Source organism: Pollicipes pollicipes, unplaced genomic scaffold (genome assembly GCF_011947565.3).
Source record: "Pollicipes pollicipes isolate AB1234 unplaced genomic scaffold, Ppol_2.1 Scaffold_2555;HRSCAF=2994_pilon_pilon_pilon, whole genome shotgun sequence".
Classification (NCBI taxonomy): domain Eukaryota; kingdom Metazoa; phylum Arthropoda; class Thecostraca; order Pollicipedomorpha; family Pollicipedidae; genus Pollicipes; species Pollicipes pollicipes.
Genome location: NW_023596136.1, coordinates 14,779,674 through 14,903,940, shown reverse-complemented (window position 1 = coordinate 14,903,940; position 124,267 = coordinate 14,779,674). Strand labels below are relative to the sequence as shown.

The 124,267-nt window shown below is 57.5% G+C and overlaps 1 protein-coding gene across 1 annotated transcript; it reads left to right on the top strand.

Annotated features, from left to right (window-relative positions):
• The first annotated feature begins 15,593 nt into the window (after positions 1-15,593).
• On the top strand, positions 15,594-106,210 carry LOC119098451 (uncharacterized). Its single transcript, XM_037221370.1, has 5 exons — positions 15,594-15,760; positions 39,573-39,693; positions 94,280-94,367; positions 105,797-105,939; positions 106,207-106,210. Exons 2-5 carry the CDS (start codon positions 39,593-39,595, stop codon positions 106,208-106,210), a joined length of 336 nt encoding a protein of 111 aa, XP_037077265.1. The 5' UTR covers positions 15,594-15,760; positions 39,573-39,592.
• The last annotated feature ends 18,057 nt before the right edge of the window (positions 106,211-124,267 follow it).

The window sequence follows — 124,267 nt, the reverse complement described above, 5'->3', positions numbered from 1 at the left end:
TCGAAAACATTATTTCATGACGATCGTTCTCGCGCGCACCGCGCCCACCGCCTGGCATTATCAGTAGTGACCAACTCCTAGCAGTGACCAACTCTGTTACTGTCGGTAATGCCAGACGGTGGGCGCGTGCGCGCGAGAACGACCGTCATGAAATCACGTTTTCGAAAGTTTGTTTCAAAATAAGTTCGTACCGTTTAAAGATTAGGCTGCGGCTTATGTTTTTAATATTTGTGGATGTGTTCCAGACACACTGACAATTACAGCATCACCAAAAATAAAGGTTCCAATTGTATTCTTCCAGTTTCACCACCGTATTTTTGAAGGGCCCACCGTTCGGCACTGGGGCCCTGATTGAGACAGGTCGTTTTCATTGTCTTAATGTGAGCTCACATTAAAGTTTTCATAGTTCCTGTCATCGTCAGAGGGCCCCGACCAACGCAAGAAGCCATCCGGCATTCGGAGCCCGTCCCCGTCCCTATTCAGCAAATGTCCGATAACCGATTTCAGGCTCCTTGTTGACACAGGACACACCCTGTCAGGCATGTGGGCCCCTGATCGGAACAGAAGCCCGACATCGTGGCCGAGGCCCCGACCAATGGGAATCGCGGGCCCGGCCTTGTCCCTGTTTGGGAAATGGGTCCCAAGAGCTCATGCCGACATGGAGCCGACTGTTCGGTGTCGGTGATCCCTGGCCAAAATAGAGGAATGTTCTGCCTTAGGAATCCCCAGTCGGTACAAGAGGCTCTCTCTAACTGACATTTGAGATCACAGCCCTACGGGCAGTTGTCCTTAATGTAGCCTACAGTCGAGGCACTTCGGGACTAAACATCAAGCGCCCCATTGGACCCGAGCCCCCCCCCCCCCCACACACACACACACACTGCTAGTGCCGTGGCCTGAAATGTTAGTCAGATGGCCTTAAGTAGGGCTCCTTATCAGCGCCCTCCATCCCCTTTTAAACACAACCTCGACACGGAGCTATACAGTCGGATGGGTGTCGGCCTGAGCCTAGAGGGCCCAAAGCGGGAGCAAAATCGGGGCCCGGCGACTTGCAATACTCGGGGTCCCTGACACAATGACAGGCTTCTCTGTCAGTCAGGTGCCCACAGCACCGAACAGCACTCCTGCCTAGGCAAGTTACGGAGAGTCTGCCGAGAGCCGCGATTGAGGGAACTCAAAGAGAGGCCCGAAGGGTCTCCCGAGACCAAAGACCAAATGCCCGATGGGAAAGCTGAAGAACCCGAAGGGCTCTTTAGACTTCTACGAACCCAGTTAGGCCCATGTTGGGGCCCAACAACATGGGAACCAGTCGGGCCGTCTTTTGCGGGTGGAAGTTCGTTTTTAATTGTGACCTATGGCCAGTCCTTTGGGCCCTACAGCCTTCCAAGCGGATCCTTGATCCTTGGTTCCGAGGGACCTTTCGACCCCTATCGCCTCCTCGAACAAAGCCCGTAACGGACTCGTGGATACTGGTCGACACACGACTCCTGTTAGGCACTCTAGGCGTCTGACCAGCACGGGGCTCTGATCGTTATTTTAGGGATCCAGACCAACGCGAATCGTGGGCTCGGCTTTGTTTGTGCGTGGGAAGTGGGTCTCTAGGGTTTGAACTGGCACGGAACCCAATGTTTGGTGTTTGTGGTCTCTCGCCGACAGAGACTCCCACATTGTCTTAGTTGCCTCAATCGGCGCAAGAGGCCTTCTGAACTAATAATTCAGGTCACAGCACTACGGCCAGTGTCTTATATGTGGTCTACAGCCAGCCCCTCAGGCCCTTATGCTCTCCAACCGAACCTTTGATTTCCGGTTCCGGTGGGACACCGGGGGCCTTCTTCAGGCATCATCAAACACTAACCTTGGTAGATTTGGGGTCCGTTGCCAACACAGGGCTCCCTGTCACGGACTGTGGGCCCTGCAGATACAGGGGCCAGGGAACCGGTGCAAATCGTTGGCCCCGGCTGTTGTGGCTGCGTGGGAAGTGGGCTCTCAGGCCCGTACCGACACGGAGCCGACTGTGCGGTACTGGTGGTATCGGACCGCCATACAGGCCCTTATCGACTTAGGGCCCGGATAGCATCTCCAACCGGTTAAAGGCCCCTTTGACTGTCATCTGAGAGTCTGTCCCCTCAGGCCCGGGCCTCTGGATAAGACTACGGCCGCCCCTAGTGTCTTTAATCCTCAAATCGGGCCCTTGATCGTCGGCCCCGGTGGGCGCTCCAGGCTTTCTTCGGGTCTCCTCCCACTGCGTCTGACCGAATCGGGACTTATTTCAAACAAAGGGCCCTCTTCTGGGCACTGTGAGCTCCTGACAGGCGCTGGGGCCCGACCGAGGTAAATCGCTAGCCCTGGCTTTGTCCGTGCTTAGGAAATGAACCTGCAGGCCTATGTCGACATGAAGCCAGTTGTGCTGTCCTGGTGTAGTCTGTCCGAATGTAGGCTTTTCAACTCAGGGGGCCCCGATCGGCACAAAAGGTCGTCCGGCTGCCATTTGAGTGCCCGGCCATGCGGGTCGGGCCCCTGAATGCGACCTCAGGCCGGCCTTTCGAGCCCCTCGGGCTCTCTCATCAGGTTATTCATCGTTGATCCCGAGAGGCGTTTCGAGCCACTCAGAGCCTAAGGGGGGGGGGGGGTGGAACATACCCCTGTGCTCCCTGCCTGCGCCACTTCTGCGAGAGATGGACATAAGCAAGACATCGATAATCGAGTCCTTTGGGCTTTGACATAGACAATTTTGGTTTCACCAATTTTCCAGTAGATGGCTCTAGCCAACACATAATGTTTATAGAGGGCGCTAGACTCACCACCTGTGAAGGTCGTGCATTGCAAGTGGTGCGTGTTTAGGACTGCAGGGTCGCATCCGCGGTCCTGCAAATTCGTGAGGTAGAAAGGTGTTCTTGCTTGCTTCTGGCCAGGTTGTTTGCTATTCGTCATTTAATGTTGGGAGTTGGATCGCATCAATCTTGAAATGACGAATAAGTGCATGGGGACGAAACAAAAACCTTTCGTGAGTAACATTTGCTGGATTTTAATAGACCTGAGCATATTCCATAGGTTTCGATCCTGTTTTTCCGAGTTTTCTTAACTTTTAGATTCGATACTTGATACGGCTCCATTTAGTTATGCTTGCTCGAATGCCCTATTCAAAACACTTTTCCAGTCCGCATTGTTCCTAGTCCGATTGCAGCTCGTTACTAACATGTTGCCGCAGTGCAGCATGTTTGCGAGCTATTTCTCTGTGCCCTTGCCGTATAGCATTGCAAAGGCGTGGACCTACCTTCAATGCTGATGTGCCCTGCATTTGTAAGTGAGCGACGAAACTGTAGGACGAGGTTGCCGGTACGTGAAGTGATAAACCTGTCCGTCCGGAAAACCAGAAGTACGGCGTTTGACTTTCCGCTATGTCCGTCACTCCTGCCAGGGTGGGAGGCAAACGGTGCGGTGAAACTTCAGTAGCTGATTGTGCCATAAAGCCCCAATGTCGACTAAACACCAAGACGACGTGATTGGTCGCGCCTCCATGCCTCAGTGCGAGGCAGCTCATTCAAATTGCCTTCCACCAACACTTCAACATGTTTTCGCATGGTGCGTAAAACACAGCTTTAGGCCTGCATGCCAATCATTCTACTCTGTCTCGCTCGCCGGTTTGATAGCTTCATGTCTGCCACTCAGCCCCTGCCACGACTGCGGGGTGATATCTGTCGTTCCCAACTATCCCCCTGTCTCCCCTCTTGTGTAGCTGCGGTCCGGGCCAGTTTGACAACACAGTTACCCCCACTCGGATAGGGGAGACGCGCTCCCCTCTGAGGGCGGTAGCGCTCTTCCCTTCCGCTTTTCAGCGGCCGTTTGGGATGTCAAGAGCAGCTATCTGAAATATCAACGTTTCTGACGTCGCATGCGCGTATCTTGTTTGGAAAGAGTTATCTACTGTCGCAGTCCCCTCCGTCATGGCTTAGGCGAACACAGCAATCTTCAGAGTACATAGCTGAGCGTTATAAGCCAAAGGCTGTCCTGATTTAGTCGTGTATGGGCTTTTTATGCATTCAGAAACGGTGACCTGCGTTTCGTCAAACCGAATCATACTCCCACAGTCCGGTTCAGATGCTGGTCTCGGTGGAGACACCACGTTTGCCAATGTTATCAAAAGGCGTCGGTCACGGGAGCACACCAATGTTATCAAAGGCGTCGGTCCACGGGAGCACAACAATGTTATCAAAAGGCGTCGGTCACGGGAGCACACCAAATGTCAGCTGATATCTGGGCGTTGCCCGTCGCAAATCTCCTCACCGGCGAACGAACGATACACAGTCACAAGCCGGTTAAGTTGGTCGAGTGGCAACAGCTGCACCTTCGTGACATCATGAGACGAATGTGGTTTATTTTGCCACACTGGATGTAGAAGAACGGTCTCGTGTTTTCGGTGATAGTACAATTCTCTAGAAAGCTTACGCAAAAATGCATATTTAGCTGCCATAGTACGCAGCATTTTTTTCCTGAAGGTCTGTTGCCCTCGCTTTGCTTAGATTGCCTTAGTCACAAGGTAAATATTAAACAGAGCTTGTTGCTAGCACACGGAGCCGACCACCCAGATACCGTCTTTCGAGTTCAGCGAATACTTTTGCATGCTGGTTTTGTCAAATATGATCGTCTGGGATCGTGTCCGTGGCATACAATGCTGTTGCTTGGCCACCCCCTCCCACAGTGTCCTGGTGTGGTCGGTTGTGTCCTTAAATTGGATTCAACTTTGGGAAGGAGAGGTCGCTTTTTATTGGGCTTGATATTTGTTATCTCTATTCAGGTTAGGCCAATATATTATTTTCCATGTGCACGCATCGCTTTATTCCAGATTTCCTGCACTCTTTGTCCCACGAAGATGGAGACTGTTAAGCACAATGAAAATCTGTGGTGCGTGTGTTGATAAAACTGGCAAAAAATGCATTTGAACTTTCGCACGGCCTTCTGATGTGTAATGCATGCTTGTCTCTTACCCTTGGTAATTCACGGACTTGAATAACTCGATGTAATGCTCTAAAAGTGACACAGAACGCATCGACTTGCGCATCAACAATGGGTCAAAGACCGAAGCCAACCGACGCTGCCATCGCAAACTGGCATGTGTGAACGTGCTTGATGGCTTGGGGTGATGTAGGCAAATACCGCAGTCCTCTTACACGGTCCATGTAATGAAATATTCATGTACACAGTTCGCTACCCAGTGGCTGTGTAATCGCCATGACGCATCGTGCAGCGTGAATTAGGCGAGCTGATAACCTACACGAAAGTTATCAACTGTCATCATGCAGACGATGTTAGAAACCAGGCTAATGGAACCGGGTATACTTGGCAACCCGAACAAATGGGTTCAGCCAAAGCGTTGAACAGTCCGCTTTTCATGAGAGCTTGGCAGATGGGAGCTAATGCACTGTGGTGCAGTATAAGCGCTCTACTTCACAAATATCATTGTTTGAAAATTGGCGGTCTTTGAGTCTGGGCGGGAGGGCCCATTTCCGTCGACGAAATCGATAAGTTTACGGGGATTCACAATTTGACAACTGTGACCAAAGCACTGCGAGTCACTTACATATTTTGGGTGGATATTTTCAACAACAGATAGGATCATATCCCCGTGTGATTATCAAATACACGTCTCTTCTTTTAGGTCGCAGCATCTTGTATTCGAGATCGGTTTTAAAAATGATGCCATTGACTGTTTTGCAGTGTATCGCTGGTTCACCTGTGGATCGGACGGATTCGAAATACATTTGTGGGCCGTCATCGACACATTGGCCTGCACTGTGCGGTTAGTTTCACACCTCAGTCCACTCCGGCCCGCACTGTGCGGTTAGTTTCACACCTCAGTCCACTCCGGCCCGCACTGTGCGGTTAGTTTCACACCTCAGTCCACTCCGGCCCGCACTGTGCGGTTAGTTTCACACCTCAGCCCACTCCGGCCCGCACTGTGCGGTTAGTTTCACACCTCAGCCCACTCCGGCCGGCACTGTGCGGTTAGTTTTCACACCTCAGTCCACTCCGGCTGCTGCAATTTGACGTTATTCTTTAAAACACCCTGAAACGGAGGGATCTATGGCTCGCGCAAGATAGTGGATGTCTGGCTATAGATGTCGACTCACTTCCGCCTTTTCCTCCGTCAGAACATGTTAGCAGCGGAGAGCTGCTGGACCCGACTTCGACCCTTCTTCCTCAGCTTAAGCGGGTCTCAAAATTGTACTAATGGAACAACAGAAAATGGAATTGTGCCGTTGTTGCCACGTTTCAATAGCAAACCAACGGATGCAAAACTTTGGAAGCAAATGCTCTAGTCTTTTTGCAGCACGGGTGTTAGAGATTTGCACTCCGTGCTGAAAACTCCGTGCTTGCAAGCATGCGAGATTCTAGATAGCGTAATCAGCTACCGTACCACTCTAGTTGACCATTGTATCACGCGTTGAGAGGGGCTCACTCGACCTACAGATTTACTCGTAAAATTAACTTTAGCCCGGACACTGAAGCACGCGCACAGGAAAAGAGCGCAGCCACGTTTTCATTGCGTGACTAAGATCGGAATAATATTGCGATTTAAACAAGGAGATAAGTATGAACTGCTAAGCCACGGCCTGTCATACCGATTACATTGCTATATTGGTTGACATATCGATTCGTTGGCTAGTCACCACCAAGACCGTAAAAGAGGTACACAACAGTTAACTGTCAGTGGCAAAATAAGTGCAGAAAATAAAGTCCAAAACGAGAACAAAACATGCCTTCTTTCAAAAGAAGCCGAACCCTAACAGAGTGTGATATCTCCCGATCGAATTTATGAGTGACTGTAACGCGCCTGTAAAAGGTTAGAGCGTCAAGCCAATACTGGTGGTAGTCCTAAATTCCTGATTCTTGTCCCAACATTAGAAACTGGAAGCTGTTCTAGCATTTCAGTCATTAGGAAGCTGAAATAGTCAAGCATTCCCTGATGATATAGGACGATTCCAAAGTCATAGTTAATGAGCTATTATGTGGCATCGTTATTATGTTATTACGTCTAATGCTATGTGCTTGGTGCAAACGCCGGCTATATTGAAAATCGAGATTGTGGATGCATTTGACAGGCACATAAACCATTGACAAAGTGTTTTAAGCGGTCCTGAAATCTGGCTCTTAGACCAAGTGGTGGATGGTAGCCTTTTGACTGCAAAGACGTGTGCATCAAAACCGGGGCTTGAATAGATGCTTCAGGATCGTTCCTCGCCACAATTGTAGAGGTTTCTTCCATCTGGTATCAATATGCAAGCAGTGTATTTTATTGCCAGCGCGACTCATTCGTTACATTGTCAAGCACGCAAACCTACAGCGAGTACCCGATACCATTTTTAATGGACGGCAGGGGTGGAGTGCAGTCCATGAGAGCTGTTCCCCGCGCGTCAGATTTTGGTCCACGGCTTCATTGCATTCGTTGTTGCCTCCTGTTGGGAAAGATTATGGAACAACATGTTCGTCAAAGCCCTGAAGTGGGTTCCACATCCAAGCAAGCATTACAAGCATAACTAAACTGGATTTCGGTGTCAATTTTCAAGTAGCTTTCTGGCTTTCAGGACACGGTCACAGGCCAACAATGTGCATAAAATGGTGACTTCACGCAAAAAGCATCTATGCAATATAAGTACGCGTTAGCGGGCGCCAACAGCCTAGTTGGCCTAGCCTAGCAATAGATTATTTCACATCATGAAATAGCATCATATCGCTGAGTGATATCACACTAATAGAAAACATCACAAACGCTGCGAACCCCATCCACATCCGGAAACGCCGCAAGCCATAGCCCCCACCCCGAGGTCTACATGTCCGTACTGTGGGTTTTCTTGCGAACGGACTTGTGTCTACGTGCAAGTGTGGATCAGAGCCCTGCTGCTGCTTCTTTTCCAGTATGCGAGCTGAATTTGTAGAGATTGTGTTCTGCTTGAGTACCAATGAGGAGATACGCTCTATCTGCTGCCGAGGAAGCTAAGGCTTGGAGGATTTCCTCCCGTCAAAGGTGATAGACGGGGGAGGGGGCCTGCCAGCTGGCCCGCAGGGCAGTGGCTCCGGGTTTGGCCAGGTCGACGGCAGCACTGGAAGATACGGAAAGGCTATGGTGAAGCACCTGACGACCTCCTCGGTGAGGCACAAGTCACAAGCCCGTTTAACCGCCCCTGCGACCGAGCCGTGCCATGGCGCAGCTGCGATGTACGTGCTAGAGCGTTGCAGGTGCACAAGAACCCACAGACCATCGGCTGATTCGACTTCCTATTCATGATGACGCCTGCATGCCCTGGTAAGGAGCGGCGCAGCAGGGGGTGGGTTGGGGGAGAGCGCAAGGGGTTAGAGTATATTTTTGCCCCCTGAAAAGTTAAGGAGGTCCCTTAAGCTCCAACTGAAGTCTGCGTAGTTCTCCATAAGTTCCCAAAATTAAAATCAAGGAGACCACATAGCTGAACTAGAGGGTACTAATCAGGAACGTAAGACCCTTTCTGCATCAAGGCTGCCATTTCCTGTATCAGAAGTCCGCCTTTACCGATAAGGTAGTCCATCCTTTGGATCAAGGTGCCTACTTTGCTTCTTTGCTGATTCGGGAGGCCCGCGTGTAAAGAGACCCCCTAATTTTGTCCTCGAGACCCCCTGAAAAATTCTGCCCCAGGCTCGAAATCCTTTGCACCACCACTGCCCCCGGTGGAAAATGACAGGTGGTCCTCAGGGGCATTCAAGGTTCTTAAGAAGACCAACTGACTTGGCGGTTGCTTTGAGTGGACTGGGAGTCCATTGCAGCAATGACTCGTGACAAATAAGGTGTTAGCACATTCAAAACAACCAAGCTGAGTGTAGTGGCCGCGATTTCAGCTCGCGGGTCCCAAATAAAAGAGCTACAACCTACTGAAACACATCCGCCATAGGAATCAACAAACCCAACCGCTTCTGCTGCAGCCTTGCGCAACAAGAATAACCGTAGCAGCAGGCATGTCGCGGCTAGATTTTCCGAGCTCGCAGAAACGCTCTCCAAGGCGGCGTGCCTCGCTAAGCGTGACACGCGCCCGAGTCGTGCGTGAAAAGCGATCAAACCGATGCGGAGGTTCGCCGGCCCAGCTCGCCACCAGACCAGCTGCATGCTCTGCTGCAGACGAAAGAGCATCAGCGCTGAACCAATCACATCTTGTCAAAAGATAAGCTCGTGTGACACTCTGCAATGACTCTCACCAGGAACGTCACTTTCTATACTTTGGGGGTGGGCTGAGCCCCGAATGTTTTTCCCCCAATGCTCCCTTGAGCCCCCTCACTGCATGTAAGGAACGAGGGAACACGGGCGGAATAAATGCGGAACAATTACCTTAACTATAGATATTCTAGACAATGGATTTGCTTACGTCTGATGGTTGACGACGTTTGTCGTATTCGTCTGTGTCCCAACTTGAAAATGCTTGATAACTTTTTTCAAATAACAACGTCTGAATTTGGACACATGACAATTTGCTTCAATACACGGCGGTTTTTAAAAGAACAGAGTGACCCGGAAAAAACAAGCCTATATTTTCCCCAACAGTGGCAAGTGCATTGGTCGCATAATTGTCGCTGTGGTGGTTGTACAACACGACCAGCGACGCCGGTAGTCGTTGGCGATCCGTTTTTAAGATGCATTAGAAGCGCTCGGGTGGGGGTGAAATTGACCCCCGCAGAAGGTTTTTCCAAAATGGCTTCCTCAGACGCGGCGTAGCCGCGCCAAATTTTCCAAAGCTGCAGACAATTGAATAGCGGATCGTTTGACATCCAAAATTTAGATGTACTTTGTAAGGTCGCTGATCGATGGCAGGCCAAAGTCAGGCCATGGTTTCAGCGAAGGTAATTTCTAAGGAATCGTCCAATCTGATACATTAACGGAGGGCTTGACGAAGCCGTACAGCTCTGAGATGCTTCTTAGGCACTAAAAATATTGGATGAGCAAATTACGCTGACCTAAGGTCAGTTATGAAGGTCAGGCCAAGGTCACAACCAACCTGATTTATTACTCTAGGGCTTGCTGTATGGGATAGTTCGCGGTGCTCATTTCAAATTCATTGACAGCAGGAACCGCATTATATTTCTTCCATTGACTTATTAGGGGTCAGAAAAGGTCATCGATCTAAGATGACCTGGGTCGACATTTTGTTATAGGAACATACCGCCCAGCGTAATCGTTGTCGATTGTTCAAATGCCAAATTCAGAGCAGTCTTGTATAATTTTGGTCACCATGACCTTCAAAAGGTGAAACAAGGTCACTGACCTCAAATGGGGTTTGGCCTTTTGCTTAGAAACAGCTGCCCAGGTTTTGGTGGCACTTTGGAGACCAGCCTGAAATTTGACCTTATTTGACCTTACGTAACCTGAAGGTCATGACCTAGAAAGCTCAAACTTTGATCTAAGTAAGTTCACGTACAGGTCAAGCTACCCTGTAAATTTGGTGTCTCTAGCTTTCTAAGTTCCCGAGATCTCAGCGGGAGGGTCAAATTGACCCCCTCCCCCACCCGAGCGAAGGGTATCTAGCCGGCCACCCGGGCGCGTGGTAAGATGTTTCTCTATGAATGACACCCCATTCTAGGCTTTTCACAAAATGGTTGTTCACATTGACTCAAGATGGGAAATCCTTTCCTCACAGGAAACAAATTGCAGTTATGCAATACTAAAAACGTTGTCCATCTAAACGTAAAAACGTTTTACATCTAGGACGCATGTTCAAGTGGCCGAATTCCGGGGTAAATATGGTTTTGGGGGTAGTTTAGGTCAACGCTTGCAGCTGACCTCCCCAATCGACTTAAGAAAATGACACATCTGACGCTCGTGCTAGAGCCCGCAGAGGTGTGACAAAGCGACGTCAAGTCATTGTAAATAACCCGACCTGAAAGGCACAGCGCGCATTTCTGATGTTCACATACTGTAAGTCAAAATGCCAGCGTTTGGGTAGTTCATGCGAACAACCGAGGAACAATCTATCAATCTAACAATCTGTGGGGCGTGCCGAGGCTCGAACCCAGGGCGTTCCCATTCCTACGCCGGCGCATTCCATGTGAACTGTTTAACAAGTTGCATTATCAACAGGATACCTGTGAGATGACATTGCAGACTTTCATGCGACGAGAAGCGAGATATGCATCAGTGTGTAATCTGATTTGCGACGGTAGCTATCTAAAACCTTGACACCAACGTATCAAGAACATGCAAAGTTAAACTATCTTGCGCCCTATGGGTTTTGGCGTTACTTTTCTGAATCTTTTCTGTATCGTCTTTAGGTTTGTCAAAATGTCAAAAAACGTTTATCATTCAGAACAGCCTTTGTCAGTAATATTTAAGAAGACTATTTTTTGTCTACGGGCAACATTAGAAATCGGCTCATTCAAGGGCAGAGCTTGTCAGGCATGTCGTCCGTCTGTGGTTGCCCAGAAGTGTATGACGTGGCTGGCCCTTGGCCTTATCGAGCCACAACTCACTTAGAGCTCATGAATGGGATTGAGTTGATTCAATTGGACGACGAGGCATCCATTCATATGAACGTGCTTGTAAGTCGCTTGAAAGACAAAATTAGTCTCTGATTGATTTCCACACGCATGCGGGTTTTTTCAGGAGCCATCGTGAATGTGAAAGGCAATGGAACATTGATTGCCTTATGTCCTCATTTCGTAACAGCACAGAGAACTGGCTGCCGCTTATGTTATGACCTATGTGATCAGAAGAATGTATGGAAGCGGTTGCCAGCCTGTGCGTAGTTCCAGTCCCTTTCAATGGCGGTAACACATTGGTGACTGGTACCGAGGTTATTATTTGCCTTATTTACACCGCCGCCTCGTGGGGAGATGTAACGTCCGCCATGTCAGTGGGCTTTATTTGCCCTGGGGATCCTTGCTGAAGCACTGGTTAATTATCAGTGGAATATGACATTTCAACTAGTGTCCGTCCCTTTGTAAACAAACAATTGCGATTCGACTTATATGCAGTGGTTTGTATTCAACTTTACAAAGTGATTGCTGCCTTTAAAGCTACAGAAGCTCAGTATCTTAAAGTATTTTCCAGGCGATTGTTACGGGTGGTTGCAACAATGCTGCTGTTTTAGCTATGCACGGGCGCGCGTTAGATACCATCACCACACAAAAACAAAGCCTTGAGTGGTCGAGCTCGGCGCCACTTGTAAGCGCGGGTAATCAGATCAAGCTGATGTCATAAACGCCGCCGAGGCCGTCCGACCCAACAGCTGCTGCTGCTGGGTGGGGCGGGGTCGGCTGGCCTCTCCCTGTGGAGACCGGGATAAGAGGCTGACCCTGCGGAGAACAGGCCGATTTGGCGGACAGCGAGGCGACTGCGCCGTTGTCGCGGGTGAATTGCTCCCCCGCTGCGACCGAGCGGGTGACATGCCGACCGAATACGCAATACACCGACCAAGCAGACAATATGTCAGGCAGACAATACGCCGACCAAGCAGGCAACACGCCAACCAAGCGGGCAACACACCGACCAAGCGGGTAACACGCCGACCAAGCAGACAGCTCGTCAACCGAGCTATAAGAAGCCGGCCGACTCATCCTGGCCGCCGGGCGTGGTGTTGCCAGATCGTGCGACCGCCGGCCCATCTGGCAACAAAAACGCCCGCCTTTTTCGGCCTGGGTTCGACACCGGGCGGCGGGGTTTTTGTCCGTGGAGTCGAGATGCACGAGGAGCGCGCTGACCTGTGCTCTCTGCGGGAGGCTGTGGCCGACGCCGTGCAGCCCAGGTCGTTTGTCATCCGTCGCCGTCCCTCCCTGACGCGCCTCACCCCCGCCTTCCCCTGAAATGGGGCAGTTTTTACTTCTCTGCTGCTCGCTGTCTTTCAGTGCCCGGACGTGGTCGAAAACTTCAAGGGAAATCTCAGCAGCCACGATCATCGCAGTGGTTGCAGGTGGCAGCATCTCAAGTGATGCAACACTCTATGTCGCCATTTCTGCGAATGGCTAAGAAGAGAGAATAAGTCATGCTCTCCGGTGTCCTCAGGTAATTATTCATATTTTGCAACCAGTCGGGTGATGATGTTGAATGCTTTGAATCGTCGGAATTCAGTGATCCATAAGGCTTTGGCTAATATATTTTGAATATTTTCTGTTCCATTTCAATCAAACGTCTTGATCTTAAGAACTGTCAACGACATATCCCGAAATGTTTTCGACAGCGAATCGTTCCAGCATTCGACAAGAAATAGACAAGTTATCTGCGGACTCTGATGAGATCGTAAACATCAACCTTAACAGAAACTACACTGATGCGTGCTCTGACGTCACTGGGGTCCTTCCCATCGGCCCTTACCTCATTGTTGCCAAACGAGACAAAGCTCGACGCGGCGCGAAGCCCGATTCAGCTTTAACCTCCAAGGACAAGTCAGAGTATTTCAAACCGATACCGATGTGATGCAGCTACTGGCCACATCCCTGTGCCGTTGATGGGGGTAGGCATGACGGACCTGGAGCTGAGAGGTGTGGTGAATGATGCTAATCCTCCTTAAACCACGGCTCTAGCCGCTCTGTAATCAGAGTGGAATCAGGGAATCAGGGAACCGCTTAGGAATCTGGGAGATGTCCCTGACATTTGTCTCAACGTTTAAACGGAGCTCGCCATCTCTCAGATGGCACGCGTCCCATAACCAGCTTATCGCCAGCAAGCTTTCGCCAAATCGCGTCCCAAGCTCCCAGAAGAGGCTTTGCAAGCGGATATGGCAAAACAATGTGGTATTTTCCTATTCCCAAAGCCGATCTTCATGTGTTCGTGAGCTCACTTCCGCTTATTCAGGTAGCTAAATGCTTGCCCATCTCAAGCCCATCTCGACGAGCTGTCCGCCAAAGCTTACCACCGCCACCACGGCGGCCGCCACCGCTGCCGCCGTCTGCAGGTGCTCGTCAGCGCTGGTAGCTCTCCGTCGGAGCCGGGCTCGTCAGCACCACGTCCTCGCCGGGGCCGGCCGGGGCCCATTTTTAGCTGTCAAAATCGACACAGCGCCGCACGACAGCGGCATCCATCTCCCGCCGGGGGGCGCCTCGATTACGGCCGCCGCCCGGCACGCGTCCTCCGCAACCCCGGACCCAACCCGGAGCGACTCGCTCCCGACCCCAGAGCGGCCTGCTCGCGGTCCAGAGCAGCGCGGATCAGCCGTAGAGCGGCCGGCCAGTTGGCCCCGACGCTCCCCGAGGCCCCGCCGACCTCCGCCGCGAGCCGGCTCTATCGACGGACACGGTGCCCAAGGGAGATGCCCCCCCCCCCCCCCCACCTTGTCGGCGTGACTCAACTCTTTCCGTCGCTTCCGCGCCATTCGGCGGCACCGCTTGCCGTTTATGGCGGGTGTTGTCCCGCGTACCAGGGGTTCTCGAACTCGTGGGTGAGGCCCCGACGGACGACCGGCGTCGTCGCAGGGGTGCAATGCAAACGCCGCGTTTGATCGGTTTTCAGTGATAAACATACAACTGGCAAGTTCTTCAAGGTGGTAGGTTAAGCGCTTTCTCTTGTCTGGACGGACAATTTTGCACTTAAGTAGAAATGGCCTAATTCATTCCTCATTCCTCGCAAGACGACAGCTGTTGCGAGCTTGAAGAGCCTCCCATTGTCCGCTGATCTGAACCTACCTGCGACTTTCTAGGTGCTCTGCTCAGCACGAGAATGGTGCAGCGACCCCGCCCTTCGTTTCCAATATAACTCTTATTTTGTCCACGGTCATGACGCGAACGTAATTTATTTAAAGGAAATTCCCGAAACTCATCGAATAAAACATGAATGCAAAAGGTTTTTCAACGCCATTATTACGCCACCCGTGAACCTTGCCTCGCTGTTAAAGTCGGACTGCATGCTGTTGGTGACTGTTGGCCTGTCGTTACGACGGGCTATCGATTGTCGCCTCACTAACATGCGCGCCTGGAAAGCACATGCCGTGTGTACCATACCATCCGTCCTGCCACGTTTTCAAGCCTATGTGTACCATAAGCTTAAGGGCGTGGCAGGACGGAATGGGGCTGTCAGAGCGCTCATGAAATTTCAACATTAGCTATGTCGTGATGCATGCTGTTGTTACTTTCCCAAAAACAGACCGCCTTCTATCCTGGTGTTTCAGCCAAAGTTTTTGTTTTTTTCCAAACAGTTCCCACCATGCATCGCCACAAACTCAGTGATAAAGTGTCGGATTAGCAGGGTCCCTTATAAGGCTAGCAAAGTTTCACCTCTTGTCAAAATGAAAACAACATGTAGTTAAGAGCACGCGGTCTGGTCAGGAGCCTATCGCCGTTTTTGGACGTTTCTTCGCTCCCGGACTTCAGGACACCGATCATTAAGGAACGGACGGCAGCGATAGGTGCAGAATCCCATAGCGAGTCTGCTCGGCGCTGTGGATGCCTGTTTGGCGTCCCGTTTCGCGTCTGCATCGCACACCGCGGGAACCCTCACCTCGTCCTCAACCCGGCTCGCTGTGGCGGCGCCGGTTTGAGAACCCCTGATGGCGTCCGTCGGAGCTCGCAGGCGGGGCCGCCTGCCGGCCGGCCTCACGCACAGTGCGTGCGGCGCGCGTGGAGTGAGAGGGTCGCGGGAAGGGAGATGACTGACACGCGGCGTGAGGACGGATCGTGACGGGCCCGACCGCCGACGCGGCGTCGTTAGAGACCAGCGGCCGTGGTGGCACGACCTCCGCGGCGCGGCCGGACTGCGACCCAATCGACGACGAGGAGCGACCAGGTCACGGGCGGCGAGCTGCTGGGCTACTGACCGCTGGTGAGCATCGCCGTCCCGCTGTAGGACTGCACACCTCAGACTGTCACCGCCAGACATCCCGCTGACTCTTGTTATAATAATGGGGTGCATGACGCGGGTCAGAATTCAGGAATGTGTAAAAATGGGTAAAATTTTCGTTTTGTATGCCTTTGCAAAGCTTGAACGATGTTCCGTTTTATACCTACTTCAAATGTACAGCGATGTAGGCCTACAGTGCCATTTGATTAAAAGACGATGTGGCTTACCGTGGCGATAGCCCCACATCTAATCCGGTCTTAAGTTGGGGAGCAGAGAGGGACGCAGTGGTGCCTTTCCCCCATGCTGCTGGTGTCCATGATGTAATGGCCTGCCGTTATCTGCCTCTGGCCGGCGGTGCATTACGATGATGCATGCGTGATTCATTCCATCGCGGAGAGGACCGTCGCCATAACCGGGCGGCGTGATACATGGTCTGGGGGTGTCGTTATTCACACACGCCTCGGTTGGATGAATTGATGGTGCGGCCTTACTCATCCTCGATGCAATCAGCAAGGGTACACGCTATCCCGGTGACCACTCGGGTCAGATTTCAGGGGCTGGCATGTGTGCTGTGATGGCCTGTAGTCCAATACTAAACGGCTATTGAACGCGCAGGACATTGAAACACTTGCAAGAGAGTGTGCTTCACAACTAAAGGCAGCATGCTCGGGAAATGTGATGCGCATTTCTTGGGGCCTTCGGGGTCGGTGCGGAATCGCTCAGAATGCAAATTTGCTCACAAGCTTTATTTCAGTAGCCGGGCAATGCAAATTGTTGTTGCGCGGCAGGTCAACTGTCTAGGGCAAATGTTCAATGCGAAGCGTATGCTCGCAACTTGACCCATGGCGAAATGGACATACGTGCTATCAGATAGAACATATGTGTCCAGCTGAAGATGGCTGGGTGAATAACGAATTGCTGACTTGCTCTGCGAACACCATCGCCACAGTGCGATGGTAATGGCTGTCGTGTACACGCTGCATGCGGTGTTCCAATCGCATTGGCCTACTTACGCGGAATATAAATCACAAAAATGGTTCCAGTGTAGTTGACCAGTTATCAATGTTCAGTGGTTGGCCGCCTTGTCAGTATGTGTTCCATAGCATCTTTTCTGTCTTTGCCCGAAAACTAACAAAGGACGCTGCACCGGCCTTTTTCCTCTGATCATCCGACGTGTATGTGGGGCAGCTATGACAACTGACAAAGTTTGCCTGATTGTGTCGCCACATGCAGTTTGAATAGCGGGAATATCCAAATTAGTACATAAGTACACAGTCCATCGTGCTATCACAAAGACAAGGCATGTGTTTGTTAGTGCAAGCGCGTGTCATTTTGCACATTTGTGGTGTTCGAAGCTTGGGTCGAAGCTTGAGCTGAACTCGCGGAGAGGACCTTCTTCTTCGGCAGCATGAAGTCGCTCTCCGACTGCGACAATATCTTAATCAATGGCTAGGACAATACAGACCGAGCAGAAGTGCAAATCCCGTCTTCATAAAACAGTGTGGTCAGTGGTGAACTTGTGGCTGGTCTTTTCCTCATATCATTCAGAATTATGTCATTATATTTATGACATGAATAGCGCTGTACCTTTGGCATACATCGATCTTTGCGCACACGAATGTGGGTGTAAGGAAGCAACATGCCATCATGCAGTATCATGACAGAGGGCGCCCTGAGAAGCGTGGAACGAGCGAGACGGAAGTGAATGCATGCGGTCATGACATGTAAACGATGTCAAATCCTTACCGAGTATCACCGGACGTCTGAGGGTATTGGAACTCCATATAGGCGTAGATGGGTGTTATAACAGCATTAGAATGTCTGTCATTCATGGCAGTTGGTAGACAACGATGTCCATTGATGCGGAAATGCGCTAAATCACAGGTCACAGCTGAAAATTGCCTGGGCAATGGCGTGTCCAGCCCGGCCATTTCACTTGACAAAATCGATGAATTTGAAATTAGCTGCACTGTCGGCAGCTGTCGCGAAATATTTCAAGGCGGCACGCGTATGTGGTGGGCACTGGTCACAGTGTGCTGGCCGCCCTCCCCCCCCCCCCCGCGGAGTCTGCGAGGGCAAATCGCTCGGACGGGTCACAGCGCGCTGCGATAGGGACCGATTGAAACCGAACGACTTAGTGCGCTTTCGGGTCGGTCGCGGTGTTTCGGACACCGTGAACGAGAACAGTTCGATGCCGGGTATCGCGGTGGTTCGGACGCCGTGAACGAGAACAGTTCGCAGCGGCGCGCAGTGACGGGATCGCCCAGCAATTTGAGGATTTAAAGTCGGTTCATTCGCCTGCACCGTACAGTTTGTCCGACGATTGTAGCAGCTCTGACCGCCAAGATCTGACACCGTCCCCTAACATCGCCCTCACACGGGCGGGCTCATGGTGGGCGGCGGAACGCTCGCGCCCAGCCGCACGCGTCGACCCGCGCCTCACGTCAATGTGGCTGCCCGTTCCGTCCTCTGCCAACCTGCGTTGTCCCTGACTCCGCGACTCTGACTCGCAGAGATCTGGGTCGAGCTCCTTCCTGTGCCATACAGCCTTCTCGCTGCTGGCAAACCGTTTCAAGCTTGGTTTAGGGAAGCCCGTAGTTTTACGTTTTCCTGTATTATGAATGATTGAGGCTACGACTTCTAATCATGACGCATTGTGCTTCTTGTTGGTGAAAACCGCACGGCACGACGACGTGTGGGTGGGGTGCAAAAGGTGCTTCTGAAGAGTGCGGAGGGCCGGCTTGGGTCCGGTGGCACAAGTTAAAATCTGCTCACCCGTCATGTATGACTCGTTGGCTCGCGGCCTCACTCGTGATAAGAAACCGACGGCAATATGTCAGCAGTACTAGTGATACAATCCAGAGCACCGTGATGCCTGCAGCAATCTTGTTATCCAGAACGTTACTGGTTGTTCTTGCAGGCTGCGCCCCGATAGCGCTTTGGGCAGCATTTCTGCGGTACTTTCATCTGCGATTGCGTATCGATAATATAAATGACGCCTGGACACTGCAGATCCAATCCAGGCGTCCCAGCGCGCGCTGAGCCCATATATTGGCAGAAACGACTCGTTTTTACACGTCTTGGAACGTTCCGGCCTTTGTGCCAAGCAGAGGCGCCGTACTCCGACCGGGTCGAGTGTGCATTAAGAACTGCCTCCCAAGCAAGCAAATATCGCGCTGCTCAGCTGTAACGCTGTGTGTCGCCAGGCGTTCTGTACGTACTTGACCTTATCTCTCGAAGTACTCGGGAAAGCTTTCAAATTTGTCTGGACAGCAGATTCCGTAGTAAACGCCTACTGCTGTCATAAGACAGTCAAAGACGGAGATTAATGAGCTCCTGCTGTCAGACCTCTGCCTGCATTTTTTCCTGTTCTTTTGCTCGTGCACAAAGAAGGATGAGAACAGTCGCTGCAAATGTGGTTTTGAATGTCGCATTTGCGTGCAGCGGCGAACGAGTCATTTTATGCATCACTGAAATCTAGCTATCGCTGGTAGAAACGCTGTCTGGACCCTGATTGCTGTGATGTGGACCGCCGGGAAGCAGGTACAGTTTCAAGCAGGCAGAGCGGCGAGGCATCCAAATGTCGACCTGTGTTGACATTTGCCTCTCAGGTTTTTGTAAGACGATACGCTACTCCGACAGGCCTAAACCTGCTCGGTGTGCTGTAAACCATCGGAATGTATCCGTTCCGGTGCAGTTTTGCCCCACAGCTGCGGGCTAAACGTCCCTTTGAGCTGAACAGCGCCCGGACGACCCATCAAGTAGTCACAAAACGAAGCCTACGGTCCCTTCCCACTCCAGTAACTGCACATCCCCTCCAGGCTGCGGCGCGCTCCGCGCCGCCCGACGTCGTCCGACCGACGCTGTCGATACATTAAAAGCCGTTTTTGCTCGCAGCCGATACGCACCGCGATAGCGAAAACATAGTAAAACAATGAAGGGGCTGAGCGGCGACCGTTGAAGCGACGCGGAAAAACTGCACTCAGGTCAGCCATTTCATGCACGACGTCTCCCTGCGCCGCTCACAGATGCACCACGACCTGGCTGCGGCGGCTCGCTCCCTGCTGGGTCAGCGAGCCACTGACCGAATTCAGGGGGTTCTCGGAACCGCGGCCAGCTGCGGGAGGGGTGGGCAGCCAATAGCGGGCCGCGCCCGCAGGCGACGGCGGCCTGGAGTCATCCTGTCGACCGGTCGCGCCGGGCTCGTCTTGGTTTACACCTGCGCCGGGGCTCGCAAATATTTACGCGATTTTTGCGCGGTGTAAATTCTGCCGATCTTGTGTTACCAAACAGACGCGCGTCACGCGGTAATTATAGCGCACTTTTGTGCGGAATGTTGATCATCGTGAATCGCCGGACGGCGGCGCCTGCTGGCCAGGCATGTGGCGAAACATGGCGGGAGAGAGCGTGCCAGAATTGGGACTGGGTCGGGCAATTTCAGCCTAACAAATGTGAATACAGCTGGACGAGGGGTTTCCAAGGTACCGAGTATACGCGTGAGGTGTTTGAATAAAAACATGGCATGCGAAACAGCCCGACAAAGTCGTGACATGGATAACCACTGAAGTTGACGTGCCCGTAAAGCCCACTTCTACCCAGAGTCGATCCGCACAGTAGTGAGGGGCGTGCGGGTGACACCAAGGCGCATGGAAAACGGGAGCCATCGGACCTCGCTATCAGCCACGGGAGCCGTCAGACCTCACGATCAGCCACGGGAGCCGCCAGACCTCGCGATCAGCCACGGGAGTCGTCCGACCTCGCGATCAGCCACGGGAGCCGTCCGACCTCGCAATCAGCCACGGAGTCGTCCGACCTCGCGATCAGCCACGGGAGTCGTCCGACCTCGCGATCAGCCACGGGAGCCGTCCGACCTCGCAATCAGCCACGGGAGTCGTCCGACCTCGCGATCAGCCACGGGAGCCGTCCGACCTCGCGATCAGCCACGGGAGTCGTCCGACCTCGCGATCAGCCACGGGAGCCGTCCGACCTCGCGATCAGCCAAGGGAGCCGCCAGACCTCGCGATCAGCTGTTTGTCTCACGCGCGAGGGTGTGACACACGACAGATGTCGTTGGACCGACACTCGGACCGCCGCCGCCCCCTGCAATCAGCCGGACTGGAAATGACGCGGCTCTCGTGGCAGGCCGACGGGCGCCGAGCGAACGTCGCGGCCGTGTTGACGCCCGGGTGACGCACAACACCCGGCCCACCCCGTCATCTGGCGTGGCCGCCAGCTGGCCGGTGACCAGCCGGCCACCTGGCGGCATTTGGCGTCATGATTTGCACCTCTGGTGGTGGCCCAGCGCGCGCCGCCCTGGCCTGGGTCGGTCGCTGCGGTGCGCCGGTGTCCGCGGCGGTCGCTGCCTGCCCCTGTCGTGGCGACGTCGCTCCGCGGGTCGGTGCCGGCCGCTCCCCGCGTGTCTGGCCCCACCACGTCTGTTGCGCCGGTCCCCCGTCCCCCGTCGGACACTTCACAGAGCCGACCATCCGTGTAGTTACCCCCTCCTCGGACTTGTTTCCATGTTCCGCCCTCGCGCCCGCTCCCCACCCCCTCCTCTCCGAGACGGTCACGCGGGTGGGCGCGGGTGGCCTCTCCCTCCCGTCGGCCGGACTCGGCCTTCGGCCAATGTTGATTCAGTTGGCTGTGGCCGGCTGCGTGTCGCCGGCACCTCTGTGGTCTCCGCCGCCGCCGCCGGTGCTGGTGCTGGTGATGATGCTGACCTGTCGGCTGGCCGGCGTGGGGCCCAACCTCTTTGAACCAGGGGCGTTGGCAGGAACCAGAAGAGGGAGGAAATAACATCTGGGATGCCGATTATTGAATGTCGTGATGGTCGCACCGCGTGCCCGCGTTCTTCAATCCACACACTCCAGAATGTCTAGTGACGGTGTCATGACATCCCACGGGTCCCTGACCTCGCCCCTGAGAGGACCAAGTCCGGGTTGACCGACGAGCGGCCCGTTACGCAGCCGTTACGTTACGTTACGCTACGCAGCCAGGCTCCCGCCGGAAGTGATCCCACGCTGAGAATCGCAGCCTGAGTCCGGCGGCACGCGCCGACTGCACGTGCTCAGGGCCGGCGTCACAGTCAGCGCGGCGGCGGCGGCGGCGGCTCCGCTCCGCGCCCGCTCTGTCGTCGGCGCTGAGGCGGCGCCCGGCCGGCGTGGAAGGATCCCCATCGTCAGCGCTCAGCCGGCGATGGATAGGAGACGGACGGAGACGGGCAGTGGTGGGGCGAAGGGTAGGGGTGGTCAGAGCATCCCGGGATTACGTAAAGTGGCCGAAGTGAACTCTGCCTTTGGTGTCCAAACTGTGACGAACAGGGGTCGTCGCTGAGGTCATCTACAAAATGACGCCATGGTTTATGTACGATGCCTCCATCAGACGTCCGGATGATGTAGATGTTAAAGCCCGCCAATGGCAGGAAATTGCGCCAGAATATACGCATGGTGCGGCATCGTAGTGGTCGTAGACGTCACGGGCGATCAGGATCGTATCTGCTTCAGTTTTCGCTAACCGCTGAATTGGCATTGGCACAGCTTCAATCGCGTGGAAATTTCAGGCCTCCACTGGCGCCAGGAGTTGCCAACCTTGCCGCCGAATATGTGCTGACACCTCCAGCTCGAAGCGTCACAAAATCTGTCCCGCTGCGGCGAAGTGTCCCGGACCCGCCGGGCGCCGAGATTACTCGCTGTCTTTCAGCCCGGCGCTGCCTCGCGGCTCTGAAGAGGGTCTCGAGTGTCGGCCCCAGCTGAAAAGACCGCCTGATGAGGGACGCCGGCCAGCATGGCAGCCGCAACGCTTACCGCCCGGGCGTCCCCTGAGCGTGGCTGGAGCTCGCGGGCAGTAACCCGGCCAGATAAGCCTGTTTGTCGGCGGGAGTCATCGTGGCCGGCTGCCGTAAAGTCGCTGCCGACGCGCGCCCGTCGCCGCCGACGAGGCTGCGTCGCCGCGGACGCCGACGGCGGCGCCGGCTGCCGCCGACAGCTTGGTAAACACAGACCGGACGCGACCCGTTAGTCGGCCAGACGCGGCGTTTTTAAAGTCAGCCCGTCGGATTCCGGCGGGCCTTATTTGGTGCGGCCGGCTGGCTGCCGGTCGACGGCAGCTCGGGATTTATTTATGGAGATTGGTGCCGGGGTCTCGCCGGAATTCGCCGTTCTTCCCGACGCGTTCGAGATGGCCGGAATGCGACAAAAGCCGCGATGCTAGCCGGATTAGTATCGCCAGGATCGATGGCGGCGCCGCGGCTGTCCGCTGCCACGAGGCGTGTTTACACCGCGACCAGCTCGCCGGCTGCTGGAGATCCCCCAGGCGCGTGACTGCAATAGTGCGCCAGACAGGGCAGACAGGCCACTGGCCAGGCATGCCGTCGCCGCTAACCGCGGCAGCAGGCGACCGTTTTTACGGGTGGTCCGCCGGCGGTCTCGTCTTTTCCGGGGTCCTCTGGTCTTGGCCGCCGCTGGCCGCCGGCCAATTGCTCAATAAAATGATCTGCCTGCAGGCGATCGGTTCCCCATCTGCTGCACTCATTTGCCGCCGGCCAGGCAATCTGTCGGCGGCAGTGTTGGCGACCGGCTCTGCATTAATCCCGGCCTCTGGCACAGTGTGTGACAGGGTGTGTGGGGTGTATGGAGGGATGGAGCGGCACCCGGCGATCCGCCGCCCGACCGCCGCTCAGCGGACCATTGTCTTCGCTTCAACGCTCAGAGCAAGAATTCAACAAACGGACAGACGTGTCACTTGCCGCGCTGGTTACACACAAAACCCGATGCCTGCCTGGGTTCAGTCAGGGGTGTGACAATCACTGACAGGGCGCCGGTGCCCTTTATCCTATCGCCGTGGTGCTGGACTGGGCTGATGGAGACCCAGCTCGCTCCCCCGTATGGCAAAGTCCAAATTTAGTGCTGCTAGCGTGATGCCAGCGCCAAGGTTTCTAATCGTCTTTTACCGTGCATTTCGTACATGATCAATATTGAAGCCGAACAAGCACGGCTGACCGACATATCCGAATTCCAGCGGCGGTTGACTGTGAACTGGGGCTAACCACACGTCTGGAGACGTCCGGACAGAAGCAGCCTGGCGGAAACGAAGAGCCGCATCTGGTACGGATCTGCCCGCTCGATGCCGCAATCGCCGGCTGACTGTGCGGACGCGCAGTCGTAAAATCCTTTCCCTCGGGAGGCGTGGCATTCTGCTCAGAGCGGTACGACATGCAGACAGAAGTTATATCACTGGCTGGCCAGGCAGCACACAGAAGACGCGTCCATTGAAAAAGACGAGGCGATAACTGAACCTTTCTAAATCAGTAAAAGCATCACACAGCCGCGATGGAGTCAACGGGTTCCCCGTGGACGACAGCCTTCCCGACACGCTTCCACTGGTCTGTATCGCCGACACCCGGCCGTGTGCGCGGACAATGTCGGTGAATTCCATGTCTGGGTACAGTTCTAGTGTCCACGACTCGGGAGTCAAGCAGGCGCGCCGGCCGCGGTTTACAGCCGCTATTTCTGAGCGTGGCAATCCCGGCGCGGTGTGGTGAAGCGCGCTGGCACCAGATGTGAGCTATGACACGCCCGGCGGGTGAACAGGCTGGGCGCCGTCGATGCGAGTCGGGCCACCAAGCGCTGCCGACCAGCCGTGACCCCCGTCAGCTGCGCGCGCTCCCCTCAGCCCCCCCCCCCCCCCCAGCCCCTGTCTGGACCGCGTGACGTTTGTAGGTTCGCGTAGCGGTTGATTTGGCGCCGGCTGGTGCGGGCGCCGGCCGGCCGACCGGCCCCTGTCGTGCCGGGGCCGAGCAGGAAACACGGTGACTTAGCCCGGCGTCTCCCCCGCCGCCGCCCCGCCACGCACGTGCCCGCTCGCCGCCCAAATAGTCGAGAGCGCGAGCGGAAGCCCTGAGAAGCGCGCCAAATCGTCGGGCGCGGGAAAACCGGCACGAACCCGGCGCGACCAGCCGTAAAGATAACGTTCAGGTCGCACCGCCCCGCGCCAAAGGGCTGCTGCGACTGAGGGCGTCAGACGCGGAATGCAGAAAAACACGCAGCCCGGTAAGAGTCGTATGCTTCAATTAGATCGTGATGTAAAAAGCGCGTCGGGCGCTGGTGACGTGACGCGCCATATTTTTGGCGCGCTGCGTCGCGGTGTGACAATGCGTGACGCGCGGACGGGGTGCGGCGCCGCTGCACACTGCTGCCGGCGGCAAAAACGGCGCACAGATTCACAGTTGCACGTGCGGCAAATGCAGTGTTCTCCTTCCTGTTAGAGAACACCCAATCAAGCCGACAGACAGTGTATCAGCTGATGAGCCGCGCTCCGGCTGCGAGTCTTTTTGCCGTGTTTTTTTTCCGGTCGGTCCTGTTGGGACTATGAAAATCAGATGTTTGGGAAGTGCCGGAGTTCGTTTGTCACGGACATGTGCGAGGAAGGCAGTGCACCGCAGCTCTCAGAGTTGAGGCGGCGGCTGGCTATGATTGATGGTCTGCGGTGGGTTCGGCCGGGCCGATCCCATGTGGGCTTTTAGATCCACTTTAAGGCACAGAAACCGCCGTCAAACAGCATTACGTGGAGCCTGCTGGTGCTTCATCAAACGCCAATTGGGCTGATTTGGTCTACTTCCTGCGCTGCGTGCGTTCTGCTCAGATGAGGTGGCTTTCGAGCTAATTATATTTTCTCAGCAACGGAATTCACCAATGCCGCTTGATGTGCGGAGAGATTCTGTAAAACAATACGCTCACTGTAATAGTATGAATGCGTGATTCTGCATTCATCACCCTTCGTTGTTTGAGAGAACCGAACTGTTTATACCTAACTCAGAGTTTCGATTAAACATGTCTATTCCAAGAATCGAAAGTGTAAATCTGGGGACCAGATCCGACCTGATCGCAGTAGGTTGAGCCTGTTCCTCTGACCCGAAACAAAATTCTGAATCTGAAAACGTTGACCATCGAGTGCGCTCAGACACCGCGCCTGTGGTAGGACTGGCTAGCTGACAGAGGGTCCGGTCCGTCTCGTGCCACCAAGCCCACGTCAGGGCTGGCCGCTGTAATGTCCGGTTGCTGCGATGGGGCGAGTGCCTTTCCCACTATACCAGCAGCTAGTAATCCCATTTTTTAACACCACTCGTATCCTGGCAAGCTTTGTCTGCATCGCCGTCCGAAATGCCTCGCTGCGCGGCTTCCGTCTGCACCCTGGTCCTTTCATCTCAGCCGAAGCTCCCCTCATGTGCTTCTCACGCGCGTCTCGGGACGCAGGCCGAGCGTCGACGGATGAAACACATGTTTTAATTTCCCTCTTTGGATGTCAAGGGGAGTCGCCACCCCTTGCCTTCGTTTTTCATTAGCTCCCCAATCTATTAGCCGGGTTCGGTTGGCGGATCGATGTGCAGGCGATTGCGCGCTGCCGGGCTTAAGTAGATGTTTTATGCCCATAATTGATGATGATTTATACTGGCAGGCGATAGGGCCGGACGCTGTAGCTACATATTGCCGTCGTCGTTAGCATCGCCGGCTCGGACGTAGTAATAAGCGGGCGCGGGCGCGGTCGGCCGGCGCCGCGTGGCAGTTATGGCCTGAGTTGAGCGCTCGGTCAGCGCTGCCAGGGGCGAGACTCGGAGGGCAGCGAAGCGGACGCCGACGCGCTTCTCGCCGGTCTCGCCGCGTGGGGACTGGGACGGCCAGATGTGCTGGCGTCCTGCTGATGATGGCGCTGCCTAGGCGGGTGCCCGTCGTCCCGTTGATGACGCCCCGTCTCTGACAGTAATGCACTGCGTTTCATATGGCGCGCGGGGCGGAAAAACGGGCCGCTTCCGTCGCCCAGCGTCGGGAAGGCGGCGAGGAGGGGAGGCGGGATGACTCACACTCTCCCGCCGGTCGACGATCTAGACACGATTTTATGGCCACCCTGGGAGTCGAGCCATTTTTCAGCGGGCAAATTTTCTGGGGGAACGGATCCTGTATTGACGATTGGGGGAGGGGCTGAATTAATGATTTCTGCGGATAGAGCCGGGATTAATGCCTGGCCGAGTCCAAACATATTCTGCAAGAGGACAGGCTAATGGCTTTGTCGCGGAGCTGATGATTTATTTATGCACATTTCCTGGGGTTAAGTGAGCGGGAATCACCGGGGAGCTCCGCAGCACACTGCGACGGCCGAACTGCACTTCTCTCATCCAAGTTTCTCAAGCCATGACGGGGTTTGCTGAATAATGCATTGGAATGGATGTGGAAGTCAGCATATGTAGCTGGTCTTTAAATGCCTTTGCATTGCGATATAGCAGTTGCATCCGGCTGCAGCAGTCATCCGGAATTGTTAAACTGCTTATCGTTTCACATTTAACCCTTCAAAGATCGGGGCAAAAATGGTTCGTGCCACTCTTTTTTTTTTGTTTTTCCGACTGGGAATGAGCTTGTTTTCCAGATAAGGGCGTTTCTTATGACCTTATCGCCGCATTCAACTGGCGTCTATGGCTTGTGGTGGTCGCCTCCGTGTCGTGTTTAAGCTTGCTTGTGTTCTATGTGTTATATAGGGCAGATAAGTATATGAATACTCATCTGTCATGGTATACGTGAGTACCTGCGCAAAAGCTGTGATTATCTTACGCTACACTTAAGAAGTTCTTACCTAAACCTGATTGTCCTGTCTTTTTTTTGGGCTGAGAATGGTTGCATTTTTGCTAAAATGGTAGACCAATTTATTTACTGCTGCCGCTTTACAGCCGCGCTCGTTTCCTGTGACGGCGCGGACATTCCCAGGGAAGTGAGTCCCTTTACAGTTCTAGGTGTCGACATGCAATCATGCAAATGTACTCGTTTGGGTCTATCCACCTTGATTCGTGCCACAGGGATCTTCGACGGCATGTTAAGTACCACTTCAGATGCATGGACGGCGACATAGGTCTCCTTTCATATTTGCAGCCGAAGGCGTTTGCAGGGTCAGGTGGGACAGAACGCTGCCACGTCATGTTAGCGGGTGTGCATTTGAACTGGGCATGGGTAAGGACTGCTGCTTCCAAATCTGTGGCCGCTGGTGTCGTATCTCGGCAAACATATTGATCACTCAACGTGGCACGTAAATTACTGTTCCGCAGCTGTGAAATCGTTCCATTTATTCAGGGTTCGTACGTTTTATGGGTGCTACCGATAACTCTTAACGTTGGGGGCTGACTCTCAATTAGCCGACCGAATCCAAAGCCCGAAATTTTCCATCAAGGATTCCTTATTATTTCTTTAATTCTTGTTATCCTATTCCCACCTGGATCGGTGAACGGCTTGTGGTGCCTCTGGTGCTTGTATTATATTTGCTCGGTGGTCGCCAGCCTGGCGTCTCCGGGACTTTGCCTGCCTCGGCGCCCGTCCCACTCCGTGGTGGTGTTTGTCTCTTATCGCCGAGTCCTGCTCCCCTCGCCTCTCCGGGGTGTATCGCGGTCGCGACCCCTCATGGCCTCGGGCCATCGCCTCCCGAGGGCTGGGCTATCGCGATGCCGCGTGACGCGCCAAACGTGACCGGGGATAGCGGGGTCCGGGGCGGGGGCGAGGGAACGGGGCTATCGGTCGAAAATCAGCGGGGGGACAGCGGGGCCCGGGACCGGGGCGCGGGAACGGGGCTATCGGTCGAAAATCAGCGGAGGGGACAGCGGGGTCCGGGGCGGGGGCGAGGGAACGGGGCTATCGATCGAAAATCAGCGGGGGGGGGGGACAGCGGGGTCCGGGGCGGGGGCGAGGGAACGGGGCTATCAGTCGAAAATCAGCGGGGGGACAGCGTGGTCCGGGGCAGGGGCGCGGGAACGGGGCTATCGGTCGAAAATCAGCGGGGTACAGCGGAGTCCGGGGCAGAGGCGCGGGAACGGGGCTATCGGTCAAAAATCACGTTTCTGTTTGGTGTACGAAACATGCTTGTGGCTTTAAAGCAACGTCACGTTTTAAAGCTTTCGGGTTTTCGGAGGCTTTTCATTTTGACCGATCTTGGAATATGGCCAGAGTTGTATGTATTCGCCTGACTGTTTAACGCTGGGACCATCATGACACAATGCGGTTGGGCAGTCTTTTGATGTTGCCGCTTCGGTCAGTAAACCATTTGCCTGTAGTGTGTGAAATGGCCTTTCCAGCTCGCACGTGCTGCAGAAGCCAACTCCTGTTTCTTTGTTTTGTTCTGTCAGTCTCTGTCCTGCACGTTTCATGGATAGCACATTACACTCCGTTCTCACCGCCGTCGGTTTCCTGCCCCTGGATCCGCCCCTGCGACTGGCCCGACCGGTCGCCGGGCCAGGGGCGTCTCCAGGCTACCAACGCCCCCCGCGGCGCCGGCCGGGGACGGTCCGGAACGGCGCCGGCCGGCCCGACTCAGCATCCCATCTCGCTCCCTTTGTCATGGTAATCCGCTTTGCGGGGTAGGGACGCCGTGGCACGCGCCGTCGGGCCTGTCTTGCCCGCGGCGCCGCCGTTATCGGCGTGTTTACACGGCCAATCGTGACCGGCGGTCCGTGCAACAAGGGCCGCGCACCGCGCTAATGGAACCGCGGCGATCGCGTTTCGGCGACGTTATAAATGGCGGCAGTTATTGTTGCGATCTGGTTCTGTGCGTTCGCATTGGCCCAATTTGATAAATGAAGTGTGGCCAGTGGCTGGCGGGGCTCGTTAGAGGGCTTTTGGCGAGGGGACGCCGCCGTTTGCGGCTGTCCGGCTCTCTGGTGGTGTGACGGCTCCATTCTTCGCCGCACTGTCGTCCCCTGGTGCGCCGCTCACGAGGCGTGCGTGCCTCCACGAGTCGTCTGACCCCGGGCGACGCGTGAACGTCGGCGCGATGTTTTCCAGCCGATGAACTTGTGAGTCTGTCGGCGGAGAACGTCCCAATTATACAGCGCGGGCGCTGTTTGACGGAGGACGGCTCGTTTGACCCCGTGGGAGGCCGGCTCCGAGCCTGTTGACCTGTCAAAAGAAGTCTATCTATCGCCCGTTGTCCCATTACCGTTTATCTGCTGCTCCCTTAGTCGCAACACGTATCCAGTTTCACGGCGCATTCCACGTTTACGGCGAGGCATTTATTTACGGCGTGAACCGGACGTGCCCTGCTCGGCATCTATTGGGGCTTATCGCTGCGCTCGTTCGCGTCTATCTCCCTCTCGTGTACCTGGCATGAGCCGTGTTTGGTGGAGCGTTATTTACGCGACCCGTCTTCGCGGGAGGCCGGACGAGACGGGAGGCGCGGCTCAATCAGCGAAATGGAGTCGATGTGTCACCGGCATAGCTGTTTACTCGGATGCGAATTTATGGGACAAACATTCATTTTTTACCGGCTGGCGGTGCGTCGGTTCGGTGTGTAGGTGCCGGCCGCCGAGAGAAGGGGGCCGAGAGCGTAGGGCCGGGCCCTTCATGGAAACAAGGCTGGGACGGGTTTCGGCTGGACAGCTGCGAGGTCCTAAGGGGTGGAAGCGAACCGTTGTCATAGACAGTCAGCTTTTTACTGAAAGGAGATTCTCCAGCTCGCCAGGGGATTTTTTTTGCGAACGCTTTGTGGGGAGAAACCCTATAAATAGAAACTTTGTTAGAGTAAGTTTTGGATCTCGTTCCTGAGATGCGCCTTTGAAAAGACCCAACGAGATCAGTGGCTACTGCGAGTTCGTTCCATGCCTTTCAGCGTATGGCCAAGCAATCCCTCTGATCCAGGGGTCCGTGACGCACTGGGCCTCGTCACAGTAAACGCTCGATTCAAGCGCAGCAAAGCCGCTGTCGCGAACCGGACGCGTGCAAACACCACCTGCCCAGGACCAGACGCGTGCAAACACCGCCTGCCCAGGACCAGACGCGTGCGAACACCACCTGCCCAGGACCAGACGCGTGCGAACGAAACGAAAAGCACGCTCCAGACGTTCGCTGTGGGAGCTGGGACATGTATGTGTTGCCGATTCGTACGACTTGAATTAGCAGTCGGACGCAATGTCCCTGCGCCCCCGGTGGTCTATCCCTGACTCCGCCTCTGCCGACGCACCGCTGCTGGACCGGGACTCTGATCCTCCCCGCAGTGGCTCAGGCTCAGTATTCAGCTGGTCGGAGGCTCGCGCTCCGCACAGTCAGCTGGATACAGCCGAACAAAGCCGCGACGCGGTGCGCGCTTTTTGTCTGCCTGCTTTCGCGCCTTTTTTCCGCGCCGATCGGTCATTTTCACGAGGACTCTCATCGATGACAAATGCAGAGGTCGCGGCAAAAAGCGCGCGGGTCAGCAGGCAGCCACGCGCGGCTAGACTGGCGTCACGTGACGCCTCACCATGCCGGGTGGGAATTATTTACCCGGGGCTGGTGATCACGCCATGCGGGTTGGCTGAGGGGGGAGGGGCAGGGGGTAAATCACCGGCTGACCGCGCCGAGGTGTCATGACCCGGCGACAGCTCTGCACGCGGCACGGCGAGAGATTTGTGGCCGGCCACGGGGTGGCGAAACGTTGCGTGAGGAACTGGCCACAGAGAATTGAGGTGGCACGCGGGCTGAGCGTTGTATGGGAAAACATGTGATGGATTTCTGACAGCGCTCTGCTTTAGTTGTTTTATAATGTTCATAAAAGAGGTTAATGACAAAATTATATGTTTCTCATCGCCATGAAAGTCTGAGGATCTTAAATCAGGCAGAAAAATAAAGTGTTCAGTAGCGACAAGGAGCACATCACATCTGGTATGCTGGTCCGGTGTACCTTTTATAAGTGTAGGCATACAGACTGTAGACAATCGTAGCGTAGCCAAAGGGGTATTCTGTTGTCATGCCCCTCCCTTCCGGGGAGGTGGCAGTGATCCTTGATGCTGAATGCCTGAGTCTTTTTTGCTAGCATAAGGCGCCCTCCGTGCTTCTAAAAACATAAATAAACATGCGACCCAGACATTAAAATGGGATCCCGAGCCCAACAAGGTCCTCTGAATGAGAAAAAAACTCTGCAGTGATTAAGTCAACCTCCTTGACGGAAATGGCCTCCTATGACCCCATTTGGTCCGCCTCTAAGCGAAATGGCCTCCTATGACCCAATTTGGTCCGCCTCTAAGCGAAATGGCCTCCTATGACCCAATTTGGTCCGCCTCTAAGCGAAATGACCTCCTATGACCCAATTTGGTCCGCCTCTAAGCGAAATGGCCTCCTATGACCCCATTTGGTCCGCCTCTAAGCGAAACGGCCTCCTATGACCCCATTTGGTCCGCCTCTAAGCGAAACGGCCTCCTATGACCCCATTTGGTCCGCCTCTAAGCGAAACGGCCTCCTATGACCCCATTTGGTCCGCCTCTAAGCGAAATGGCCTCCTATGACCCCATTTGGTCCGCCTCTAAGCGAAATGGCCTCCTATGACCCCATTTGGTCCTCCCTGAGCGAAATCCTGTCCACGGCACCGCCGACATTGACGTTGGTGGGACCGTAATTCAGTCCGTGGCGTAATTTACTGCTGTGACGGTCTCTTGTCATCGTTTTAGCATCATTGCCCTGTTCCGTTGCTGATGACCCCTTCATCCCGCTTCGCTTATCTCATTAATGTTCTCATGTATTAATGTCGCGTTAAATGTTGTCGAAGGCCGGGCGGCTGTCACCCTGCCCACCCCAACGCGCCGTCAGCGCGCGGCCTAAGTCATACTGTCCACCATAACACGTCGCCAGCACGCGGCCCAAGTCACCCTGCCCACCCAACGCGCCGTCAGCGCGCGGCCTAGGTCATACTGTCCACCCTAACACGTCGCCAGCACGCGGCCCAAGTCACCCTGCCCATCCCAACGCGCCGTCAGCGCACGGCCCAAGTCATGCTGTCCATCCACCCTAACACGTCGCCAGCACGCGGCCCAAGTCACCCTGCCCACCCCAACGCGCCGTCAGCGCGCGGCCTAAGTCATACTGTCCACCATAACACGCCTCCAGCACGCGGCCCAAGTCACCCTGCCCACCCCAACGCGCCGTCAGCGCACGGCCCAAGTCATACTGTCCACGCCAAAGCGTCGCCAGCGCGCGGCCGAAGCCCGACAACGTCTCATCACATTCGGGGTACGAGCATTCACGCCCCCCCCCCTCCCCCCATTACCAGAGGGAACAGGCACCTCCAGCCGCGCAGTAGCCATACCTGAACCTCATCAGCACGTGATCACGCCCATCTTCGGGATATTGACGGCCCTCACCGCGCCCTCACGTCGCTTCGTCCCCAGCGACAGATCAAAGTCCCTGCGGAGACGGCGTGTCAAACGCCCCGTCGACTGCGACGCCGGGGCGTCTCGCGGCCGCCGCCCGGGATCGCCCGGCATTCAGATGGCGCTGGATAGGCGGCGACTGGCTATTTCCAGACGCGCGGCCAATGCGAGCCGGGGTCGGCCGCGTGATGGCGGCTTTTCCGAAGTCAGGTCACACCAGCCTTCGTGGTCATCAGCTCTGCGGTCGCCACCACTGCATCCAGTGGTGGCGACCGCAGAGCACGAGCACTCTACTTAACAGCGTTTTTAAAAGGCTTGCATTCAGTGTGCACGACACATTGAATGCGGGGGCAAAGCCTTGTTCTACATGCACGGCTTACTATACCAACTGTATGAATGTGTCTATGCTGGGCACGCATTCTTTCGGAACGAAAGACATACTGACAATAATGACTTAAGCGTCCGCATCGCGCGCCCAACGAGGGTTTTCCGTTTACCGTCACCCCTAGACTGTCAGACCACCTACGGCCGTCGGTTTTCTGGGACGAATATGGACGTTGTGGCGCTGTGAGAGAAGTCCCGTCCCCCCCCCCCCCCCCCCCAGTGCATCAGCGTACCTTCCCGAGCACCGCGCGGAGCTGGCGCCACGTGCGTCTGCCGCTGCCGGCGCGGGCAGCTCTCGTGCAAAGGTCGGTCCGCAGGTGCGGCCTGATTGACACGGAGGCGGCGCGCGTGCCCCGCAGCGGTGTGGCGGAGCGGGGTGCCCCCCCCCCCCCCCCACCCTCCCCCTCCCGCCCCTGCCGACTCCCGGCCGACAGGGGAGTCACAACACGACCGACGGCGAGAGGTGATCGCCGCCGGCCCGCCGCCGAGGAAGCGGGGCGGCGAGGGTCGACCCTGGCTGAGGCGGCGGTCACGGGCCACGTTGCGTGCCCCCTCCTCCTCCCCCTCACCAGTCAGGGGGTGGCACGTGTCAAATCAGCCGGCGGTGCAGCACAATGGACGGTGCTGTAAGGCTGCGGGGCTTCGAGCAGGGCTGACTGTGGATTTGGCACATCGCAGGTTCTGAATCAGTGACAGGCTTCGACGGATCTGCAGACAAAGCCGAGCTTGAGCCGCTCACATGACAGATCGATGACCCCCTCTTTCGATGTGCGACCCGAATGGGACGCATGGAGTCGGTACAAAACATTCTTACTTACTCTGTGGCGCTCGTGGCGCCACGCCAGTGTACTGCGCAAAAGCGGAGACGACGCGCGTCATACCACTCTGAACCGTCACAATGGGCCACTTGATCACATGTGAATCCAAGCGAAGGGGCAACGGCCCCAAGATCATGAAAAAGCAGCAGCGGGATCTCCGAAGACATGGATTTCGTGTCATTGCCTCGAACTGACGCACGCAGCATTTGGAATCCCGTGTCGGATCCGCCCATCCGCGCGACGCGTGGTCGCCGCCGGTGGCGTCGGACACGTGGCCGAGATGACGCGCCGCGGGTCGACGGCGACGGCGGTGCGTCGCTCCCGGCGCGCCCCGTCGGTCGTCGGAGTCGACGCAGCCGACGCTGCAGGTGCCGTGGCCGACACGGACCGTCGAGGCCGCTAATCACCGGGGCGCGGGCCGCGACGCGGCCGCTGAGGGCCAGGGTGCCCACCGCCGTCGGAGCAGTGCAAGACCGAGGTTTTCTCCTGGCGTATTGTGACATCGCCCTTGCACTCAAAACATAACGCGTATTTTTGGGCGAAGGTGCTCTTCTGTTGCAACTGGACGATGGCACTTCGGAGCTTGGCCATCCTCTTGACGATCATAAGCAGGGTACCACTACTCGACGCCAGCTAAACAGGGTACCACTACTCGACGCCAGCATCAGGCAGCCGTAAAGGCCTCCGCTGGCGCCCGCGGCGCCAGGCGAACGCCGCAAACAAGGCCTCACGGAATGACTGGAACATCAGACGATGTTAGTGGCATCCCTTCTTGTCAACACGGAGCCTGGTCACCTTTAAGTCGGGTGGTGGGAGGCGGCGGATACGGCGGATCCAATGAGCTGGTAGTAGAAGGCGGACGGCAGCGTTAAGCGGCTGGTGGAGCCAAGCGAAAGGGAAGCTTTAATCAGGGGGTTGGAGATACCAAAACGCCCAAACCTCTGCCTACCAATCTGGTTACGGAGACAGCTTAGGATTTGGAAAACGATGCCTCGTCTTGCCGCCCTCCGTGCCTGCGTCCTTGAGTATAGCAGTGCGAGTTCATTGTTCGCCATCGCGTGAGCTGTCTGAACCAGCAGAAGTTTACCGAAAGCGGCCTGACCGCCGCCTGCAGCTTTGGGTCAGTGGCCTTGCGAAACAAAAACGCCGCGGGCGCTAGCTGCGTGGACACGTGGCTGTTCTGAATAGGAATCTGAGTATGCTTGCTCTATGTGAAACACGTGAAGCTCAGTGGTGATTCAATGGGGGGGGGGGCGGGGGGGGGGCATAGGCATTCATCTTCAGATGCAGTGCATCGACATAGATGTGGCGGATCAAACATGGAGTTTGACACGTAAAACTATGTCGGTTGAAAACATGCAATGCTGTTATACGTCGTGCAAGCAATTTTCTGTGTCTCAGGTGAGGAAATATTTGTTCTCAGTAGAATGCATTGTTATGTCATACGTTGGGATATCCTGCATACACACCTGCTGGCTTGGACACAAGGAAGGACGGGTAATTTCTGGACTTGGTGCTGATGCCTCGAAGTGCAAAATTTTACATGTCCTCCGATGGTACATCGATTATACATATTCATCGATTCTTCATTTTCGTCGTTAATTTTTTGAACGCATCACCTTGCGATAGAGTGGGCGCAAACATAAAAAAGAAACTGTAACATGTATGTTTCACGTATTGCATCAGAAAGGTGAGATCACATGTAACACCCAGCCTGCAGCCCGAAATGGCGGAAACCTCAATATTCTGTTATCCACATTCATGTTTCACAGCGATCAAATAAACTTATCAGTGCGAGTACAGCTATGATGACGCATTTGGCCCCAAAATATTTCAAAGTTAACGTCAAAACTTGTCGCGAACGCACTCTCAGAGGCTCACTGCAGCGCTTACGTCATCGTTTGGGCGTCTCGCCCCCCCCCCCCCCTGACATCGAGCCTTGACTGTCTCATGGCCGCTCGGGGGCCATTGTGACCCTCACACCAAGTGGGTCTCGCTGCCGACTGTGTCTGATAATGACGGCGATGGCGGCGATCTGCTGGTCGCGCCCAGGGGCCGTCACGGGACCTTCACATCGCGTGCAATGTGTACGCCGCCTGCTGTTAGCCTCAGTTGCTGCCGCCTCTAGGAGCGGCGCAGTCAGACGTGGGAGGCATCCAACAGCCCTGTGGAATTGTTAAGTGGGTCACCCATGATAGGGGATAATTTACGGCGCGATGAGTCAAGGAAAGTGACAGCTTCAGCCAATTGAGCTAATGTGCATGAGAGGGAGAGCTGCTGGAAATATCAGGGTTATTTTGTGAGATGACAGTGAGGCTTTTGGTGCGTAACTTAGGACATCAAAGAAGTCCGGGCCTGGAAAACATCTGCTTGTAAATTGAATGGCAAGCATATGCAATGTATAATCACACTAGCACGTTATTTCCTACATTTGAAAGCACGTCATTCATGCCTACATGTTTGTCCCCGTAGCTGAGCTGGTCGCCTGTCTTCGGGTTCACCCACCCTTGACGGGGTGGGACCTGGCCGTTTTACTATGTGCTCCTGGCTTGCATGGCCTGTGGCCTGTCGCAGCGACATCGCACTATGGCATGTTAAACCTTCGCCAACAATTTTGCTGTTGACCTGGATTTCACGATTGGATAGTGGGGTCAGGGCTCACGTGATACGCATGGGGTAGTGAGGACTCTATTTCCAGGAACTGATCCAATCAAAGGTTGAGATCAAGCATTCAAACATGACACCTCATTGGTTCGGATGTAAGATAGCTGCTCAGACGAATAATGTTTGTGAGCATTGGCATATGCATTAATCGCAGTTAGGCGAGTGTATCATGAAGGACAGTCTCTTAATCTTTGAAAAATGACAGATATGTTTGTCAGTTTGTCGTGACCAGTGGCGATAAAGACGCATGGGCAGAGTTTTCTCTACGGCGAGACCCGCGCATTTGCATTTGCCCGTGTCGCTGCAGGAGCGATGCAACATTAGCAATTTGTAACGGCGCCACGGCGCTGCGAGAGAGCTGACCTCTTGCATAATCTCCGCACGGACGTTGCGCTTGCCGACTGAGTTACGGACGCGCAAGATCGCCGGTGTATGAGGACGGCACAATTATGAAGACGTATTCTCTGATTAAGTTGCTGCAGTATGGCGTCGCCTTTGTTCCGCACCGCTTGTCGAACTATTCGTTGACCACGTCACCCGGTCTTTTAATTATGCTAATCACGACAATCTAGTCGAGGAACTGGTTTTTCGACGCTAAACTCGCATGCTTAGTGGGCAAATTAATACAATATACGTCTAGGCCATGCTGATACGGCTGCTGGTTGTCAGCCTGTAAAAACTAGCTGGACGAGAAAAATGGCCACTTGCTGTCCAGTCCCCGACACCTTTTGTGCGCGAGACCTGTAGCGGCGATGACCTGTCGCGCCAGTGCGAGGCCGCGGCCCAACAATGCGCCGTATCTGCAGCCAGTCTCGCGGAGAGCTGCGTAGAGCTGGGGTCCGCTGCTGAAAGCCCGTCAAGGGGAGTTCAGGGATGGGACAGTGCGCGACGTTTGATGGGATTTGCGGTCGCGTTGAGGTGGGTTTGGACTGTCCAGCGGTATTTAAAACGGTATTTGTCTCATCGCCTACACATGCATCAGCATTCACGGGCCACAGTAGCCACGCTGAGCTAAAACGCATGCGAACAACATGGGCGATGGCATTGTGCTTATATTTGCAAGCTGCTGTGTAAGATATATATATATATATATATATATATATATATGTATATATATATATATAGATAGATATAGATATAGATATAGATATAGATATAGATATAGACTATGATAGATAGATAATATATATATATATATATATATATATTATATTTCCAGCCTCCAACTGGCGTGAACACGGATATTTTGGCTGGTGGCTGAATGACGCCTCTAACCCCGCGGGTCCCAAACGATGTAGAAGCACAGGCCTCTTCACAGTACCCATCATGCGCTTTTGGACTGCCAAAAACCTCACACATGCATACGATGTTTGCAAGAGAGATTTCAATGTCAGACTCACATCCACTAAAATTGCAGCCCGTTATCAAAACTCCCATTCCTACCTCCTCGTTCACACAGATAGCCAAAGTGGGTCCAGTCGCGCCTGCCTGAGTTGCCTGGGCTGTCTGAGCTGTCTGGGCTGCCTGAGCTGCCTGGGCTGGCTGAGCTGCCTGAGATGCCTGGGCTGCCTGGGCTGTTCGAGCTGCCTGGGCTGCCTGGGCTGCCTGGGCTGCCTGGGCTGTCTGAACTCCAGCCTGAACCGCACTTACGCTTACTCCAGGCACGGCGCTGTGTTGTGTTGTGTTGTGTTGTGTTGTATTATGCGGCCTGCCCAGAGCGTGTCTCGTGCGGCTGTCTCAGAAGCACAAGGGGCCGTGGCGGCCACAGCTGACCACGCACTCCACGACAACCCAAGCAGTGTGCCATCACCGTCGCCGGAGACAGCGTGTCGTTACGATCACCCCCGTCGGGGTATTATTACGACCTTCACGCGCAGGTTGTCGTTACCACCGCCCTAGACCTGATGGTATGAGGACGATCGCCTGGCAGTGTGTCGTCACGACCTCCTTCAGTCGGGACGCCGTCACGAACATCCCTGAGAGTGCCGTCAAGACCTCCCCAGACGCGGTCCCGGTCCTATCATCTCCAGAGCACCGCCGGCCATAAGCTAGCACCCAGCCCCGCGCGTGTCGAACCTTCGTAGCTGGCCTTCCGGCCGGGTCTGAGGGGAGGGGCGTCTGAGGGCTGCAACTGTGGCCGACAGCCGCGACTGGGGCAGCCCGGGCCGGGTCTGGGACAGGCCGCCTCTGCTGGTTGCAACTGTAGCCGCCAGCCGCGACCGGGCAGCCCGGGCCGGGTCATTTGTAAGGCGGAGTGAGTCTGCCTGAGGCATGATGTGCCGGTGTCAGCCGATCTGTCAGCGGGAGCGGCGCATGACAGGACCATCGATTACATGACGGCTAGGGAAATTGGATTAGTGAGCTCCTGATGTGATTGAAGCGGCTGTCCTGGGCTGAGGCTGCGGAGCGTGTTAAGTGGTCGACGTCGTTTAAAATAAAAGCGTTTGTGCAAGTCGGTCCAGTCATCGCTCACTCGCTGCAACACTGGCACTGAAACTCACTGTTATACTGGCACTGAAACTCACTGTAACACTGGCACTGGTGCTCACTGTAACACTGACACTGTAATTCGCTGTAGCACTGCTGCCGTAACTCCCTGCAACACTAGCACTAAATTTCACTGTAACACTGACACTAAAACCCACTGCAACACTGGCACTGTAAATTACTGTAACACTGGCGCTGTAACTCAATGTAACACTGGCACTCACTGGGACGTTCGCCGGGTTGGCGTCGCGTTTTGGCAGAAAAGCTCCCTGCGAGGTAACACGGCCGTTCTGCGTTTCAGTTGCACCGAGTCGGGTGGGGATGAGCAAGCGGAAGGATCGACTCAAGGGTCTGCACCCTACCCGCGTGCCGTCGCCCTTCCCGCTGCTGCCCGTGAGGAGGGCCACACCCGGGGCGCCATGGTGAGTACCAGCTCCAGGCCAACCTCCCTAGAACTATACAAGACATTCCAGCACTTCCTGTTGAAAACTAACGATGTTCAGAACCATAGCAAGCAGTTTAAAAAGCGATAGAAAGCTCGTATATTAGTGGCATGCATATATATGTTAGCTATTAGCTATATATTAGCGACAGAAAGCGTTGTGCAAGCAAAAACGCTGCCAGACGACACCAGCGCGGTATTCAGGGACGCCGTTTTTGGTCTTTACAAGTAAATACGCTGTTTGCTTGAAACTTCTCAAAGTTCAACATTGTTGAATGAAAGCCCAGTACTCTACCCCCTCCCTGTGTGCAGGACCTCTCCCCTCGCACCCACCCACATTTTCACCAAGGTTCGGCCGTTCGCGTACGCTGGCAACCCGCCACCTGCCCGCGATAGCCAGACTACAAGTGCAGAAAACAGAAATCAGATGGCGCTAGGAGTCGCCGGATGTTATGACACCTGTGGGCTGCTGCGCTTGCGGCCGGTCAGCGGTCCACGGTTTCCAGACTCTACAGCAAAAGTGGCGGATGAACGTCTGCGCCGACATTGTCTGCGGTGATGCGATCAGACAAGTGGCGTACCTGGCGTCTGGCGCCGGGATTAGCCTAGGAAACGCCGCAAAGAATTACTGCCACCCGTGCTGCGCGCCGAGCAACGGGCGTCGTCAGCGGAGGCTTTCAGGACACATTAACGGAACGATTTAAGCTGCACCTTTATTTTGCTCAAGTCTGTCGGTTGTCCCTCGCTCCCAAGGTCTGGAACAGTGACAAACCGGTGTGGGCAGTACGTGTGCCTCCGGGCTCACCTGATGAAGTGGCCAATCACGTACGGAATAACTTCGTGTCAGGCGTGGGAGCGGGCTTTCTGTTTCGTCGTTGGACGCGTGAACATTATGACCATAAGCAGCACATATTTTTAGGCTTCGAGAACTTCAGGCTCATTTTTATCTGTTCGTCGCATCCGGTCGACTCTTTGCACCATGCCAGAGCTAACATCACCATGACATGTCGCAGTCCGAGAGCCTTATGCCGAAAAAGGGTCCGCTCCAACCGGCACGAAATCTTAAAACCAGCTCGGTGAATGTCAGCCCCGCTTGTGAAAACACTCGGTGGTCAGTTCAGGGTCTGTGTTACAAAGCATGCAAAGTTCGGCCCCAAATTCCAACGCTGGTTTTTCAAGCATTTAGGACGCGACCGTTTTAAATTGCCACGACGACACCATTCAAGCCCGTGGCTGCTGCTTCCCTCCAGATCCTCCGCGTTTCTCAAAACCAATCGTCTGCAGTGCCGCGATAGCCTCCGCTCGATCCGCTCATAAACCCCGAAACGGTCCCCAGACAACGGAAAGTGCGTGGCCGGCGACCAAACTCAAACATCTCCCCAACCGCCCCGCCGTTCCGCTGTCCCCCTCCCCCCCACAGCCAACGATACAACTTGCGGTGGCGGCACCGCTGTGGCAGGAGGCACTGCCGGCCGTCGCGGCACTCGGCGATGATTAGACGGCGCCACGCCATCGTCGCCGCGGCGGCCGCTCCCGACGGGCTCGTCGGAACCGACGGCCGCCTCGTCGGTGCCGACGGCGGCCGCGCCGCTTCTTCGGACGCGCCAAAGGGACCGTAAAGAGGCGCCGCTGGTGCTACCTGAGCGTGACCGGCGACCCGGTGGCGGCGGCGGCGGCGGCAGCGGTGCAAACGCAGACGACACCGGCAGCGGCGGCGCGTGTGAGGCAGACACCGGCGACGCCCGGTCGGCGACAGGTCGACAGGTCGGCCAGACTGGAGCCTCAGCGCCGTGAAAGGGTGTCAGGTCAAACGCTGGGTGCCATTAGACGTGCTGTCACCGACGGCACGATCGAATGTTCACGTTCAGTCGGTTTTGATTCGGTGTTCTTGAGTTCTATTCCGGAGGCATGCGCGGGTGGCATTGAGTTCACGCGTGCACGCGATGAACAGAGCTTGCTGGGTATGCTCTGCACCCATCACGGAAGTAGTGCGGCGATATTGCGGCGGATAATCCTTCCTCTTGGCTTTCTTTTAATTCCGAATGGCACGCGAGGGTGATATTGAGCTGTGAGTGCACGTGATAAACGGAGCTCGTTGGGAGCGATCAGCCTCCACCACCGGCGTAGTGCGGCTAGGATGCGGTGGATAATCCTTCCTCTCGTCTTCCGTGACGGGGCCTTTTGCATTCCGTATTCTACTGATGCACAGTTGCCACGAGTCAGTCACGAGTTAATGTAATGAAAACAATCACGAGCAGGAAAAGCGACCTTTTATTGCGGTGCTATGAAAACATTGAAGGTCGTCTCGCGTTCAAATTGTGTTGTTGGCCCGTCTGACAATCGCATACGGAGGGGATTGGGGGTCATGGCAGGCGTCAGATTGGTCACCGTCATTTCCTCCATGACGGGGACGCATGACAGGTATGTCACTGCGCTGTGGCTTACTCCTGACCTCCCCCGTCGCGAGGCGGACACGACTAAGAGCATCATCCCGTCTCGGTCTCGATTGTTTACGGGGCTGAGCCGTCTCACGGGCGACTGACCCATAGCCACGATTTCGAGCTCATGTCGCCTCGGCGGCGGAGACGGCACTAATGAGCCCGCCCGATAGCCGTCGCGACCGCATGCCGCGGAGTCATAGCGAGTCGTGACGACTCGAGCCGGTCGCGTCCGACGTTCACGGCTGGCCTGACTCCACCACTGATGGACGATCGGCGGGCGGCCCGGCCGGCGACGCGCGGCGTCAGATTTGTTGACGATCTGAACCGGCCCGTCTCATACGCCGCCTAATGAACCGTAACCGGCCGGTGTCGTCTGCGCGGTGGAGTCGATGTTGGCTGTTTGGACGGGTGGCCTGCCGGGCTCTGGTGCAGCCGTCTCGTTGGCGGGCACAGTGCCGCACGTGGGACGATCGGCCACCCGGCGTCGGTCTTGTGAGGTCTCGTTACGATGGATGGCGCTTTCCACTGGGCCAGTTCCCCGGGTGCTTGTGGCAGCCCTATGCCGCTCCCTGCATGCATTCGTGTCTGCAGTTGCAGCCACTTGAGCGAATTGGATGGCGGACGGATAATTTGAGGAGAACAAAGGTCTGAGAAAAAGACCACGTCTGTGTGGGATTTGAAGCAGATTACGGTTGCTGATATGAAAAAGCTAATACTTTTTTATGTGCAGTGTTGATAAACATGCACTTACGGCATTCACCCATCCGTTTTTATTTGACGATAATGCCTGCACCATGTCTGACCAAATCCGAGATCGGGAGACATTTTTTTAGAGAGGTATGTGCCGAGCTATACAGATTATTCATTGCGTGCGGTTGCCTTGTATCGTCTGGGCCTGCTCTATTCTGTCGTAATGACTGTAAACGAGATGACGGGCTTAGACTGAGGATCCCTTGAAACAACGTCAAAACAGAATGAGTATTATCACGTGGGTGTACACGTGACGTACACGTGACTGCTGAAACATTATACTTCAGAGCAAAACAAACTGTGCTCGGTCTTCGAGTCGGGCACGTGACACTCACACGACGCTGCCTGCTAAATTTGAACAGAACGGTTACCGGTATGTGAACAAGTCATTCAGCACGCTAATCATATTGTGTGATCATGCCGAGGGACTTGCTGCAGTACAGATTGGTTGTCTTTTCCATGATCAGATATCACTGCGTGGCAGCGCCGAGTCATGTTTCTCTTTCACGACCCTACAACTACGATCAGCAGCAAATGAATGACCATTTTCGACATCGCCGTATCGCCTATTTAAAGCCTACTTACATTAGTCACGTTCTCATTCAAAACCAGGTCATACCGGTGATTACGTTGCACCGTATTATGTGGTCACGAAATGACAATCTCCTCTTTATTGCTATTTGAACGACAGGTTTAAAGTTCAAAGCAGCAGGCCAGATTTGCCGTGCAAAGACGCAGAGCTCCGCTGAGAGAATTCAAAACGTTACCAGCCCTTGTCGCTAAACGGAAGGCCATGAGAAGCAAATCGGCGTAAATCGAGATCTGCCCTGAGGCTGGGCATTCCCTCCAGCAGTCTTCACGTATCTGTCGTGGTCTGGCTAAGCTACGTGGCTCAGCCCCATGGTTGTGGTCTGATTGCGATTTGTGTAGCACTCCGATTTTTTAAGTATAACGTACAGCTACACCTGCTTCGGTGCAAGATAGTGCAAATATTCAAAACCTGAACATTACATTTATGCTGCAATGTGCTTGTTTAAAACTCGTTTGGCCTGCATCTTCGCTCACATCGCCGGATACTAGCAGGCTTGGACTCACGCTACGCGTCTAAATATTCCCTCGTTTTTGTACAGTTCTAGATGTACAAGCGTTCAGTAGTTCAGCAGACGCATTCCACGTTGCCAACATGCTTCCAGTGACGCACAAATCAAGCAGTGTCTGTGTGCATTCTTGCAGACGGTACCGTGCATCGTCAACACCACTCGCGCATGCTTTCCGCAACTCGGCGCGACCGTTGCATATTCACTCAGCGACCATGGCGTATTTTCGCCGCCCTCCTAACGTACAGTGCTCGAGCAACAGCGGCGTTTTGGACCTGGTGGCGTGCCAGTGTCTACAGCTTGCCAGCACGCCTCCTGCCAGCACACGAGCTTGCCTGCGCCGCGCCCACCCACAGCCCAGCTTTCCACCGGGGACGTGTAATCACCAGCAAATTGGAATCTGGCGGACGGCTGGCCGGAGGAGGCCTCGGCCCAGGCGCCATGCACGGCGCTCGCGCTCCAGGTGGGTTGGGCCGTTCGGCGCCGCTCTGTCACGGTTAGCGTGGGGACGGCCACGGCCAGGGGAGCGGTGATTGGTTCCTCGGAAGGTACCGCCGACGGCGCTGTCTCGTAGGAAAGCGCTCTTCTCTCTGCGTCGCGTAAGTGGGGCTGCTGAATTGGAGCTCTTTGCCTTCTGCGCTGTTCACGATTTCCTGTCTTTAATAGAGTGTTGGAAAATCTGTCGTCCGGACGTGAAAAGCCTCGTTTAAGAAGCGTAAACTCAGCACTCATCTCTTCAGTCGTACTGTGTGAAAGGTTTTGAAAATATGTGAAGGGCGTAAAATTGGTGTTGTTCCAGATCAATGCGAGCACCACAAAGCCATGTTTCATTTCAGTCAGCCAAGTGCGGGGTTCTCAAGCATGATGCGTGTTCGACTTTCAGTGTGTTTCTGCCCTAGCGCCGCCCTAAACTTTAATCCTACTTTTATTTCCCGCCCACACGAGCCAATCCCAAGTTTACGGGTGCGGCGGCGCTTTACGAGGCCTTTATTTGATGAGTGGACCGTGTCTTGCTGGTCGGAGCTTTATCACTGGTCCGCAGAGATCTATGTAAATGAGGCTGGACCCGAATGGCCGCAATCAAAAAGCGATCCAAGCCGCGTGAGGCCGCAGATCCCGGCTGGGGAGGTGACGCCACGTCCCGATCCGCTCAAACGCCAACGCGAGAAAGCGTCCGAGTCGGAGTCCGCGTCGCCGTCGTTGTCACCGTTGTCGCCGTCGGTGGCGGCCGCAGCGGCAGCGGCGGCCGCGGCGGCAGCGCGTCCGGGAGCGGCCAGTCTCGTGTGCCGGCTGCCGCCGTGCTGGTACCACGCTCCCGCCGAATGAAGTCGTTACCGGCGCCCGTTCTCAGCCGTACCGAAGGCGGGCGCGCGCGGCCCGGCGGGCGTCCGCGGCAGGAAGCGGAGCTGGCCGCGGACGGCACTGCCACGGCTGCAGCGGCGCCGCCCGACGGTTGTGGCCGGTCGCTGGACCCGTGCGAGGCCGCTGGACCCGTGCGACGCCGCTGGCTCAGACGCGCAGCCGAGCGCGACCAGCCCACACGCACGGAGCGCGCGCACGGCGGCTCCGGTCGGCGACAGCGCGATCTCACTAGGAGCGTTCAGGGTGTGTGACAGTCCCAATACGAGCTCCTTGGGGTGTATGACAGTCTCGATACGAGCTCCTTGGGGTGTGTGACAGTCTCGATACGAGCTCCTTGGGGTGTGTGACAGCCTGGGTACAACCGTCTCAGGGTGTGTGACAATGCCATGCTGCTCACTTCATTAGCATAGGAAAGATCCAGACGTCTAAATAGGAGCCCGGTCGTAACTTGTATGGCTAATGTATCATGCGGTACACGCCACTCCCACAAGATTATAAATGCTTTCAGTAATTGCATGTGGTCGTGGCAGTTTTGTTTAAATATATGGGAAGACATGTTTCGGTAATCGTAGCATGACGATGCACCGGAGCACTTCTCTTCAGTCTGGCTGTAAAGCCTTTGACGAGCGCTGACAAAAGGAGGCATGCCACGCGGACAATCGCACCGACCGCTTCTTCGTCTACAAATCTCCTTAATGTTCTCCGAACTTGGGCAGAAATTGGCTGACAGACAATTTTCCGTGTCCAAACGAGTCCTGAAGCACCACTTCTTCAGCTTTTACACTCTTCGAGTGCACTTTGCCCACTGATCTGATATAAGATTGTTGAGCACGTGCATGGGTGCCTTTCCCTCCCATAAGCGTGGCATTGGACATGTCACATGGCATTCACAAAGCGTGGCATTGGACATGTCACACTCATTCACAAAGCGAAGGGCCTGGACTTCCAAGTGGGCGCCCCAAGGACAGACATGATAGGTGTTCCGCGCCCACATGGACTTCTCGGTGATCGTTGGCCCTCGTCCAATGCATGCGATGTCCGCTTTATTGCGGACTTCTGTTATCTAGGGACTCCACGGAGTTCCGAAACAGTGGACAAGGCACGTCACCTACGCACGACATCGGTGAGCGGACTCTGTGACGAAATGACGCAATGAACGCACCCGTCAACCATGGAATTCATAATGAGGGCATTGTTACACTTCTCCGTGTATCGAGCCCGTAATCTGCATATTAATGCTGATTGTGGCGGTTGTCAGACTAGGAATTTACCCCTCAAGGTAACTCGCAAGGCGCGCCTCCGCGGTCAGCTCGGGTTACCGTCGGAACTAATCTCACACGACAGTTAGATTCCTACGCTTCCAGCTGCCCGCCGGCGACGGTCGCCGCTGACAGCTCCGGTCTTTACGCCGCTCTGTCACGAAAGGAGCCGGCACCAGCTGTCATGCCGTCTCGGTCCGTCCCTTGCACTCGATGCCAGGGTCCGGCCCGTCTCTCCTCAGACGTCGCATGTCTCCGGTCCGTCTCTCCCGGGACGTGGCGTGCCTCCGGCCACAGTACGACGCCTGCCACGGACCGCACCGTGTTTGGGCGTAGCAGGCCGGCGGACGGCGGCGCATCCGGCTTCCCCCCTCCCCCCCCCCCCCTTCCCTATCCACGGAAACCGACCACCTCACGGCCAGCTGATTGTCTTTGATACGTCCGGTGGCTTTGAAAGCTCCGTGATTCTCGGCGATGCTTTCTCACCGGCTTGGTTGGTTTCGGTGCTGAGCGATCGCGTTGTTGGGCTCCGGTACGCCGAACCATGTCGTGGTAAACCCTGGTCTTCTTTGACAAATTTGGATGAGATCCAGTCACCTGGCATTGATGGGCGCCACTGAGCCCCGGCAGGCTTTTGAAGCCGTCCAAAACCAAAGCGGTGATGTTAAGACATGCTTGGACACCAGTGAATTGCGGCGAGCCGCCTACTGGAGTAAGTCCGATAACAATGAGGCTGCGGTGAACTACTCATTGCGGTGACTGATAAGGCTATAAGCCTGCGGTTGGCCGACGACTTCAGTGAGCACCATGAGGCTGCAGTGGGCGTCTGACCGGAGTGAGCCCTCTGACGCTGTGGTGGCTTCCGACCAAAGTGAGCCCTCTGACGCAGCGGTGCACCTCTTCTGACCGGAGTGAGCCCTCTGACGCTGGGGTGGCTTCCGACCAAAGTGAGCCCTCTGACGCTGCGGTGGACCTCTTCTGACCGGAGTGAGCCCTCTGACGCTGCGGTGGACCTCTTCTGACCGGAGTGAGCCCTCTGACGCTGCGGTGGCTTCCGACCAAAGTGAGCCCTCTGACGCTGCGGTGCACCTCTTCTGACCGGAGTGAGCCCTCTGATCCTACGGTGGCTTCCGACCAAAGTGAGCCCTCTGACGCTGCGGTGGCTTCCGACCAAAGTGAGCCCTCTGACGCTGCGGTGGACCTCTTCTGATCGGAGTGAGCCCTCTGACGCTGCGGTGGCTTCCGACCAAAGTGAGCCCTCTGACGCAGCGGTGCACCTCTTCTGATCGGAGTGAGCCCTCTGACGTTGTGGTGGCGTGGATCGGCGCGTGACAGTTACAACAACCGGCGGCGTATCTAACTCACGTCCAGGCGACCATGGAGGGCAGCCAGCAGCCGACCATTGTATTGAGATGAGGGCGCATTGTTCGGCCGCCGCCCCACTGGAGCCTCGTAATGAGTCGGGCCCAGGTCTACACGTGTGTATGTGTGTGTCTGTTACGGGGCGCCGGAGGGCCGGGCCTCCAGAGCAGCTGATCACTGGGCCCGGGCCTCCAGAGCGGCTGATCATTAGCGCCGAGCCTCCAGAGCAGCTGATCACTGGGCCCGGGCCTCCAGAGCAGCTGATCACTGGGAGAGTGATCGTTCGGAGCTTGGCACTCCGCGCTGGGAGTTCGGGGATTCAGAGCAGACGGACTGGAGCTTGGGCCGGCGGCTCGTGGGTCGCAACTGGGGATAGGGACGCTCTTTTTTGTCCAGGGATTTTATTGGGATCTGCTTGGCTCAGATCCTGATCAGATCGAATGAGATCCGATCCTGTTCGAGACCTACGCCTACACCGGCCGTCTTGCATAGAGCTCAGAAGTCGTCAGCAATTCACGCACACTCACCATCAAAGCCGCTTGACTGGCAAAGCCTCCTGCCCACCTCAGTCGCGATATTTCGTAGCTGATTTCGGACAGATGCTGCCTGGAATCGCCCGGTTTTGGGAAGGCATCGTAAGAGAAGTCTCTCAAGCTTCGTTGACGAGCTCGAGGTCTCGAATGGCGCAGTAACTGCGTGAGTGACGGGCCAGATTCGCCAGAGCGTCCTATGGGATGAGGCGTATTGGGGACCACACACTGTCAGTAGGTGATTACGGCGGAGGAGATGCGTCCCTCGCTGACCTTCAGGTCACCCTGACGCGATGGCGTGATGAAGTTGTCAGTCAGAAGGTATCATCTTGCGGAACAAGCATCGCAAGCCGGCATGCTTCCTACAGCAACGAAATACGGCTACGTGGAACTGTGGAATTGGCTCATGACTCACTGCTATCTCTCGATGATGCAGCCTCTCGGAACGCTGAAGCTAGACACCGCTATTTAGCTGACGATGGGAGTCTGATTTTTCTTTGTCATATCTCGTGGAATACCTGGCTTTTCCGAATTAAATCCAGACACCCAGTGTCCCACCATGATCCCAACTAAGCCTGAGCTTCAGCTTCGTCATCTGATAGGACAGGTTTGGTCATCACAGCTCATATTTGCTGGCGTCATGCGCGGCATTCTTGGCGCATGGCGCAACGGTTGCTAAGCAGTGGACATTAAGGGCTCGGCATGCGTTAACGGCGAGTGGTGGCCGTGGCGTGTCCGCCTGCTCCCCCACGCCTCACAACATAGCTGTGTTGATGGGCCTGTCCCGCTGGAGGTGTCAGCGGACACCAACCACTCCCTCCCCCCCCCCCCCCCCCCGCCCACGGGATTCGGCGGACACGCGAAGAGTAATGCCAGGCCCACGGGCGGTCATAGCTCATTGTTTACGCGCTGTCGACGACGATGGCGGTGGCGTCGGTGGTGGCGGCGGTGGCTGTGGCGGCGGTGGCGGCGGCGGCGTCGGCGGTGGTGGCCGTGGCTGTGGTGGCGGTGGCGGTTGTGGCGCGCATAATCTGCTCGATTTCTGATTGTAACGGAATATGCAGGCGGTGGGCTGGTGGACTGGCGGCGCTCGCCGCGCTGCTCTCGCGTGTCGGCGGCGCATACTGATGCCACCGCACGTGCGACCGTCGCGGCCGGCCACTGCAATCGTCTCTCACTGAGCCAGCTGGGCCTCCGCTGCCGCGCGCCGACACCTCTCAGCCCAGCGGCGCCTCCTACCGCCGCTGCTGGGCCCAGCGGGCTCTCTTGTGGCCGCTGATGGGCTTAGCGGACTTTGCTTGCCGCCATTGCCGAGCCCGGCGAGCCTCTCTTTCCCTGCTGTTGACCGCGATACCGTCCGGCATATCCGCTGTGGATCTGGCGGATTCATCTCACCGAGGCTGCGGAGCTGAGCGTCTCTGCTTACCGGCACAGCGGTGATGAGCGGGTGCCCTCGCGGCAACAGCGAAGCCCCGCTCACCCCCTCTCTCCACATATGTCAGTGGACCCGTCTCATCTCGGGTCCGGACGCCGTGCTTCATCCGGGACGCGTCCGGTGTACAGGTCTGCCTCCCCCCCCCCCCCCACACACACCGAGGAGGCCCCGGGAGACATTGGTTACGGGATGTATGTCCGGCGTGCAGGTCTGCCCCCCCCCCCCCTCTCCCACCTCCGGGGCGCCGGCAGACATTGGTCACGGGATGTATGGGGCGACGGCACTCTTCAGGGAGTTACGCTCGTGCTGCCGCGCTGAAGTGCTGTGCGAGACATGGAACGCGATTTATGCTTGACGTCGTGCATCTATCTGACAGCAGGGTGAGAAGCGCCTTAAACATCTCTACCGCACCCAAGTGTTTCTTTGGATGAAATGTCACTGTGCACTTGCGCTCAGATTGTATTCTACCAGCTTCATTATTGTGCATGCATGACGCCATATGTGTAGAACATCAGGCAGGAATTCGGCGTATATAAAGATTGACCTGTACTATTGCAGGAGTAGCACAATAAGTCTCAATGTCCTGGATATTATAGATGCGCATTCCGACGTCTTCTTTGAAAAGCATAAAGCAAGCGTTTGTTCCGGGTGGGGCATGGCTTAAAAATCATTGCTGTCGTCGCCGATGCTAAAATAAAAAATTTGTAGCGAAGAAGCCGATGTTTTTTGAGATGCCCACATGCGTGTCAGGCAAAAAATGGAAAAAAATAAAAGCATAGTGTTCATAGCGTAAGAGCATAGTTTTTGTTAGTGAGAAGCTCTGGATCTATCGCACGGAAAGGAGAGCAGGCGTTTGGTGAAGAGATCGGAAGGAGGAAGATAGACTGAACGAGAGAGGAGCACAATTATTTCAAAAAAGGTGCGGGCAAAAGCGATCTCAAAGATGACAACGAGGATAAGAAAGCAGAGTCTGAGAGAGACCCGGGAAGCACCTGTACTGGCTCCTGCCACACTGCTGCTTTCCTCGCTGATGCTCGCAGGAAATGGGCGGGTGTAAGGACAACATTGGCACGCGCACGTACACGTCCGCGGATACCCGCCGGAAATGAGCGGGAAACGCCGCGCGCTTTCGGGCACCACGTCCAGACTGACGGGCGGCCTCCGGGGCGGCAGAAGGAAAACGACCCCGTCCTGAGCCGTGCGTGGCTTTCCCGTGTTCAGTGTGAGATGAGATGATCTGCCGATGGCCGCTGGTAGCGGTGGATGCACGTGGCGGCGCTGTGAGGCTCACCGTTGTTACGCCCGCATGTGTATGACGTCAGCTCGTCAGTCGAGGGGTGAGGACCTATCTCAAAGCGTCGGTCGAGGGGTCTCTCTCGAAGCGTCAGTCGAGGGGGCCTCTCTCAAAGCGTCAGTCGAGGGGTCTCTCTCGAAGCGTCAGTCGAGGGGGCCTCAGGGAGTGTCAGTCGAGGGCCCTCTCTCGGGGCGTCAGTCGAGGGGCCTCTCTCGAAGCGTCAGTCAAGAGGGCCTCTTCGAGGCGTCAGTCGAGGGTCCCTCTCTCGAGGCGTCCGTCAAGCGGGCCTCTCTCGAAGCGTCAGTCGAGGGGCCTCTCCCGAAGCGTCAGTCGAGGGAGCCTTTCTCGAAGTGCAAGGCGTGAGGAAGCGGGCCGTTGGAGAACTGCGCTGCGCTCTGGCGAAGTTTCAGCGGTCCATTTGGGTGCGTTGCTCCAGCAGCGTGTTTGGCTGTCCTTTTTGAGCTGTGTGTGAAGTTTGAAGCGCACGAGTTCCAAGGGCTGTGGGGGCTTGGGGTCTTGCACGGGCGGAATTTATTGGTTTGTAACTTCTCATTATTTGCACGGTATGTTGACGAATGGAAATGCAGCTATTTATGTTAAATATATTAGGTATTCTTATTTTGTGTTAATGACGCTGGAAATACTTTTCCAATCTAGTGGCGACTATTTAAGTTCACAAAGTACAGGAATTGTGCTGAATCGAGGTCATGTCCCCAGCTTTTGTTTTACAAGAAAGGTAGCCAATCGCTGTCATTGAACGGTAGCTGATAGCTCTTACCTAGAGATTGGACATCATAAACGTTCATGTGCATCATAAATGTTCCAGGGAAGAGTATTTTGAACCACAGCTTGTGTGAAGTTTGTCGTCCTAGATGGCAGTCGCGTGGGCGCACGATGCTTACTGCTCGTCGGAGTCAGATCCGTCCGCTCGCAGTGGTCCATTACCTAATGCACCCTCCCATTAGTCGTACTCAGGGCCACAGCACCGCGTTGCATATTCCGCTCACACGCCGCGGCTTCGACACGCTCGCAGTTGCACCATCCGCCGATGGTAAACGAGAAGTGCGTGGCGATCCGTCATCGTGACGCAGCGCGGCGGCGGAGCGTCCATCACAGGCGCGGGGTGGTCGGCCGCCGCACGCGCCACCTCGCCCTCCTTCCCCGCTCCCATGATTTGGAGCCGCGTAAGTCAGCACGCAACACTGCGTAATGCCGTAATAACTTTGCGTCAGCGTCTTCCGCTGCGCGCAGCCCGTCGCCGTAAAAGGCGGCGGCCGCGTTCTCCGCGGGCGGGAGCCGGGCCGCGCTCTGCTCGGGCGCGGCAGGGATGGCTGCGCACGGGTGTGGCGCTGACCGGGCCTGTCCGTCCGCAGTTGGCCGTGCTGACACCCTCCCCCTCCCCCCCCCCCCCGAGCTGACCTGTCAGTCAGCGCTGAGCCGCGGCCGGCAGCGGCAGCATTGTCTCGGCGCAGTCTGCGCGCCGGCCGGGGGCGGTGAAGAATGATGACTGTTCGCGGTAGCGGTGCCGGGGCCGCCCCGCCGGTGCACCTGTGGTGACGACGGCCCAGCGCCGCTCGCGCTGCGGCCGGCCTCGATCGCTTTGGAGCGCCGCCGAGTCCGCGGCCCTGACAGCAGCAAGCAAGATTGGTGCCGGCAAACCGTCGTGGAACGGTTTGACTGAGATGTTGGGAAATTCTCAAGGTCCTGCGATATTTTCCTGCCCACGTTCCATGTCTATGTTTTTATTGGTTGTAGTTTAGGCGTCATGCCACATTGCATTGCCGATAACTCTGGGTTATGCTTTAGAAAGGACGTGTGTCGCCGGGGGGCTACGCCTGTTTACATCATCCAGGTGAGACCTCGAATGTCGGCGGGGACTCGGGCGCGCGGCACGATATCTGCATCTGGGCCTTGCTCAGCACGTGTGCGCCGCGTTCGCTGGAGAGCACTTGCGGGCCGGGGTCGGCGCGTGCTGAGCTGCGGCGCTGTGGTCAGTGCCGTGGGCTTCCCTCGCCGCCGCGTCAGCGCTGCATGGCTCAGGGCCGACCGTGCTCGCTGTGCGCTGGCCCGCGAGATCGACGCTGCACGATCGACTCGCCGCTCCGGTGCTGTCGCTGGCTGGCGACTGCTCGTGACCATGTCTTGGGAGGCAGGCGGCCGCCACGTGTCAGGGTTGCTTCTCGCTGGTCAGGAGGCGAGCGGCCGGCAACAGTCGTCTGTCGTGCAGCGGATCGAGCGTGGCAACCTTGCTTCGAAGGCACGGTTTTGTCAGCTGGTGGATGCCAGACAGTTGTTAACATTATTCCAGTGACCAGAGTTGTCAGGCGGCCGTTGACGCTGCTGTAACGTTTCGCCTCCCCCCCCCCCCCCCCCCCTCCTCCTGCCCCTGCTGCCGTGTCGCATGGTTAAGTCTACCAAGAAAGGCTTAAAATTAGCACCACGTGGGCCAGTTCATTGTGCGCTGCATTACGTCCATTTTGTGAGCGCAAGGGCTGATCACCTGGCTATAAACCCTCCTTCAAATTCATTATAGCAATTATCCCCGATGCGGGAATGCACTGGGCTGTGTTTGATCGCGTGGCATTTCATGGCGCAATGCGGCCTTTCATCACCTTCTCACGGACAACAGATGACATATGACGGATGCCAGCCAGCCGGCTAACGAGCTGCAAATGCGCGCCGTATCCAGCGACAGGCCATTGGTCCGGCCACGGCAGCCGCGGTGCGGACCGCACGTTACGAGCGAGTGACACACCAACTGCCAGCCACGCGCCGCCATCCATTGTCTTCCTTACATGGGCGTACTGGAGCACAAGTGAGGGTCGTCCGGGCTCGACCTTACATGGGCGTACTGGAGCACAGGTGAGGGTCGTCCGGGCTCGACATTACATGGGCGTACTGGAGCACAAGTGGGGGTCGTCCGGGCTCGACCTTACATGGGCGTACTGGAGCACAAGTGAGAGTCGTCCGGGCTCGACCTTACATGGGCGTACTGGAGCATAAGTGAGGGTCGTCCGGGCTCGATCATGCCCGCCTGTTAGAGGGCGTCAGCGGCGCGCCCGACGACTCAACGGTCCGTCCTCAATCCGCGATTTATACTCGGTTGGCTGGCATGGGAACCCAGCCGAACTTTGCGTTCCTCCTGACGTGGCCGCGTATATGATACTAATGGGAGAATTGCTTTATTTCTGATGGCAGCTGTGGCCTGTGTACAAAAGTTGAAGTATATGGGCTAACATTTCATGGTTGGTAGTGCTTTCCAGAACATAAACTGTTCATGTTTACGCTCTTCTGCAAACTTCTTACGCTCCATTCCAGAGCTGCATATTCAAATCGGACGCAATGCCACGCCGCACTCGTGCTCGGCGTGGCATCTACAGACCGTTGGCGGCCTGAGACGCTCCGCGTGGGATCCTCGCTGCGTTGCCCAACATCCGGCGTCTCCGGTCGGCGCGCTCCTTATCCCCTTATCCCCCCCCCCCCCCGAAGAGGGGTCAGGCCGCCTCCCGGCCGGCTTTACCCGTCTGGTGACGGTTTGCCCGGCCCTGAATAAACAGGCGCCGGCTGTGGTGTGTTGCAACTCGCGGAGCCGGAGATCAGCCATCCCGGTCAGCAGATGTGGCCGCCGCTGCCGGGCGGTACGCTGTCCGGTCAGCAGTTGTGGCCGCCGCTGCTGGGCAGAACGCTGTACGGTCAGCAGACGTGGCCGCCACTGCTGGGTGGGATGCTGTCCTTAGCAGTTGTGGCCGCCCCTGCTGGGCGGGACGATGTCCAGTCAGCAGATGTGGCCGCCGCTGCCGGGCCGCACGCTGTCCGGTCAGCACACGTGGCCGCCGCTGCTGGGTGGGATGCTGTCCTCAGCAGTTATGGCCGCCGCTGCTGGGCGGCACTCTGTCCGGTCAGCAGATGTGGCCGCCGCTGCTGGGCGGCACTCTGTCCGGTCAGCACGGCTCCGCAGGCTCAGCGCGGGGACAGCGCACCACGCCGGCCATTGGTGTTGTCCCCGTTGGCCTGAAATCGGTTAAAGCGCTCTGAAAGATGCCAATGTTGTGATGCATGCTGCATGTATCGGACAGAACCAATTCCGAGCCTTGTCCCGGCTCATGTCCCGGACGCGTGACGGACCGGACACGTGACGGACCGAACACGTGACGGACCGGACTGGACGCGTGACGGACCGGACGCGTGACAGACTGGACGGGCGAGATACGGACCGGACGCGTGACAGACCGGACGCGTGGCGAATCGGACGGGTGACGAACCTGTGCCGGCGCCGGGTGCCGGCTGACAGCCCGGCCGATCGGTCAGCGTCGCTGGCGCCGGACTCGGCGGCGGCGCGCTGACGTCATCCGCCGCCGGTCGGTCGGTGGCCGCTGACATACCGCCTCTCGCGACCTCAGAGGCCGCCGAAGATGGATGAGGCGGGCCCCGGCCGTCGAGGCTGCGCCGGGTGCCTGCGCGGACGCCGATCCGTAACCCTCATCTCGGCCAATATCGGCTCGGATGAATGGCCCCGAGGGTTTAATCGCTGATGTACATTCCTGAAGACAATGCTTAAGCCCGATATCTGTGCAAGAACAATGCTGAGCATTCGTTTTACCGACGTTTTTTCTTGCCGCTGAAAGAACGCTTCTTTGAGGCTCTTAAATCTCACATAAACTTGGCGCAAAGCGGCCTAGCATTTCTGGTTATGCAGCTGATAATGTACGTGTATGGACTGACATTTGACTGAGACGAGTTGAGATGCACGAGCGTGCTGGCCCATCCAACTGCCATCAATCTTTCGCAAAACCTCTGAGCCGTTCGTGGGGCTCCAATACAGACAGAACGCATTTTGCCCAAGCGGTGCCGATGCAGAGCCTGAGCAGGGGCTCATTTATCAACGCCTAAGCGTTTTGTCAACAGCATGTCCGTGTCGCAATGGATGCGCTGTCCCGTTGCTGCCGCCAACCATCGAGCAGGCGACTTCTCCCTGTCCGCAGCCTCTGTCCAAGGCCGTGTTTGGACAGGCGATCCTTCCATGCGACAGGCACCGGCGTGTCCGCCTGTCACCGCAAGTCCCGAGGGGTGCGACGCCGACCTCGCGTGCGCCTGAGGTCCGCGTCTCCGTCCACGTCGCCCCCTCGCCTTGAGCACGGCATCCTCCCCGTCCCGTCTGCACGCTGGCGAAGACGGTTGGGGCTGCGCTGCCGGGTGCGAGAGGAGAGACCGCGCCGCGCCGGCCGCGGTCGCCGCCTGCCACGCCCCCTGCCTGCCGCTGCCCGCCGCCGCCGCCGCGGCTGCCGCCGCCGGCTCAGCAGTCTCTGTCGAGACGTCAGCGGGGCAGCACCGCGGCGCGGGCTCCGCTCCGCCGCAGCCGGCGTGCACCCGCCTCTCGAGACGGTGATCGGACACGGTGATTGACTGCGATAGAGCCGCGCGAAGGGCGGCGGCGCCCCTCGAGACGAGTGGCTGAGCGACGGCCGCCCGCGCCGCCGCCGTGTCAATATTGGTGCAGGACGGGCTTTGTCGGCCGGCTGTGACCGCCGACCGCGGGCCGCGCAGCCTGAACGCCGACCGCACAACCGCAGCGCTGTCTGGAGCCGACGGCCGGCTGTCTGGTGTTCTGTTGGCTGGCTGGGGCTGTCTGTGGACACGTGTGGGGTGTCGAGATCCGCGCGTGCCGTCTGGAACCTCGCGCCGCGTGGAATGTCTTGAAGCTGTAAAGCCGTGACGAAAGCGGAGACTCAAACCATCGACAGACCGACGGAACTGCGCCTGATCGCCTTCGCCTTGGCAGCGCCCTCAGGTACGTCGCACGCTTTGTTGTCACTCACGCCGTCATTACAAGAATGCCGTCGGGCCGGGCGAAGTCAACGCCGCAGGTCGGCGGACGGGCCAGGCGACTCGCGAGCGGTCGGTTACCATGTAGGTACAGCGTGCCGCTGTCCGTAGTAGCCACGGCTGGTGTCGGCTGCTGCGCTGCGGTTTGTTATCTGCCATTCCACCGGCGCGCTCGTCCGGCTCGTGCGGATACTGACGTGTTGCCAGACTTAAACTGACGTGTTGCCGGACTCATACCGACGTGTTGCCTGACTTCCTGCGGCGCTCGCGACGAGCGGCGTCCGGAAAACAACACGGCTTCGCCGAAGCGCCGGCGGTCGCCGCTGTTGGCATGCATGACTAAAAAGTCCTGAGCGCAGCCCGGTGCTGGTATGCCGGGCCGACTCCAAATTAGGCGGACGAAACCGGCCGGCAGAAGCGAGGTCGCGCAATCTTAACGACGACTTCCACCGCGCGTCACGGCGAGAACGGTGAGCCGTCGGTCGAAGATCAGGTAAAGAGCGCATCCATCTGATAAGTCTAATGGGCGCAGTAACTCGGCCGGGATATTAATGGAATGCTTAAGCGGTTCTGCCTTTGACAAATGATCGCGTTTACGAAATGACTCCAATCGGACGCAGTTAATTCTCAATTAGCCCCGCCGTCGCACGCAAGTGCTCCGCTGCCCGAGAAGACACGCTCTCCACTCGGGAGAACAAACAGCCCCATTGGCCTCGTCTGGGAGGCGAAGCATGTACAATTGGCTCAGGTAATAGTATATTACGATAGCGAGTTTGCTGCCCTTGATTCCCTTGTTTTGTTTACTGCAGCGTCAGTACATTGCGACTGACAGCACATGATGACCTTATGATATCCTCAAAGCGAAAATGTTATCCCGTTCTATCCGTTCTATCTTCCCGCCAAGACCAGCGCAACCGATGCATCGAAACAGCCCAACGCGCAATATATGGCCAGCTCCTGTCAGTATGTAACACATGTGTATAATTCCCCACGCCTTGCGGCAAGCCACCGTTGAAACTGGTGCAATTTTGCTCAGTGCGCTCGTCGTTTTTTGATCAGGTCGCGGCTGGCACGGGTCTGTCCCGTCCTCTCATCGCTGCCGACCAAGTCATCGCTGTTAGTTCGCCCAGTCCCTTATCGCTTCTGAACAGGTCGTCGCTTGTGGAACTTCGTCAGATCCCTGCATGGCTTTGCTGGTCGCTGGTCGTCGCTGGTCGTCTCGCCAGACCCACACGTCGCCACCGTCGCGTCCCAGCAATGCCGGGTACGCGCCAGCGGTGGTTTTTCTGCCGCGTCGGGTTCGACGCCCGCTGGCGCTGTCCGCCTTCCGCCACCCGCCGTAGGAGCGGAACGGCCGGTGGCTCCGGCGCGGGGTAAAATTAGCTGGCGGGTCATTATCGATCTCGCGGTGGCAGGTGGGTCTGCTGCGACGTCGGCGAACGTCGACCTGAGGGCCGATTGTTCGACGTCGGTCACGGAATCACGGAATAGTGGTCCAGGGCGGCGGCGGCTTCTGCCGGGCGGTCACAGTCGACAGGGTGCCCCCCCCCTCCCAGGCTGCATGTTTTTCTGCCGCTGAAGTCAGATCAGATCAGATCAGATCAGATCAGATCAGACCAATCAGATCGTCCGCCCGGAATCCCGGTCAGCGTGGCCATTCTCGAAGACGGTGCGGTTAAGTCACAAGGACCAATGGGCATTGGCCACTGGTAAAAAGCAATTGGGTTTGACCCGCGTAATAAATTACTGTCAGTGCCCCGAAGCGTCAGACATTAAAGGTAAGGATCTGGTGAGAAACTCAATTTTCCTAGCTGTCAACCTGAGCCGTCTCGGTAACGGAGGCTCCCTCACCTGTCCCGCTGCCACGTGACCGCTCCCGCATCCGCTTTTGGGCCTCTGCTGTCCATTCTCGTCGGTCCCCAGAAACGGAGGGAGGGAGAGAGCGAGGGGGAGAGAGAGTGAGAGAGAGGAAGAGAGGGAGAGAGAGATATAGAGGCGAGAGGTTGGACAGGGGGATGGGCGGCAGGGGTCATGCCCACATTTCATGAAGGCTTACACCACCTACGCCGCCATGCATACAAGACAAATTTTAAAAGATGGTTGACCCATTTGCTTTTGGGGGCGTTCCTACGCTCTCACTCGTCGTCGCTGACATCATTGCCGTCGACACCGGCCACGATGAACGGGGCGTCGTCTCGCGTCTCGTTCGCCACGGCGAGAGGCCTCATAAACCGCCACCACCGGCCAAACGGCCGTCCGAAAATTACCTCGCCGCCTAATGAGTCGGGCGACGTCGATTTTACAGCGCTGGCAAACGATGCCCGGCGGGGTACGACAGCGCGCGCTGACACGAACTCGGCGCCACCGTCAGCGTTCGACACGACACGACGTTCTGGAACGGCGCCGGTCGTCCGGGGGCTGCCCGCCGATCCGCACCCATCGGCGGAGCTCGGCTGGGTGCGGCCGGCGACCGCGCGGTGGCGGGGTTTCGACACCACCACCCTGCCGCCACGCGCGCTGCGCCCGGTCCGGTGCGCTCGCCGCTCTGCGGCGTCATAATGACGTCATTAGTCCCCTGATTGCGTTGTTACACCTCGCGCGCCGGGGCTTGAATATCCTCGACCCATACTACCGTGTCACTCATGCATACCAACCATCGTGATGGACTGTTTTCGTTTCGTGGGCGTGCGAGGTGGTAGGTGCTTCCTGCAAGCTGCGCTCCTTTCGCCTCCTTCGGTAGGTCATATTTTTTTCGTCTGCTGTTCCGAAAATGCGTCCTGGTCGGGTCGTCCTACTCTCCTGCTATCGGCTACGCTCTGGTTATATATCCCATCTTGTGCACGCGGGTGCATTCTTTTTTACACTCGTTCGGGGTTTGATTGATTCCATCAACTGCTCCTCGGCCCGTTCCTCTCCACTCCTCTCACCTTTCCTCGTTTCCTCTTCCCTCTTCTCCATCCCTGTCATGTCTTTCTTTCTCTACCACACAACGCTGTTGTCCCTCCCTCCCGTCCTCTACCTGTATGGTCCGAACTGTGATACAGTTCAGCGGCCCGTGCCCTCTACACCCCGCCGCGACCCCTGCCGTCTGCCCACTCGCCGGGGTCAGCTGCATCAGAGACCGGATTCGTCACGCAGTCGGACCGCCCATTCCTCCAAATTAACCCTATCTCAGGCGCGATTTTCCGCCCTAGCATTCAGCCACGCTCAGCAGGGGGGGGGGGGGGGGGAGGGGAGGAGAGGGACCAGTGCGTGCCGTCCAGTCAGTCCAGTCAGGTTCGGTCCAGCCGGTCAGGTCAGGTCAGGTCAGGTCAGTCGACCGTGCAGAGTGCGGTCAGGCTGTGCTCGCCAGCTGGCGATGGCGTGTTTCAGGTGCACTGCGCTCCGCAGGCGCGACGCCGTCGGAGCTTGGCCAACGGCCACCCGCCAGCACTCGTCGGACCAGTCCTGCCTGGCCGGCACCCGCCTAACCAGCACTCGTCGGACCAGTCCTGCCTGGCCGGCACCCATCTAACCAGTACTCGTCTGAACAGTTTTCGTCTGACCAGCGCTCGTCTTTTCCGAGGTGCTCGTCTGGCCAGCGCTCATCCTTTCCGAGGTGCTGGTCTGACCAATGCTCGTCCTTTCCGAGGTGCTCGTTTGAACGGTGTCCGTCATTTCCGGGGTGCTCGTCTGACCAGCGCTCATCCTTTCCGAGGTGCTCGTCTGACCAGCACTCATCCTTTCCGAGGTGCTCGTCTGACCAATGCTCGTCCTTTCTGAGGTGCTCGTCCGACCAGCGCCCGTCCTTTCGGGGGTGCTCGTCTGACCAGTGCTCGTTCTGGCCGCCCACTGGGCGGCGCCGCCGGGCGTGCCTCCGCTGCTGTCCTGACCGTGTACGGCGGCAGCGGCGTCGGTCCGTGCCGGCCTCTGGCCGTGCCGCGAACGACCCTCGCTGGACTGAGATTGGCACGGGCTGGCTCGGAGCGGTGGCGGCCGAGTGACTGCCCGCACGCCACGCTCTGCACGGGCCGGGGCCGGGGTGCGGCCCGCCCGGCCTGGAGCGGCAGTCAGGGAACGGCCGAGGAGCCACGGCCGGCTGGGGACCGGCCCGCTGCACTGCATCACAGACAGGGGCGCACGGTATCTCAGGGGCGTCATCAGTAATTCACCGGCGTACGCCTTGGTCGCTATGGGTTTGGGAGCGGCTTGCTTATTTCCTACTGAAATAAGCCGTGCTCCTGCGGGCCGGTCATTATGACAGAATAGCGTGGTCAGTGTGGTCGTTCTTGACTGTAAATCGTCGTATCTCCATATAATTTAATCTGCATGCTGACTTTCCGCGGTACCTTGACTTGGACGACCGTATTCCATTAGCCAGCAGCGCAATGGAACAGTTACGTTAACTGTTGAGGCCGAATGGGTTTTCTGCATGAAATATTTGGGAATGGGTAGGCATTAATCCGGAACAGGTTCACAATCTACATGTTGCCATTGTTGTCATTTTGTCTTGAACTATATTTGCAGCTTGGCGACCATTTTTGCAGCTTTTTGGCTTCATTCACAGTGGCGTTTCCAGTTTCATGCAGCGAGATCTGCAACGCAGCAGGCAGCTTGAAACGGCTTGAGTACCATGAATTGATATGCTAGCCATGCTTTTGACCAGGCAGCATGGCTCTGCATATATTACGCCTCTGGATGCTCATCATTTATTTGCTTTGCTTTCTTTTGTCTTGAGATTGCCATCAACTGTCTTCGTAAGTAAATGCGGCACTGAGCCCTGTCTGCACTGCTGCGATCTTTTCCAGGTACGGGGTTGCAACAGTGAATTTAACAGTGTCTAAAATTACCCTTCGTGGCTCATAAAAAACATTCAAATGTGAGAAGCAGCGTGAGTGCAAATGTATCTGACCTCTTGTCACTCGTACACAAGTTAACGGTCCAAAAATGTGCTGATCCCTCACTGGTGCCGCCGGGTGGCAGACATCAGCGTACCGTTGCGGCGTCTCCCACGCCTGGGGCCAACGCCGGGTGCGATGCCTCCTGGCCGACACCTGTCGGGGCCTGGTCCACTCCGAACCAGACTCATCCCTACCCCCCGGCCTGCGGGGCGCGTCTCAGGCCAAAGTCGAGCGGCGAAAATTACACCCTGTAAATCATTGTTACTTGTCGAAAAACCGCTCTCACTGGTTAGCCACTTTTCTCATCGTGGACCATTTGTCGGTAGGTTTTTACGACCGGGCGGCCTGCCTGTGGCGCCCGCTGACAGAGTTCGTGGGAAAGGCGGCGCGCCCCGGCCCAGCCCCGTGATGAACGGCGGCGCTCAGACACAATAGGCGCGCAGAAAAAGCCCTGGCCGCGCCACGTCCCCCGATCGTCACTAATCAGCGCCCGTCGCCGGCTGGAGGGGGCTAATTAGCGGTTAGCGACGTCGGCTGTGTCAGGCCCTCTCGGTGTCAATCAGCCCTCGTAAAACCGTGCATGTCTGATCAAATTAATCAGGCCTAGTGCCGGGTGGGCCACATTTGAGGCGGCTGCAGCCTCGTGACCCCCGGCTCATCATGCTTTCATCAAATGGAAAGACGTGAGGCGGTGACCCGTCGACATCACGACCCAGCAGACGGCGGAACCGCTCGCAGGGACGCGGCCAGCGATAGAAACGGGGCGGTCCAGGCACGTGGTAGCATTCAGTATACTCGGTGGCGCTGGCTGAAGAGGTTATTGATCCGCGCCTCAGTATACATCGTTGTAAAGGTAGCGTCATTTTTAGGTAAAGTTGGATGTCAGCTGCGACTCCTCTGCCCCCTGCCTGCTATGTCCATTGGACAACACCTCGACATCCGCACAAAACACGAGTCGGAACAATGGCTGCCGCGCTTACCAGCTGAAGACGCTGCACCCCCGACCGGAACTGCCAGCGAGCCTCTCTGCCATCCCGCCGCCGCAGCGACGCTCGCTCCGAGCGGCACCGCCCCGACCAGCGGCTCGAAATTACCGCCCATGACCGTCAGCGGGCGGCCAGCTGCAGCTGGCGGCACCCGAGGCGCTCATATCTGGCACCACGCCTTCCGCCGCGGCTCAGCAGCGGGCTGTACGGTGGCAGCGCTCCGTCTAATGAACGCGCCGGCCCGGCCTGGCAGGCGGCCGTATCGCCGGCATCGGCGGCCGGCGTGACTTTGAGGCGTTAGGACAGAATTCATGGTCTGATCCAGATCGGATTAGACTGCGCTCAGTGAGCGGGCCGACGCGGTAATGGCTGAATGGTTTATGCAGGAGTAGTCCCTTGCAAATGGCTTGTAAAATTACAGTACAAAGCCCAGCCCGTATGGGCACCGGTGTTGCTGCTGCGGCTGTGGGCGGGATAATTAAAATGCGCTTAGGAAGTGGAATTGCATCAGACCGCAATGCCAGGTGGAAAAACAACGGTACTCTTCAGCGGGCTCACTGCCTTCGCCAGGCAGAAACGACTTGTCAGTCAGGCCGGCGGCCGCGCGCCGAGTGGCCTGCGTCCGACGCGCCTCGTCTGAGGCGGGGATCAGCCTGGCGCACCTGTGGACGCGAGGCTACGGCGGCGCAGTACCGGCCCCGCCCCTGCACGCAGCGTGAGAAGGGTTCCGCAGCGTGACGATCGCCACGCGGCATGACTGGGAGAGGCTGGGGAGGGGTGATATAGGAGCGAGGTTTCCGGTCCTCTGCTACTTTGCCAGGGGGCCGGGGCCTGTGACGGCATGGATGGGAGCTCGCCATCAGTGCGGCAGTGACTTCAGTGCAACAGCGCGGCAGGTGGGCACGCGGCTTTCGCTGGACAATGCTGCGCGGCAGGCGGTTTGTGTCCCCTCAGCTGCGTTTGGCGCCTCTGTCTCACTGCGCCTGGAGCTGTTGTCATGGTTTTCGTCAGCACAGCCTGGGAAAACTGGCATTACTCTCGAGCGCCGACGGTGACAATAACATGCTTCGCAGTTGACTCCTGTGAAGTTTGTGAAGTCGATGGCGGCGAGCTGTCCGGTCCCGTTGGTCGGTGCCTACGCGCCACGCCCGGGCGCATTGGCGGCGCCTGCTCTGGGTGTTCGGACAGACTCGTGGCTGGCGCTTGCTGTGGACCACGCTGTGAACAGTCATTGAGATCCGTTCGGAGGAAATGCATAAGCCGGTCGTGCATGGAATTCCGCTGTATTTGATGAACCGATAGAGCAACATCTATCGGCTGTTATCAACCCTGTCAGTGATGCAAATAATCGATGGACACCAATGTGGCATCACAAAAATTCACTAATAAGCCGGCGAGTGAGCATCGGAAACGAGTCTAAACATGCAGTCTGCCCATTCCTGTCAACATATCAGGTGTCCTGAGCTAAAAACCGACTAGCTTTCATTCAAATACCAAGGAAAGTTGCTCAAGCGACAGTGATGTACCGGCATTTTAACGGTAACTTGTCAAATCCATGACCACTTTTTATCATATCTTGTACAGCGTTAACCCCCACCAGCCCGTTTTAGAGATGAAGCCCGGCCGGTCTTTTCCGTGCCGCTGCCTTTTTGCCTTATTACCCTGCAGCGCAGCGATGCCTCCACCAGATAACCACAGCGAAAGCAACAAATCACGGCAACTGTCGAAGCGGGGGCGCTGCCACGCCTTGCGTCGTCAGGCCGCGCGATAGCCTATCGCTGTGCGATCGCACCGTGCCACTGGTGCGCCATATTTGTCGACGTCAGCGCGCCGCGGCCGCCGCGGGCCAGCGCTAATGCCGGAATGACAATGAATGCAGCGGCGATTCCCAGGGTGGTGGGCCGGTGGTGGCCGACGCCCGGCGGGAGCTCTCACGCCGCGCTGACGCTGGCCCGGGAGAGGCCGGCTCGCCGCGCCGCCAGCTCGGCGGCCACGGCAGCTCAGCAGGCTGTGCGGGCCTCGAGCGCTCGAGGTCAGCGCACTGCGAGGTAATGGGTGCTCCGGCTCGACCACCGCCTCGGCTACCAACTGGGCTATCAGACGGGCTCGTCCTCTGCTGTGTTGGCTATCAACGTGGTCGGCGCACTGGTGGCTTGATCATGGTCCACATCCACTAGGAAGCACCAACACAACGTTATGTATATGTTTAGGAGAGATAGACCTTGCAGAGGGCAGATAACGTTATAACAATATTTATCAACAGAAGAGCATGAACGCATTATATTGATGGAATGCAGCGGTTGTTGTAGGTAGAATGGAGCTTGATCAGCGTGGTGAGAGAATCAGACGGATACGGCCGTCTCGCTTGGGGACCATTTCAACTCGTTCGGGGACAGCTACAACTCAGTAGGAGAACAGTCCAACTCGCTCGGAGACTGATGCAACTTTTTCGCGGACCGTTAACAATTTGCTCGAAACCAGTTCAACTCCCCCCGGTACACTTCACTTGGAGGCCGGCAAAGTTCGCTCGGAGAACGACACACACTCGCTCGGAGACGGGCGCGACTCGCACAGAGAACGACACAAACTCGCTCGGAGAGCGATACAAACTCGTTCGGAGACGGGCACAACTCGCTCGGAGAACGACACAAACTCGCTCGGAGACGGGCACAGCTCGCTCGGATACGGGCACAGCTCGCTCGGAAGCCGGTCCGGTCATCGCCGCCGGCGCAACAGCGCGCCGTGAGAGAGCGGCGGCGGCGGCCGGCTTCCCCTCGGCCGCCCCTCGGCCGCCCCTCTGCCGCCCCGCCGCCGTGCCAAATCACGGCATGCTCTCAGGACGGCGGCGCGATGCAAGCGTAGAGCCTCTTCCGGCGCGGCTGCCGACCGAGCCAGGCGTGCCCTCCTCCCACACGGCCCGGGGTGGCGCACCGAGCAGGTGCTGGGTGCTCCGGGCGCGGCCGGCCGGCTGCCGGGGTGCCGGCCTTGGGGAGGGGGAGGCAGTCCGCTGCATGGCACGGCACGAGCTTTGATGATCCGCGCATGCGCTGTTTGTTGAGCGATGTGTCAGAGGTGGGTAGAAGGTTGTGCTCTGAAATCTGTAGTGAGTGCGAGCATGTTGAAAGAAGTGCGGGGTACACTTTTCGACGTTGATTTTGCACCGGAATTCGTACTTGCTATTAGCCTCAAATCAGGGACGTACGTGCGACAGGAGAAAGCACACAATACGCTGGGCTATTCGTTGTGTAAGCCGCACAAAACCATACTACAAAATGTAAATGAAGGGTGCAAGGGAAGCATTGCACAAAACAGCTCGGTTCAATCATCGTCAAGAGCTACATGAGTATTGAACATGACAAATTGCCAGTTTCAATCCGGCCATTGTTGCCGCAGAGACGCAGCTCAACAAATCGATCATCAGCGGTAGAGACCCAGCTTTGTCTGAAAGTCTACACTCCGTGACGTCTCCAAGAAGCATTTGATGCTGTCCGCCTCCGGCAGCCCTCTGACCCAGTGACAACCATAAAACGGCATCGTTAAACGGTCACAAATTTGCATCCCCCAATAAATGGTACCGACAGTCGGGCTTCTGGTCATTTACGAGAGCGACATAACGGATCGCTCGCATACCATGAACGCACGGTTTGAGGGTAACCCGCGGCTACACTGGTAATGCTCACAGTACCACGACGGCATAACCGACACGTTCTGCAGCGGACCACGACAATCCATTTCATCGGCCGAATCCGACAGGCTATGGCGACTGTGACCAGCAACATATGGACCTATGAAGTACAATCGACCGGTGGAAGGTGTCCGGTGTCGCGATGGGGGGTCCCGGTGGTCCGGCGCGCGGCGCCGCAGAGCCATGCGCCTTCATCAATCTCGCAGCCTCGGCAGACAGTGATGAAACAGACCTCGCAGGCCGCTGCCATGCACGGCGCAGTAATGAGCGACGCTGTGTGCGGCTCAGCTGTTACACGAGGCGGCCAGTCTGACGCGGTCGAGCTGGCCGCACAGCCGGCGAAACTCAATCCGCTTGATGTGGTGAATTGGTCAACAGCGGGCGGGTTATGTATAGCCGTGCGATAAACAACGGCATCTTGTCGGGACGTCAAAATATCCCGCAGTTAATCAGGCAAACCTGCCGCCGTATGTCAACACGTGCCACATTCTCGACTGGTGCCCTAGCCAAGAGCTCAAACTCGCTACATATCGGTGAGCGCTTGATGGAGTTTGCTGAGATTCCTTCGGCAGTGGTCCAGCTGTCGTAAATCTCGGCAGCAGCGACCAAACTCCCCAAGAGGCCGCCGCCATTCGGACGAACTTGTCCAACATTGGCGGTGTTTCCGGACACCTCCTAAACATCACCCGGCGCCAGGCTGCCCCGGGCAAAGGTCAGTGACCTGACCGGAGGCGGCGCACTACAGCACCCTTCGCTCTTGCGCCGATGTGAGTCTAAGTATTGCATTAGATAACCCGGTTTTTGCTGTCGCCTTTGACTGACTTCACACATATTTACCTGTGCGCGTTTTTGCCACGACCGCGCCTTTTCGTGTTCTGCCTTTTCACAAGTAGCATTCGCTATTAAAACAAAGAGGAATGGGACGATGAAAGGATATAGCTGCATATATAGCATGAAAGGAAAAAGCTGCAAAATGGCAGATGGGGTAGTAACCTCGGCTTGCTTTTATAAACGTTATGACAGTTGTAATTTGTTCATGAAATGCTCTCCTAAAAATAGAACGATTAACAACCTGTGACACATGCATGAGTATGTGAGGTTAACGACCTGTTAATGCGTTTTTTGACACAGCAGCTGTTGCTGCATTGCAGCCTGCATCCTCCAAGAAAGCGCGCGTCGAATTTACGATGCCCGTAATAGAATAATACAATCGCTTCACGCCATAACTATGCCCGATTTTCAGGCACCTGTTATTATGTGGTGCGATTCGAAAACGCTGCAGTGACACCAGGTCGCGGCGGGCGTTCGCCGGCCTCACCTTTCGTACCCTCCGCCCTCCTCGCCCGGTAATGGCCCTGGGAGCTGCCAAAAATAATTGGACGCAATCTATAAGCGTCCGAGACATCCACTAAAGCCGACCTGCGGTTCCCATGACTGTGATTGATTTGCGCCATTCGTTGCGATTAGTTGGATGCGGAGTTTAACAAGATTTCTCTGCCGGAATGAACCTTGCCGCAGTGTGCGCGCGGATGCAATATCGGCGGTCGCCGCGCCGCAAGCCCGGCGCTCGGTGCCGGGTTGAGCGGGTCGCTTGCGTAATGGGACGACTGTCGCTAACAGACTGTCGCTTGTGGTCTTGTACGTGGCGTGCGGGCCCAGGCGACGCTGTTCTCGCCGTCGCCTGAGAGGGAAAGTGCTGGAGCGCCGCGACAGTGCGGTGGCCAGCTGCGTAGGCTGGACCACTGCCGTGACGTGACCGGTCCTGCGGTGAGGGTGGACGCAGCGCCGCCCTGCAAGGGGCCGTCGTCCCCTCAGCTGGGGATGTCGGCGATGTGGTGGCCTGACGCGAACCTGACGGTGCTCTTGGACGCGCATATAAGCGTTCGTGCGTTCCAGCGACTGGCGCAGCGTTTTTTGTTTTTTTTTACCGCGGTAGACATCTCGTCGCACTCGGCACCGCTTGTTCATTGCGTCACGTCACGCGTCACAGTGTCGCAGCTGTGAGCCTGATTTGCCATCAGCACTGACGGCGTCCATCGCGTGATAGAGCGGGTTCTTAATTTGGCCTATCTCAGCGGCCCATCTCATGTGCTGGCCACGTCGCTGTCGAATTGATGGATTCCTAGCCTTGCAATAACTCTTTTGATGGTGCCCTTAAAGCGCATTCGAAAGAAAGTGAAAAGTCGGCGTTATTGAGCCATTGTAACTTTGCACGCCACGTCACGGTTTTTTCCGGAGTTCTCCCTCGGGATGTGGTCAAGGTACATGCATGCGCATTTTTGGGCCACACACAACTTGCGGCCCTAAACCGCACGCCTCTGTGGTTATTACATACCACTTTTATTATTAAGTTATTTAAGTAAACTACGGTCCTTGTGGCGTTTGATGACGTTCGTGGACACTCTGACCGGTTTTATTATGCTTGTTGCCAGTGCTGCACCCGAGGTAGATTGTGTAGCTGCGGTCTACAGGTGGAAACGTGTGACACGTAATGAAAGCTGGCGATATGTGAAGTCAATACGCGTGTTCCGCGTCGTCATCATCAAGTCACCCCCTAAAAGCGGTGTCACTTTTTGCGCCCACAAACCTCAGTGAAGCCGGCCGCGAATCATCCCAGTTAATGACGCGTTATGAAGTGCTTTGCCGCAATGAATGCAGAGCGCATTGTTTGCTGAAGCACTTAGTTCTCCCAGCGCCAACTGAACGTTTTTGTCTGGCGGGCACTTATAAAGCGCTTGTTTGAGGCGTCATTCGCCGGACGTGCTTTGCTATTGACAGCACTGGGGCCAGCGATACGGCCTCTAACGCTGGCCATACCGTCAGTGCCTCAGTATTGACCGCCAACAACCAGGAGCGTTAGGAATCTGACGATCGCAAAGCCGGGCCTAAGAGCATGTTTGGCGTGGAAGGTCGACACTCTCCCGCCGAAAGAAGCGTCATAACGTGAGGATCGCAAAGCTAATCTCGTCTTGCAAACAAATTATTCAAAATATACTTTCGACAATGTACGAAACTATTATGCGTCGGCACGTATCACACCTGTTGCATGTGCGTGATAGACGATCTGGCTGTGTTAGCGGCAACAGTCCGGTGTCGGAGCCTTATGCCTAGCGTCCGAGGCTGCGCGCTGAACACCTCGTGTCCGCCGACGGCGCGGGACGATTGCTCCTCTGAGCCGTGGGTCGCGTCTCGTACCTCCGCCACCCGGACGCCCGTCGCCCCACTGAGCCACGAGCTACGGCGTGTTCCGCTGCGCACCTGTCCGCTGTAGCCGAATTACCCTGGTCCCGGCGGCGGGCCCGTGTCCCGTGGGAAACGAGCCAGTCCGGCGCCCGGTGACCCGGCGCGGCTTCGGCCGCGCCCGGAGACGCGACCAAAGCCGTGCGTGTGGGGCGTCCGCCGGACGGAGGAGCTGGACGGAGAAGGCCGCTGGGCACCTCGGGAGGAAATGGGCGGGGACGGGGCGTGGGAGACCCGGCGGCACCCCACAGCCGGCTGGTCAGAGCGGTCGGGAAGACGTCGGGGTGCTTAACCCACGACCCGCCCACAGGGGCACGCCGGCCGGTTCCCAGGGAGACGGACGGCCGCCGCCTCCTCCGCGCCGACCGGAAGGGGCTCCGCTGGGGCGCCAGCCGTTTGAATGGGTTCTTGCGGTTGGCCGACCCGGTCCGGCATGCGCTATTAACGCTACCACCCGGCAGCTCTGCAACGGGCCTGCTATGGGTTCCGGTAACACAGAGCTAATTGGAAGCAAACACGCCTGGAAGCGACCTCTGCTTTCATCACTCCTGCCGGAGTGTTGGCCCGGTCTTCACAGGGGCTACGGAGCCTGTTCGCCACCTGCCCGAGCGGCCGGGCCGGGCGGGCAGCCAACAGCCTGTGGTCAGTTGGGCAACGTGGCCCGGTGCCGGCCGTGTGAGTTTTCTCACCTCTGGCGGCGCGTGACACCTGGTCCCCAGCTTTGGACAGGCCGCAGAGGCGACTCCAGGAATTCACAGGGTAGGCAGAGGCGCCGAAGATCCACTGACGACCGTCAGCGTTTAAAATTATCCCATTTAACCCATTCAGCCAAAGCGCAACGCTCCTCACACTTGATCGTCAATCCAAACATTCACCCCTCGGGTGCGGTAGCCTTCACGCCCCTCGTCCTGGACGCGGCCGAGTGCGGCGACGGTCCCAGCGGTGTTGACACCTCCACAGCGGAGTGCGGTCCATCGGAAAGCGTGAAGTTTACGCCTCGACGCCCAGCTACCACGCCCCGAGCGTCGGTGCCGGGCGTCACCCACACCGCCGCCTACCGCGCCAGCCCCGCGGCCGGGCGCGGACGCCGCTCCGCCGCCGCGTCCCCGTTCCACGGCTGTTGTGCGCGCGGGCACGGTGCGATAGCCGCGACATCACTGTGGGAGATCTCATGGCCGCCCGTGCTACGGATGTCGAGGAGGAACGGGAACGACGTCGCAGAAAGGGGTCATCGCGTGCTGCAGTCTTTCGTCTTCGGAGAGTGTTGTGTGGGTCAGGGGATCAAACTATGCTAACGACGGAGACAGTTTTGTGTATTATATATACATATATATATATATATATATATATATATATATATATAGATATATAGATATATAGATATATTCAGTTATATATAATTTTGTCACACGTTACACAAGTCGCGACGTCAGCCACCGCTGCAAATAGCATGCGTCAGTTGATCAAACTTCCTTTCGATACTGTTGTTACAGAATTCATGTTTACATTAGAAGTGTCCCTCCCGTGTGTAACAAGCGGCCTTGTTTGAAATATACCCAGATAGTTTGAATTTCTTGAAGACGTTGTTAGTTCGGTTTTTACGTTACGGTTGTTGTTATGCGAAGAGCAATGCTGTACCGGTTTCTTCGGCCGATTTTTATTTACACTGGTGCCACTCGCAAGTTCCACCACGTGGTCGCAAGTTTGTTCGCGAAGCAACGATACCTGTTCTGAAATTTGCGACACATTTTTCTTCGATCTGAGTTACGGTATCTTTCTTCGACCCGAGTTACGGTAAATCGCAAGGCTAGATGGACGTGCTTCCTTTCTAGGACTATCCGTCTATCTTTCTTTACAGTTTTTTATAGTTATAGTTTAAGATAGTTGGTTAAAACGAACCATCTTTCGGTGACACATTTGGCTTGACACAATGTTTGCAGTTTGCAAAGAACTTTATCGGCGGGATAATAAAAACTGTCTGAAAGACCACACAACATAAGACCTGTATCTCGTGCTGTCCAGACACAGTGTTGTGGGTAGAAAGCCTTGCGGGTGGGAGCGCTGAACGCGGATTCGCAGAAACACCGAACTGGTATGCCTCCTTGGCTTCCGGTACCGTGTTTGTGAACTATTCACACATTTCATTCGCCGTTCTGGGCTCTGTGGACTGTTTGCCTTGAAGCGACATTACTTTTATGGCCGTCGATAGAGGGCTTCCTCCTGCGATGAAGTCTAAACGTCTACTTCCTCTCTCACGGTCTCGGTGCTGTTCGGTGTCCGTGTGCGCGCTCGCTGGCCCCGTATGCCCCATGCACCGCTGTTCGTACTAAATAGGATCATTACCGTCGTTTGGGCACAGCGTGTCCATCAGTCTGGATCGCGAACGCTGCTACCCTTCCGGTGTACCCCGTAATTGGCCTGGTTCTGGCGCCGCCGACAGCGGTTCGTCTCCACAGGCGAGGATCGTGAGATCCACCCCACTTACCCGGCCTGGGCACAGGGTGGCCGTTGCCGGGTTGCGGCACAGGGTGGCGGCCGAGCGACGACTGGCAGACCGGCCGAGAAGACAAACAATCACGTATGACTGGAACGCGTGGCGGGCTGCGACGCTGATGCGGTGTCGCTAATTGATGGACTCACGCGTCAGCTCTGATTAATTCGCCACGAAGGGTTAACGGTCCGGGACAACGCCGACTGGTAATGAGCGGCCTACGCCGTGTTCACTTGAAGGGCACTCGGTCCGCTAACGACCAGTTATTGGAGGCCTTCTGTTTGCCTCCATCGCGCCACCCACCAACCCTGTTTCGCTGAACCACTTTTTGCATTCAGACTTCCTCCTTTTGCCGGCTGAGGGTCTGCTATCGACATAACAGTAGCATAAAGGCCGTGCGGCGTCGTGGTGGGGCCTTGGCACATCACTTCTCTTGCATCAGAGTAGGTGCTCTCTTCGCTTTGAATGACGGCACCACTTCGGACTGGTTCCATCGGCGTCGTTTGTCGTCATTTTGGCTGTGCTCTCTTTTCGTGATCAATGACGCGATTCTCGTACAGGCCCGAATCTGTGCGAGGAATGCGTGCATGTTTTGTTCTGTGAGCGTTCTCCGTACGACACCGCGTCCGATGCAGCCGGTCCAGTCCCCCTCACCCCTTCCCCCACCCCCGAATCCCTGGGCATTACCGCTGCTCTCGTGGACAGTTGGTCCAGCTCTCACCCCCGGATCCCTGGGTGTCACCACTGCTCTCGTGGTCGGCGCTAATTGCAGCTGCTATCGGACAGACGATCTTGTCATTTGCTGAGATTTATGCCGGGTTTAGACCGGCGCGGAGCCAGGCCGTGACAGGGCGCCCCGCGCGCTGGGCGGCGGGATGCAGTGATACAATCGCCGCTGTTGTGGTAAGTGGCGATTGAAGTAACGCGGGTGCCCCGTAAGTGCTATTTGGGGATTGCTGATCTATTGTTTGTGGAACCGATCAGACAGGTGTTGGACAGCGTCCGTAATGCATTCTGTCCACAGCATTGAGGTCATTTCGCACGGGGTAATTTATGTATATCGGCATAGACGAAATGCAAACATTATGCAATTATGTCAAGAGCTGATGGTCAGCCACAGCGTATAACAAATGTTTGGTTAGCAAATTCGTCCCACGTTCTTTGTACGTCGTTGCTTATGAGGTATGTCTGTGTCTGGCACATTATTACATAAGACTTCATGTTGATGCACGCCCTCCCTGTGCCTTGTTCTTGTGTCTTTCGGTTGATGGCTCGGTGATGGATCACTCCGTATGTGAGAACTAAACCTCCGCGCACGAGACAGCCCTGCAGCACGACCGACGACAATCCTGTCGGCCATGAGCCTGCAGGCAGACAGGAATGGATTCGCAGACTCTGGCCATTACGAGGCTCACAGCCGGTCCTGTATCAGCGCCGGCTGCTCGAGATCCGTCCTCGGGCTAATATGCCGGACATTTTCCGGTACTAGGAATTGTTTACCCGTGTTGAACGCGTTGAAAGCTCGTGCCAGCCAGAGGTTCCGGGTTTTAAACCGGTGCCCACACGCCTCAACTTACGTCACGCTACGTGGCAGGGCTGTGTCGATGCGGAGTTCTCAGAATTTTCTGCTTCTCGAATTGACACAGTTCATGAACGACCCCGGCTGTGGGAGGCGTCGTCGCCCCGACCGTATCTCGTGCCACGCAGGCGGCGCCGGCGGGGTGGGCTCTCAACCGAGCGCCATGTTTGTCACCGCGGCGCCGGCGCCGTGCACACAATGACGTGGCGCGGAGCCCGCCCGCGGGCGCCTGGTGACCCCCTGGCGCCACGTAGATAAGAGCCCGCTCCCCGGGCGAAGATTAGCGCGGCGGCCTGGATGAATGGCGGCAGATACGGCGCCTCAATCGTTCGGTCAGTGCGGTAACGTAGGTGGAAGTGATTTGGTCGTCTGCCCTCCGGTATCGTCTCGCCTGGCCCTTCAGCCCCCCCCCCCCCCCCCGCCTCCCTCCACTCGGCCGCCCGGCTTAGATAGCGGGCTCTATCACTGTTCCGGTCACTGCTCAGCGATTGGCCTCATGTTGGAATGGCCATGGGATGTTGCATGACAAAGCCACTATAGTAACGCTCTTCTTTTCAAAAGCTGACATCATGTGCCTGTCAAAGGAAGCTTGTGCAGCCACCGAGATCTCCGGTCACATCCCGCCCTCCGCGAGTCTGCGGCAAGCGCCTTACAGCTGCAGTGTTCGGCCCCCAGCTGCCGTGGCTTCGCTGCAGCAGTCCGGCGCCCGTTCTCTCTGTCTGCCTGCGGCCGGCGCGGAGGTCGGCCTGGCGAGCCAGCTCGTCCGGCCGCGGCCGCTCGCTCCGCCTTCCCAGCACCCCGTCCGCTCGCATGCGCCCGCTGTCCGGCACCAATCCTCTTGCGGCGAGCAAAAACGGGCCGCTCTATTTTCCTGTGCCGCCTCCGACACGGTCTGATTTAAATCCGCATTAGGTGGCATTCATTCCCGAGGGCGCGTTTGGCGGTCGGCCGGCCCCTGCACCGAGCCACGTGACCGTCCGAGGAAGCGGGTGAGGGGGTGAACTAAAGTGGAAAGCGGCCGCCAGACGTCGGCTGGCCCGTCTTTTGTGGCGGTCGTCCGCGAACATTCTGCACACGACATTCCGGCAGAAATTAACAGCGGTGCGGCCGTGTTGTACATTTTGGACATGGTGCGGGAAGCGGGCGGCCGGTTCGCCGTCCTTAGCTCGGGGGCTAGTCCCGCGGCTCCGGTTCGGGGTAAAGCGCCAGGTTCTGGTGCAGGTGGCGACGACCGGACGCCGCAATATCGTCCCCATACGATTACCAACGAACGACGGTCGTAACTCTCAGTCCAGATATTTCCGGCTTTTGTGGGTCGGAATGTCAACACAGTAGCTGCGGTGCAATCGCGTTCCATTCAGGAGAGGAAAAGCCCGGAATTTTTGCTCACCGCGTCGTGTATGAGGTCGACGCGTTCTGCAGCGTTTGATGTGGGTGGTAGATACTGCTAGACATAGATGGATTGGAACATCTGATGCGGATGAGTTATAGCTGAACCTCCTACTGCTTTCGAATGAAAGCGCTATAGATCCTCTTGATCGCGAAAAACGACGAGGACCTTTACATGCAACCAATTAGCGAAGCGGTTGTCAGACTTGTACTTGATTTCTGGTGGAATCTGAGTTATCAGAGACTTGTGCTTGATGTCGGGCGGAGTTTGTTCTGCATTTTCTGTGGGTCAAAACAGAATCGACTCTACAGAATCGCTGCAAAGCAAAAACAAGATCGGCGTCCGAGTTGTGTCAACAGTATTGATTAGGATCTTTGATATGTCGGGACAAAAGTTGCCTGAAAAGTAAGTACTTTTGCTCTGGATCCCCCCTAGTTGTATAGCATACAACGCTCAACATGTCTGTCTCAAACATGTGTCGTATGGGGGCTCTTGCATAATGAATAGAACGGCCTGAGTGGGTTGCATTATAAAGCGACCAGTTGAAATCAGTGTTGACTCAAAACTGCACGCTGCTGCCCGAGTTCGAGTCTGAATCCATCCTCTCAGATGTTCAGAGGCGGAATCAATTCCAGTGGAACGAAGTCAACCATGAGTTCGGCGGCCCCACGGGGCATACCGAAGTGGGACGGGGTCGACGGCGGCACATGACAATGGACTCTCAGACTGGGCTTACCCCGGACTCGTCGCCCAATCCGCCGGACTCTCAGATTGAACTTACCCCCGGCTCGTCGCCCCAATCCGCCGGACTCCCAGATTGGGCTTACTCCCGGCTCGTCGCCCCAATCCGCCGGACTCTCAGATTGGGCTTACTCCCGGCTCGTCGCCCCAATCCGCCGGACTCTCAGATTGGGCTTACCCCCGGCTCGTCGCCCCAATCCGCCGCCTGGCCGGGGCCGTACACGACCGTGTCGCGGTCATCGACGTCGTCTGGAGACGGCTGGGACGACGGCGCCTGACGGTCCGCGAGCGGCGTCTTCATTTTGTGCGGCCATTGAGAACGGTCCCGGGCGGCTCGTGTTTGCCCACCCATTCCATTGGGCTGGGAGGCGGCGCCGGGCCGCAGAATGGTCCGGCCGTTAGGATGGGATCACCGGACGGCTGTATGCGACGTTTATATGAACGGAACCCAAACGCGTCCCGGAATTTATTTCGTCCTTTACCTAAAGGTACCTTATTCCGTCAAGCTTTTTATGTCGAACAGCGAGCCGCAGAGCTTGGATAATTAACTGCAAGGGAGCTACTATTAAGCTGCAGTGGGTTCATTTCGTCGTGGTTTATTGGGGCTATCTGGCAGGCCATCTGTCAAGTTGATATTGAGCCAAACTGAGGTGGTTTACATGTCGGCAGATACTCTTGATCTTTGTAGAATTGGTGTGCTCGACGGCTTATAAAAAGCTGCTGGTGGCCTGTCGGTTACTATTAACAATGTTGATCATTTTTCATTTCAATTTTATTTTTGATCTTACCTTTACTTTTCATTTTTCATTTCATTTAAGTTGATTTCATAATTGTATTCGCCTTTTCTGTCTCAAAAGAATGTGCTGAGTTCATCGTATCTAGAACCAAACGTAAATGAAAGGAAAGAGTTGATGATTTCGCATTGCGTTCCCCGAAGTGGCCGAACACATTCCACCCCGCCCCTCCCAGTTCTCCTCACCACCACTGGCCGGTGTTTATCGCGCGGCCCGGCGGTCCACCACATCCTGCACGGGGGACGCTGGGCGCCCGCCGTCCGCTCCCCCGGAGTACTGCAAACCGGGCGCCGAGCCTGGTCTCCAGTCTGGGCCGCATTCCTGCGTCGGGATCGGCCGAGCCCGGGCCGCGCCGGTCCCGGCGCGTGCATGGCATTCCGTGGCGCGCTGGCCCGCCCGTTCTGACTCAGGCCGGTCTCCCCGGTAGTAGATGTAAGCTTACGATGGCCGAGAAAACCGCCGACGCCTTTCAGATGAGGCGCGACAAGCGAATCCGATTCCAGGAGCGGGCCGGCGGCCTTTGCGGACTCTCAGCGGGCTGACCCGCCGCCCATGGAGCCGCTCGCGGCGCTCATGGGCCCGCTCTCGGCGCCCATGGGCCTACTCTCGCTGCCCACGGGCCCGCTCTCGGCGCTCATGGACCCGCTCTCGGCGCCAATGGGCCCGCTCTTGGCGCCAATGGGCCCCACTCTCGGCGCCCATGGACCCGTTCTCGGCGCCCATGGGCCCGCACTCGGGGCCCATGGACCCTTTCTCGGCGCTCATGGGCCCGCTCTCGGCGCCCATGAGCCCGCTGCCAGTGCTCCTTGGTTTGAGGGCTTCGTGTGCTCATGGCCTCGTCGGAGTCCGTTCAGTGGGGTTGGGAGGTTGTTCATTGGTGTTTTCGGGCGCGTCGACTTCAATGGTCATTTTGCGCCCAGGGGTTGGGAGGTTGAGGCTCTCCCCATTCGAAGGGGTTCGTTGATTTGTAGGTCTCTTTTGGCGGACAAGGGTTCCCCTGACGTCACGGCCTATTCCCAGGTCATGGGGTCTCTCTATGGCATGCTCTCGCTGACCCCAGGATTGATGTCTTCAGATTTCAGCCCTGTTGACTGGGATGTGCCCCGGGTAGCCGGCAGTGTGTCTCATCAGCCCGATCGCCGTTCCGAGGAATCCGATCGGGTGAATCGAGACGACGCACAGCGCTCCCCACGCGTTCAGCCAACTGCCGGTTCTCACCCGGTGGTCCGCAACAGACCAATATCCTCTGGCGGTCTCCCACCGCGCGGCGATTTCACGCCTGATGAGGCGTGACGCCACCACATCGCGGACGTCGGGCGCCGCTTGGCGCTGCTGTCTGCAGGCGCTGCCTTCCTCAGGCATGGCTCCTCCTCAGGCCTGGCTCCTACTCAGGTCTGGCTGCTCCTCAGGCCTGGCTCCTCGGCATGCCGGACTCCTCCGCGGGTCTGGCTCCTACTCAGGTCTGGCTGCTCCTCAGGCCTGGCTCCTCCACAGGTTTGGTCCCTCCGCACGTCTGGCTGCGCCACAGGCCTCCTCCGCAGGTCTGGCCCCTCCGCATGCCTGGCTCCTCCGCAGGTCTGGCTCCTCCGCAGGTCTAGCTCCTCCACAGGTCTGGCCCCTCCACAGGCCTGGCCTCTCCGCCGGCCTGGCTCCTCCGCAGGCCTGGGTCCTCCGCAGGCCCTGTCTCTCGCCTGCGAAGACAACTTCAGCCGGTTTCTGCTGGATTTGCGTTCTCTCCAGGGCGCTTGTCCTCGCTGTTTTTCGATGGTCTGCCATAGCACATCTTCGGAACCCTCCTTCATCAAACCTGCAGACCCGTCCGCTCCGTCCAAGAGGTCCTCCGTCTAGCACCAAACCGCCCCCCCCCCCCCCCCCTTTGTCAGTCGCCGTCCGGCCGGCTCATTTGACTAATCAGCGGGCATGACCAGGAGTGCGGCACGCCCGGGCACTAGTGACCCGACCTCCGGCGCAAAAACTGGGCCGGCGGCGACCGGCTGCCGGCGCCGGTTACTGCCGGCCCACCTGAGCCGGGGAATCCGCGGCCGCTGGCAGGTCAGATCTGGGCGTGGCCGCACCCGGCAGCCCGGCACAGGACAAAGAGCGAGCTCGGCTCCGGCTGGTGTGGCCACGTCAGAAACGAGGCAGTCCCGGCAGCCGTCGCGAGAGGCCAGTTGAAGCTGAGTTGAAGCTGAGTCGCGATGTTATCAATGGCTGACGAGGACCACCGCCTCGTTCACAACAGAGTGTCGCCCGGCAGTCGCCACCGTGAGCCCGCCCCGGACCTATCGCAACGGCCTCCTGACCCCGGAGTCAAGGGCGGCGATGTCGATCGGGCGTCGGGGCTGACCCATGGCTGGCCGTGACCCAGGCGCGGTTGTCGTGGGAGCGCCCTGGGGCGCACGCGCCGCCCGCTCGTGGGACTGCGCCACGGGAGCTGCTGCGGTCACGGGCCCGTCACGGCGGCCGTCACGGCCGAGCGGACCCGGCCCGGATCTGGGAGGATCGGACGGATCGGGCGGATCGACGGGTCGGCTCGCAGCGCGCCGGCTCCCACTGCCGATTGGCGGGAATCTCGGTAATCGGGCGCCGCTGGACGGGGTGGACGCGCCAGCGACGTGTGGCTGCTCCCGGCCGGTGGAATCTGACAGACGACAGATAGACAACTCCCGATTAGGGATGTTACAAACCTGAGGAGATGAGGACCACTGATTAGAGGTTCTCGATCGGCGGAAGCGCAGCCCAGGGTGGATAGGCCCTGACTTAAAACACGCAGACATTGGTGATGCTTTTTACCCAGCAAACCACATGCGCACATCGTCATCGACGTCAGTGAAACGCGAAAGCGGCGGACGACTGGCCAACTGCGAGTGCCCTTCCGCCGATTCGTACCCACTGTGACTGGTCGGCACCCAGTGCTGCAGCACCCGCCTGGTGTGAGTCGTGGCCTACCGCTGGCGACGCTTCATCATGAGAGTCTGGAGCCTCGTCACGCGGCCGTGAAATCAGCCGTGCCTTGCCGCACGGCTAGGCGGTGAAGCTCCGGCCGCTGGCGCCGACCGGCGCGCTGGAGCCGGGCTGGACGCTGCAGAGCTCGGCTGTGTCAGCGCACCAGATCGAGATAGTTTGCGAGGCGTGTCCCTCTGCGCGTCACTGACTGCATTCGTCCGCGGATGATTCCTTCCTTCCTGCGGCACGATACCACCCGTTATCGTTGTCTTCTTCGGCTGCTCAGCACCGTCTGCCCGGCCGCTGTGTGCGCTGCCGTCTGCTGACGCCTGGGCCTCCTCGTGCGGTCATCCGGCGGCGCCGCCTGCCGGGACACGTCATCGGCGGTGACGGCCGGCACGGCCAAACAGACCGGCGGCCGCTGACGCTCCCACGGGCGTCATCGGCCAGCTGACGGCGGCGGCGCCGGGCGGTGGCAGCCAGCTGGTGACGCTGGTGACAGGTGCAGCGGGTTCGATGCCCCATATGATGAAGCATGGGCGAACTGGCATTGCCACGACAGCTCTCGTACGCACAGGCGTGGTCCAAGAAGGCACTTGTTTTTTTTTTAGGGTTGTGGAAACGTTTGTTCCTGATATGACACGTGTCCAGTGTAGTGATGTAGTCCGTAGCGCGCAGTGTTTGAGGAAGCAGGCACGGTGACAACGACTTTATCTGTCTTATCGCCTTCCAGTCGTGATCACACATGGCACTGATTCGCTGTGAAGCTTCAGACAGAACTCTTCACGCTCTGTCTCTAAAGCGTTGTGAAGTCCTAAAATGGGAGATGTTGTTTGCTGCAGAAGGCGTTATCGCCTTTTTTATCTGGAGCTTTAAGGCGTATAAAAACACGACTGCTCTGATGCAAGCAGCTCGGTGGCCGCCCCTGGCATTAAGCTTTAGACACTTAAGTCTGAGGCTAAGTATAATGACATACTTAGGTTTTATGTAATGCCTGCAATCCCGGGGCGGGTAAGATGCCATGAGGTCATGTTCTGACACAAGCTGACAGGCGCGCGGTGCTGCCATGTTCGTGTCGCACCCTTTGTTGACATCACCTGAAGTCCTCCAAGGTTTTCCCAATGAATGAACATCTACCTACAGCACAATTCGGTGTTAGAAGCTTTTGCAAAAGTTTTTTGAATGTACTATTCATGGATATGTCAGGCTTTATAAAGCTCAACTGAAATACTCTTAACTATGGACCAGTGGGCTCAGGAGCTTAATGCTCTCTGAAAGCCTGCTGTCCTGAGGGACTAGCTTTCGCAGCTGAACTCGTCAGGCAGACGTTAGCAGAAGCAGCTGTACGTGGCGTCGGAACTCGCCCACGTCCGTCTCCGGTGGCCACCCGATTGAAATTCCGCCGTGGGCTGGGTGGAATTGACCAAGCCGATTTCGGTGGGCGTCGGACATGGCTGGACTGAAAACAGCTGCACCCGGAAGCCACTCGGAAGAAAGCTCACGTAAGCTAGGAAAGGGACGAAGCGTTTCGAGAGCACCAGCACCTGGAGGGCACGGGCAAATGGTCCGGCTGCATCCAGCGGAGGGAGTTTTGCAAAGCAGTCATAGTGTATGAGCTAGAAAAAGGTAAAGTGCCATGATTTTTAAGGCTTGTTTCAACTGGGATACGGAAAGCAGCATCCATAACGCACCTGAATTCGACAGATGTCAGCCGTTTCTCTCCCCACACGCGGCATTTGAAGGAGTCAAAGTCCAAACCACCGCCCATCCGACCCTCGCCTCATGGCCGGTAGAGTCCCAGTCTGACCTCAGACCTGAACCCTTCCTGACCTCGTGCGACCTCTGAGGTGACCTCAGTGTCGGTGGTGCGGCCTCCGCCGGCCCCATCAGCCCCCGGCAAGACACCACGCAGCCTTCCGGCCTCCATCCCGCGTAATGACACGCAGCCGTTTTACGAGCCATGCCCGGCGCCGAGTCGTCGGCAACATTAACAATTGACGGTGGCCGTCGTGTTCGTCGACATCAGGCGCAGCGACCCGCCGCCTCAAGCGCCGACTCGGGACGCCCCGACGGGGTGGCACCGTGCGAGGTCGCACTGCCATCGCGCAGGCCGTTACGGGGGGAACACGTGCAGGGGAACGCTCGCGCGGCCACCTGGTCTGCTGGAGCGCACCAGTATATGCTGTTGTGCTTTTTACTGTGTTATGTTCGTGACGCTGTTTCTTCAATTAAATTATGAACTTTTGGGGCACGGTCTGGCGCAATGTATGCTGACACAGTCTGCAAAAATCCTCAACAGCTTGTTCAATGTTTTTTCATATGCCTGTTACATTTTAATTCCAGTTTACGGTGTTGGAATTACGGTATTGTTGGGCAGAGGAAAGACGCGTTCTTACCCGTCCACTTCCACGATGCATGGACGCATTTTTTCATGGGCTTTGGGCTTGGTGTAATATATAAATGTACGTTTGACGCATGCAAGCAAACTGCATGAGTTCTCACTGAAGACATAAAAACTTGGCTTCCCATGCGCGCACAATCCGCGTCGCCTGAGCCCCATCTCTCTCCGTCGCCGGCCCCGGGATCTCTGCTTCTTCAGCCCGCTCTGTCCGTGCTACACCTATAGTGAGATCGGACACCTCGTGTGGACGCGTCTGATGGCCGCAGTCGCCCAGCTCGACACGGCGCCGATGGCCGCAGTCGCCCAGCTCGATACGGCGCCGATGGCTGCAGTCGCCCAGCTCGACACGGCGCTGATGGCCGCAGTCGCCCAGCTCGACACGGCGCCGATGGCCGCAGTCGCCCAGCTCGACACGGCGCCGATGGCCGCAGTCGCCCAGCTCGACACGACGCCGATGGCTGGCAGCGACTCTGTGCCGTCGGTGGCAGCTGGTCGTGTGGTATGGCCACGCTGGCATGTGGGATGGGCCCTGCGCTGGCGAGTCGTTTCCTGGGGCGGACGCTCGGTGTCTGAAGGGCTGTCTGCCACTGCGCCTGTCTGCGGCTCCGGAGGGGCTCGCTCGTGCGATGGCTGTGTCGTCTGGAGGAGGTGCCTGTCGGCAGCACCGCGTGAAAGAGTATCGCCGGGAGACGGCGGCAAGTACTTCACAGCGGTCCGCAGTATGTTGTGGCACCGACCCTTGTTCCCCGCCAGAAAAAAATGGCGGTGTCGCTTCGGCTACACGTGTCGGCGTTGAAATGTAATGGCTTGTTTCCGTCAAAGTCCTGCGCTCGTTTGTCCGTCCGCCTGTTATGATCTCATCGTTTGCTGACATTCCCATTACCGATGTATCGGCTCATCGGTTCACTGCCGCCAATTACACCATCTGTCCCGTGTCGAACGTTTCTGTTTCGTGTATCCTTCACCGGGCGTCGAGTTTCTCGCGCGTCGCCTGACCGGTGCCTATCTCTTCATTTGTCGTCCGTCCGGCCCGCAGCTGTGTCTCATAAACCAGGTCGATCGGCGCGTCGCGCCCTGCGCCTATCGCGTCCGCATCTCCGCCTCATACTGCCGACTTTAGCCTGAAGGATGACCAGGCGCGTGCAGCACGCACCTCCCCGGCGGCGCTGGCCTCTGGGCGGCGGCCGTCCGATAACGATCTGAAGGTCTTGGGCGGTCGTCGGCGCGCCCGACCACTGCTATCGATACATCAACCGTTAGCGAGCCGCTGGCCGTCGCTTGTAAGCGGCGGCTTTACGACGGAGCCCGCGCGCCGACCGGCGCGAGAGACCCGGACCGCCGGACGCGCGCGTGCCGGCCGGCGCGAGAGACCCGGATCAGCGTCCGCGCGCGAGAGACCCGGATCGCCGGACGCGCGCCGTCGGGCAATCCGGGTCTAGTAGCGCTGGCGCGGCGGACTGCGCGCCGACGGTCGCTGGACACCAGGGAGCGTGCTGTCCTCCTTCTCACGCGCCGGACCATCCATCAGCGCAGAGTGAACGGCGCACGCGACGCAGGCCCGCCCGCGCGCGGCGCCGCGAGATACCGCAGAACGCGGCGCGATCGCCGCGTGTCGATGACCGCCCGCACGTGGTACGGCCAAGGGGTTATTTTGTCAGTCGTGCCTGTTTTGCAGCGACTAGACGTGCTTCCGCGTTAGACTGTCTGTTTAGTCTTTGTGTGAATGTTTGCGGTGTAGGTCCGTGATTCTACACCGCGCTCCGTGTGAAACATTGGGACAAAGGTGTTATTACACGGAATCCCTGACCCAGGATATTGCGGAGAAAGGATTGGAGGATGAGCCGGTCAGTTTTATAGATACGTGTGCATGAAGAAAAAACGTGACCCAAATAACGTCAAAAGAAATTGTTTTTACTGTCACAACTTGTGTAAATTCATCATGTTATCTCTGTCTGCAAATTTTCTAGGCACGCACACAGCCGCATGGCGGGCACAAGCACATACACAGGTGCGTGTAGTAGGGGTCTGGTGTGAGAACTCCTCAGCTCGAGCTGTGTGTTGTGGCCGGTTATCTTCTGGCCGTGCACCCTCCCATGTTTGCCCTTAACTGACGAGCTAACAGACCCTGTCCACTATCACCGACTGGCTGCGTTTTGTCCCACCAGCCGCGTGCCCCTGTCGCGTCAGAGATTGGGAAACGAAAGCTGCTTGCTTTCGATCACGTTAGTTACCAGCCTCGCCTCGCAACACGTTAGGTCTTGCCTTACAGGGAGTGAGATCACCGGTCAGGCTTGCGCTATCATACACTTCATTGCTCCGCAGTGAGTCAGGCCGGTCTATTTCCTAGGGCGTCAGATCGCTGTCTCGCTTCGTAGCGGGTCAGATCGCTGTTTCTCTTCGTAGCGAGTCAGATCGCTGTCTTGCTTCGCAGCGCGTCAGATCGCTGTCACGGCTTCGTAGCGCGTCAGATCGCTATCTTGCTTCGCAGCGCGTCAGGTCACTGCTTCGCCCCGCGTCACTGGTCGGCTGCAGCAGCGGAAGACCTCCCTTCGCTAGTGATGTCGACAGGCGCCACGTGACGACCCTAGGGCAGACCTCGGTACATTTCATGGCACATCTGCACCCTGCGAAACACGTGTACGTGGCAAGGCGCCGGCCGGTCCCAGCCGTCATTTAGTAATTGAAGGGGTTCACGTGATGGCCAGTGATGACACCCGTGCATGCCAACGGCCCTCCCCAGGGCCCCTGCTGCATAGGAGCTGTCTGCTGCCGGGTAATTAACACGAAACTCCCGAATCTGACGGGCCTGGGGCGGTCCGATTACGCCTGGTGGGTCAGGGCGCGCCCCCTGGCGGCCACCGCCCTCGTCCACTTAACCAGCTGCTCTGACTAATTTTCAGATTTACACGTCGCTAGACAGGAATACCACGAATTTTGTAGGCCGTAGAGCATGACTGACGGCGTGGTGGTGTCGTATTAGTTACCGCCTCACGTCTGGGTGATGTACTCTCGCCGGCGTCGACATTGTATCAGGGCAAGCTCGTAATGGCGAGGGCTCATGGAACGGTACGTGCCGGTATTCCCTGATGGACGCCCCAGCTAAACCGTAAAAGTGCAAAGCCTTCTCGCCCTATGCGATTACTGCATTTGTTGTCAAAGGCGCTTATTCGCTCGGCCGACCTGCAGCGTGCAAGACTGGATGGGCATTTTTATTCTCGCTTCGTTCGCTGAAATCCGCGGCTAGACCGAAAGGCTGCTTTTAGGTGTACTTATATAGGCTGCTGAGTTATGTTCCACAAAAGCCAAATGATGACACTCACCCTGCTCAGTCAAAGCTAAATTACGGTGATTGGCTGAAGTATGTCATGACTGGGTGATGAGCTTTGGCCGCACCACCCTAGCACTTATGAGTGTGGGAGGACGGGAGAAAACACGCACGTGCAAACGACAGCAATCAGCCTGTGCTTCCGTTCTGACTGCAGAGTCACCTCGTTGCACCTTTTCACTGTCTTCCTGCATTTAGCAACTCACAGTACAGCACAGGAAATCACCACCATACTGTAAACACTTCCCGGACGTGGGATGACACTCCGACATTTTTCACTGAGGCTTGCTGGCTGATTAGAGGAGGAGGTTTTACTGCCTCGCCGCCATGTCTCAGCCTACCCGCTTGCCCTCGCAGTCAAACCTGACGGGTCCCCAGTGTTTAGCAGGTTTCTCACCGCGACCTGGCTGGGGGCGGCGGACGCTGCAGCCGAGCTGGCCCGCTGCCCCCAGTTGATCCAGGCCACTTTCCAGATGACTCAGCGGGCCGTGCGGCTTCTAGCGGCAAACAGCCGGCTGGGGCATTAGCAGCGGCTCCGGGCCAGGCCCCGCCGGTCGGGGCGGTCCCGGCTCGCCCCTTTCCTGTCGGCCCCTGTCTGACGCCCGCCAGTGCGCCGCTGCGGCGGACTGCGGCCGACGGTCCCCTGACGCGGGCGATGTCGCGGCCGGTCGGACTGCGCCTAGAAATGGGACCGAGGAAAGAGCCGAGGCGGCAGAGCAGAGAGCGAGGACTGAGAGAGGAGAGAGAGAGGGAGTGGGAGAGGGGATGAGTGCCGCCGGATGGTCCAAGGGAACGAGATGAAGGATGGCGATGCCCTCGGAGCTCTGCGGCGTGAGGAGGAGACGGTGTACTCGCGACCGCAAAACATTTTCCGGTGGATCAACGCCGCGTAGGATAAGAGGCCAGAGAAGAAAAGAGGACGGAGAAAGAAGATTGTGGTTAATGGTTAATGCGCACTCCCGTATGCACGGATGCACAGCTCGCTTCCGTGGGTGAGGATAATTTCCTGCCCTATTACAAGGTGATTCTATGGTAATTACCGCATGGCAAAATGCGTCCATGTTTCTTATTTATAGATAAAGTTAGACATTGCATGTAACGACGGGCCCGCGTCGTGACCGATATAGTTTGCAGCGAGGGAGGATTCTGCCTGTAATCGCTACCCGACCCACAAGATCAGCATTCTCAGCCTTCCGGCGCTGATAAAAACGAGCCGTAACACTTGCAGGAATCGGCATTGCGTGCCGTTTTCGATTAGGCATCGACTGGCGGGCATCCCAAGCCGATTACGGCGGCTGTGCCGAGTAGGGCTCGTCACGCCTCCACGCCGCCAGCCCGGCCGTCGGCGACGCTCCGGAACTGACACGGCATCGACCGCCGGTGTCACGATCGGGCGGCGGCCTCAATCGCTCACCGCTAATAGAGATTCATTTCCATAGCGGCAGCCGGCGGTGACCGGCGCGTCGTCGGGCGAGAGTCGGCTCTGACGCCGCGCCGTTGTGCAACATCCAGATTGATGAGCCGCCGACGCGGCGCGCCATTAGGCCGGGTCACCCCGCCGACCCGTGACCTTTGGCGCGCTCCCGGCGGCGGCTCCGTCCGGACCGCGCCCGCCGAAAGCGAAACCGGCCTGCGCGGCGGCGCGCGGCCCGGTCTGATGTGCCCCGAGGCGCCGCGTGTCCGGCCGGGCACGGAGGCGATGTCGGCGGGAGTGTGCGCTGGCTGTGCCTCCTGTGAGTGTGCGCTGGCCGCGCTTCATCCGTCATCGGACCGCCGGCCAGCGGCCGACGTGCCATCCATCGGTCGTTCAGATTCTTTAACCTCGCGCCAGAACAGAAGCTGCACAGATTTCACTTTCTCCCGGCCTCGAATCGCGAGCAATTTGACGCTGATTCGACCCGTCTTAATTATAGGCGCGCGCCGGCCAGCGGCCCGGCCCGGCGGTGGGTCGCCGGCGGGCCGGCGGCGGGACCCAGGGTCTCGTCGGGACCTTCAGCCCGCCGCACCCGCCGGTAGTAATACCCGCCTGCGCGACGCGCTAAAACTTCTATCAATAAAAACGATAGCATCGCGCCGCGTCGCCGCGACAGCCAGATGAGCGCCTCTCTCCCGCCGTAATTGCCACCCTGTCACCCGGCGGTGCGCCCGGCCGTAAAGTTGGGAAACGTGGCCCGACCGACCGAACCTGCGCCGCGGCGGCGGCCGATCGAGCCGCCGGTTTGGGTGGTCGGCGTGTTTACCTCTCTGCACGGGACTCAAAGCGTGCCGCGCCGCGTCGGCTTGACTCGTGCTCGGTCGCGCCGGCTGCCATCCGAAACCCGACGCAGCGCTGAGGTCAGGCCGTGGACCGCCTCATGCGCTGAGATGATGACGTGGACCGCCTCCTGCGCTGAGGTCAGGCCGTGGACCGCCTCCTGCGCTGAGGTGAGGACGTGGTCCGCCTCATGCGCTGAGGTGAGGACGTGGACCGCCGCCCGCGCTGAGGTCAGGCCGTGGACCGCCTCCTGCGCTGGGGTGAGGACGTGGACCGCCTCCTGCGCTGAGGTGAGGACGTGGACCGCCTCCTGCGCTGAGGTCAGGCCGTGGTCCGCCTCATGCGCTGGGGTGAGGACGTGGACCGCCTCCTGCGCTGAGGTCAGGCTGTGGAGCGCCTCCTGCGCTGAGGTGAGGACGTGGACCGCCTCCTGCGCTGAGGTGAGGACGTGGACCGCCCCCTGCGCTGAGGTGAGGACGTGGACCGCCTTATGCGCTGGGGTGAGGACGTGGACCGCCTCCTGCGCTGAGGTCAGGCTGTGGACCGCCTCCTGCGCTGGGGTGAGGACGTGGACCGCCTCCTGCGCTGAGGTGAGGACGTGGACCGCCTCCTGCGCTGAGGTCAGGCCGTGGTCCGCCTCATGCGCTGGGGTGAGGACGTGGACCGCCTCCTGCGCTGAGGTCAGGCTGTGGAGCACCTCCTGCGCTGAGGTGAGGACGTGGACCGCCTCCTGCGCTGAGGTGAGGACGTGGACCGCCTCCTGCGCTGAGGTGAGGACGTGGACCGCCTTATGCGCTGGGGTGAGGACGTGGACCGCCTCCTGCGCTGAGGTCAGGCTGTGGACCGCCTCCTGCGCTGGGGTGAGGACGTGGACCGCCTCCTGTGCTGAGGTGAGGACGTGGACCGCCTCCTGCGCTGAGGTCAGGCCGTGGACCGCCTTATGCGCTGGGGTGAGGACGTGGACCGTCTCATGCGCTGAGGTCAGGACGTGGACCGCCTCGTCGACCATGACGTCAAAGAAGTGAATTAACTGTCCACTACGGAGGCATTTACGACCATCGGGATGGTCTGGCTCGGTGATAAACACGAGGCTGTCAAAATATGGCGGCGCTTACGGTCGTGAAATGACATCAGCAACGAATGGATATGCGTAACTGAATGTATTTGACATAAGTTAATGTCAGAGGAGCAATGTCCGATGCCCAGTTTTATTCTGAACATGGATGTCGGTTGTGTTACTGGCGGGTATGTCGGCCCTGTATGTGAAATATGCACATTTTACCACTCTAAATTTTCTCCACCCAATCGATATGCCTCGATATACGGCGTACTCACAGCGTGTTTTAGCACAGTTCAGTTTTTGTCTGGGAGAACATCTCCAGTCATCCATGTTGCAGGTGGTGTGGTAACTATTTTCAAAGGAACAATTGCCTTCTTTTGTAACAAAAAGCGATCGATGATCCATTCGATGTGTGTCATATATCCAAGGTCGAAAGTTCGCTTGCTTGCCTGGAACGGAAATGGCCTCGTTTCGAAAAGTACAAATCGACGCGATCATTGGAACGTACCGTGACACCTTCAGCGCTAAACACCGCATTGGCCCAACGCAGTTCGCCCCGAGGCAATAGACCAGCGCGGCCGGCCGAAGGTCGCCTCGCGGACTGGCCATTCGTCGAGTCGCGCCTCGCCGACGCATGGCTGTCGGCTTGTCGGAAGCCTTGACGGCGCTGCGGCTGGGCCCCGCCCACTCGGCCGCCCTCCTTGGGTGATCCAAGCCGCGCGAACTGGGTGAAGGTCGGCTCCAGGGGCCGCCGTTACGGGCCCGGTCCCGATACGAGTTGTAACTTACGCTCTAATACCGTGCTAATGGGCCGGCGGATCTGCCAACTGCTCACACCGTTCCGTGCTCCATTTGCTACGGCCAGTCCTCGGGCGGCGGAGGGGGGGGGGGTGCGGGGGGGGGGGGGTGCTTCAGACAGTCGCAGACGGCACGCGGATTTGTGTCAGTGGGCGCTCCATCCACGGAAGAATCACGCGGATTGTTCGTCTAATCTGGACGTGATCACGCTCCTGCCGGTTTAGTGCATCAACCAGGCACGCCAGCCCGCACGAGAGGCGTGCCTGCCGGGCCCGCACCTCGGGCCGACGTGGCCACGCAGCCTCCAGACCGACACGGAAGCGTTCAGCCCCTCGGCTCCGACCCCGCGCCAGCGACAGACCCGCAGAGGCGACCCGCTGGTGACGGGTGACGGGGCGGCGGGCAATGAGTCTCCTGGGCACCATCTCTCAGCGAGGCGCCCCTCGACGCTGCGGCGTCCATCGCGCCCCGGCCCAGATCTGGCGCACCAGATGAAGCGGCGCGATCTCACCGCTGCTGTCCAGTCGAGATGGATAGTCCCCGGGGCAAACTGACGGTCAGGGGACACCCCGCCCCGTGGTCCAGTCGAGATGGATAGTCCCCGGGGCAAACTGATCGTCAGGGGACACCCCGCCCCGTGGTCCAGTCGAGATGGATAGTCCCCGGGGCAAACTGATCGTCAGGGGACACCCCGCCCCGTGGTCCAGTCGAGATGGATAGTCCCCGGGGCAAACTGATCGTCAGGGGACACCCCGCCCCGTGGTCCAGTCGAGATGGATAGTCCCCGGGGCAAACTGATCGTCAGGGGACACCCCGCCCCGTGGTCCAGTCGAGATGGATAGTCCCCGGGGCAAACTGATCGTCAGGGGACACCCCGCCCCGTGGTCCAGTCGAGATGGATAGTCCCCGGGGCAAACTGATCGTCAGGGGACACCCCGCCCCGTGGTCCAGTCGAGATGGATAGTCCCCGGGGCAAACTGATCGTCAGGGGACACCCCGCCCCGTGGTCCAGTCGAGATGGATAGTCCCCGGGGCAAACTGATCGTCAGGGGACACCCCGCCCCGTGGTCCAGTCGAGATGGATAGTCCCCGGGGCAAACTGATCGTCAGGGGACACCCCGCCCCGTGGTCCAGTCGAGATGGATAGTCCCCGGGGCAAACTGATCGTCAGGGGACACCCCGCCCCGTGGTCCAGTCGAGATGGATAGTCCCCGGGGCAAACTGATCGTCAGGGGACACCCCGCCCCGTGGTCCAGTCGAGATGGATAGTCCCCGGGGCAAACTGATCGTCAGGGGACACCCCGCCCCGTGGTCCAGTCGAGATGGATAGTCCCCGGGGCAAACTGATCGTCAGGGGACACCCCGCCCCGTGGTCCAGTCGAGATGGATAGTCCCCGGGGCAAACTGATCGTCAGGGGACACCCCGCCCCGTGGTCCAGTCGAGATGGATAGTCCCCGGGGCAAACTGATCGTCAGGGGACACCCCGCCCCGTGGTCCAGTCGAGATGGATAGTCCCCGGGGCAAACTGACGGTCAGGGGACACCCGCCCCGTGGTCCAGTCGAGATGGATAGTCCCCGGGGCAAACTGATCGTCAGGGGACACCCCGCCCCGTGGTCCAGTCGAGATGGATAGTCCCCGGGGCAAACTGATCGTCAGGGGACACCCGCCCCGTGGTCCAGTCGAGATGGATAGTCCCCGGGGCAAACTGATCGTCAGGGGACACCCCGCCCCGTGGTCCAGTCGAGATGGATAGTCCCCGGGGCAAACTGATCGTCAGGGGACACCCGCCCCGTGGTCCAGTCGAGATGGATAGTCCCCGGGGCAAACTGATCGTCAGGGGACACCCCGCCCCGTGGTCCAGTCGAGATGGATAGTCCCCGGGGCAAACTGATCGTCAGGGGACACCCCGCCCCGTGGTCCAGTCGAGATGGATAGTCCCCGGGGCAAACTGATCGTCAGGGGACACCCGCCCCGTGGTCCAGTCGAGATGGATAGTCCCCGGGGCAAACTGATCGTCAGGGGACACCCCGCCCCGCCCCTGCTGCTCCGCTGACCGCTCCCTGGGGCTTGCGAGAGCGCAGAGCAGACAGGAGACAGCAAGTCACAATCGAAAGTGTTCGAAAGTGTGGCGAATGTTAGCATTCTCTGCGCCTAAAACGTAGGCCAATTTATTCGTGCCGGCGGTCCATTAACCGCTGCAACGTTTCCAAGTGCAGCCATCAGGCCGTATAGTCCGTAGTTCATGGCCCGGCGAGAGGTCAGCCGCCGTTCTGGCACAGTGTGTGGGGCGGCCCGCCCAGCGCCGCCGCTCTGGTCCGGCTCTGGTCCCAGCGCCGCCGCTCTGGTCCCGCTCTGGTGCCAGCGCTGGCGCTCTGTGGTCCGGCCGTGTGGCTCTGATTCCGGCTTCGACCTGGCTCTGCCGGCCAGATCAGCTCATCGGCCGGCCGTTATCGGGTTACCTGAGCTGTGGAACATCCTCCTCAGGCGCGCCTGATCGGCTGCTGGGACACGGCAGTGCCGCGTCGGCGACGATCTGATGCCGCCGGCGATGGCGGGGCGCCGCCGCTCATCAGACCCGTGTCGGCGACGATCTGATGCCGCCGGCGATGGCGGGGCGTTGTCGCTCATCAGACCCGCTGGTCACGAGCCTCAGCCGCGTGGAAGCACGGCCGGCTCACCGGCTCCCAATGGGCACATCCGCACCGCCGCCACATCCGCACATCCGGTGCGTCAGCGATCTCGGCACTGTGCTGCAGCTGGTTGGGGCTGCCCAGCACCACGGCTCGCTCACCGCTGCCTGTCTCGAGGCCAAGGGGGTGCGGCTCTCGCCGGAGCAACGGCGGGGTAGGCGACGGCGTGGTGTCCTCACGTCGGACGGACGTCTCGCTGATGGCCGCCTTACAGCCCTGCTTGGTGACGCGCGCCTGCCGTCGCCGCGCGACCCCTGCGCGTCCGTCTCGCTCGTCTCCGGGCGGCTTGTGTCCGTCGCTCTGTATTGTGCCGTCTCTCCGTGTCCGCTGTTCCACCGATCGGACAGCCGGACTGCCACACAGCGGTCGACCCGAGGACAGGAGACCTGGCGGGCCACAAGCCGCCGCCGCCGCCGCCACCGCTGACGCCGCCGCGGGCCGGATCGCGTGCTGGAAATCAGTTAGCGGTGCGACGCGACGCGCATTGCAGCGCTGCTCGCCCCCGCCGGCGGCGCGGCCGGTTTTCGCGGCGGTGCGCCGCGCCGCGGGCGGCCGCCGCGCCGCGGATGGTGCGTGCCATTGATCCCGCGGGCGGGCCACCCGGTGCAAGCGCGCGCCAGGGGAGACAGCGACTGGGGTCGGTCGTCGACGGGCCGGGAGGGCAGGTCGAGGTCTACCTGGTCGTAGGGTGCCGGGCCCCGCTGGGAAGGGAGGTCAGGACTGGCGGGTCAGGCGAATGGGGGTGCGGGGCTGAGCAATGAGTCTGCTCAATAGCTCTGCTGAATAATGAGCAGTTAGTGCCCGGCACCGCCGCGACCCGGCTCAGCAGGCGGCAAGGTTGCGCGCGTGGCTGTGTTTATATTTCCCATGTTGCAGAGTGCAGCGGTCGGTAGAGTTTGCTCGGCGCTCCGTCAGAGGAATCCGAGAATCCACCGTCCATGCCAAAGACAGACTGCATTTGGTGCAGGGTGGGGGGTTTCGGAGCGCCGATGCTCCAGTCCCGTCCTCTGCGCCCAGCAGAAGGGGGTGTGACACGCTCAGATCGCAGGCACTCTGCAACAGCAGCGTTGCAAGGTCACGGCCGCAGCCGGCACGTTAGCCTAGATCGCTGAATGGACCGTGACCGGCTGGACCGGGCGAGCGGTGGACGTTTGACCGACGGGCGGGGGTTGTTTGGGGGGGGGGGGGGGTCAGCGCAACGGAGATTGGGGAGACGGCGGCGGCGGGTGATGTTTGTCAGCTCGCCGGTTGGTGGAGAACGGGTCTGGACGTATCTCAAACGAATCTGGACAGATCTGGACAAATCCGCAAGATTCGCGAGGAAATAAGCATCACCACGGATGCACGTGACGCCCACGTGATGGTCACATTGTCTCTGAGGCGCGCGCTGGCGAAGGCGTTAACGGCAGCATGCGGGTGCGACTTGAAAAGCGCGCTGATTCCTGCGACATGCTTAGGCCACTCTGGTCAGGGGGGCGGGTTGCCAGCCGGCTCACCAGCCGCCCCATCCCGCATTTGCCCTGGCGATAACCGAAGCGCTCTTCCCGAATTAACCAGGATGCCGGGCTGCCGCTCGGGTGAAGCCTGGCAGCAGCCAGGCCGCGCTGAGCCTGGACCTGGATAGGCGGGCCGCCGGATCACCTTCCCGGCCCGATGACGCGCGGCACGGCGGCCACGCGCCGGCACGTGAGCACGTGAGCACGTGGCCCGCCGGCGGCGCGCGCCGACTACCGTTCGGCGGCGGCGGACTTCAGAAGCGGCCGCGCCGGCCGCAATCTCCGGGTATCGGCTCGTTGTCTGCCCGCACACCTACGTGCACCAGTCGGAGGAATGTCCGACGGCGGCGTGTATCCCGACTAATCCGGTCATCGCCGCACCGATCTCTGTCGGTGCGCCGCTGCGGTCGGCGGCGCGCATGCCTCCGGGCTGACGGTGCTCTCCTCTGTTGCAGCATGAACGGCTACGTCGAAGGAGCACCCTGCCACGAGCAGCAGTACGCGGAGGGCTCCGTGCGCGGCTGGACGCAGGCTGACAACGCCGTAAGTGGGCGTGGGAGTGTGGTGGAGGCGCGGGCGGCCTTGCACAAAGTGGTCGTCATGATGGGTCTGTCTGTCGTGAATGGAATGTCACAGAATGAAATGTCACAGGAATGGAACGTCACAGGCGGCTGTCGCCCTGTGACACGCTGAGGTATTGGTAACAACCGGCCGTCGTATGTGTGCCAACGCGTGCGTATGGATTGCGCTTAGAAATACATTCTGCTATTATGTAGGCTTATCTATGAATTGTGTTCAGATAGATACACTGTGCTAGAATGGCATTCGCGAAGCATTTCAAGCTATCCCTGCGCCGTCCTGCCACAGGATTCGACGCGAACTAGTATTTTGCGTCGGCGCCGCTGGATGGCGCTAGCAGTTATAGTCGATTTCGACGCTGAACGCCGGACTAGATTCGGATAGACTTGATTATTTTTGGCACGCTTCTACCAATTATTTGTTTCTTGAGCTTTATGCCACAAACCAACTGATACGAATGTCAGGATGGCCACATAGTTCCCAGTATAGCCAAACGTGCGGCATATTTGACACAAGATTCTAACTAGTGGTGCACTGCAATACCTCAGACATCACTCGCTTGCACAACGTGTTCTGCCTCTGTTTGGCCACCGATCGTGACCGTTGTGCGGCCTTTTCTGCTCGCGGTGCCTAGCGTTGTAACGCGAGAGAGGCGGCATTTGCACGCAGTTGGTTCGTGCCCCTCCTGCCGTCGGTACCCACACGCTCACGCACACGGCCCGCACGAGCGGTGAATAATTTATGAGGTCCAGAACAAACAGATGAAAAAGGGGCACCGCTAATCAGAGGCTATCCATCTCCGTGATGAAAACGCGATGATTCGGAAGATTTTGACTTAATTGGCATTATGCCCCAACGACGGCGTGTGCCGACGACGGTTAGAAATCGACGGCGACGGGCAGCTTTTTGCGGGGGTGGAATCCATCAGACGGGTTCGGATGTCAATGCTTTCGCAGCTCTGAGAGTGTTTCCAAGCTTCAACGAGACGCGGTGGAGTTTGTTTCAGCGCCTCTGGCAGGAGAGCTGCCGGTTTTCGATCTCCGCGCACGGGCGTCGGCTAACAAAGTCCTGGTCACCTGAGTGATGGGGCGTTGTTCACGAGCACAAGGAGGTCGTTCCACCGAGCTTCGTTGCTGTGCTGAAAAGGAAGGGCGTAGCTCTGAATAGTCAGGGCGCGCATGCCGATAGCCGATAGAAGGAGCGGCCGTGAGTGGAGCATTGTCATTGTGAGATTAACGTCTGCGAAATGCGCACCTCTTTGTGAGGAGATGACGCTGACTTGCTAGAGCGAGTATATAATGTAGGAGGCGATGGATGGGAAAGAGCCGGAGAGAGAGGAGGAGGGGACTGATCCGATCAGCAAAGGGCTAAACTGAAGAAGCAGGAGAGAACAGAATTGGTAGAACGTGTAGATACTTGGTATTCGCTGAAAATGAGCTTTCTCTGAATACGTCTCAATTTGAACCGGCTCCAGCTGTCTACGTGTCGGGCATTTTTCTGGCCGCCACTCAAATAGCTGTCGCCACCATTCAGGTTTTTGGGCCCATCCTGCTCACACTGGTCTTTTCTATGCCGGCTCGCGATAAACTGCTGACTTGGATAAAGACTGGGCCGCCTCCCGCCGCGCGCTTCGTCCTCGGTGAATACGTAATGTGAAAACTCGTAAACATGGATTAAAATGCGCTTCACACCCTCGCCGATTCGGGCCTGACGTCTTATCCGTTTCCGACGCGCCCAAAAGTAAATGGGCCCCGGAGCCCAGGCTTTAAGCGGGCCCGTGAAATGGTTAATGGGTCGGCGTCGCGCCGCGCCGCGCCACACCACCTCCCGGAGAAACTCTCCGCGCCCTGATATCATCAAGCCTTTATTGCGTCGTGTTTCGTGCGTGCGCCGGTAAAATTTTTAGTATCATCTAGCCGTAATCAACTGACGCAATTGGTAGTCACAGCTGACAGTTTTTCCGCCGGCGCTTATCAGATGCGGCTGGGGAAGCTGCTAAAAGGTCCAGGCAATCAGGCTGGGCACGGTTTCACAATGTTCGCCGGCCTCGGGCGCTGGTGGCCGTCTATTGGCCAGGCAATTCGGGTCAGATGCCCTGTCACGTCTGGTCACCGGGCGGCCGTTGCCTCGCGCGACGCGACCACTCTGCACAGTCACGTGACTCGTCGCCGCACCGCTGCGCCGGCCGTTGTCGCGTCACGTGGGCAGGCGGCTGCCACCTACCTGCCTGCCTGGCTGGCCGGCCGGGCGGGACCGGACGCGCCCGTGTGGCCTTACGGAAGCGGGCGGCGCTCGGCCGGGCGCATTGTGAGCGGGGTGCGGGGCTTCCGGCGCGTGCGACCGCCGGCCGGTGTCGTGTGGCCCGCGGGCCATTGTGCGCCGCATTGCGCCGACTGGCTGCCGGCGGGCCGCGTCAATACAGCTGCCGAGCCGTGATAAATCGCCAGATTACCCTGGAGCGCACACAGCGGGACGCGCGTGGCCACCGGCTTCATGGACACAGCCGTCGGCTCGCGAGGCGGTGCCAGACGCAGGACCGCTGGCAGGACGGTGCGTACACTCTTGTGCCGTGCGCGTGTGCGCGTGCGCGCGTGCTTACCTGTGTGACGAGCGTGTGCGTTGTGTGGGGACAGAAAACGTGTCTGGATGGAAAAAGAAGCTGCTGCTGCCGACATGGGCTTACTGTGTTTGGCTGGCGTGACGTTTTTACTCTCCTTTGTTGGTACCACAAACGTGTCTCGCGTGTTTTTGCGGGAGTTGTGAAAAAGTTAGATCTTCGATTTCATCGAGTTAGCGCTAATTATATTTCATTGCGTAACGTCGGAGCGCAGCGTAATGCTGTTCGTCAACGAGAATGGCTGAAAAGAAAATAATTTGATTTCGTCGTTTCGATAATAAACAAAGGCTGCATTTTCGGACCTTGTAAGCTCCTTCGAGTCGTTGGCTCCGGACGTTAGTAGTTTTAAAATGAATACAATCCAAGAGACCTCTTGGAAGTGATGTGCATTCTGCTTAATTTTCTGAGATGAGGGCATTTTATCATGTTATGTTTCTGTACATACTGCAGTAATCATTTTTGGGATTGAGAGAGGCACTGGCTCTCTGTTTGCTGTAATCTAAGTAATGGAATGACTCTGCTCCTGATGTTATGTCTTTAGATACAAGTCTACTTTTATGGGTACATTGTGGCCGGGAGACAGCTCGCAGTGACTTTTAGCAGATCCGGGGACCTACCAAACATGTAATGCATAAGTTTTGCGTCACAAAACTTGACGTTTTGAGCTGTGATTGTGATCATGAGTGAAACCGGGTTGCTATATGATTTATTTCTGATGGCAAAGCTTTCCTTTTGTTAAACTATGACATTGTCAGTATTTATAGCGAGGCGTATTCCATTGGGGGCGCGCCCCTTTCGTGTGTTGTGTGTGTCTGTGTCATGTGTCGTGTGCGCAACGGATTGTGTCCAACCCTGACCATGACCTTTGGATTCTGTACCACGCTGCGTACACAGACATCGCAATTTTTGCTTTCTGCATTCATCATTGAGTGTTTATCCCACCTATCCGTGTGAGTACTCACAATTCATGCAATGACATATTGTGTCATCCGTCCCCGCGTGACCACAGTCCGGGGGGTTGCTATGTAGTCACATCGCGTACCTCCCCACCCCCTCTGCCTACAACCACGCCGTGCTCAGGCAGCCACATCTCTGGCCTCCATCGCCTCCCCCACAGTCCCTCCTGCTCATGCAGTCGCGCCTCGTGCCCGCCTCGTCCGAGTATGCGCGAATCAATCGGGCGCTATTGGCTGCTCGTGCGTAATGAAGCCCGCCACGGCGGCCAAGTAGCCGTGATTTACGCTGGCCGGCGGCTGCCAGCCCGGCCGCGATCACTATTGGTGATTGTCAGCTCTCTCTGATGGATGCCCGCTGCCTGGCGCGCCAGGTAAAGCAGCCGCACGCGACTGACGTATTTGTGAAAGGTCCTCGATTGATGCTGAGTGCTGGATGTTTGGAAGCGACGTGTTTTAGCCGGAAGCTGTTGGGCAGGCTGAATGAGAGTGCTTTCGCCGCACAACACGGAGGGCTACTCTTTTTTCCGACGTGGTATTCGGCTCGGATTTTGCGATAGAACTCCTTGAAATCATCGCAATATCATGGACAGCATTGCCTTGACGGGTAAAAGGCATTTTTGACTATTTGTCCCAGTAGTTCGCCGCTTTTCCAGCGCAATCTGCACCAAGTTAAGTTCGATGCATCGATGAAATGAAACGCTTTATAGCGTGCTGCCGCAGCAGGCGTTTGCGATGCGTTGGTGGTGTTCTGCAGATGGAGATCTTTATCGCAAGGGACATCTGCTGCGGCACACATATGCCCTTCCCGGCTGGCTGTTTGAGGTGATATGACAGCACACAAACCTTCAATCAGGATAACCGATGATCGCGCTCATTATGCGAAAGCGACGCCACTAAGCGATATTACGAAACGTTCGGCACATCTATCCATCTTCTCACCCTTTCTGTGATCTCTCTGTCGTTGATTGCGCCCTGTACAAGCCGTGATTGATAACCGCGGCTCGTGGGCGCTTTGTCCCTAATTATGCCTGGCGGCGCCTCCTTCCCATCCATCGTGCACCCCGACCACTCAGCGATCCTGTCGCCTTCTTGACTTCTGGAGGACTGCTGTGTGACGGAGCCGCGCAGAGGATGACTGGTCCCGTGGGCAAAGCTTAAACCGGTCTAGTCCTGTCACTCTACGCGTAATACATTGTGCCAGTGTTTGGAACGAAAGGTGTTCTTGGATTGCTAAACTGGTGTGTGAAATAGTTTGTTTTGGACTTTTAAGTAAAAGTAGCCCGAAAATAAATTCAAGGTTCGCGCAAGATCATTCTGCTCCTGGAACCGGTTTTGCCGTAGCAGGCCGGAAATAGCTTCAAATTTCACGCAATATCACTTTGCGACTAGATCCGTCCTTGTCCTATCTTCTGACCGTAATGCACATGTTCGAATAGTTCAAAAAAGGAGTCATAAATGAAAGTATCAAGGGTGAAAGCTTAACTATTCACATGATCACGAATTTGGCATTTTGGCCGTCATGTAACCGAGCAGCCGGCGCGGCCTTACCTCTGTTTTCAAAGAGTCCCCGATACACGTCTCCGCGCCTTTTTTATCGAGCGCCAGCGGCTGCATTGGCCATATTAGAGCTTGGAGGTCATGGCGTAACTGGGGTTCGAAACTGGGCCCCTCCCCCACGCTTGGAAGTCCGACACGTTAAACACTCGGACATGACATTGACTCTTGTTATCTTTAGTGCGAAACGATTGTTTTTTAATAATTGGCGTCCGTTTCGGTTCCTGTTACGATCAACATAGAGTACACTGTCCGCGCTGTCGTAACGCAAATCTAATGTCCTGTCGGCCCCAACGTCGGCCTCGATATCGCTCTGAAAAGCGTCGGCACGTACCCGAGATCGTATGTCGTCAGGTTCGTTTGAACTTTGTAAGACCATTGCGCAGCATAGCTCCTGCACGGCCCTGATAAGCATAGCTCCTGCACGGCCCTGATAAGCATAGCTCCTGCACGGCCCTGATAAGCATAGCTCCTGCACGGCCCTGATCAGGCTTGCGAAAGCTCCGTCACGCACTCGGCTCGTATTGGAACTGTATCGTGCGCGTCAGATGCCAGTAACTCCGTGCGTTCCGTCCTCGCAGACGCAACTCTGAGAGGTGACTGTCGTTACCTGAACGTAACGTAACGTGACTTGTTTCCAATCTTATGCTGAGGTATCTCGTAAGACAACCAGGAATTTCTCAAATTCCGGCGTAAATCGCTCTACGTTTCTTCTAACTGTAGAAGTGGTTACTTGCGTTATGTACTGTGATCAACGTCTAACTTTGACCGTTGCATAAATGCAAAGCATGAGCGCTCGACGACAGCCGACGTTGATGTCCTTGTGGCTGACCCCTGCGACCTCCACGGTGGCGCGTCCCGGCGACGACTAACCTTGCACAGCTTGCATTCCGCTCAGCCGGGGCGCTTCGACCCGGGACCTCCAGGTGCTCTGCGGCGCCGGTGGGTGTCGGCGTTTTACTGCGGCGGTGTACCCTGGAGCGTTTGATTAGGAGTATGGTGGCACTGAGTTGTGGCGTGCTCTTTGAAAGCTCGCGGCTTTACGTGTGCCGCGAGTGGTAGGTGTTTGAGAGAGTTTTTGTGGTTTCGTGGCGCATTGTCTTGGCTTTATCGCCCTCTTGATACCGGCGAGAATAACTAGTAATTTCCAATATCGCCTTTGATTCGGAGCTCAAAAGGTAATAGGCACACTGTCTGTGATGGGTTTTAATCAGATATGGGGTAATTGCCGCTCTCCCCTCGCCCGATCTATACCCGATGACCCCAGAGGCGCGAAAGGTCGCACCGGGTCAACAGGGGTGACCTCTGGGTCAGCTACGGCCCTGATTGACCGATGAAAGTGACGTTAATGGGCCCACCTTGGAACGGCCGCGCCTGGCCCGGTAAATCACCCAGCGGCCCGCGACTATCTCAATCGATAGTGGGACGAGAAAAACCGGTCTCGGGGCGAACGCCACCGCCGGGCCGGCCGCCAGACTCGTGGCGTGGTGAGCGGCCGGCAAAAACGGCAACACGGCGATAATTAGCGGGTAAAAAGACGGCAGCCCCAGGCGGCCGCCGCACCTGAGCCGTCGGTACAGCCCGCGCCTGTAGCCGCGCCATTCTCCCAGCCGTGGCCGTCGTTAGTATGCATAAAGAGGCGTACGAGCGCCGAGAACTGGGTTAGACAGGCGGAGGGACGGCGCACACAGCGGCGTGCTCGCTCCACGCGGTCTCCGTGGCACGGCACGGGCCACAGCGCCGATGGCGGCGGCGGCGCGAGCATGTGCTGATCCCCACCCGCCGGGAGACCGGCGCCGGGCCCGCTGCGGACACCGTGCTGACAGGCGCCGGCGCGATCGCCGTGTGCTGCCGCGTGGGACGCGCTCCCCGTCGGCGGCGGCGGTCCCTGACCAAACACCAGCGTGAGCTCCTCTCCCGCAAGAAGCGGCGCTGCGTGAGCGGAGCCTCAGCGCGACAAAAAGGCCAGCGCCGGCCAATAACTTGTCTGCTGTATGGCCGCATGTGGGATGAAATGATGCATGGTGAGATCGCCTACTTGATTGAGAGGATGGATGAGAATGGCCAACACCGGAGTGAAAGAGTTACCGCTTACGGCGAGCTATGCGTATTGAAAGAAGCATTATTATTCTGAGGATAAATGGCAGGTGTGAGCGCCATTAACAGCAGCTGTACAGTGGCGTGGATAGCGTTAAAGAAAGATTGAATGCCAGATAAAGAGAGAGCGTACGTGTGGAGGGAATGTGAGAGCCAGAACAGAGTGCGCGCGACAGGTTGTGAGCAATCGCTGCGGGGAAGAATGATATAAAACCCAGAGGAAAAAGCAGCACTTTAGCCGGTCCAAGGAGAAAGAGGCCCGCCTAGACTCGCCGGTCAGCTGAAGGCCTCCCTAAACGGGCCGGGTCAGAGGCCACAGCGGTCGCCCGGGAATGAGCCCCACACCAGCTGAATGCCAACGATTGGCATCGGCTTCAGTGGCCTAATAAATCCGATTTGGCCGGGCCTATTCTCCCGGGCCTTGTGGCGGCGATGCTTTGTACGCTCGGCTGACCCCATGAGGCGGGGCGCCGCTCGTCGTCCCCCGAACCCGTCATCGGGCGTCTGATTAGCGAATCCAGCGCGCCGCGCCGGCGGCCTGGCTTTGTGCCGGCCGTTTTATGGAGGCAGCTCGCTGAATGGGTGGCATGCGCGGCGTGCCATGCTGTTTGGCTTTGTCCGCTTCGACGGGTGGTGTGTGCTCCCTCTGACCTGACGAGTGGCGGGCACTCCCTCCGACCTAACGAGCACTCCCTCTGACCTGACCGGGAGATGGTGCATGGTTTAGGTTAGCTTGTGGCTGGCACCACTCTTGCTTGGCGTCAGGCGCATCCGATTGTGAACCGTGTGGTAGAGATCTGCCGTATAAGATGACAGGTAGTGATGGACGCTGATATTTCCTGGAAGCCTGTGACAGACGTGTGGGCACGCATTATCTGCTCCAAGTTTCTTGATTGAAGTGGCCTTGTATTGTCTGTCCTAGACAAGAAAGGTCGTGTGCAGCTTTTTCTGAACTGAAAAAGGCACCCAAGAAGCCCAGCCCCCCATGTATGATCTTTTGGTGTAGTGATACTCTCTCTTGACCTCATTCGACCGCCGTCACTGCTTTGTCACAGTCATGGCGAGTCTGCTGACCCGACGCGACCGACGTCTACATCTCACCTGGCGATCGTGCACCTTCGCGTTGACCTAGGCCACTGACCCAGGTCGCCGCCCGTCGGCGCCGGAGCGAGAGCACGATCGCGGCTCGTGTCACTCACGACCGCCGCCGCCGGGCCCGGCCGCAGCCGATTTGAATACAGGAGTCACGGAGAGCGCCGTTCGCGGCGGGTCGCCGTGTGATTGCCACGCTCGTTTGTTTGATAGGTCACTTTGTACAGGGTGATTTAGCGGCGGCCCTGACTCGATTGGGGCCAGTGTCTGCATCGTGAGCGTGGCCGGTCCTTGCGGTATCCAGGCCGCCCCGAGTCGGACTCGGGCTCGTTTCCCATGGCCGGCCGGCTTGCCATGCAGCCGGCGTACTGTTTCCATTCGGCCGGAGTTATTTGAATTCTGGTGCGACGTTGCCGGCGTGCGACGAGCTCCGGCGACAGTTCAGTACTCGCCGCCGCCGCCGCCGCAGGGTCTGGCAGTGCGAGGTCCCCAGCGCCGCCGCCGCCGCGGCGGAAGCGGTCATAGTCGACTGATCACCGTCGTCAAAGCGCCTTTCTTCTTCTGCGCGCCGCTTCCGCCGCCGCCGTCGCCGCGGGGCGCGCTCGCTCGGCGACGGTAGCGACGAACTTTTTACGCCGCGTTTGGCCGTCGAGCGGCGATGATTTAGCGTCGTCCGACGGCGGCACGCCTCAGCGCGGCGCCGGTCCGGCAGCCGGGGCCGTCTCGACCGTCCCCGCCGTATCCGCCACCGCCGCCGCCGCCGCTGCCGCCGCCGCCGCCCGGCAGCCCGGCAGCCGGTCAAACTCGCCCGCTCTCCCGGCGGCACGTCCAATCGCGTAATGTCCGCTCCAATCAATGCCTCAAAAACAATCTGACGTGGTGGCCGCCGAGGCGACGGCCGCGAAGCTTCCGGCATCGGCCAATATTGGCGCGGTGGCGCCGACGGCGGCGGTGGCAGCGGCGGTGGTGGCGCAGCTGGGGCGGCCGGCGCACCTGGGGCCGCCGTCATTACCTCTGCAGAAACTCATCGGTGGCCGGCGCGCACCCCTTTCATCGGCAGCGCGCCAGTGATTAGTCTGTTGTGGCTGCGCCGGGTCGCGGCTCGCGTGGGCCGCGCCCAGCGCCCCGGCAGCACGCTCCCGAGATTAGGAGTCCGCTGCACTGGGTGCGATTAGAGCACCTGATGATGACTCGCTTGTGCCGCCGTAATTGCACCGTCCGGATTTTTGTTGATTGAACGTCGGCCGCTGGCTGCGGCTGGTTTGTTTCCAGACGGCGTCGCCGCCGGCTGACGTGCCGGGAGATACCGATGGTGGCTGGGCTGGTGTGGACAGGGCTGGCCGTCCGGACTCGCCCCCTGATTGCTGAGCAAACGGCCGCGCAATCTACGCGTGTCGCGCCACATTCATAGCGCACAAACAGGCGCCGTGTTTTCTATCTCCGCGCGAGTTGGTGGCCGCTGAGCCTCCGGCCGGCTTCGGGGGCTTCGTTCCGTTAGGCGGGTTTTCTGTGCATGGTTCCCGAAGCAGAAAATCGCCAGATTCAGGTTTCACGCCAAATTTATTGGGCTTTGTAGCCATGTTTTTCATTCGCGGGCTTCTTGCCGGTCGCTAATGCGACAGTTGGCTCGGAGACTGGCTCAGCGTGGATCGGCTCATTCGGAACAGTGGCCAGAGATCTGATATAATGAGGATATTTATAGATGTGGTATTGTCACAAGGTCGCGCTGCCTGCAGCATCATCATATCCCAAAACAGCAATGTTTCAGCCACTTTATCAAGGAGGACTATGCATAGCACGACACGTAATCAGATCACATAGTCATGAAATTACGGTGTCATAAACTGTGTGGAGGCCATAGGTCACGCAGTATGGACGTGCTTTGTCACTGTCATTCAGGGAACCCGTCTGCAAACAAGAATGGGGTCGGAGCAAACAGCGGGTGACGTGCGGCGTGCACTGGCATGGTCGGTGTATGCGGAGCGCCAGGCGTGAGAGCAGCCGCATCGAAATTCACCGCAAACGACGTAATCTTGCCTTTTGTCATTGCGAGATGCTCGTCCGCCTTGCCACACCACCTTTTCGCAGCCCTTTCCACCTGCGATGGGCGGCGGTCCACACGCTTTTTTTGCTCCACATGTGGCCCCAGCACACAATCCGCAAACAGTGCACACAGCTGTATACAGAGGGGTCTGTCTCCTGGCGACGGACCAGACCAGCCGTCTGTACCCTGTGGTCGGCCGACTGCCGCTCGTGGCCAGTCCTCGGCCAGTGCGCCGTCCTTCCGCGGCGGCGACTGCGAGTTCAACGCCTACCACGCTCTGCCAGCCGTCTGTGAAATGGTGAATGGTTTCTTCCATTTGCTCCTGGTCACCGGCGTGATACTGTAATAGTTATAACGTGGCGGCCCGGCTGCGATGAATTAGGTGCCGAACGGCAGCCGGTGCGGTGACTGGCCTGCGACGACGTCTACGTGACAGGGAAGCCGCCCGCTTTCATTTCGGACGTGATTAATTCGCCATCACAGCTACACGTCACAGCTCAGCGTAATGCTTTCGGTCAAGAACCTGCGACTCATGATCCGCTGGAACATCTCATCACTCCGCGGCGGCCTGTCCTCACGCTCCGTTGCCAAACGACTCGTGATCGAGCGACGCCACCGCTACGCTCTGAAACTCTGTCGTCGTGCTTCTGGTGATACACTGCTGTTCTCCGCGGGTTATTTACACACGACGGTAGCTAGTCTTTCGTCTCTCTGCGCCCTGGTAACTAACCGCCCGTCCAACTGTTACAACCGAGTAAGCTGTCCACCCCGGCGTAACTCAACACTACCCGCACGCCTCTTTACACCTCACTACAACCGAGTAAGCTGTCCACTCCGGCGTACCTCAACACTACCCGCAAGCCTCTACACCTCACTACAACCGAGTAAGCTGTCCACTCCGGCGTACCTCAACACTACCCGCACGCCTCTTTACACCTCACTGCAACCGAGTAAGCTGTCCACTCCGGCGTACCTCAACACTACCCGCACGCCTCTTAACACCTCACTAACCGCCTGCTCCCTTCGCCCGCAGATGCTGCGCGCGGCGCACAGTGGTGGCGGCGGTCTGAACAACAACGGCCCGCGGCCCGTCTCCGGCTCGTACGACGGCGTGGCGGCGCGGGTCGCGCGGCGTCGCTCGCAGCAGTGGCCCGATTCAGAGCCGCAGCCCGGCTGGCAGGCGGAGGGCGCCGCGCGCCGCGGTGTGCCGCTCAAGCCGCCGGTGCCGGAGCGGCCGCGCCACCTCCGCCTGCCGGCTCGGCCCGACACGGGCCGGGTGTACCCGGCCGGAGCGCCGGCGGCGCCGCGGCCGGCCGCCGCCCCCGCCCCCGCCGCCGCCGTCGCCCCCGCCGTCGCCGCCTGCTGGGCGCAGGAGCTGGCCGTCAGGGGCGCGGCAGCCGCCCCGCTGCTGCAGGCCTCGCCGGCAGCGCTTCTCTTTGCCAGGTGAGTCCGCAACCGGATCGTGCGCCGCAGCCGGCGGGGCAGGGCGGGGGGGGGGGTTACGTCGTCGTAACTTGAGCGTGTCATTCACAAAACACATTTCGAAGAAGAGCTTGATGACATCGCTTTCCGTCGTTTGCCATTTTCCGGATGATTCTCCGTTCTTTGCCATGTTCTGGACCCTCTGGTCGGCCGGCCCCATCTGCGGGGGCGCTTTGTTTCGGCACGGGCCGCCCTCTGCTGCAACGGGCGGCGTCTTGTGATCTCTGGTGTCCGATCTGCTTCGATGCCGAGTAATTACATCCGGCGTGCGCCAGCGTCGTCTGTGGGCAAACTTTGGAGAAACAAAACCAGAACAACAACCGCTAACCAACTGAGCCGAGTCGCCGGTTTCCGGTCCTCGTTACCACTTTGTTGTCCCTCGAGCGGCCCTCCAGATTACGTGGACGGGGTAGGAGCTTCTGGCCAAATCCGAAAAAGGCATTTCTTGTTATTCCAAGACCGTTGTCTCCCGCACGTATGCCATTCACGGACGTCCCAGTCACCACACAGTGCCTCAGCTAGGTGGGTGGCGCAACGCAGACATGGACTATTGATGTCAATGGGAGCTGTGATGGAAATGCCTCGAGCCGTTTGTACTCCGCTACAGCAGCGCAATGGGCGAGGATGCATGCTACAACAGCTCTCCATTTGCTTGATGCGGCCTAAGCTCCGGGTGATCTATTTTTAGCGTGCTTTTAGCCAACCCTCAAGGCTCTTAATTGCCCTGACTCAGATTCAACTCATTCAAACAACTGTCTGATTTGCAGTTGGATTAATGTTATTGTTCTTGACCCAGAACTATGTTTAAGGTTATATTAATTACAGCAATATGTAAGTAGCCAGCTTTCTTTCAGACCCTGCTGTGGGCATAGCCTGGGATCAAGCTAAATCCGCCAGCTGACTACGCCAAGCCCCCCCCCCCCCACCCCCCCCCCCCCACCCCCACCCCCTCTCATTGGTGCCGGGTCACCAACTCCATGAAATTGATCCGTTCCGTTCCGCGTCTCATCAGTCAGCCAGGGGTCGTGTCATCGACAGGCGGCGAAGTTTGCCCGCGACGCCTTGTCGAGCGGCGACCTGTCTCGCCCGGACGGAGCGCCACCAATGGGCTGCACAGACCCCTCCGGCTAATGGAGCCTCCCCCGGCACAGATTCGCTTGATTTAATTAGTTGATTTGATGACGGGCCACTTCTGAGCATCAGGCGCGGTGGGAGTCGCCCCGGAGTGGGGGACGCTGCCAGGGTCGGCGGTTGGAGCTGCGAAGGCCAGACGATCTCTGTGCGACTCATCTGAAAGCTTGTCTCTGCAATTTCAGCGCTCCTTGGCGCGCCCGCAGGCGTTCTATAGCAATGTGAAGGAGATCCTATCCCAGACGATGGGTGGAGCCGCTCCCTGTCCGTTCAGCCTGACTGCGCCGCTGATCATTAGCGGCAAACCAATAGTGATGACACGGCTGGCAGTGGCGCCTGCTTGGGGGACCGTTGACCGGCCCCGCCGTCCCCTGCGTCCCGATCGGAGGCGGTCCCGTGTCGCCGCCGCCGCCGCCGCCGCCGCCGCCGGCGCCGGCGCTCCCGTGAGAAATTCGTTCGGCGTGCGCTCAGCGTCACGAGCCCTGATCCTGATCGGAGCGAGGGTCCACGGAGCCGAGTCAAGGGTGCGTCTGCGGACCGGTCCGATCCGGGCGGCGGCACAGACGAGCAGGCCGCTCCCTCCCAGCTCGTTGCAGTGTAATCAGTGCCGGGCCTTTGTGCGCGGCCCTCGTCTCTGTCCCCTCGTCGGGCGCCGATCCTGCATTGTCCCCGGTCCAGTAGCGGTAAAATGGGGTTCCTAATTCACCACAATGACGGAGGGCCGCTTCAATCGGCACTCAACAATGCGCCAAGACTGCCGACTCTATGCCACCCTACGCTTAATTGAAACCGGCGGACTATCATAATATTTCTTTTCATTATTTCGCGTCGTAAATCTTACGGCGTGTCCCCCGTTCGGCCGTCGCCGGTGTCGTAAGGGGCGGCGGCGGCAGCGCCGGCGGCATTCTAATGCGCCCCTGCCGGCCCGGGCCGACACGACTCGGCAATTTGTGGGCCTTCGGATGTCGGGGGAGATCCACTGTCAAAACGGGCCAATACCCGACGATGGATGGCCGCGTACCGACGCCACCAGACGCAAGATGATTTTTGCGCAGTTAATCAGGGGGCGTGAGGTGTTATGAACCGCGCAGGAATGATGTGGAGCTTAGATCACGTTTGAAAATGACTGGGTGGTTTCGCAAGGATAGTTGATGTCTTTCAAATATGGGTGGCTTGATGTTTGTTCCGTTTATTTGATAGACACATGTACATGGTGCACGAACAGTGTACATTAACATGAGAATATACCTGTTGTTACATAAAAGGTACTTGGCACTTGAGGTACTTGGCATAAAAGACACTTGATACTGATTATGAAAGGAGTGTAATTCATAATAAAAAGAGCATCGGTTAAATTTGCATTGCATGCATGCAGCAGCAACAGCAATAAGATATTTCAAGTGCAGCTCCACGGTCGTGTGATGCTGAAATTGTGCTGCTGTCACAATGTAGCTGTTGCATATTATCGTGCCTGCAGCGATATTGCTCACAGCATCCATTCTCAAAGCAGCAGCATTGTTCTCACCTGCGCTAATTAACTCCGTTGATGAGCGTTCGCCGCCGCCTCTGAATGCGCCTCGGAGTGGGCTCCCGAAGCCTTCCGCGGCGTGCGACGCCAGCCCGGCCCGGCGCGCAGCGGCGACGCCCTCAGGCTGAGCTGAGACGCCGACCTGAGCCGACGTGTCCGTTAGTGGCGTCCTGTCCACCCGAGTCGGCAGCCGGGTCAAGTGTGCGGCGACGCCCCTTCTGCCCGCAGGGAGGGGAGGGGTTAGGGTAGCGGGGGTCACTCTCAGCCGACACCCTGGGCTCGAGGCTCGGTCCGGTGCATGGCTGCGGTGTCAGGTGACACTCCACCTGCCTACATGCTGCGTCAACCCTCCGACTTGCAAATGCTACTTGCACGTGTTGGATCGACGCGGTTGCGTTGATTTGTGTGACATCAATACTTTTCGGATGACAATCCTTCTCCGTGAGATTGAGCCAGTCACCCGGCGACGGATGGAGGGCGTTTTGTGTATGCTCAAATATGAATCGGCTCAGAGGAGGGCAAGAGCTTGTCCCAATACTACAGCGATACAAATTAATGACGGAGCTATTCAAAGGCATGTTTTGCACCGAAGCCTACGCCTGCTGGCATACAGAATCAAAAGTCATCTGTCAGAGCATGACGTCTTCGACCGAGCCTCTTTAATTGCATTATGCATGCGGTGAGCCGGGTCGGTTTGCACCAACGGCTGTGCTTTGACCAGCGGACTCAGCTCAGCCGCACCTCGAGAGATCAAGGGATACGCTTGCTCCATCGCGGTACGGCGCGGCTCTGGCGGAGGCAGAGCCAGAAGCAGGGAGGAGTGAGGTGGCCTTCTTTTTTGGAGATTGGCAGGGACGTTACCACACTGTAAAGGTTGCCGGGGCGCGGCCAGCCTAAACAGAAGCCAATGGCGTCCGGATACAACCATGGGTGGCCGCGCCCGTGGGAAGTCTTGTCCGGCGCAGCATCTCTGAGGCAGGCAATGACTCGAAATTCCGAGTCTGCCTGCGTGTGTGTGTGTGTGCTTGAACCGTTCGGTAGGCCTGAGTAGGGCGAACAAGTCTGTTGCAAACGAGAATGTCCGTAATTCTCCATGCATGAACAAACGCCATTGAAGTCCTCCACGCGTGTCTGATGCATGCTTGACGGCTGCCCAATAAGACCACTCTAAGAATCGTTATATTTACGGCGTCCGAACCTATTACCTTTGTTTTGCCTGCGCTTGGGCGGGCCTAGAATCTGCGACGCCTCGAGGTCATCACAACTGGGGATGGCTGCAGTACTGTAGATGTTGTACGCCATCTACAGTTGTAGATGGCGTACAGCCATCTACAACTGTAGATGGCTGTACGCCTCGCCCCCTCCCAGTGTGGCGAGGCGTACAGGTGTGCAGGATATCAGTTCGATGACCACGCGGATGGATCAGAGTGAAGAACTGTAGTCGCTCAGCGCTGTTGCGCCGTGTTACTGTCAAGGCGTCTACTTAAATATATTTTTGCGCTTGTGTCGCGGAATGGCGTGGCTCCATGGTATTACTTTAATGTCTACTTAAGACTATATTTACGCTTGTTTTAGTACATGGTCCGGCTGTTGGAATGCCAAGGTTTTGGCGGCGTCATATGGTCTTGGGTGTTACAAAACCACAATCCACCAGCGGCCGCCGTCCGCAGCCCCGTTCATCTGTGGCATCGCCGCTACCGGCGGCCGATTTTCACTACCTGCGCGCCATCTGTTGTCTGGCGGCGTTACTTTGGCTCTTGTGAGCCGTCGCCAGTACCCTTCGCTCATCCGCGACCACAGTTGAAGCAGTTTTGCTACTATTGGTTACAAATACATCGAAAGGTGAGCAACAGCCGCTAATAAGTGATTCGTTTTATGCGAAAGTTTTGAATGTTCGTCAAATCTCAAAGAGATGCTGCAGACTTTTGTCTTTATGTCTTTATCGCCAGTGGGCTATCAAGTAACGAGGCGGGTATGGACCAAGCGCAAAGAATAACAGTGACGTCATAAGAAGATTGCGCGCCTAAATTTTTCGTGAAGCCCATCCATACGATGGAATTGCCTTTGCGATATTCATTCTGCGAGCGATGGCTGACGCAAGGGATCACGATCAAAGCCTGAGTGTCAAGTTCAGGCGCTGCGATGCACCGTTTGCGCTGCACCCCTTGCTGTCGTAAAGCCTTTCAAAATTTAAAAAGATATGGTGGGATTCATGAGATGTCAGCATTTTACAGGCACATAATGTAACTGGAGTGATGGGGGGGGGTGGGGTATCTGCGGTGTAACTGAGACCTTCCCGTTGAATTGGGCAGGGCCCCGTAGGGCTGCTCACAGTGTCACAGATGAGCCCAACCTTGTAGGATGGGCCATCCAAATGTGCGTACCATTCGACGCTGGCATTCGTATAGGTTTGATAACTAGTTCATACCTGCGATGGCGCATTGGTCTGTTGTAAATCATCAATGCTGCGGCCGATTACGACCAAGACACATATATATGGGGAAAAGTCTCTCACCAAAATGTGGTGCCCAAAAGTGTCACAAACATCTGCACCTTTGTGATGTGCGGGGTCTCAGTATGGCCGGTTTCTAATGCAAATTAGGTGGGTGGAAAGAAGCAACAAGTGTAGGATATGATACGGTGAAATTAAAAGATAAAGCGATGCTTAGTTAATTTGTATTTGTTCTTTCATGGTTATAAAAGTAATTTTTGAGGTGTTTGTTGCAATCCAAAGGCCACCCTGGCTTGCCCTCAAACGGATGCAAGCTATTTAAGATCACTGGCGGCCTTTGGTTTCCTCCATCTGAGCAACACAGAGCTGTGAGCCCCTGTCAGAGTCTGCAGTTCCTTGGCGCCCGAGTTCCTAGTCTGCCGTCATCCACCCTAGCTTCCGAAACACTATCGTTTCGCGATATCAAACCTTTTCCTAGCATATACTAATGTTTCATCCAGTGCGGGCAGGGCGAAAATAGGCATGTCTCGGCTGGATGCATTAGATCGGACGTAGCCGGAATATTCACGCGCCTCCAGAACCCAATCCCCTGTCGTTCATATACCCGATTACAATTCAGCGCCGCGTCCCAGCCTTTCCGGGCTTTGACAGGGGATTTAATGTTCAGGAGTGTAACCTCTCCCTCCATTTGCAGTTGATTATGGATGCTTCAGTAACTCCTAATTGACTTCATTTCTGGAAATATTGTTTTGAAGACAAATGGGGAGCCCGGCCGAATAATAAACAGCCGGTCTGTGGGGAGGCGACCTCCGCTCGGCACACCGGCTGGCTCTCTCCCCCCCCCCCCCCCCCGCCTTCGGCAGTGGTAAACCTGTCACAGCCGACGCTCGCCACTCTCCGGACGGTGACACGCGTTTACGCCCGCAGGCACGCCTCTTGCGCCGCCGCCGACGCCGTGTCTCGTCCGTGGCAGGTCCCGCTGCCGGAGCGGCGTCTGTTTGTAGCCACGTGCCGCCCCCCCCCCCCCCCCCTCCCCCCCCCCTGGGCATCGTCCGCGTCGGGACAGCCGGCAGCCGGCCCGTTTGCATAATGATCCTTTTTATAAGGTGGCAGCGCGGATTTTATGTGGGGCACTACAACGGGCTCTGGCATGCATTTATGCCATCAGGGACTGAATCAAGGGAATTGCTGGCGCAGCCGAGCACAAAATGGGAGTCGGCAAGCAACTGCCAGATTGAAAAAACTTGATGTGCTGGTGGCGAGTGGTATTTTGGAAGCGCGAACGCTAACATCTTTTGTTTGTGTATTGCAACATATGTCTAAGGCGCGTGCTGCACTCTGACTAATATCATAGCTTCATCAGCAATCATGGTCTTACCGTTGGCATGAATGCTTCGTGCGTCCTGGCCTCACTCTGAACCCAATCTCCATTCTGACCGGGGATGCCATTCATGACGAGCCGGCCGCGTTCTGCATTAGATTAATGACTCGCCTCGCGTGCTTCGGCCCAACCTGCCTATAGAGTGTCAGCCGTGCTCGCCGGGAGTCGCGGCCGCCTTTGAACAGGCTCGGCACGCTTCGGCCTGGTCGCGGCAGTCCACGCGAGAAACTCTCTCGACCGTCGCTTCCGGCGACCGCTGTTACCGCGTCGGTTTCGACGAAGGGTTCAAGCCTCGGCCGGCCGCCTAACATAATTTGCCGGCCGTGTTTTCAAACCCGGCCCGCTGCAAAGTTGGTAATTGTCGCCAACATTGCCGTGTAATTACCGAGCTTTGTCGGCGCCCGTTGTTAATCTAATTAGCAGCTGGGATACGGATCACTCCCATATTTTCTGCACCCGGAGGCTGGCAGTTTACGCAGCCGTGTAAAAGCCAGGCCTTTTCAGTTAGTACGAGGAGCGGACGCTGGGTGGAGTTGCTATCAACGGCTTTGCGTTGCGCCCCAGCGCAGTGTTTCGCAAAGCTGAAAACTTTGTAATGAGATTGCGTCGGGTGTGTGGGATAGTTTTCCTGCTCCCCTGTCAGCATAATGTGATGTGTCGCCCGTGGTCATGGATGCATCTTGTGCAGCCCCAGAAATTCGACGGCGTTCAAAAGCTCGGCTCGATTGGCTTCACCCACCAAAATAACCGGAAGGGTATGGTTGTCGTTCCCAATTGCGCCTGGTATGGACAGATGTCGGCGCATGCACAATGTGCGCATCTTACGAATATCCGTTGGCTCTGTATGTCGCCCTGTTCTAGGCAGGTTCACAGCCAGCGGCTGTCACCATTCCTTCATCAGCACATCTGAAGCCGGCCGCACTGGCACGCGTCACTCGCGCCGCCGACCTCAGCGATTCGCGCGTCCTCCCCAACTACCCCACCTTGCGTAACCGCACCGAGCGCTGGCCGTTCCAGTCTCTCCCGGCCGATCTCGGCTCGTCCGAGCTCCACTGTTTATGCGCCGCGTCTGGCCGGGCGCGAAGGCGTGTTTCGTGTGCCGCGCGGCGCGTGCCCACGCTGCCGGCCCTGCTCCGAGCCCGCCGGCTGGGCGTCGCGCCAGATGCGTGTGCGCGGCGCGAGACGACCCTGTGCGTGGCGCTCTCCGCCGCTGCGTGCCAGCAGTGCGTGCAGCCACGGAAGATTACCGGCGAGGTATCCGGGCAGGGCAAACAATATCCGCGGCGGACGGGGGCCAACGCTCGCGCTATGGGCGGCGTGGCTGCGGCCCGGCTGGTCTGGACTGGTCTGGTCTGGTCTTGTCTGTGCCTGCAGCGGTGTCCATTCGGGGAACTGGGACCGGTTCTGTGCCTCAAATGTAGATATTTGTAGCCCCCACCTCCGCTAACCCAGAGAAGTGGCGAAGGCGAAGAGCGGCACATTCAGGAGTAAGAGTCACACGACATTCCCATCCACCTCAGAGGAAAAGCGGCAACGATATCCTCCGAATCGATGCCAATGTGCGCATGGCACAGCTTACTGGCCGCTCTGGAATTACACGGGAGCCCGCCGTCCTGGAAGCGGTCGAGGTCAAATGGCCAAGTTAGGGCCCAGTCAGCGCGCAAATAGCGGGCTTGTTCGAAGTTCACGCAGTTCGCGGTAGTTTCGAGTCGGGTGACCGTCCGATTGACAGCGTCGCGGAGCCAGCTCAGTGCCCACCCGTGGCGAACTTCAGCGCCGTCGGCGACGATTTCGCTCGCATCACCGGAGGGCGTCCAGTGTACCGGGCGGGGCTGGCCTCGATCGCAGCACCGGAGGGCGTCCAGCGTACCGGGCGGGGCTGGCCTCGATCGCAGCACCGGAGGGCGTCCAGTGTACCGGGCGGGGCTGGCCTCGATCGCAGCACCGGAGGGTGTCCAGTGTACCGGGCGGGGCTGGCCCCGATCGCAGCACCGGAGGGCATCCAGGGTACCGGGCGGGGCTGGCCCCGATCGCAGCACCGGAGGGCATCCAGGGTACCGGGCGGGGCTGGCCCCGATCGCAGCACCGGAGGGCATCCAGGGTACCGGGCGGGGCTGGCCCCGATCGCAGCACCGGAGGGCGTCCAGGGTGCCGGGCGGGGCTGGCCCCGATCGCAGCACCGGAGGGCGTCCAGGGTACCGGGCGGGGCTGGCCCCGATCGCAGCACCGGAGGGCATCCAGGGTACCGGGCGGGGCTGGCCCCGATCTCAGCACCGGAGGGCGTCCAGGGTACCGGGCGGGGCTGGCCCCGATCGCAGCACCGGAGGGCGTCCGGGGTGCCGGGCGGGGCTGGCCAGGGTGGCGCGCACCCGTCGACGCCCCACGGATGGAGGACCGAATCATTGCAGCGTCGTCGGCGAAGGCTCGGCACTGGGAAAGCGCCATTCATTCTTCCGATGGAGCATTCGTCTCATTACTGGAGGGAACGTGGGGTCGTTCCATCCGTCGTCAGAAACGCTCGGCTGTCCGGGCCGACGGCGGACGATAATGGGACTTCGCCCATCCAGCTGCAGAAGCCAGGACAATCACCCCATGCCCCGTCTGAGGCGACGGGCAATCGCAATATCTATCGGCGTTAAACGCCGCGGGCCATTTCGCAGGCCGACGCACCCATTCCGCGTTTGTGTTCACGGCGTGCGGCAGCCCCATTGCGGCCCTCAACATCCAGGTAAACTAACGGCAGTAAGAAATCAGCCGGCTGCGTCATATTTAACCGCCGAGTATCTCAGTTTCATCGCCAAGCGCGCTATCTTCGCCGCGTAACTCAGCACGCCGCGGCGCGCCTGGGGGGACGCGCGCTGCCGTTCTCGCTTGTTTATGATCGCGGCAGTCGACTCGGTGCGCTTCGCTCACTCTGACTTACGGCCCGAGCGGGCGTCGCCGCGATATTCCCGCTCGACAGCTGCCACCCACGCCCTCGGCCACGCAGGTGCGACATCAGGCCCCATCGTCATTAGACGGCAGATCCCGTCGGCGGGCTCCGCGCGCGCGTCAGATGCCGCTCCGCCGGCCCCGACGCGACGCTCGGGTCGCACGCGGCCGGCCATCCGTCGCCGCCGGCGTCAGCCGCGATTAAGACCGCTCGTCGCGTCGTCGACGACGCTGTCGGACGCGCGCAGCCCAACGACGGCTCGCGGGCCTGACGACGCCCGAGCGAAAACATTGTGACAGACAACACGCGCGCGCGTGCAGCGGGCGCGCCGCACTCTGTTGCGGCTCTATTGTATTCTCGTTAGGCTTTGGCGCCGCTTCAATGTCAACAGGCGGTGCGAGGTGGCATGCTGACGTCGGCGGGTCCCTCCGAGGGCTGCGTCGCCACCGACGGAGGCAGGCCCTGGCCATGGTCTGCCAGTTGGAGGGACATGAGCCGGCTGCGCACGACGGGCTGTGACTGCTTGCTGGTGAATGGCGCTTTGTTTATACTTGCACTACAGCGCATCGTAATTTGTTTGAGCTTTGTTCTTCGATGTTGTGTACATACATCATGAAAAAGCATGGAGCTCCAGGGAGCATGACTAACTTTGATACTTCATTCGTAAACGATTACGGTGAAAGTGCAAGTAGTTACGTATAGTTTTGTACTATTTTGTGATTGCACAAAATGTTTGCATCTTGGGCGGTCTGATATATTTTGTTACATGCAGCGAAGTAATATTTCACTACTAGGGAACGATATATGCGATATCTTGCTAGTTATAAGCGATGTATGCAACTGTTTAGTATTAATGAGAACCGTAAGGATTTGCGCGCAGTTTTTTCATGACATGTCTTGAAAGCTTTCTTTGATTTCCTTACTACTTTTAGCATGTAAGATGTATTTTGATGTGTTCTTGGCTGCTCTCGTGGAATGATATATATATATATATATATATATATATATATATATATATATATGTATATCGACCATGGAATACTTTGTCTCCCGCTTCGTAAGAAATGCGTTCCAGTTTCATCTTTATGCAGCACGTCTAACGATACCATTTCCCTCCCAACAAAGACACGTCTATAGCTGACGTATCCGCGCTTTCCGAACGTGCCTTCTTCCTGTCGGCAACTTTGTTTGCCGCAAATCCGTTCAGGTTGTCTGCCTCCCTCAAGGAAAATCAACTAAATAATGGCAGAAGAACTTCCGCGGGAGCACGGTGCGACAGCGCTGCCGGTTTTTGCTCCCCTGATCTGGCACGACTGAAAAGTGCCGGCATAATACAATTATTACCATCTCCAGATACAGGAAACAAGTTTACTGGTCACAGAACCAGCGGAGAATCCAAATGGTCAAGTTGGGCCCCGGCGGGGGGAGCAACGCAATGGAAAAGCGGTGTAGGCAGCACGTGCTGCAGCGCTGCTGTCGTTGTTTTGCCCGACGGCGACGGCGGGACGAAGACACAACTTGGCCGAAGTTGGGCGACTCCACGGCTCCACGTCGCCGCACGTGTATCCGCGTCCGGGCTTCGGGAGATCCGGGTCCGACTGGTTCCGCCGACACCGCACTCAGACCCTGTCACGGATCTTCGAGGTTTGGCTCGTGGCTGCAATGCATCCGGCCTCTGTTGATCGATTCGTCAAGTGCCTGGAACTGCCGAGTTGTCCCTGCAGTCTCGACCGCACTGCAGTCTATTCGGCATTCCCGGGCACCAGCCGCCAGCTCGGGTCAGTTCCGGCCAGTTCCGGTCAGTTTCGGTCAGTTGTGAACGGTTCAGTAGTTTTCTGTACTCGTTTCCTTCGTCTGTCCGGTCGCTTCTAGTCAAGCGCTCATGCTCTTCTTTAGTCCAGACTCCGCCAGACGACTTTAGTCTCGACACTGTTTCTCCCCTCCTCTCCCGCCAATTGCGTCAGGCGAAACTCCGATTCTGTAGTCCTCCAGCGGTCTTCTCCAGTCCTCACGTCTCGGCTCCCGTCCTTGGCGCGCTCAGTTGGTCAGATCCGGCGCGCTCCTCCGGGTCCTCCTGCTCCTTCGGCTCCGCTGGCTCCCGTCATCCGTCAGCCGCTGCCGCTGACACGCGCCACGTGACAATCGCGCCGCATCAGGCGTCGGACGCGCCGGTTTTGCCGCTATCGGTAATCTAACTGCTGTCGCCGCTGTCGGTGAGTGACATCGCGGGCAAAAACCGCTGTCCACCGTCGATGGTCGGACGAGGCGACGCTTTCTAGTCGATCCGACCTGCGCGCAGCCGCGTTTTTGCGTTGCGTGCTGTGCGTTTAGGCGAGACTGTACCGTGGATGTTTGCCAACAGGCGGATAGCCGGGTAGGTCTGCGCACGACTTCTGCCCCCCGCGTAGATTGTCGGTATGACGGACGTCATCGTCTTGTTCTGCCGTTTTACTTGTGTGGCATTACTCTTCGAATTTGTGGGGCAAAATGTGGGACGATTTTCGGTGGAGCTTTTGGGCCATCATTTCAAGCAACGTTCGTGATTGATGAAACTAGTTGATGAGAGCAAATTCCGTGCAATCATGTTATGCGGTGCGGGTTTTGGCGGTGGCAACAGCCAGCAAGCAAAGACAACAAAGCGTGTTAAAATTTATACCCCTGTCATTATACGCTATGACCACTTGGCTTGAAATATGTTCCAGAAAGCTGACTCCACATGGCATATCATGGATATTTACGCTTGAATGCATGGCCTTTGTGATTTGTCTATTCAAACCGCAGTGAGTAATCTATGTTTAGGCAAAGTTATGGTATTTTGCATATTTCCAGACCTGAATGCCACGGGTGCGCTTCGTTTCTCATCGCCACGCTCTTAATTACTCTGTAATTGAAATAACATATTAACGCCATTCCATGTTCTTCCACTCATGACTCTTCTTGCATGACTTGACTCTTCTTGACATGACTCTTCTTGCATGACTTCTACCTAGCCACTGCATTCTCTCCCTGCGTCTCTCCTTTATTTGTATGACAGTCCAGTATCCATTCCTAATTTTGCTACGTCTTCGTCGCTCCCTTTTTCTCCCCGTCCTCCACTATTCCATCGCCCTCGCTTCCTGGCCCGGGCGTCCCGCCGTGACCCCCTTCCCCTCCCCAGCCTCCCCCACCCCCCGTCGAGACGGCGCTACCGTTACGGACCACTGAGAACGTCGGACAAACAGAGCGGCCGCCGGGTCGGTCACCCTCGTAGTGGACGCGGACAGGAGACTAAGAGAGCGGACACACGACGGCGGACGCACAACAGCGGACGCACGACAGAGGACATAGAACAGAAGATACACGACAGAGGACACACGACAGCGGACGCACGACAGCGGACACACGACAGAGAACATAGCACAGAGGTCACACGACATAGGACACACGACAGAGGGCATTGGACAAAAGACACACGACATGGGACACATGGCAGTGAACGCACAACAGCGGACACACGACAGAGGGCATGGGATGAAGGACACACGACAGAAGACGCACGACAGAGGATGCAGAACAGAGGATATATGAAAGAGGACGTACGACACAGAGGACAAACGACAGAGGCCATACGACAGGGGATACAGAGCGGTAGAGATCGAGCGTATACGCCAGACAGCATGCGCATGACAGCAGACTTCACAGCCAGCCTCCTGCAGCGAGCAGCGGATGCGAAGTGCAGCGCGTTTGGGCCGACAGCCCCCTCTGCCGATGGAAGGCTTCCCTCCGTTGATAGCTTCCTGGAGAACGATGCCGTATCTCGTGGCCTCGATCGCCCACACGGAGCGTGACTGGGCGGTCGTCGGCCACGTCACCCAGCGGCGGGGAGAGGCACGCGGCGCGTCAGTGTCGGTTCAGCGAAGTCAATCGCGCTCACTTTGTCAACGAGTCACTCAATGCACAACAGTATTACCTCGTCGCCGGCGAAAGCCGCACGCAGTTCGTTGCCCGCGCCCGCCGTCGTCGCTGGTTCATTTTACCAACCTCGCCGCTGCTGGGGCTCTGCATGCAGAGCATCGGCTGTTCTTTGTGGCTGCGGCATTCCTGGCGGGTCCATTGCCGGTATATTGCCGTCGTTGCTCGGTGTGACGCGGCGCGGGTCCGCTCTGTCTCGCATCCATCACCGCAGCCGGCTCGCCCCGGTAATTCCGCCGCCGCCGTCGTCAGCGGCCGCCCGCTTCCCCTCTCCTTATTATTTCCCTCGTCCTCGGTCGGCTGACGACGACCGTCTTCGCATAATAGTGAAAAATTGGGGAAACACCCAGATTATCATGAGAAACGATGCCAGATTTGGCGCAGGAAGCCATAAGGAAAATGAGAATTGGCTATCGTTAGGCTTTCGGGCAGGGAGGAGATGAGCGCTTACGATGAAGCGACAATCTGGATATGCATGTTTATGGCGACCATTAGCTGCTGCCATGCCGTCGCGTTCAGCAGCCGATGTTGGTCAAGGAAAACAAAACATCCAAAATGCGCCAAGTTAGTCATGGCGCCGCATTAGCTAGGTCGGCGGTCTGCTGCAGGGTATTGATTGAGGCTTGCCAGAAGCGGCAGATTAATCCGTTCTAATCTTGCCGACCAGGTTCGGGCACAAAGGGGCTTCGACCCACGTGGAGTTTATTAATTTTTGGCTCATCTTTTGCAGCCCAATTTTTCCAAGACGCTGTGGTCCATTTATCTTGCAGTTGGTGTAAGACTTATGGGGCTGGCGCCGCGGGGGTGAGTTGCCGTTTATTGCAACATGCCTTCGCAAGAGGCCCGCTGCCACTGGGGTTCATTTCTCAGCCCCTCGGAATGTTCATCGTCTTTGTTGAGAGGAAGTGCTTGGTTAGGTTTTGCAGCGATGGACCCATATCTGTGAGTTACAGGTTGCGAGTAGTGATGATTTACTCGGCTACATTTTTAGGTGGAGTACCTGAATTGTTACTTTGCTAATTTCGGGCCAAGACTTTGAGGAAGTTAGACACTATCGTACGTGTTTTCAAGCGTTTTTCTTATTTAGTCTTTTCCGTTCCTTCTGAAAACTTACTACGAAACAGCTGCTCCTTGCTTGGCCACTCAAACGACGAATTGGTACCCATAGTTGTCTCACGTGTCAGGAAAGCTAAGGGCTCATCTGTTGCGTTGGATTGGAGGCTCCTTCATAATATTTTCATCAGATTGCCTGCAAGGCGGTCACCTGCCTTGAAATACTATTTTCCATGCTCTCAAGATCATGCGGCGAAATCTGTGTCGCCTCTTCTACATCGCATGTCTATCACAGCTTTCAGCTGCGCTCGCGTTTGTCTTAATCTGAGCATCGGGCTGCTTTTGGGCGTTTATAAACATTTCACAACCGGTTGCTGGCCGGGCCACTCCGCAATCCCGGATCTTCACGCTCAGGTTGCGCGTTTTTGCGAGCCCGCGAGAACATAGCTGGGGAGTTGCGGATAACAGACGCGTCGGATTTCGCCCGCCCCACTGGCGGCGATGCGAATGACGGCGCGGAAACCCGAAGTGACGGCTACCGTCGTCCGGTCCTTTGAGTATGGCGAGGTGCGAGTTACCGGCTGGCGCATGTGGTGATTATGCGGTACGTTGATTATGCCTACGTTTATGGAGACCATAGCATCTTTGAAAAGGCCTATTTTGCAGCGGCTTCCTTGGCGCGATCTGTCTGGCGTGCGTTAATGTAACGCAACGCACTTTGGGTAGCGGTATCATTTTAAGGCTATGTTTGTGTTACGTAATAGTTCGCGCTCATCAACGGATAGTGCGATTGGAGGGCATGGCGCAGTGTCTGCAGTAGCTCCACACTCCGCCAAATGAGCCCACCGCTGACTCGACAACCCTGGAGCGCGAGTTCGGGACAGGGGCAGCCTTCGCCAGTGTTCCCTCGTCACACGGCGGTTTTATAACGTGTCGACATGTGGTCGCTTGGGCCGGAGCCAGCTCTTCGAAGGCCAAGTGTTCACGTGCGGACAGCCTGTGTCGCCGGGTGGGCGAGCAGCCCGACGCGCTAACCGCAGTCGTCCCGACACCACGTGCAGCCGCCGTGCACGTGGTGCACCCTGCACTTCGCACGGCCCGGCGACCCGCACGCTCCGCGGCCGCACACCGCAATGCCCGTAATTATGCATGTCTGACGGTCTTCCTGATCCGTGCATGAGGCATGCACAGTGGCGCGTAATCATACACGTGTTTCCGCGCTATGCTAGGCTCTTGTCCAAACACGTGTGCCCTGACCGCGCCGCTTGCGGTTCTGTTCGGTGCATGTACGCCTGTCTCGTTCGTGATCTGCGCCGCCGTTCCCCTTGTATGCAGGCCTGCCTCCCATTAGGCGTCCAGTTCTTACCACGCGTACGCCTGCCTGCCTTTATACGTGACCCCCTCCCGTGCGTGCATGTCCCTCTTCCTCCCGATGTTTGTACGTCATCCTCTGCGTGTGTGGGCGCTCCTCCCGGCTTTTCGGCCGGCGCTGTGCGCTGTGCGCCTGGCCTGCAGTGCGCATGTGGCACGGTCCCGCAGCTCGACGCAAGCTGAGAGACAGCAGGTCGTACGTCTCGACCAGCCCGGCTGTTTTCGGCGCCGCCACCGCCGCCGCCGCCGTCGCCGCCGACGACGACGACGTCGACGCCCGTAAACAGGATTACGGCGACATTATTGAAGACGGTCTCCGGGGAGGCCACCTGCGGCCGCGGCTGACCACCCCTCCTCCCCATCTCCCTCCCTCTCACCCTCCGCGCGGCCCCAGCGCCGTCTCGTGGCCGGCGTCGGCTCCAGGAATACACGGCGCGTGGTTACAGCCGGGAGGAGGGCAGGGCGCGGCAGACGCGCTTCTGTGGGCGGCGCGCGGCCGCACAGCTATTGTGCGATATTGGCACTAATTCGCACCGTCGGACTCAGCCGGCGCCCGACAAAATTGGCCGAATGATTCATCTGACAACGGCGTCAAGAGCAGATATTCGGGCGCGGGTGGGCTGTCGGTCGCGGCTACTGTCGTATTTCATGGTTTCGAGAGAATAATGCGGACATTGCCCGCCGGCGTAACGCGGTGGAGTGTTTGAGATGGGGTCGACTGGGATGCATTGTGTGGGGATATTGCCTGCCTTTGTGCGTGTTGAAAGGACGCACCCCTGCCCCGTATCTCGAGCTCCGGTCGAGACTATGCCATGTACGGATCATCCAGCTCCGTTTTCTGCAGCACGAAGTCTTCTGCTTAGTTTCTGTCCTGCGAGTGACCTATATCCCCTTTTTATATTTGTGTTTTTGTCCTCTGGAGTGATGTGTCAGCATGGAAAACAATTTACGAACACTTGAAAGGGTGAAAGCAGGCGCACGCTCGAATCACCAGGACGTAGAGCAAGGCGCTGTACCCACCGACGCCCACCGAACTGAAGCGGACCGCGTGTTTTTCCTCTACAGCTGTCCCCTAGGTTTTGCCAGGAGCGCATCAATAACCGATGATTTATAACCCCTCCCAGACATAGCCAGATCGTGATTAATATTTTGTATACGCACGCCGGCGGACGTGTACCGCCGCCGCGTCGACAAGAACCCGCGGCTATCGCACGCGTGACCTGCAGTGGTTCGCCAGCGCGGACGCGCTCCCATGGCAGGCGCCGCTGGCAAAAACCGCCTGCTCGCGCGTGGGCCACATGCTCGAGAGGACCGGGCCGTGGCAGCGGCATGAGCGCGGCGCCGGTCTGTCATATTCTCCGGCCGGTGTTTAGATAGAGACAACCCACTTCAGTTGTTGGGTCCGACGCGCGGGTGGTAACCGCCTGCCGCACGCGATCACTGATTAATGGTGCGTCGCTGACAGATCCCTGCTGTACGTAGTACGCCTGTCTGGAGCTAGTCAAACCCATATCTGGGTGCTTGACAGGCTCGTATGTTTTATCGCAAATGATCACAGCACATTTAGGCCGTGCTTTACAGCATCCAGAGAGGTAACAATTCTGATGAATGGATAGTTGCCTGCTGTAATGGATGAACTGGCAAAGGTGAGGTTATTCCAGTTACCGATGGCTTACCAATGTGTGATGCTCGGCATCAGAGGTGTACGTTGAATTGCATTGATTGAGGGACTTACGATAGACTTACGAAGATACGCCCATTGAGAACTTGTTGCCCGGTGGTGCTTTTAATTCCGGGCTGAGGTGCGCACTATGACTGCCAGTATATCAGTCACTATCTGGCTTCCCATTGAGAACTCGTTGTTGCCCGATGGTGCTTCCAATTCCGTGCTGGGGTGCGCACTATGACTGTCAGTATATCAGTCACTATCTGGGTTCCCATTGCTGAGCGTGCCCCAAACTCCACATGTGCAAGCAAACAAACATGGCATCTCACACTGTGTGCACGGGGGGGGGGGGGAGGGCGAAGGAACAGCTGTCCCTTCGTGATAACTCCCCTCCTATCTCCTTCAACGTGAAGGAGTTACTTTATCACATTGTACTCTGGAAAATAAGAAGACTGTGCTGCTATCTCACCTCCGCGTAGAGCTTCCTACTCCGTTGGTGTCGGTCCTGTCGTTGTCGGGTGTTTATGTCTTTTGTTTGGAACCCGATCTGTTTGATC

Excerpts from the sequence above, each read along its gene's own strand:
- LOC119098451 (XM_037221370.1), top strand. The coding sequence starts at position 39,593 with ATGAGCAAGCGGAAGGATCGACTCAAGGGTCTGCACCCTACCCGCGTG. Across the intron at positions 39,694-94,279 it reads GCCACACCCGGGGCGCCATG|CATGAACGGCTACGTCGAAG; the intron begins GTGAGTACCAGC and ends CCTCTGTTGCAG. Across the intron at positions 94,368-105,796 it reads GGACGCAGGCTGACAACGCC|ATGCTGCGCGCGGCGCACAG; the intron begins GTAAGTGGGCGT and ends CTTCGCCCGCAG.